Consider the following 144,179-nt stretch of genomic DNA (forward strand, 5'->3'; position numbering starts at 1 on the left):
CTGATTAGGCTGAAAACGTCAGTCATTTCTGAGAATTTGGTACCTACTATTTCAGATTTATATTATACATGTCAATATAGGGTTCCATTCAAGATTTTGGGGTACAGACCCCTGGTGCCGCCCCTGCAAGTGTGATAAGTTGAAAATGCCGTAAAAAGTAGATTTCTGTGAACATATTCAATTGTAAAAAAATCATTTTTTGTCTCCACTAAGTTAGGAGATATTAGCCCGTACTAATACTTTTCGGACACCCGGTATACTTACAGGCTATCTAGGGATACTGATCCTATAGAGCTCAAAAACTCCGCAAGAGAATAGAGTCTCGAATTGAGTATTTTTTACTTGAGTAAAAAAGTAGGTTTATAAGTGAAATTCATTCAACTTTTACATTTCTGAAAAACTTCTGTATTGAGTTACTTCATCGTGGGTCACTCTGTATATCAGATCAATCAATTACCCTCTTTACTGATAGTGCACAGTATTGAGTGGTACCACAATTTCTTCGCCCTTGAGATATTAAATCATTAAAATTATATAAGTTGAATATAAACCGGCATATCGTTATCCTTGACATGCAGGTTAATTCGATAGTGATAAATGTATTACTTTCAACAATTATATTATCGATTACGTTTTTTCACGAAATATCGGTGACCCTAAACAGGTTCATATTTATTGTTGAATATCTGTATTTTTAGCAGTCAGCGTTCCAAATTTACGATGCAATTATTTCTGTCAAACACTTGGGAATTATCATTGCAGCGGAGATAACCAACGTGCATATACTTTTTTGGAAATATTCATATTATATTATTAATAATAAAACAGTTGACGGTGAGGCAGTTCTAAAAAGTTCTATTAGGTTGTTTCAAAATTTTTGTCCGTTTTAATGTCATATGTTTTTGTAGCTTCATTTCTAAATGAATATTTATTTTACTGTGTCGTGGTTATATCGAGTGGTCCAACGAAAAGTATGCACCTTGCTTTTCTCCTTTTTTTGTAACTTAACGCAAAAATGCTCGGACAGATCAATTTTGCTTTTGAGGGGGACACATTTTAGATGTATATTTCTACCTGTGCCTTTAACCCCCTAGCGAGGGTGAGTAACAACCCTAAAATTTTAAATGGAAAGTGGGGTCGAGTGATATATCATTTGAAAGGGCACAAAATTCTCTTTCCAATGATACCTAATTTGTTGTATTTACTTGAATAGTTATAAAAAAAGCAAGAACATTTACTCGATATTTTTGGTGTTAATGAAAATGCGGAAAAAAACGGCATTTTTCTCACTACTATATTCCTCAGTTTCTCTCGTGCGTTTTTTGGTTCAAATAACAACAGCAGCTAAGTGTACAAAAAGAATTTAGGCAAACGTTCATTGATTCAGTTCGGTTGCTTTTGAAATTATTTCAACTTTACTGTAAAAATGGTTTATTCCATTCCTGAACGAGTTGAAATTGTTAAACTTTATTATCAACATAATAGTTGCGCTAGACTTACTGCTCGCCTCTTTAATAACAGTCATCCCGGGAAAAATGTGAATGATTCGTACGTTGCCAAGTTAGTCCAAAAGTTTGTCGATACCGGATCTGTCTGTAATGTGAAACACCAGCCACGGAAACCGATCAGAAATGAAGCAGTGGAAGTCGCTGTTTTGGGACATGTTGAATTGGATTATACTCAAAGTACCCGTCAGCTTGCTGCAGCCTCAGGTGTCTCTCGTTCGTCCATAATACAGATATTAAAAGCCTCTAAATTTCATCCGTACAAAATTAAATTAGTACAGGAACTCAGTGAAGATGATCCTGATAGAAGGCTGCAATTTTGTGAACAACTGAGCCAGCTACTAATTGATGATCCGCACCTATCATTCAACACGTGCTTTTCCGATGAGAGTACATTTTTTTTGAATGGAGCTGTGAATAGGCATGATTGCCGTTACTGGGATGACAGTAACCCACACTTATTCCGAGAGGTCCATACCCAGTACCCTCAAAAAATCAACTTTTTATTCCTGGGAATTTAACTGGTGAGGTCTACCTGAACTTGCTTGAAGATACCATTGATCCTCTCATAACAGAAATAATTGAAAATTACCAAAATCATAATGATGATCGGCTTCATTTCCAGCAAGATGGAGCACCTCCTCATTATGTTGCTCCGATAAGAGAGTTTTTAGATGACCGGTTTCCTGGACGGTGGATTGGAAGGAGAGGCCCCATCGAATGGCCTGCCAGGTCACCTGATTTATCGCCTTTAGACTTTTTCCTTTGGGGACACTTGAAAATTAAATGTTTTGCTACGCAGCCCGAGTCCATAGAAGATCTTCGCCAACGAATTACAGCAGAGTGCAGAAGTATAACACCTGATATGCTACAGAATGTTTGGAATAGATTTGAACAAAATCTGTATTATTGTATGGAAGCAAATGGGTCACATTTTCAGCACTTGCTGAAGTAGGATTCTACTAAGTCAATTACACATTTCAAAGTACTGGGTTGTAGTTGTTTTTCTTCATAATACCTACATGTTTGAGTGAAATACAACAGATTAGGTATCATTGGAAAGATAATTTTGTGCCCTTTCAAATGATATATCACTCGACCCCACTTTCCATTTAAAATTTTAGGGTTGTTACTCACCCTCGCTAGGGGGTTGAAGGCACAGGTAGAAAAATACATCTAAAATGTGTCCCCCTCAAAAGCAAAATTGACCTGTTCGAGCATTTTTGCGTTAAGTTACAAAAAAAGGAGAAAATCAAGGTGCATACTTTTCGTTGGACCACTCTGTATACTGATCACCACCTCCATATCATCTCTTCAGGCACTTTGATAACTTTTTCACCGGTAGAACTTTCTTCGCTCAGGACCAGGTAAAACCAGCCTTCGTCGTCTTCATCGAATCCTGAACACATACATTTTATGCTGACGGAATTGATCAAATTATGTTACGTTGGCAATAGTGTACTGATTCAACTTGTTGCACTCGTTACATATCTCTGGAATATTCAATTCATCTCACTGAAAACGAATCAAAAATATTGTTTAGGTGTCTTCACTATACCTCCAGTCTCAATTAGACCTGATAGATAACTGGTGTCAAATCAATAAACTGGCAATGAATGTTAAAACGTGCAAAGTTTGCTCTTTTTATACGTAATGATAATATTATTGAGAATTTTTATACTTTCGAGGACGAAATACGTCTCCGCGAAGAAGCTGTCAAGGATCTAGGGGTGACGTTCGACAGCAGCGCAACTGAAAATCATTCACCAATATTACCGCCTTAACGATACTTTATACATCTCTTTTTAACATTTCAGCAGACTTTCTCCTGATCTAGATCCTTTGTTTTTCCAGTTTGTAAAACCTCAAATATAGAAATCCTAAATTATCTACTCACACTTGTTTCTTATTTATTTTGAAAACTTCATTATTAGTTTAGATATTGAATAAATGAACAATTGACACTGACCCAAACCCAACTGTTTTTTAGTTTTTCATAAAATTTATTTGAATCATGGATATAGAAATTAGATCGAGTTTCGAAATTTTTGCTTATATTGCCATCTAGTGGGGAGTAGATGTACGATTTGGTACTCATCATGAAATCAACCAAAATGATACCTTCCTCACTAATGGTTGAAATGAATTGAATAGTTGATCTAGTATCTGAAAGATAGCAGAAATAGATTCTGAAAAATATTTCACAATAATTTTCGCTAAAATAAAATATCACTTGGTGGATGTTTTACTATAATTTTTTTTGATATCACAAGTTGTTTTTTTTTACTTTGAGATCAAATGTAGGTATAAATCTGTATTTTCACAAAACAATATCTTTCCATAAAAATAATGATGTCTCAAACAGTAGCGAATGCTGTTTGCTGCATTATACAGCAGGTACGTTTTAAATTCCCCTCCTCTATAATTTCAAGTGGAACTAAATCACAAATAAGTATTTTTTTTACTTTCTTACGTATTAATTACATGTACGAACCCGGAAAATAATGGGTATCATACAAGGAAACATTAACACATAAATTAGGATAAAACAAACTAAAATATAGCAAGAAAAATTTGTGGATCTCTGCATGTATAAAACCTTCGTCTAAGAGACAGACTGTTTGCTAGTAATAGCTCCGTCTCGTGAACAAAGCCCCAAGCGGGAAAAAAACATCTCATGTTACCAATACTCTTAACTTTGTATACTCTTGACAAAAGATCAAAATGAAAAACATCTAAGAAACTAACCTCTGTGAGGTATCTTGCATGAATCTCTGTCAGATTTAATTCAATATCCAGCGTGGTATTAGCTGGATAAGTAGTTGTTTTCCGGAGGGCATGTGTCAGAACTTACGGTGTGGGTAGTTGGGAGAAATGAATGTTTCGAAATTTCCTTTCGAAATATTTATTTTCTATTGAATTATTATTGAATCATCAGGTGATATCAAATCAATGAACGGTCGACACTAACCGTATTGTTTTTTTTTTATAAAATTTTTAAATCGTAAAATTTAGAAAGCAAAACATGAAGTTTTGAATTTTTTTTGTGTATTGCCATCTAGTGGAGAATAGAAGTAACGTTTGCTACTAATCATGAAATCCTCTAAAATGATACCTTCCTCATTCATCGAGTACGTTTGAAGTGAGTTTAATAGTTGAGGTACTGTCCGAGAAGTGGCACTACTTTCAAAACTCCAAAACATTAAAAAAACAGTGATTCACAATTTTTTTCATTAAATTAAAATATTAATTAAAAAATATTTCACTCTACTCTACTGAACAGTGGTTATATCACTTCTCCTGTTTATATTTTGAGAACAAATACCGGTATTCATAAACTACATTTTTTCAAAACAATAATCTTTCCAATTTTTTTATTAATGTGGCGAAGGATTATATGTGGGCAATATGTATGTTTTATTTTATCATCTATGTCCTATATACGTTAAAAATAAGAATAAAATTAACGTAAAAAGTACTTTTTGGTGAAAAAACAATTGTGCTGCTCCTCTCGGTGCCGAGAGGGTTTGAATGTTGAGGAGGAATTATTCATCCATGTTTAAATTATTTTTCGACATCTATTAGAAGTCTCTTTCGAGAACCATTTCATAGCGATATAAAAAAAGTTATTTTTCGATCCGATTGGCTACTACTGTTACTGCTTACTGTTACTGAAATGGCTGACATGCACTTTATTTATAGATTATCAAAAGGAAATGCCGAAGAAGCACGCATAATTCACCAAGACAGATATCTTAACAGAGTAATTTCATGTGCTAAAACATTCAGAACACTACATGCCAGATTATGTGAAACTGGGAATTTTAATGAAAATGCAGCTGGTGGAAAACCAGAAACTGTAACAACGCCTGAACTAGAAGAAGCTATATTTGATGCGATAGAAAGTCCTTCAAATAGTACCAATGATTGGTGACTATATAATTGGCCTACAGCAAAATTGACAGGCGAATCCTACACAGACTTTTTGCGGGATCATTTACCAATTTTGATGTAAAAGGCAACATGTGGTTTATGCACGACGGGGCTCCAGCTTATTCCTTACTCGTCAGTATCTCGACATTACCTACCCTAATCGCTGGATATGACATGCAGGACCTCAAAATTGGCCAGCTTGCAGTCCTGATATGATTCCTTTAGATTTCTATTTATAGAGTTATCTGAAGGATCTTGTACAAGATGTGAATGACTTGAGGAATCGATTAATTGACAATTGCGATGTCATGAAGAATACTCCAGGTATTTTTGAATGTGACAGATAATCAATGACAAATCGATTGCAGTCATGTATCTCATCAGAAAGTGGACAATTTGATCATTTACTCTAACTGGGAAATTAAAAAAAAAGAAAAAATCGAATGGGATCAATCGTTCACCGGAGGAAAAAAAAGCAGGAAAGAGTTTTTATGATTAAAAAGACGGCAAGTACAATAATAATAATAATTTAAAGAAACAATTTCAGTAGAAAGAAATAATGCATTAAAAAATCTGGCAGTATCTACCTCTGGTAGATTAATCCGATTGAGCTTGACAAATTATACTAAGTCATTATTATGAGGGTCTAACTATTTTGCAGGTCTACAGGTCATCAAATTGTTCTCAGTTAACACTGCTCTTGTAATCTTGTAGAAAAGATGAAATAATTGCAGGTCGGGCCTCACAGATATGAATCTTCACCAGATTGATGATTTCCGACTGAAAAATTTACAACTCACAAGTGTGTGGAAAAATTTTACATTCCTAATAAAATTGAAGATAAACTCAGGTCGGCAGAAATTTTAGTAGATCGGGTCACTCGGATATGAATCTCAACCAGATTATTCAATTCCGACTGAAAAATTTCCAACCCCATCCCTCGTGCACAAAAATAATCACATTTGTCATAAAATTGAAAATGAACCTTGGCGAAAAATTTCCAACTGAGAAATATGAAATTTTTCTGGTCGAGATTCATGTCTGGTTGACCCAACTTGAGAAATGAGAAATGGGATTTTTTCGTACACAAAGGGTGGAGGTTGGAACTCGGAAATAAATTATCTGGTCGAGAATCATACCTGAGAGACCAGACCTGCAAAAATTTCTGTCGATTTTAACAGAGTAATTCCATGTGATAAAACATTCAGAACGCTACGTGTCAAATTATGTAAAACTGGGAGTTTCAATAAAAATTAATTAATCTTTCTACAAGATTTCAAGAACAATGTAAACTGAGAACAATTTGCTGACCTGCAGACCTGCAAAATAATTCTTCCCTTAAAATAGTGTATGAAGAACACATTCACAAAGTCACTATCCGAACCGTATAATCGATTGGAAATACATAAAAAAGTTCGATGCTGTTTCGTTTTGCTCCATAGCACCAACTCTACAAAAATATTCAATATCAAAACGATGTGACTGATAATTGGGGAAATAAAACATTCTTCATATACAGTGGAGGATTTGTGTAAATTATACAAGAAATTTGCAAAATATATCATTTCGCTATCGTTTTTACAATATTTCTACATTATTTTAGATAAATATTTGAATATAGTCATTTAAATTATGCTCTAGTTTCTCATAAATGAATTCTGTCAGACAAAAAAATGTTTGCATATTCCCTTTAATATATGAAAATATGGAAAATTTGATGTGACCATATTTTTTTTAAGGACAGTACACAAGCACTACAGGAAAATCCTTAAGGCGCTCTCAAATCGGTGCCTGTGCGAAAGTAGCGATTCACATTGGATTTGAATTGCTGGAGATTAAATTCATTTGAAAAAACAGTCTCAGCAAGTTTATTTCACATAGACGCAGTTATTCAGATGAAAGAGTTCTTAAACTGTGGAGTTCGAGGTGTACTGAGTTGAACCCCAAAACGATGAGCAGTGACAGTCCGTCGCGTATTTCTGATATGTACCACTCTTGGTGGAATCAAATGCGCCAAGTCACTTGAACACTTCAAGTGAAAGTATCTATAGAAAAGAGACAAATCTCCAAACTTTCTTCGATGTTCCAGGCTCTCGAGGTTACACGTGATGTTCGCGTCTCCAATCAGGCGAATGGCTATTTTCTGGATGGAATCCAGCAACTCCGGGAAGCTCTGCTACAAAACATATCCTGAACAATACTCCGAAGAAGGTCTGATCTGAGCATTATTAAGCATTAAAAGTTGCTGAGGTGTGTAGAGTTTTATGGTTCGGAACAGTGTTCCTAGCTTTTGGGAAACAGCCTTTGCAGTTCCAGCGACTTGATTGTGGACATATTGGTGTCCATTTTAACCCCCAACAAACTTGTTTGAAGGTGATTGACAATGTTTCATGATGAATTTCACTAGTTCGGACTTCCATTGTCTACTATATAAAATGATTTGAAATCCCTGAACCAACTAAAAAAGAAGAATTGAAAATGAATAGCTGAAAATAACAATTATATTAACCAAAATAAACCTGAAATGAAATAATAGTGAAATAAAATACAAGTAAAAATAGATACTACCTGCAGATAAAGAAAACGCTACTGTGGTAATGGATACCGTTCTCTACGAACAGAAGATCGAAGAGGTTCTTCAGATAGGACAATACACAAAGATCGTACGGGACCCTACTGCATCAATCGAAAGGAAGTTGTACCGGACTTTGAAAAAACACCAAGTCTATTTTTCGGACAAGGAAAGATCATCGCTAACACCGCACCACAGTAAGCCCCCTCACTTGTACGGACTCCCCAAAATCCACAAGAAGGACGTTCCGCTTAGACCGATCATCAGCTCCAGAGACTCGACTACTCAAAACTTGTCTAGATTTTTACTTCCCTTAATACAACCATTACAAGGAAATACATCGTCTTTTGTGAAGAATTCAAGGCATTTTGTCGAACTACTAGGGTCAATTGAGGTCACACAGGAAGATCAACTAATTAGTTTCGACGTGGAAGGCCTTTACACCAACGTTAAGGTCGAAGAAGCACTCCAAATCATACAGAGAAAGCTATCCGAAGACGAGAACCTGAAAGAGAGAACGAATCTACCTATAGAAGTAATTATGGAATTACTAGGATGCTGTGTACGAAACTGTTATTTCCAACTGAAGGACGAATTCTTTACACAAGATGAGGGATCGTCACTTTCACCAGTCATAGCCAACATATATATATGAAGTGGTTTGAAACTCTGGCCATTGAAGAAGCCCACAAGAAACCTCGAGTTTGGAGGAGATATGTTGACGACACCTTCATAATATGGAACCATGGGAATACTGAACAAGACGCCTTCCTGAAACACATTAACAGCGTGAGACCTTCCATCACTTTCCCAATGGAGAAGGAAATCCACAACGAATTACCATTATTAGACGTTTTGGTGAAGAGCTCCGACACTAAGTGGGAAACATCTGTATACCGAAAACCCACTCATACGGGACAGTATCTGAACCACGAATCCAACCACCATCAAACGACTAAAAGAGAAATCATCAAGACTCTATTAGACCGTGCTTTTGGGCTCTATAATACAAAGGAAGGCCTCGAGAAGGAACTAGACATCATCATAAATGATCTTCAACGGAATGGCTACTCCAAAGCAATGGTAGAAAATACTTTGGCTGAAAGACAGCAGGAGCCTCGCAAGGAAGAGAAGCCGTCACAACCAGTGCTTGCACTTCCCTACATCAGAGGATTATCGGAGAGGATAAGAAGTATTGGTTCCAAGTACAACATCAGAACCTGCTTCAGATCCGGCAAAACTATCCGTAGCAGCCTCACGAACACCAGGCCACTAAACGCGGACTGCGATTCCAAGAATTGCATTTACCGAATACCCTGCGAGTACGGAGAATCATACATCGGTGAAACTGAGAGGCCATTGGGAGATCGCATTGCTAAGCACAAGAAACACACACAGCGAGGAGAAACCAGCAAATCCGGAAAGCAGAGCATGTTTGGACTCATCAACATAACATCAAGTGGGCTTAAGCTGAAATCATCCACAAAGAGGAACACTGGTGTAGGAGAAAATTCAAAGAAGCCGCGTATATGTTGTCAAGCTAGCGTAGAAATACGTAACATATGAATAACTGCGGATAACTACGCAGCAGACTTGTGACGTTAACTTTTGTTCAAAGGAGAAGTGGACTTGTATTGTAATAATGAATAGAAGGATTTCATTGACATTTAATGTAAAATAGCGGAGCATACAACTAGTTCTGAATTGAAAAATGAAACAATCAATGTGGTAGAAAAGTCAGTCTTTATTCTACGAATTTTCTGGAAAAAATGTAAAAAATCAGATTAAAAAATCGTATAAAAATGTGAACAGCAATCTGTGACATGTTGAATTTGAAAAAATATTACTTGCAACATGCGCGTGGAATATAAAAACCATATTTTCAAAAAGTTTTCCATCGAACTCCCCGAAAAAACCGTCAAAATATTCCACAATAATACTTAATCCTACCAACCTAAAATCTATTATTCAAATAGTAATTTTAGCAATATTAGGGAATCTAAGAAATTCCCTAGAAAAATTACCGACTAGTTAACAACACTCAAGCATATTCCAAATAATATTTTGGGATCAATTCAATATTTTACGTTTTTGTGAGAAGCAGAATAGTTTTGTGATGAACTATAAAAAATAATTAAAGCCGTGAGTACAAAAAACTATTGATATGGGTGAACTTATTTAAAGTACTGTCGAATGATTTTTTTCACAAATATAAATATAAAATTCAATAAATTACGATGTTTCTAACCTAGAATTCCAAAATAGAACTGAACATACTACTACAATTAGTAAATATATTTCATAAAAACAATTATCTCCAATAAAATCAATACACAGTTTTAAAAAACAATTGTAAGTAAATAGTATCCCTTTCAATAACCCGAATATTTATTTAGAAAATTACTAACGTTATTTCGCGAATATCTATCTTCGGTTCTATTTCAAAATTCGCTTCTATTGTCCTGATGAAGAGCTTTTTACTTATACCGATTCAAAATGAAGGAAAATCTTATATGATTCGTCAACAATTAAAATCATCTGCAGCGGCTTCCTCTTCAGCTTCGTATTCGTCATCAGCTGTAGCTTCTTGATACTGCTGGTACTCAGAAACCAAGTCGTTCATGTTGGATTCTGCTTCAGTAAACTCCATTTCGTCCATACCTTTAACAAAGGTGGTGTGTCAGAATCAAACAAAAAATTTTAAAGTAAATTTCATAAAGACATTAACAACACATTTTGTAACTCATGAAGGCATATCAGATTTGAGAAAATATTCATTATTACAGGATCAGGAGGATTTTAGAATTCGATTGTTTACATATTGACCTGGAGAGAGAGGTTAGATGGACTGCATATAGACTTGGGCACATTGCCAATTGCACAAATCAATGTAATTCAGAATGCAACAGACTATTGGTTGACAGTGGAAGTCACAGCATTCTAGAAATGACCTCTGACTTTATGCCTCCAACTGTCAACTACGAACTGCCTTATGTAGTACTGTTTCCGAGTAAAGAGGGCTGGATCCTCCAGGTGGATCAAAAACACCTTCCGGTTCTGGTGTAGGTGTTTTCAGTCGCAGACCCAAGACAGAGATATCAATCTGCCTAGGAACCTATGCGACTGTATTTCAAGCGGAAATTTACGCTATTGAATTGTGTGCCGAGAGATTAAGAATCCAACCTTATACACAAGTCAATAAAAATATTCTCGGACAGTCGAGCGGCGTTAGAAGCTCTTGGCTCTTACCGGGCAACGTCTAAATTGGTAGCAAATTGCCAAAAACGACTCTTCCTAATTGGAAGACTTAACAAATTGTCTCTGGTCTGGATTTCTGGCCATACTGGCCTGAAAGGCAATGAGGCTGCTGACTCCCTTGCATAGGAGGGTGCTTTGCAAGCAGCTCCATTGGACCAGAACCAGTCACTGGCATCGCTTTAGGCTTTGCCAAATAGAGATCGAGCACCTGATTGGCAAGAAGATTTATGGACTTCTGGCAGAATCTTCCAGGATTGGTTCACTCCAAGGCGTTTATTCACCCTTCACACAGTTGTTGGACTACCGTAGGGATGAACTACGATGCCTAACAGGCCTTCTTACAAGACACTGTCATTTGAATCATCATATGAAGAGACTCAGACTGTCGGAAGACAGTGTGTGTCGCCTCTGTTTGGAAAATGAAGAAAAAGCGGAGCACATACTTTGTGCCTGCCCCGCTGGAGACGGAATTATGGTTTTAGAGTTCGTCAGAGCCGTACTCTTACCATCTGACCTGAAAGACCACTCACCATACAAACTAATCAGCTTCGTTAAGGAGCTGCGTTTATTTGGTCGAGTGTGAATAAGTGTGAACCACAATAAATTCTTGCGGGTTGCGGTTGAGGGTCGAATAGACCCACTCACCTATTTCCATCGTGGAAATAGGTTCACCATAATCTACACAGTTCACCATAACCTACTTCTTCTTCAAGAGGAAGATCAAACTGTTTGATCTTGGTGTTTGATCACTTGGTGATCGAAACACATGTCGAGGTGTTGAAATAACGATTTGGTGTTGAGAAAAAACACCAGTGATATTCATTACTACACCAAAGGTTCCAAACAGTGTATCACAAGAAGGATTTCTGGGACAATAAAGCATGATTGATTGATTGATTATTTTTTGACAAGTGTCATATGATCCCCCCCATAAAAATTTAGTAAGAGCTTGCTGTCTAATATAACATATATAATATATAACAATTATAATCTCTATTGGAATTGAAAGGTGTATATTTTTAGGAAGGATTATTTTTTGGGAAATAATGGTTCTGGCTTTTCATCTCTTCAAACTCATGCAAAAAATATAGGAATATTCCTAATAGTTTATTTTAAACATGGAGAACTAGAAGTCCAAAATCTCAAAAATCAAAAAAATGTATAATCTGAATGTTATCATGTACATATGAAAGTATACGGTCTTTCATTGGGCGGTTCTTATCTTTAAATTCAAATAAAACGAAGTGTTTGTGAGATATCATCGACATTTTTTATTCCTTTGAAAGACTGATGCCTATGAGTGGTATATACCATCCTTCAAATGCCCGCCACGTTTTCTCTGGGTGAAGGGCATTTGAAAGGTACAACCTTCCATGACACTGGCACATAAATCAGGCTAGGTTATGTTGGCTTCGAGGACTGCTGTATCCACATACACTTGCGACCTAAAAAAACCGTTTAATCGCACGGTGGCGAGTTCATATCACCTCTACGTAAGATGACCATGTCCTCAAATCGTTCGTGCAGAATATCCAATGAGACATGAGCTGTGTGACACGTAGCGACGTCCTGTTGAAACCACATGTCGTTGGCGCCCAGACCATCCAATTCAGGTCAAAAGAAGTCGGCAATCATCGTGCTCGTCGTTGACAATAATGGCGTGGCCAACGTCGTTCTTAGAGAAATATGGTCCTATGATGCCGCCAGCCCAAAATCCACAGCAAACAGTGACTGTTTCGGGATGCATCGGACGCTTTTGTATCTCATATGGATTGGTATCGTCCCAAATTCTACAATTTCAGTTGTTCACGTACCCACACATCCAGAAATGGGCCTCATTGCTGAAGATTTTTTTTTCGAAGAAAATTAGGGTCAGTTGCAAACTGCTCCAGAGCTCATTTAGCGGACACACGTCGTTGTCGTTCACCTTTAGTTCCTGGGGTTCCGCCCTAATCATGTCGCAAAATTTGCCAAGTTGTGGTCTGCGAAAGGCCGAGTTCTTGTGAGCGATGAATCGAATTTCCCTGCACACTCTCACAGGCAGCGCCGATGCTTTTCGGCATAGCTTGCGTTTCGTCGACGTGAGGGCGTTCGTCGATCGTTTACTGAACCAGTGGACTCAAATTTATCCACCACATTGCGAATATTCTTCTCGATCAGAAGGCCACAGGATTATGGCGAACGCGAAATGGGCGAAGCGCTCGGTACATTGCTCGAACGTATTCAAAAGACACTTCATTGGAAAATTTTCACTAAACGGTTTTACAACAATGGAACACGTATTCAGCCATACAATGGCTTTTTCGGGCGCGTCTTTACTGTAAAGTGTCTGCCAATTCCATCAGATATCTTAAGAAAGACCCTAGGTGTTTTTTGTATTTCAAACTTATTCTGCGATGTGCTTTAATGACACAAAACGTATGGTTTTTCAACCAATGTATAAAAAACGAAGTATAACCCAAATTTACCTTCCTGAAGACCAATAACAGAAGTAGAGCAGCTGAAGAAGGAATCAATTACGAAGGAAATGAATGGATGAAGGTAAAAAGAAAATTCCTATATTGTAAGAGAGATATCTTGAATGTTTATCAGAAAGTAATGCATTCGGAATTATTATTTAGATTGCATTAGGTTAAGTTAGGTTAGGTCTAAAGTGAGTGAGTCTATTCGACTCTCCACTGCAACCTGCAAGTCTTTATTGTAGCTCACAGCTATTCACACTCGACCAAATAAACCCAGTTTCTTAACGAAGCCGATTAGTTTGTATGGTGGGTGGTCTTTCAGGTCAGATGGTAAGAGTACAGCTCTGCCGAACTCTAAGAACCTGATTCGGTCCCCAGCGGGGTAGGCACAAAGTATACGCTCTGCTGTTTCATCATTTTCCAAACAGAGGCGACACACTGTCTTCGGTCAGTTCGAGTATCCCTATTGTAGTCCAATAACTGTTTGGTATCAAGCTTCGAAGGGTGAATAAATGCCTTGGAGTAAGCCAATCATGGATGATTCTTCTAGAAGTCCATAAATTTTCTTGCCATCCAGGTATTCAATGTTTGTTTGGCAAAGTCTAAAGCGATGCCAATGACAGGTTCTGGTCCGATGAAGCTGCTTGCAGCACCCTCCTTTGCAAGGGAGTCAGCAGCCTTCCAGACCAGTATGGCCAGGAATCCAGACCAGAGACAATCTGTTACGTCTTCCTAACGAGGAAAGTCGTTTTTGTCAATTTGCTACCAATTTAGACGTTGCTCGATAAGAGCCAAGACTGACTGTCCGAGAATATTTTTATGGACTCGTGTATGATGTTGGATTCTTCCAATCTCTCCGCACACAATTCAATAGATTGCATTATATGGAATTCCAAACTTTGGACACAGATGCTCGCAATAAAGTTAGTGACATAACTCCAATGAATAATTCAGTTTAGACTTCCCAAGAAACGGGCCAAAGTTGGGAAACTACCCTAATCATAAATTTTTCGACAGATTTTTAAATCTCTCCGACACGAATTTACACTAAATGAAGCGAAATTGTTAGAAAGAGCCTCAGTCATAACCTAAAAAATATTAATTCTATGAGCATAGAAAGTTTAGGTATAGAAACGGAGCTGGCTATGAAAGTTACTGGCAATTATAATGAACATGTCGCCGCAAATATTTTGAAATCTGAACCTGTTGATTAAATTGAGTCTAATAGAGAAATTAAAATTGCAAAATTAAAGCTAAGGATAATGAAGAGATAAAAAAAGGAGTAAATACTCGCCCGAAGAAGCCATCGTATGGCGTGTTGGGTTTTTGTAAAACTGCCAATTCCATCATATAAAAATGTTTTATTATTTTCAAGTATTGTTGAATGCTATACAGGGTGTAACATAAGTAAGTAAAATTATTCAAGTGACGTATTCCTGAGACAATTTTAAGAAAAAAAGTCTATATGAACTTGTGTCCGAAAATGCTTCGTTTCGGAGATACGGGGTGTTGAAATTGAATTTTTTTGTTCGCTTTTTAAAAATAACTCATTCAAAAAATTAGTTATTTGCCCGAAGTTTTTTTGACGTGTGAAATCATAATTACGTATTAATTTTTATGTAACATCTAGAGGGCGCTGCGTACGCTGTCATTATTTATTTCTAATTGCCCTAACTTTTTTGACAGTAGACTGTTGGTACTTTTCATGAAAAAACCTAATTCCCACACCTTTTCCGAGTAAAAAAGGCACACCTCCTCAATAACGCTGGAGGTGATCGTTTTCGAAATATTTACAATTTTCTATATCGATGCATATTACTTAGCGCCTAGGGCGCTAAATGAAGTTGCTGAGAACATTACAAAAACTAAGTATGTGATGGATCTCGTCAAAATAAACAACTTTTTCCTGTAAAATGTTTGACGAAGAATGATTCGTTTTCGAAATAGAGATTGTTGAAATTTTTAAAAACATGGTAGGTTTCTGTCATAAGTTTTTTGCAATTTTTGTTATCTTCATCAAATTTTATACGCAGTATACCTGTACAGACTCCTTCTAAATTGAGCATTATCGAACTGCTTATTCAATCCAAATTGAAAAAAAAAATTGTCAAGTTTAATTATTCAATTAGAAAGTGCTACATTTCGGAGTTTGTAAAAAAACAATTCGGAGAAGTACTATGTTACTTATTAGGAAAATAAACATTTCAAAATTGAACGAAACAACTATTACAACAACTGGCAAATTTACAAAACAGACTGAATAAATGACAAGTAATTTGACATATGCATCTTCAACAAGAAGGCCGTTATCAATGATCAAAGTACGGAAGTCCCAGTTGGAAGACTTCATACGTAGTTGTAGTTCTGAATCAGAATTCCTAGTTCAAAGTTGGAAACCCGCGATTAAAGAGTCTGAGTTGCGAGTTCAATATCGGATGAAATAGGATTTTAAAGTGGTGTCTTCCTAAATAAATAAAATTGTAAATAAATAGGTAAATACCTTCACCAGTGTACCAGTGCAAGAAAGCTTTGCGCCTGAACATGGCTGCGAACTGTTCAGAAATCCGTTTGAACAACTCCTGGATGGCTGTAGTATTGCCGATGAACGTGGAGGACATCTTCAGTCCCACTGGAGGGATATCACACACAGCCGTTTTCACATTGTTCGGGATCCACTCTACGAAGTAACTGCTGTTTTTGTTCTGGACGGCCAGCATTTGTTCATCTACTTCTTTCATGGACATTCTGCCTGTAAACAAACAATCAGGGGTTTTATTGTTGTTTTATGCTATGGCGGCGGATGAAGGAAGAGGCGTGGTGGCGACAACTAAAAGTTTACTGTACAGAAATAGGTGTGTTTACAACGCTTCATGTATTATTGTGTTGTATGGGGTTCGTTGACACGGGATGGGCCTTTAAATGTCTGTCCTAGGAATATAATACAGTCAATTCGTGCTCGAACCCGTAGCGGGAACATTCTCGGGTAGTTTTGATTTCTTCCAGTTTTTATGTTTTTTTTTTGAGTGCTGAATCCGAATATGAGGTTTGCTAATAAAATTTCCTTACGGAACATTGAAGAAAACACAAGAAAAGATCAAAAATCCCATTTTTTGGCAGTTTTCTGCTTATAAATCGAAAACTATCAACTTTTCGTGAATTACCTTTCTTCACAAAATGGAAGTACATGAAATTTCCTACAAATTTCATAATTCAGGTTTTTTCTCCGACAAACCGTTCTGGCTCAAACTACAGTTGAAAATTGGCGTATTTTATCTGACATCACAAAAAATCAACTCTTTCCACTTCAAAACTTTAATTTACTGTTGAATGATATCAATTAGTAAATGCTTCCCAATTATCTGCACATACCTTATTTGAATCAAATATGTAAAGGTACAGGTGATTAGTAAAAAAAATAATGTTCAAGTTTAATGTAGTTTGATAAAGTCCGAAATTGTTCAAATTCAGTTACAAAAAAAGTTTAGAAAAGAGATTCATTTATATTATATTCATGTTATATTTCAATACATATCTATCTACATGATTTCTCTTGTTTTTAGAGTACTAAAGTTGGTGACTGAATAGCAATAAAAGTAACGGACCTGAATTGGAACCTTGTTGTTTTCCTGATTTTGATTCAAGAAGATAAAATTCAAACATTAGAATGGATTTCTTCTTTTTTGAAACACCGTCATCAGTACGTATGTATTCCAAATGTCCAATCTGAAAGGGTTGGTTTCGTCAATTCAAAGAGTAAAGCCATTAATATTGGTGTATTTTATTCATATTCTACTCTAACGATCTGGATAAATTGAAAAGCGTTCATGTAACAATATCTGCAGACGACACGTCATTGATAATTTCACAAAAAAACGAATTAAATATGCAACAAGATACAGAAAAAGCTCTAGAACTGATGCAGGACTGGTGCAATACAAATTTCATGAATTTGAATGCTCATAAAACCCAAATTATACGATTTCATAACTATCAAAGAAAATGCGATCCTCTCAGAATTAAGATGAGTGTTGATGTATCCATTGACAGTACAGATGAAACCAAACAACACCTCAGCTAGTGGCTCTATACCATGCACAGGTTGTGTCACGAATTAGGTATGGAATATGCTTGTGGAGAAATTCCACTTTGGCAAGAAATATTTTTTCTATACAAAAAAGAATAGTGAGAATAATAGCTAGACTTCCTAGTACACATGCCTTTAGGGACCTTTACAAACATTTCAGAATTTTGATCCTTACGTCTGTCTATATTTATGAATTACCCGTCTTTATTTTGAAAAATATACAAAAATTTGTTTTGACGGGAGATTTTAACTCCATAAATACACGCCAAAGAAAAAATTACCACATTCCGTTCACAAAATGTAAAGTCTCTGACAATGCACCTACAATTATGGGTATGTCTATTTACAATCATTCAATTTACCTAAAAGTATATAAGAAGCCAAATATTAAAAAAAAATCAGTAGCTCCTTCAAACAATTCCTGTCTGAAAAATGTTTCTACATGTTGGAAGAATATTTTAATAGCTAGTTATATCATACATGTATATAGGTGTAAGTGAATGTGTGTATATGTATTATGTTGACTTTAATATATCTTTATTCTTAAATAACTGTACTTTTGTTTTAGTGTTCTTGCATTATATATTCACAATTCCTATACATTTTATTTGTCTTGTGGGAAAATAAATATTTTTTTTACCGAAGTATGCGCTGGTCAGGCCCTATCCCTCAAAGCCCCGATACCTTCGGGAGGGCGCGCCAGCATTATCAACCAATGACCACTCTCCACACCGTGGGGTAAGTGATCATTGGGTCCAAGAATCATGTGCCCTGAGAAAGCGCAGTGAGCCAACAATGACAGCCTTCTGCATCTGTGCGGCTAAGATTTCTGCCTTAGTGCGGCAAGCCGGTATGATTTTGAAATTCGAGAGTAGAGAGGACATCATTCCACCAAGGACTCCAATAATCAGAACAACCATCTTGACAGAGTGATCTTGATAGCGTCTGCGGAGTTCGAAGAGAAAATCTCGATATTTTATCCGTTTTTCCTCCTCTTTTCTGTCAATACTCGTCTCGCCAGGAGCTGAAAACTCCACAATAAATATCATTTTGCTCTGGTGGTCGAGAAGGACTACATCAAGCTTATTAGCTTGTATAAGCCTGAGGGTGGGGAACGAATAGTTCCAATAAATTTGGCACTTCTCGTTTCCCACAACGGATTCAATATCCCCCGGAGAGTAGGGCAACACCGGTGTCTCGTCAATAACGTAAGAGTGCCGTAGATGGTAATATCTTTTGGGGCCACGTTATGTTGATGAATATAGGTCGAGACCGCATTTGCTGGACATGCCGATAGCAAGTGCATTAGGGTCTTAGCCGCCTTGCGGAAGGCCCTGCACCTTGTGTCAGGAACCTCTATACTTATCACGCGACTGCAGTAGACTAAGGTGCTGAAAACACCATCCTGGCTAGCCATGATGAATCCCTCAGTTTCCGACTTCAGCCCAATCGATCTGAGAAAAGCGAACGTCAGGCACTTTGATAAGTCAAGGTCTCCAATGAAGACCCCATGCATTAGCTTATCATTGTGTTTCCGCAGAAGTAGGGTGATCTCTGCGGCTTCTATCTGAGCTTTTTGCTGAACGGGTTCCAACTCGGTGACAGAGTTGTGGTTACCTCTTTCAGTGGAGCTGCTCGGGCAGCTGCCCTGAAGAGAAATGCTCCAACTCCTGCTCTCTCATGGTCATGGACCATGCAGAGAAGGGGATTCGAACCCTAAAGACTTTACAGGCCATATCCAGTACCATTCTGTCAGGTAGACACTCCAAACTCAAAAGTCCACGGCCTCCCTGTTGTCGGGGAAAGTACAATCATGGATCGGACGATTTGTGATGCAAACTTCTATAGAGATGCATCATTTTTTCGGGTATTTACGTCGAGTTGATACAGCTCCTCCCGTGTCCACTTCACTACTCCAAACGAGTAGAGTAAGGTTGAAACGGCAAGCATATTTGTTGCAGCAACTTTGTTCTTCCCCGACAGTTCTGATAACCACATCTGTCGAAGTTTGTGCTGATACTTGCCGCGGAGAAAGTTCTTCACTGTTGTTACCTCTTGAGAGTGGCGTTGTTCTACCCCGAGGTAAGTATACGTCTCTCCGGCATCCAAATGATGTAGGATGCTTTCATCTACGAGCTGCACATCCTCTCCGTAGTCCCCGCATCGTCCCCTTTTGAGATGGACCATTGCACATTTGTCTATCCCGAATTTCATACCGATAGCATGCGTTATTATCATTATTATTATTATTAAACAATAGCAAATTGATAGATTATCTTTTGCAAAAATGTATTGAAATCGATTCTAACGACAGCTTTTTTGTAGGTCCATTATATAATCCAGCATCAACCTCACAAATTGATTTTCTTCATGCAGATTATTCGTGCATGAAATATCTAACTCAGCCATTTTTATAAATTAATCCATCTTGATTTTTACACAATATATTTTCTTCTTATAATTTTATACATTATAATAATCAGGAATACCAAAAATTGATGTGGTCTCAAATCTCATATTCTATAGGAAACTTTTATAAATTATTTAATGGCAATCGTTCTAGACTCTAGAGTGATTTTCTAAAAAAACTGAACTTTTTTTAATTTTTGCAATTGTTCGTGTGCGGATTTGAAACTTATGTATTATTGCAAATCCTCTGAGCACTTTCAGGTGCTTTGTTTGTTCAATAATTTATGGCATAGGTAGTCAGAATTAGTCAATTTAACCATTTTCTTCAAAGTGTAGTTTGTAGCCCAATCCGACAATTTGCATAGACAAAACCAATACTTTGAATATTTCCATCAACGAATGTGAAAGTATGATGTTTAACATCATAGAACAAAATACACAGTTGAGAGCAATGCGCAATCGAAGGTCATGAAAATAAATTTTAGATGGTAAGTGAAATCTTCCTCAAATAACAAAATATCCAATTATTCGAAATGCAAAGTCACGACAATTAATTAAACGGAACAAGAACAGTGGAGAATGGGAGAAATAACGGTATCAATATCAATTGAAGCTTATGAAAAAACCGATTAAGAGTGAGATGGTTGAATGGTTGAAATAAAAAAATTCTGCAGAAATCAGTTGCTGAAAAGTGGTGCAATTTATAACAATTACAGAGTGAAATATAAGACACTTCATTAGCATGTGGAATTTTGGTGTCTTCTTAACTGAAAAACCCATCAGCCCATCAGCATGAAGCATCTCGTAAACTTTCATGAAGGTTTTTTACATGTAAAATATTTAATCACTTTCACGAGTATTCTCCAGAATTGACTACAGAGTGGTAGAATATACTGATTATTTCAGAAGTTGTTTTATTCATTCAGATTTTCAATTTCTGTCTAGACTACCGTTTTTTTTTTTCAAAATGGGCCTGAAACTGAAAAATCTCGAGACAAACTGAAGATAACTAATATATCATATAAGATTCCAACCACTGTCTTAATATTGGTGCCTTAGTCTGCCTCCCTCTTCCTTTATATCTCTCCTAGATGTTGGTCCCAGGTGAGTCTAGACTTTAGTATCATCCCCAGATGTTCAATTTTCCCCAACAATGAGCAGAGACAGTCCGTCGCGTATTTCTGATATGTACCGCTCTTGACCTTAATGTCTAGACTAGCTGGCTATATAGAGTAATCATTAATCAAATATTCATTAACAGAGTAAAAACCGTATTGTAAAAGATTTTTTTTATCGCAGATTTAAATTTTATCCTGTCAAGATTTCTTGTCTTCTCAGTCATTTTATTATAAAGTTTGATATTGGGAGAATTCCTAGCCGATTTATCTAGACGATATCGAGGCTCAAGTAAAATGTCTTTTGTTCTTGTATTGTAAGTATGGAAATCCGAACTGGTTGTGAATATGTCTTTATGTTTATGAATGTGAAGAAGAGTATGATAGATATATAATGAAGGTACTGTCATGATACCATACCTGACAAATAGCGGACGGCAATGATCTCTGTATTCAGCATTAGCCATAACTCTCAGCGCTCTTTTCTGTATACCTAATAAACACTTTACTGGCGTGCGTTGAATTTCCCCACAACATGACACCGTAATTCAGATGTGATTGAATGAGGGCGTGAAAAGTACTGAGTTTCTCGATTTGTAAATATTTTTAGTTTGCGGAGAACAAAGATATAGGTGGAGATTTTTTTACACAGAATGTCAATATGTGGACCCCAGGCTAGATCGTCATCCAGTGTTATTCCCAGAAGATTAACGGTATCACCTTTGCTCGACGCATGATTGCTGAAGAAGTTTAATTTCTACGTTTTATCTATATTCAGAGTCAGCATGTTATCAGAATACCAGTGTTCAGCTGAGTCTAATACCTCATCCTCTATATTTGTGAGATTGTGTAGAACACGGTCGGTGTTAAGTATGGTAGCGTCATCAGCATAGATAACTATTTTATTAGGCAAACATTGATAGAAAAGATCATTTATATAGATGATAAAAAGAAGGGGCCCTAAAACCGACCCTTGCAGAACGCCATGATTAATTTTTTCCACTTGGGAACGTCTTGTGCCATCTGAGAAGCATATATATCTGTCCGTTAGGTAAGATTTCAATAGTTTCAGTGGTAGCCCTCTTATACCATAGTGATCCAGCTTTTTTATCAGTAAATCATGGGAAACGCAGTCAAAGGCCTTGCTGAGATCTACTTAGGTGATTGAAGTATAAGTACCTTCTTCAAAACTCTGGACTACATTTTTTACCACAGTGTAAACTGCATCAAGTGTGCTTCGATTTTTTCTGAATCCGAACTGGAATTTGTGTATAAGGGGGTATTTTTCAAAGAAAACTATCAAGCGATTTTTAATCAAGATTTCAAAAACTTTCCCAATAATCGAAATTAATGATATCGGTCGATAATTGCCCTGGATCGGGGGGTCTCCTTTTTTAAAATGGCAATTACCCTGGCGATTTTTAATGATTCCAGAAATACTCCAGTACTGAAACACAAATTTATGAGGGATGTGAGTGGAACCACAATAAACTCAGCAATTTCTTTCAAAACACGAGAATTTAAATCATAGATATCGACACTTGATGAATTTTCAACTGAACGAATAGCCTCAATTACTTCAGATACGGAAACGGGTTCTAAAAAGAAGGTCGCCTCTGGGGATGGTACAGACCTCAAGAAGCAAGGATGAATCCTGTCACAGGAAGAAATTTGTTCAATCAGAAGATCCGCTACTGTAGAGAAATAAAGAGCAAAATTTTTACAAGAAACGGGACATTATTTTATTTTGGATATTCGAGTTCCTTTCTTGGTTTATAATTCTCCAAGAGTCTCTCTGAGGTTCAACTCAGTACACCTCGAACGTCACTGTTTAGGAACTCTTTCATCTGGAGAACTGCGTTTATGAAGAATAAAATTCCTGAGAAGGTTTTTCCAAATGGATTCAATCTCCAGCGATTCAAATCCAATCTGAATCACTACTTTCGCACAGGCACCGCTCTTAGAGCTTGTATTTCGTCCATGAAAAGTCTATTATTCCCATTTGAGATGTTTGACATTTGGGTAGTTATGGGGAGGAGGTAGCAAAAAGATGTGAAAATACTCCCCCTAAAAATTAAGGGAAATGCTTTTTATGAATTTTTAGTGTTATTATGAAATACCTCATTCAGAATGGATCTTTCAAACTGTATTCATTGATCAAACGGTCATATCTAGAAGCCAACGTCATTTGAATTTTAAGAAACACAGAGGAAGTGCGATTGTTTCATAAACCGCAAATATATGATAAAGTATTCTTTATCCGACTTTAATGATCTAACAACAAGTTAATTGAAAATGATAATAAGCCAACACCATTTATGTTCTGCCACATGATTCATCAACTGATGTATTTCGACTTCCAGATCGTGATCTTTGAAATACAATTTATTCAAAAGAATTCTTTCTGAATGAAAAGGAATCAATTAAACAAAGGTATAGAACATTATATGAATAAATTTAAAGCGTATATTTTTAGGAGAGATAAATTTTTGGCCTTCTACTTCTCCATCTTGACACATTTCAAAACGTTCAAAGGTGCGAACTCGTTTCCTCCTTTTCATAAAAGGGGATGTATGCATCTCCAGTTTTGGTGAAATTGGAGACACGTGTGAATCATTTCATTCGTTTCACGAGCCAGTATAAAGATATCTGCAGAATTCTGAATAATGTCAGTAGACCCACTGTGATTCGAAAGTGCATGTAGATTATAACGACAACGAGTCACATTGTCTGCTGCATAATTGTTCATATCTAATGCATCTAGAGGAAATTCGATGACAACAATTAACTTGCCTCTTAATCTTTCTGTTATAAATAATCTTTTAAAATGAATGACTAAAATACGGGGAAACTTATGGATTGATAGAGACTTTGATTCAAGCTCAATAAGAATTTTGTTTAAATTTTGAAGAAACCAAACATTTTTAGAGAGATTGGTTTTTGGAAAAACGTTTTGGCTTTCAGCTTCAAATAAAAAATGTGGGAAACCCCAAAAAAGATAGAACTAGAATAAACACTTTGCAAAAATGTGTCAATCTTGCACAGATTTTTTCAGATACAAATTGGAAGAAAAAGCATCTTCGAAACAACTACTTTCAATAATACTACAAGTATTCAAATACATCGAAATTTTTCATAAATATGAAATATTGAATTTGAGTCATGTAGACAGAATTGAAAGACGAAGATAATTTTCCAAATCGAATAAATAATCGATATATTCATGTTTCACTCGATAAATCAATTACCTCAAACAGAAAAACAACGAAGGAAGCACGATTTCACATAACCATGATAGGTAAAAGGCTAATTAATTCCTTTTGTTACTATAACAATGAATACGTTCAAGAAAAATTCAATCTTTGTTTCGTTGTAGACAGTGCCAAACTTGGCAGAGGAAATGCATTGTTTTCTGAATGGGTCATAGTCATTAACGTCGTGAGTAATAATTTTGCTATTGGAATATGATATGCAAATATCAAACCTTCAGACTGTTTAGTGAACAAATGAAGGCTGCATAGATTTGATAATGGGTTAGACAGATTGATAGGTTGGAACCTGCACTTTTAATAAGTTCCAAACGGATCAGTTCCATATTGATTTCAATCTAAGAGCCACCGGTACTGACGATGCCCGATAGGCTGAAACAGCTGTCTACCGGTGGCTCTCAGATTGCAATCAGTATGGGAATGATCAGAATTGTACTTATCTATTTATTTTTTGATTTTCATGGAATTATTTTCCAGCAGCTTGACTGCATTACCCTTTCTCGATTTCATATCATTTCTGTGAACATGTGGATTCGTTTTCCGATGGAATTTCAGGTTAGGTTTCCAATTTTTTGCAAAAATTGTGAAAAAATTCGATTTTGTTTTAGTTTTTTGCGAATAACTCGAAAACTACGCATTTTGTGTAGGAAGTTCACCATAGAAAAAGAAAGAAGATAAAATTTACTACATTTTATGTCATTGAAGTTTTTTTCTACGGTCAACCATTAAGTCATGGGAGAACGCTAAACGTGAGGGAAAACCCCCAAAACTCAAAAAATCGGGATTTTCGGCTATTTAACACGAAAATGCAATATTTAAGGAATGATTCGTTAAACTCACACTAAGTTGTCTTGTAGAAAAATTCTTGATTCTTATCACTCTTTCAGGATCTACCACCAGGTTCAGCACTAGCTTGGTGTGGGTTTGGAAAAAAGCGATCTCAGGCTTAGAGCCAGTGATCACGCTTGCTCCCCTAGCTCCACCTGCGCTTCTGAAGCTGATTTCGTGCAGGTGTACCACAAATTGCCAGCGAAATTGTGGGTACAGGAAGGCAGGTCTATCCTGCTCCTCCTTATGCGTAAATTGTGAGGGCACCTGCAATAACACTGAAACGGTGCTAGAGGAGGAGCAGAACGAGGAGGAAGCCGAGACTGAGATGAACGATTAGTTGCAGGTGGACATTCCACAAGGAGAAAACTCAAAAGGTAAATGCTTGCAATACCTTAATACTACTCAATCCGTTATTGAAATTCAACTCCCTCCACTGATTCTATGCTTTAATTTTTTTCTTTTACAGATGAAGATGATCCGAATCCTAGTGAACGGCTCTCGGAAAGGTTGAGGACGTAAGAAAATCGAAGGTACGATAATTTGAGGATTGCAGAGAAACAGTATTTTTACAGTCACAACTTTCTAAACTTTCTAGAGTTCTCACAGTCCTCACTATCCCGTTAGAAGAAGAATTCGAAGATTGAATAATGACGATGATGACAATTTTAGCGTTCATTTCACTACTAATATACACAAATTTCATTTCGTACATGTAAACGATTTCATGTTTTTGTAATCAATATATTATTTGAAACCGAATTGAACTTTTTTCCTTTATACTCACTTTTTTATTTTTTTTTTAAATACTTTTACATATATTTATTTATGTATGACTATAATTTACAGAAGTACACATACGTACGAGTGTGTTTCAACGTCAAATAATTACGTTGGCTGGATAGGGTTGACGACTTTCGCGTCAAACCACCAAAATTCCGATTTTTGCAGTTTTCTGTTTTTCACCCCCTCTTTTATAAATATTATGTGAACCTACATGTATATATATATACATATATATATATATATATATATATATATATATATATATATATATATATATATTTATATATATACATATATATATATATATATATATATATATATATATATATATTTATATATATACATATATATATATATATATATATATATATATATATATATATATATATATATATACAAAGACGTTTCCCGCGTCAAATCGCCAAAAATTCCGATTTTAGGAATTTTGGGGTTTTCCCCCAATTTTGGCATTCTCCCGTGGCTTAACGGTTGACCGTAGGAAAAAACTTCATAAACATAAAATGTAGGATATGTTATTCTCTATCTTTTTGTATGGCTGACCTTTCTCCACCAATTGCGTCGTTTTCGAGTTATTTGCAAAAACCCAAAACTAAGCCGAATTTTTTCACGATTTTTGCAAAAAAACATTTCCCGTGAAAAATTTGGTTGGCTAACCTCAGATTCGTGTTCAGCAGCCCAAAATACTATTTGAAACCAATTTTCAAAATTCTTGCAAAACTTTTCGCAAAAAAACACAAGCTGCCTGGACTACATGAATAAATTTGAAAATCGCTACATACGTAGCCCGCGAAATTTGAAAAATTTGAAATATCAGCATATTTTTTCAACAGCCCACGTACATTTGAACACTTCCAATAGACAGTTGGGATCAATGAATTCCATATAAGTCGATAAATTAGAGAAAATGAAACAATTTGGCTGCTGGTCCTAACAACCACAATTTCATTCATGAAATTTATCAACAGGAAAAACCACATTGTAACGATTTTGGGTTATTATCACAAAATTCATAAGCACTTCATTGACTTTTTTGTAAAATTCTTTTATATCACATTTTTCAACATCCAATATTCAAAAATTGAATATTGCGAAACATTCCTGAGTTGATGTCGAAATTTATAGTTTCAAAATAAAATGTTTTCGGTGTGAGATATGAAATGCCCATTTTATCAGTTGTGTACTATTTGTATAGTATAAAAGAACTGAAACCGAAAAAACTCTTCAATTAAAAAACATGCAAACAATTGTGTTCAGTATGCATCTTGTTACTATTATAAAATTTCATCGTTTCTTCTCCATCATCATTGGTTCTTGAAAATGGCTTCAAAGCAGAATCCGAAACGTCGAACAGACGCGGTTCAACGCGGACTATAGTCCGGGTTGAAAAAGAGGAAGAATATCTGATTTAACGCAAACATTAACTGTTTTTCTTCCTTTTCCACTTGTAAAAATATATACAGGGCTATTCAAATTCGTTTCTGTACATGGGGATCTCGTAAACGATAAGAGAGAGAGTGTCGGTGAAATTATGGCAAAGTTGCGTATTTTAGAGACCTATTCAATGATGTAAAAAAATCGAATGTAGCTCATTTGGTTCTGGAGATATACAGAAAAAAACAAAAAATCCCAAATTATTTTTTGTCTATATCTTCTTTATTCGCATACATATTGAAAATCTATCCACATTTTGCCATTGGCACTTGATGTGGACTATCTCAATATGTTCATAAATCTTTTATACAGGGTGTTATCTGACTTGGGCCACCCTATCTTCGAATTTTTAAATACGGACCTGTATTTTTTGTTATAGTTTTTGGATCGTAGACGTTCACTTCGTACTGAGAAATTAAATTTTCATTTTATATTTCGGAGAGGTTAGGTAATATTTGATTATAATTGGGTGAATTATTCCCGTTTAAATTACGGCCCTGAAAATTGATAGAATGAGTTAAATGAAAACACAATAGCAACTTTCACGTCTCCCTATGTAGGGTAGAGTTCATAGAGAGTTTTTTTTTTCATTTTTAGGTACCTATTCATATTTTTTCCATTGCTCTGAGCGTTTTCTATAATGAACTTGGAATAAGAAAACCTTTTATGATTATCTGAAACATATCTACAACAACAGAATATTATATGTGTTTTGATGAGCAGAAAAAGAAATGATAGCAATTATAATATCGGAAACGAACAATATGATTGTAATGAAAATTGAAATGAAATAATTTATATACACAAAAAAATTATTGGCGCAATAAATTATCGAATTGGAGTCCTTCCTTTTCGAGACAAATAATGAGCCAATCAGATGGCCTGCAAGATCACCAGATCTTACTATTTTGGACTGTTTTACATGGGGGACATTGAAAAATAGGATTTACGCTGACAGAGAGATAGAAAATGTGAAAGACTTGAGAATGGGGATTTTGAATGATTTCACAACAATGCAGCAAATAAGTGTATTGAAGACAATACATAATATGAAAAACCGAATTCAAAAATGTCTCGAAATCGAAGGACTCCAATTCGAACATTTATTGCGTCATTAATTTGTTTGTGTATATAAATTACTTCATTTCAATTTTCATAACAATTCTAGCGTTCGTTTCGGAAGTTATTATTGCCATTATTTCTTTTTCTGCTTATTAAAACGTATATAATATATTTTTTATGTAGATATGTTTCAGATAATCATAAAAGGTTTTTTTATTCGAAGTTCATTGTAGAAAACCTTCAGAACAATGGAAAAAATATGAATAGGTACCTAAATATGAAAAAAAAATCTCGAAAAACTCCACGATACGAAAGGGAGACGTGAAAGTTGCTATTATGTTTTTATTCAACTCAGTTAACCAATTTCCAGGGCCGTAATTTGAAAGGGAATAATTCACACAATTATAATCGAATTTGATTTGAAAGGGTTATATTTTTAGAAGAGATTAATTTTTTGGGAAAGAAAGTTTTTGTATCAGATGGAGTAGTAGAAAGCCAAAAACTTTCTTTCCCAAAAAAATATAATCGAATATTACCGAAAAATCCCAAAATATAAAATTTAATTTAATTTTTCAGTATACAACAACAGTATATTCAGCCTGCAGCTTGAACCATCGACTCCAACTTCGACCGATTGACTGAGTGAACAAAACATCCACGTTGAACCGCCCGGCTACCGACCGACATGATCATGACCAACCCAAATGTTAATTATGAGGTTTTTAAGTTCATGCAATGAAAATGGACAAACTGAATAACGTAATTAGGTCGACCATATTGTGAGAAATTCATTGAATAGCTTCAAAAATTGCAATATGCGTTACAATGTGCAATAGCATCTTCAGGTGTGTTCAATATGTATTAAACATGCCTGAAGAAGCTAAAGTACAGCGAAACATCGGCAAATATCGGCCAATTTCATTGATTAAATTGAAAAATTACCTCTGAATACGGCAGCAACAGTAAGATACCTTCCATGTCTAGGATCACAGGCGGCCATCATATTCTTCGAGTCGAACATTTGCTGTGTAAGTTCGGGAACAGTTAACGCCCTGTACTGCTGGTTACCTCGTGACGTAAGAGGAGCGAAACCAGGCATAAAGAAGTGAAGACGCGGGAAGGGAACCATATTCACAGCCAGTTTTCGGAGATCAGCGTTGAGCTGACCGGGGAACCTGAGGCAGGTGGTGACACCAGACATGGTGAGGGACACCAGATGGTTCAAATCGCCGTAGCTGGGGTTTGGGACCTTCAGAGTTCTGAAGCAAATATCATAGAGGGCTTCATTGTCGATGCAGTAGGTTTCGTCAGTATTTTCTACAAGTTGGTGTACGGATAAAGTTGCGTTGTAAGGTTCTACAACAGTGTCTGATACTTTTGGACTGGGCATCACGGAGTAGGTGTTCATTATCCTATCAGGGTACTCCTCGCGAATCTTAGAGATCAGGAGGGTACCCATGCCGGAACCGGTACCACCTCCAAGGGAGTGTGTGAGCTGGAACCCTTGCAGGCAGTCACAATTTTCGGCTTCTTTTCGTACGACATCTAGTACAGCGTCCACTAGTTCCGCTCCTTCGGTGTAATGGCCTTTGGCCCAGTTGTTTCCTGCTCCTGATTGGCCGAAGACGAAGTTGTCGGGTCGGAAGAGCTTTCCATAGACTCCGGATCGAACTGCGTCCATGGTGCCTGGTTCCAAATCCAAGAGGATGGCTCTTGGGACATATTTTCCTCCATCGATTCTGGATGCCACTGAAAAAAAATTGATAGTTGAATGACCCGTTTCCATGCCGTATGTTAAAAAAGTTCCTAAGGCTAATGGAAGGGAAATGGAGGGATAAAAAAATCATCAGACCATTTTTGAACTTTCAACATCCAACAAACAGTGCTCCGACATCATCTAACTACAAATAACCCATTTCTTACCTCCATCGTTGTCAACAAAATACATTTGACTTGCTATTCGTAAATTCAGCATACGAACTGTCACACGGTTCAGCTTATTTCTCTTATAAAATGGATAGCTGGATGACAGGAATGCTTTCTTTCTGGGACCATTGTTTTGACGATTGTCTATATCAGTGATGCCCATGCAAAGTTTACACCGGAAACCATAAAGGCTGAAATGGAACTAAACCATCTAAATAAAAAACAAAAAATAATCGAGGATTCAAACTGAGAATTGAAAACCCCCCAAAAAAAATCTAAAAGATAAGACACCAGAGAGAGAAAACTTCAGTATACAAACAACGAATTCACAGATACATGCATCTACGATGACCAAGGACGACGCCTTCAGTGGCGTAGCCCTAGACAGTACACCAATTCCAACCCGCTTTCCAATGCAAAATGCAAAATCCAAAGAATTATCTAAACTTTCCGGTTTAAATGAATAACCCAATGAAACCTAATGAAAACATTATTATAGTTGAACACAACACAGAACACACAACACAGAATAGATTTGATTACTCAATACAAGCTATTCTGAAACCCAATACTACAGGTACTCTAATACTCTGCAATAAAACACGCAGAAAACTTATAACACAGACAGAACGAGTACCGATAATCCAAAGAAATTTGTTAAAAGAGCAGCACACACTCTGTAATCATCACACATCCCTACAGATATGACAACAGAGAAGATAAAGATCGATGTACGATAGAAATCTGCAATTGAAGGAAGGATTACAAAACGTGAACGTACCTCACACGGGTATTCTAGATTGCAATAGCATTCTTAGGAGATTATAAAGTTACAGCTTGAAGAAAATGGTACATACGTGAAGCTATTTGAGAATATATAACAAAGTTAAACAACTTAACCAGCACAAGTGGGAGAGAAAAGATGCCTTCTTCCAAGGTTGATGTGAATTATTCTTCACTCTAGCCAATGAATTACAAAAATCAGTGAAAAATCTTATTATTACAGAAAAGCGGATGGAAATTTTTATACCCACGCCTATTAGAAGTAGCACCAGCAAATATTCCTCAAATGACAATCTTGATAGTGAAATAGTTGAAAATCAAAGAACTTTAACTGTATCATCAAAATATCCAGTGTCTTAGCAACAAAATTCTACAATGTTTTGGTTGGTTGCCGGGTTTTGCCGTGGTCGTGTTTGGTTACAATCTCTAAACGTTTCAATTGCAACTGCAGCAGTCATCATCAGTACGTGGTTGAAGTACTTTTCTTGACGTATCAGCAACAGTTTAAGTTGATACGTCAAGAGGAGTACTTCCTTAAGAGGATGTTGTGTACGAATCTTTTATTTCCAACTAAAGGACGAATTTTTTACACAAGATGAGGGAATGCCATTGGGATCACCACTTTCACCAGTTATAGCCAACATATATATGGAGTGGTATGAAATTCTGGCCATTAAAGAAGCTCACAAGAAGCCCCAATTCTGGTTGAGATATGTTGACACCTACATAATAAGGAACCATGGAAATACTGAACTAGACGCCTTCCAGAAACAAATCAATAGCGTGAGACCTTCCATCACTTTCACAATGAAGAACGAATTGCCATCCTTAGACGTATTGGCGAAGAGGACCGAAACTAAGTGGGAAACATCTGTATACCGAAAACCAACTCACACGGGACAGTATCTGAACCATCATCAAGACTCTAATAGACCGTGCTTTAGGGCTCTGTAATACGAAGGAAGGTCTCGAGAAGGAACTAGACATCATCAAAAATGATCTTCAACGGAATGGCTACTCCAATGCGATGGTGACAACAAGAGGCCCGCAAGGAATTGAAGCCGTCACAAGCAGTGCTTGAACTTCCACATCCTCATATCAGAGAATTATCGGAAAGGATAAGAAGAATTGGGTCCAAGTACAACATCTGAACTTGCTTCAGAACCGGAAACATATCCGTAGCAGCCTCAAAAAATCCAGGCCACCAGATGCGGACTGCTACTCCAAGACCCATCAACATAACATAGAGTGGTCCCAAGCTGAGAGCATACACACGAAGAAAACTGGGCCAATAATGTATTCAGCCAAGCTAGCGTAGAGATACGCAACATATGGAAACCCATAACCAAGCGAAAAATGTCCAACTCCCACCAAACGGTCATCGCGAAACCGGTGAAGTGGAAAGAGGAAAGAGAAGATAGGTAAAATTACTTGAATGACCCATAAATAGTCATCTCTCGGAGGAATTAGTCCAGTCAAATCATCTAAAAGAACAATTCGTTCAGGCCAGCCTCAACACCCTACACAGTAGGTTAATGGACTGACACCTATCAGAAAACAACTACTCCCCTGGCTAATACCACGAAGGGCGTTGGATTATATCCGTCAGGTGTCAGTGCAGGATTCTTCACTGAAGTTATTCCTGCATATGCTGTTAGCGATACAACTGCCGCATATAATCCAACGCCCTTCGTGGTATTAGCCAGGGGAGTAGTTGTTTTCTGATAGGTGTCAGTCCATTAACCTACTGTGTAGGGTGTTGAGGATGGCCTGAACGAATTGTTCTTTTAGATGATTTGATTCATAGCCAGTCTTCAAGTATGCCCACTGACTATACGTGAAAGATTTCTTTCCTTTTACGAGGAATTGGGCAAATTTGGATATGCAGTTGGTTACCTCGTTCACAGGCAGATGGAGCGACGACAAACCTGTTGTTTGTTGTAGTCTTCAGCTTAGTTCGAGGAATGATACTCTGACGGAATTCGATTTTCAATTATCGGAAATCATCGACTTTATGTTGATGATATACACTACCTTGCACTGACGAGTGGCCAAACAGCCCGAAACCGGTCTGCAAGTGTGTTCCAATAATTGAAAATCTATTGCGGCAGTTGTATCGCCAACAGCATATGCAGGAATAACTTCAGTGAAGAATCCTGCACTGACACCTGTCGGATATAATCCAACGCCCTTCGTGGTATTAGCCAGGGGAGTAGTTGTTTTCTGATAGGTGTCAGTCCATTAACCTACTGTGTAGGGTGTTGAGGCTGGCCTGAACGAATTGTTCTTTTAGATGATTTGATTTATAGCCAGTCTTCAAGTATGCCCACTGACTATACGTGAAAAATTAGTCCAGTCATCACTCGAAGACGATTGTGGATACTAACAACCGAAACGTCGTGAAGTAACTTGGCTTGGAATATCTTGATATTTTTTATTTTTATTTTTTTGTTTAATTGTTCAATTTTTTTTACTTGTATTTTATTTCACTGTAATTTCATTTCAGGGTTTTTTTTGCTTAATATAATTGTAATTTTCAGCTATTCTTTTCAATTTTCAATTTCTATTTGTTCTTTTAGGAATTTCAAATTATTTTATATAATATTAGACAATGGAAGTCCGAAGTAATGAAATACTAAATTTGGTTTTGTAAAGAAAACCCTTTTTATAAGGGGTTTAATGATGTTCGATGACGTTGATGTTCGTTAACAGTAACATCGGTTGTTAGAAATCTCCTAACGATGCCATGTAAACGTGGCATCACGATCAATTACACGTTTATTGAATGTATTGATTGATATATTTTTCCCGTTTCAAATCATCAGTGGCTTATTTACGCAGGGTTACATAATAGATATCTTATGACTGAAATGAGCTAGAGGATTTGTGAGACGTTAGGTAAAATTTTCACCGATTCATAGAATGGGCAAATTTATAAGTTCTCAAGTTTCCGATTGACGGAAACTTTTCAACAACCTATGTAGAAGTAATAAACGATTATTGTTTTGTGACAATCAATTAAGCAATGGTCGACAATAAACCACCTAATTTTTCAATCATTCATGTAGTTAAACTCTAATTCGAGTAGTCTAAAGTTGATGCGATTAAATTGGTTCCAAATTGGATCTGATATCTCTATTAGTAGGACAGCTTTATCAAGGATTCTTTAAAATACATCAAACCGCTGACTCGTCTCGCTGTTAATCCCGATAAAAAGGTTTAAAATGCAGAGTATGTCGTTCACGAAAACCGTCGAATTAAAGACAGGAAATTAATGGCTTAAGGCGGTGACTCATTACATGATTAAATGTTTTAGGTCGTTACACTCATTTGGAATAATTTTTTATGATTCAACAATATTATTCGAGTAAGTTGAAGTGAACTGGAATGGAAAACACTCGGATCCGTAATTATTTCCACTACTTCACGATATAAATACGTAACTATCGGATTAATCTGTACAACTAATTAGTACATATTTACAGGATGTTTACCACAAACGTGCTGTATAGAATTTTCGAACGAATGGAATACTGGTTGGATTTTCAAATATTCCACTTACCAAACTTCCACGACCGGAGATAACTGTGTAAAAGCTATTTTCCCAGTTTTTGGCTGTGGTCTGCAGATTTTTATGCTCAACATTTCGTCTACTACTGCGGTATCAAACAGAATCTGACCATAGCTGAATTTTCAGACAATGTCTAGGGGTAACTAAGGACCCCAGAGAATCTTTAGCAACACCCAGGGTATATCAGTTTCCTTGTAGAGCCGAGTCGGTCTACAATAGAAACAGGAAAAGAAGTATAGGTTTTTTTAAGGACTAAACACAAGCACTACAGAAACATCCTTGAGGCGCTCTAAGAGCGGTCCTGTGCCAAAGTAGCGATTCTAATTGGATTTGAATCGCTGGAGATTAAATCCATTTGGAAAAACGTTCTCAGGGAGTTTATTCCACATAAACGCAGATTTCCAGATGAAAGAGTTCTTGAACAGTGAAGTTCCAGGTGTACTTGAGGTTCCTTGAACAGCTCCCGTGGATGTATCTATAGAAGAGAGACAAATCTCCAACCTTTTTTCAATGTTCCAGGCTATCAAGGTTGCACGTGATGTTCGCGTCTCTAAGCGGATGGTTCTTTTCTGGATGGAATCCAGCAACTTTAGGGTATGTTTGACGGCAGAGCTCCATACATGAGAACAATACTCCAAAGAAGGTCTGATCTGAGCTTTATGAAGCATCAAAAGTTGCTGAGGTGTGTACAGTTTTCTGGTTCGGAACAGTGTTCCAGGAATATTGGTGTCCAACTTGACCCCCAACAAACTTATCGAAGCAGAAAGCGGAATATTCTGATCTGACATTATAATATCCGGTTCGGAGACATTTCTCTTCTTGAAGTAAAACCGATGCCTGGGTTTTTGTGGCATTGAATTGAACCTGGTTACTTTCACCCTAATTCGATATGCAACCTCCTGCATATCTTACTGAGCCAGGCATTAAAAAGGCTTCCGGCACAGTAAAAGGCTATACTGTGCTTCCGGTGTGAATGAGCGGTAGGTAGTAATGATAAACGCTCCCTTATAGGAGCGAGGGACGTGAAACTTCCCGTGTGGAAGAGTCCTAAAGTGTGTTTTTTGAATACGTTATAATGGATTTTTATCAAGTATCAGTCAGTCAGTTCTATCATATTTCCATCAGAACTGATCTGTCCGTTGATTTGGAACCATTTACCTAACTCTGCTTTCTTTTGAATACTGTATCTTAGTTGCGTACAGGAACCTGTCTATAGTTCGGATACAAATATTCTCAATTGTGTACACATGTACATATAATCCATTCATTTTCTTAAACTATTTTTCCTTAAATTTGATACAGACTTGGGACTCCCCATTTATGAAAATTTAACTTGTAACGTAACCTAGTCTTCGAAGTGTCTAAAACTAACCTAATCTACGAAGCTGAAAGGATTTGAATTGAGGAGGTTATATTTTCAGGAGTGATTTATTTTTGGGAAAGAAAGTTTTTGATACAAAAAAAGATCTGGGAATCTTCCAAAGGAAGGAAGGAAGTAATCAATTTGAAAATAAGTAAATCTATACGTGGATGTGTAGATCATGCAAAGTAGTAACTTTCAGGCACAAACTGGAAGAAAGCCCTTCTGAAACAGCTACTTTCATATTAACATTGAATTACACGAAAGAAAAAAATTCCTTCGAAACAAATACTTTTATATGAACACTGAATTATATAGAAGATACATGGAATACTGTCATCCTCACTGGTATACATCGATGTTTCGCCCGTAAGACACTTGCCTCAAGGCTCTTCAGTACCAAATTGGATATTATTATAGAAAATACACACAATTCACTCATGAATTACGATTTTTAATGTCACGGAATAAGTTTGATCTACTTATTTCATTCACATATTATGACATTCATTCACATATTAGATTCAATCCCAGCTAAGAGGAATCTTATTTGAATTGAATCAAAAATCATAACTCATGAATGAATTTGTGTATATAATGTTATCCAATTTGGTACTGAAGAGCCTTAAGGCAAGTGTCTTACTGCGAAACATCGATGTATACCAATGTTCCATGTAAGTGCAATTTGTTACCATTCATTTAAAGTAGAACTCCTGTGAATGATATTTGATTTTATCCCATAACGAACGTTTGGAATACAAACTGAGTAAAGAAAAGTATCTTCTGTATAATTCAGTGTTCATATAAACGTATTTGTTTCGAAGGAATTTTTTTCTTTCGTGTAATTCAATGTTTATATGAAAGTAGCTGTTTCAGGAGGACTTTCTTTCAGTTTGTGTCTAAAAGTTACTTCTTTGCATTATCTACACATCCATGTATAGATTTACTTATTTTAAAATTGATTACTTCCTTCCTTTCTTTGTATCAAGATGGAGTAGTAGAAAGCCAAAAACTTTCTTTCCCTGAAAGAATTGTTATGTAATACGGTTAAGTTGAAAACCCTCGGGTGACACTTCGCCACTTTATCTTTGTTGAATACCTATCATCGTTCTCTTCACATGTGTGTTCAAAGATGAATAAAGACGATTTATTATTATTATTATTATTATATAGGATTATCAGGTCTCGTAGACACTTCCTCTGCCTGAGTGATGATACTTTTTGGATGCTCAAGCCAGATGTACTTAATTAAGAAGACACCCTTTGAAATGGCAGATCAATGTATCATTCATTGCATAAAGTAGTTTCATCAAGATAGGTATCTAAGACATTTGAACTTTGTGGAAAAAATAGAGCAAAAACTGAATGAATATTAAAAATACTTTAAAAAAATGGGATCGATATATTTCGATGAATAAGTTGTAAAAAATGATATCAAAATCAGAAAAAAAAAGAGTTGAGATGAGGCGAAACTATATAAAACAAAAAGTATGAAATTCAAAAATATAGGAACGCTCATTTGTAGAAAAAACAAAATGTTATGATCTATAATGAAAATGAAACAATAAATGGATTTAACAATATGTTCGTATGATTATTCGTATTCACAATCGTCTTGGGGTTATAATGTTCGTTTACTTTCTCATTTTTTCGACCAAATTATCTGAATATTTTGGTCCTGTCATTCCTCGTATTTTCAATATTTCATTTACTTTTAGTACGATTTTTCTTCCACATATTTTAACTCTATTGAGACGTTTTCAAGCCTGTTCATATTTACTGTTATGAACTTGATTTCAATTATTTTTGTTTATCGCTTCAACATAACCTTTTTTTAATTCAGTTCCATACCTCTTTCTTTCAATTTTCATTTCATAGTTTTGAGATTATCGTTACATCATTTGCAAATGCTTCTTCTTGTGTATTCCTTCCTTTGTGTTTTTTATGTATGTTTATATATTCGACGTGTTGGTTTTTAAGTGATGATGAGAGTAAGGAAAGTAGTATAGGTTTTCTTTTCTTTCTACTTTTTCTCTATCTGTGTATTCTTTAATGTTATTTCTATGTCGAATCTATTTTTGAGCCATGTAAGTATTATTATACATAAACAGAAATTCAAGGACACCCCAACAACGCTCTGAAAAGGAAAAATCTGTTCAACAATAGAACAAATAGGCACGGTACATATTTATAGGAACTTAGGACCAAACAATGATCTTGAAATTTAAAAAATAATAAAAACAGAAAAATATAGCATGATTGTAAAAATTGAAAATTAATAACAGTTGAAAAAAAATCCCAGAAATAAAATTAGTGAATCAGGTCTTCATGCCTGACGTTTCGTCTACTACTGCGATAGACGTCATCAAAGGCGATAGGGATGAAACATCAATTGGCTTTATGTATAATGCAAAAAAAAAATGTGTACCCACCTGAAGCTTCATTGTAATATACATTAATTCGTTCTAATTGCAGATCACTATCTCCGTTGTATATTCCACTTGGGTCAATACCATGCTCTGCGGATATTACTTCCCAAAACTGAAACAAATGCAACATTTATAGACATTCTTCCATCATTTAGACATATTTTTGCTTATCGTTAATTTTTTTCAATATTTTTGTAGACTTTCAAAAACCAATTCTCGTTTACAATTTCTGATGGTTCTAAAATTTCTGATAGCTTATTGGTTTGATATCTGATATTCAGAATGGTGAGTCACAGGGAATTATAAAAAAAAATGAGTTGTCAGCAATCGATGGAATTTCCATTAGTATCTGCCTTCAGAAAGAATAGTTCTGGAAGGTATGTGGTTATGATATCGAAACCAGACTCCAATCGTCCGATTGGATGAGACTATGAGAGCCAGGACCAAAAAATCACGCTGAAATCGATCAAATGTCAAAGTTTGACTCGCTGTTTTGTTCGATTACCGTGGCGTAGAGCATCAGGAATCTTTACCACATGGTCGTACGGTCAATAAGGAGTATTATCTTGAAGTTATGCGCCGCTTGCGAGAAGCAATATAAAGAAAACGTCCGGTATTGTGAAAAATAATTCATCTCTTTTGCATCACGATAATGCACCTGCTCATTCGTCATTGCAACACCGTAATCTTGCATCAGCCACCGTATTCACTCGATTTGGCCCCCTGACCCCCAAGATTGAAGAGACCCATGAAAGGACGGCGTTTTGCGACGATTGAGAAGAGAAAAACCGAATCGCTGAGCTCAAGGACATACCAGAATTGCTTCGTGAATTAGAAAATATCGCTGGCACAAAGTTGAAACTGATTAATAAATAAATATTTTTAGAGAAAAATAAAAGTTCGCCTTATTTTTTGAATTATCCTCGTATATCTGTTTGTCTGTCTTTCTGAGAGCTATATATTCAAAAAACTGTCGTAGAACTTGCTGGAGAGTGACACAGACTGTACATCTTCGAGAGCAAGCATGTCAGGAAAAGCGGAAACTTTCATCACGGACAAGCTTGTGTGACCCTATGAAAGAAAAAATGTAGGCATGTATGTTCCATCACCCTTGCGAAGGCAGGCTGGAAAGATAATATACTTTTAATATGTGTTAGGAATCACACGTTAAAAGGTAAGACCTCGTTAATCCTTAGCTCGCACAAGTTTCGACTTCTGAGGGTTGTCGTTCGTAGGGGTGCGACAGCTGGTTAACGGAAAAACAGATTTTAAACAGACAGAAGGGCTATCGCAGGATCCCCCTATGTTGTTGACTCTCTCGATCACTTTGCAGGAGTGGTTATTTTGTGTTCGGTCTCAAAATCTCACAAAATCTCACTGAATCTCATAAAATTCAATATTTCCAAATATCTTTTCTCAAGCAACCCGTACATTTTTAATTCCTTAATTATTCCTCGTATCCCTTATCTTGGGAATCACCCGCTATTATGATCTCTCCTACCTATGTTAATCCAAACCTTTGTTTATCCCTCCAAACACCAATCTGAAACCCCTTCTCTAAAATACCTACCGATGTGGAATATTGCTATTTCGTAAAATTCATTCATTACGTTTCAAACCTTGTAACAGTACAGTTAGAATTAAATCCTGTCTTGTCTACAGTACATCTAGCTAGTTATTTTTCTTATCCTATCTTCTCACAAGAGTTATTTTAATTCTTGTGTGCATTGAGCATTCATACTCACGATAAAACAATCGTGGGTCAAAACACTCTGGAAAATATTCATGTGGAAGTTATTTCCAGAATTTTCAGAATGAAACTACGGTTCTAATCATCTTCGACCTTTACAAATTCATTTTCAACATCTTTTTCAGTGTTAGGGTCATTTTCCTGATTATTTTCGTTGCAATATTATTTTTGGATTTCATCCTTGATGGAATTCGTTCCTGTTGATATCTTCAGACAGTGAAGGTCTATATCTATTTTATTCGAAAAAAGAATGTTTTATAATTATTGGAAATGTAATCCAAAGAATGTTAATCACGGAATTTGATAAACTCGACTAAATCTTTTTTGAATAACTCAAAAGAAACGAATGTATTGTTTACAATTGATCACCTGCTATATCGCTTCTGGTAAAAACCGATACATATAAATATTTCTCTGATATATTTGTCGAGCAAGTACAACTGTGTCGGTGAGTGATCGTAAATAAACTATTTTAACCATTTGTAGTACAAACATAAACAATAATTCAGTGAAGTATAAATACATTCATGAGACAACAAAGAAAATTCATTTCGAACAGAATGAACTTTCAAGGACAAGCATAATATATTAGTAAACTATACACTGTATAGGAAGATAATGCCACAAATTGACCTGAAACTGATTTAGTTGATACTTCAGTTGTGAAAAAGTTTTTATTGACGGCGTTCATGTCATTTGAGGTTACGAAAAATAATTGTTACTCATGATCAACAAAAAAATTATTCCAGTATGTGTGATTCCAATTTTTTCCAATATTTTCTAACGTTACAGTTGGTTCCCAGATGGTTATTTCTATTATTTTGCCGCCGAGTCTATCTGTCTGATCGAAGAACATTCCAGACTATTTCCGAATGTTTACCAACATTCCATAAAGTTCCAGTATGTTCTGAAATGTTGTGGAATACTTTCGAATACTCTGTAATGTTCTGAACTGACCTAAAACTTTTAGAGGTCGAAAGTTCCATCAACAAAACAGAGTAAAGATGGGAACCTTTTTCATTGACAAGGTGTGTTCTATAAGTGACATTATTTATTGTAGTCAATGAAGTAATCAATGTTCCTTGAAGTTTTTTTGGTTTATAACCTTCCACAAACCAAAAAATCAATGAATATGGATCAAGAGAGAATCTGTTCTCAGATGTACCAAAGGCCAAGCTGAAAAGATTATCCCGAAAAGTTACTGCGCAATATACACTTTTGAAAAGTCAGTAATTTGTCGTATTTTTAAATTTTGCCTGTGATTAAAATGAACGATTGAAAAAAATGAATTTCAATACAGAGCTTTTCAAATACGGCTTTCTATGTTTTTCACCACTTTCATTTGTAACTGATGTTACTGCAGTTTCGTCCTATAAGGATATTTCCAAACAATTCGAAAATGTCCATATAGGACGAAACTGCAGTTACAAATGAAAGTGGTAAAGAAACATAGAAAGTTTTATTTCTCATTTTTACTGAAAATATTGTAATCGCAAACGCCTCTTTCGCAAATATGTCTATTCCTTTTGACAAACGACAAAAGAATAAAATGTTGAGATGACACATTCAGTAGTCAACATGATACACATATAGGATGTTGTCCAAAAATCAAGAAAAACCAGGAACGATCCATTTCCATACAATTAATTGAAATACACAGATCGGAAAAGTCTAGGGATATTTTTATAACATACTAAAAATCATAAAAATAAATGCATGAGGTCGTTTAATTTCGATTAAATTGGTACACTCGACCACCCTGTAGATTTCTATGGGTTGAACAAAGCCTGCAAAAACGGTAACTAATCTTTTATCAAGTTTTTTACAAACTGTAGTTTTTCGGCTAAAATGAATAATCTGAAAGTGTCGAGTTTGTACATTCTATGCAGTTCTTGCTCAGCAATTAAACTGGAAATATTGTACTTTAACATGGAACGCCATCACTTACCAGGGCTTCTGCAAGGTGGCATGCGACAAAATGATGTAGCTCTTCGTTTGGGGGTCTCCCAAAGTGTTATCAGTCGATTGTGGCGGCGTTTCCGTGAAACTGGCAGTCCAGCCGAACAACATACAGGGCGAGGACGCGCTACAACTGCAGTTCAAGACCGATTTTTGGTCTTAATCGCAAGAAGACAACCGACAATCACAGCACCTGAGTTGGTTAACGTGTTGCAGCAGACGCACCTGGTAACCATTGGTCGTGATACTGTCAGAAATCGACTGCATGAAGCAAATCTCCACAACAGAAGGCCACTTAGATGTCCACCTTTGTCGAGAGGCAATCGCGGTAGACGATTAGAGTGGTGTCAGGAACATCAAAACTGGGATGCAAATGATTGGGCCACAGTTTTGTTTACAGACGAATCCAGATTTGGATTTCATCCAGATTATCGTCGAGTAAGACTGTGGAGACGACCTGGAAATAATGAACGTGTGAGACACGTCCAGGAAGTCCACACATACAGAGGTGGTACAGTAATGCTATGGGGCGGAATCATGATCGGCGGCAGAACCGATCTCGTTTTTCCAAATCGCTCTCTCACAGCTCGACAGTACCTCGACACCATTCTTCTACCTATCATCCGTTTGCTGGTGCTGTTGGTGAAAACTTCCACCTAATGCACGATAATGCTCGTCCACATGTCGCGCGTCTAGTGACTGACTGGCTCACCAACGAAGGTTGGCAACTGTATTGCCATGGCCAGCACAATCATCGGACCTGAATCCCATCGAGCATGTGTGGGACATGCTTCAACGAAGAATTACTCCGCATATGGGGAACATTCACACAACGTTTCAATTGAGAGAGCTTTTAATCGCTGAATGGGCAAATGTACCTCAACAAGACATTGACAATCTCATTTTGTCGATGCACGATAGATGTAGGGCCGCAATAAACCAGCGTGGAGGCCGTACTTTGTACTGATTCCTTTTTTTTTGTATTATGATTTTTTTTCGGGGTGCCAAAGAAGAGCCATATTTTTTTTTAGTTTTGCTTATATGCGCACTCAGTATTTTTGACCATTTAATAAATTTTGTTGTAAGTTACATTCGTTCAATAATCACCCGTCAACTTTTTTTCCCTAAAGCGATCTAAAAAAAAAGTATTGCCATTTTTAAAAATATCCCTAGACTTTTCCGATGTGTGTACATTCGTTGTCTATCAAAAGCAGATATATGAGCAGATTCCTTGTGTTTTTTCGGTTTTCACCAATTTCCTTAACCTGTTTCACTTTCAAAATTTTTATTTTCATGGTAGGACTCTAGATATTTTTATCTGATTTCTGATTTATTCTGATTTCATGCACTTGACTATGTTTTCTCTTCCTCAAAATGTTCACCAAACCTTTGTCAATAAGAACTTTTCTTTGGACAATAAAGCATTTTTTCCACCGTAGTGTGCGCTGGTCAGGCCCTGTCCCTCGAAGCCCCGATACATTCGGGAGGGCGCGCCAGCATTATCAACCAATGACCACTCCTCACACCGTGGGGTAAGCGATCATTGGGTCCGAGAATCATGTGCCCTGAGCAAGCGCAGTGAGCCAAGAATCACAGCCTTCTGCATCTGTGCGGCTAAGATTTCTGCCTTATTGCGGCAAGCCGGTATGATTTTAAGATTCGAGAGTAGAGAGGACATCATACCACCAAGGACTCCAATAATCAGAACAACCATCTTGACAGAGTTATCTGGATAAAGTCTGCGGAGTTCGAAGAGAAAATCTCTATAATTTATCCGTTTTTCCTCCTCTTTTCTGACGATATTCGTCTCGCCAGGAGCTGAAAACTCCACGACAAATATCGTTTTGCTCTGATGGTCGAGAAGGACCACATCAGGCTTATTAGCTTGTATGAGCCTGAGGATAGGGAACGAATAGTTCCAATATATTCGGCACTTTTCGTTCCCCACAACGGATTCAATATCCGCCGGAGCGTAGGGCAACACCGGTGTCTCGTCAATACCGTAAGAGTGCCGTAGAAGATAATATAGCACTCTCAGGGCCGCGTTATGTCGATGGATATAGGCCGAGACCGCATATGCTGGACATGCTGATAGCAAGTGCATTAGGGTCTCCGGCGCCTCGCGGCAGGCCCTGCACCTTGTGTCAGGAACCTCTATACCCATCACGCGACTGCGGTAGACTAAGGTGTTGAAGACACCATCCTGGCAAGCCATGATGAACCCTTCAGTTTCCGATTTCAGCCCACTCGACCTGAGAAAAGCGAAGGTCAGGCGCTTTGATAAGCCAAGGTCTCCTCATTATTATTATTCCATTTCATCGCGTGAATAAAATGAGTTTGGGAAACTGCTGAACCCAGAAGTGACATTAAGACTAGCCACGGAATTTTGAGAAAAACTGAGAAAACTGAGAAAACTGACGAACAGGAAAAGAATCACACTATACTGGGTGTCGGGATACTCAGGTACCTGAACCCCGTGTACCAGAACCAGCTGTGGTATGGAATCAGATTGGGAAGTGGGTCTATCAGATTACATAAACATTACTGGAAAATATAACTGGGAATACCAGAAGGGGAACCTTGATAAAAGGACTATCTGAGAGAAGAATGGAAGGACTGTTTCCACTAAGCAGGTATTGGCCCAGAACAATTACTGGGCTATTCACTGGACGCCGTCCATTCAGAAGGAACCAGAACAAAAACAATTCATAGATAACCCAAATTATGCCGAGAAGAATGAGACATACCCAGCAAGGGCATCTAGTACAAACTAGTACAGGGAAGAAGATTATTGGCATGGGTGTCATGAAAATTTAATTGATAAATAAAATACAGAAAATATGAATAAAACACCAACGAAGAGACAGATATAAAGACAGTAATTGCAGTACATGAAGTAAAGATTGTGTATAAAATAGCATCTTGTGTTATGCTATAAAGAAATACTAATTAATATAAACTTACCGTTGGGTACAGATAGTTAGGAAACAATTTATTGGCAGTGTATCTATTGGTGTTCTAATATTTTGATAAATTCAAAGTAATTTTCGAAGATTATTTTTTTGATTCTATAGAGAAGGTTTTATATTTTCAATACGTTTTGTCCTTGGGGGTAGAATATTGCAAATTTTAGGTTGTGTGTAAGTTGAAAAGCGATGACAAATATTTTTATTGAATTTTGGAGTGGGTAGCAATTCGTTTGTTGTACTTCTATTAATATAAAACTATGGGAAGATAAAAATGAAATATTTTGTTTTTGAATATGTATATACATAAACTATGAAAGTATAATGTTCGAATATTAGTCAGATCTTCAGAATATATAAGATTAGTGAATGCGGAGAAACGTAAAATGAGCCCTTGAGGCGGCAGTTTTTTCGGAGATTTGGAAGAAATGGACAAGTCGGCTCAAGAGCAGTAGAGGAAAAAAAGACTCAACAGAGGCTCATCCAAGGCAAATAGTAACATTTCACAAAAGGATATGAATGAGGAAATATGACTTCCTAAAGTCCGGGGTGGAAAGGTACAGTTGTCGGAGGTGGTGAATATCTTGAAGTGATACCAGATCAAAGAGTAACCAGGAGCTGAAATTATACACAGGATAAAAAAGGAGCAGATAGCCCTATTAATGACTCTGCTACTAAAACCAGACATAATGTATTGGTTGAATCCATAGATATATAAAAATATTTTTGAGTTTGGAAAAGTTTTTTTTCGTACTCACTTATACAATATACTGGGTATGTTTTTACATGGATTATCATTAGGTATCGACAAGTTCAATTCAATTTTTTTCTAGTTTCCTGATTTTTTCAAATTCACCTGTTAAACGTAAAGTATCATTTAATTCCAAGTTTTATGAAGTTCGATCAAAAGGCAGACGGACGTATAGCTAGACAGACGGCCACATAGATTTAAACCAAAGCAACAGTGACTGAAGAAAAACTTGTATTTGTGTCATAAATGTTTCAATGCCCACTGTACGGAAAACTGCTTTTCGTGTGTTCCTGATCTGATAACGGATTTTTCATGCTTAAAGTTCGATCGAAATTGACTGTCCACTTTCGTTCGGGCATGAAACCTAGCAATGACAGGTCTGTGGATGAGTCACGACTGAAACACACACTTTAAAGTAATGAGCCATTTTATAAATTACTACCTTTTACTCGCGGCTTTGCTCGCATTTATGCCATATAAGTACAATAGAAATAAATCAATATGAGAACTATACTTCAATGTTTGGCTGAGATTATCAATTTTTAAAAATTATTACATACCATGAAGTTTCGAAAATTTTAAATATGCTTTATTGAATTGCAACAACAAATGTTAAAATATATTTCACTGTAACAAAAATTACCTAACCTAACCTAACCTAACCTAAAAATAAAAATTACAGAAGAAAATAACAATAAATATAGAAGAATTCCAAACAGCTGAAACTAAAGTCAATTGGATTGAATTGAATTGGATATTGTCATGACTGTGAATAATGCAGTGATGTAAATGAATGAATAAATAACTAATAATCCCAAAGTAACTTCAATCATATATACATTTCACACATTTGCTTACACACCTAGACGTCCTATGCACATATTCAGGCGCACACATATAATACATAGTACATAGTACTATAACTTGTACAAAACAAATTACATTCAAAAAGATCATTGATTTTTTTCCTTCGATAATGTCACTAATTAAACTTCTAGGTGTTTGTTGAAGAAGATCTAGTCTAAATCAATCAATCAAAAAATAGATATTTCATGAAGTTCCCTCACACAATAATAACCCTATTTGGATCTATAAAGAAAGGGCATTTGATTAAGCGTTACTTTGAAGAAAATGTGAATGGAGTCGAACATTATCAAATTTCAAAGGTTTTATTCAGCTTGCAATAAGTCTTATTCGGCAACAGTGACGCAATTTACACCTCAACACGGGTTTCGATCATCAAGTGATCGATTGGATTGATCACCAAGTGATCGAAACACGTGTCGATCAAAGTTTGAACTTTTTTCTTGAAGATGATCAATTGGTAATCGAAACACGTGTCAAGGTGTTGAAATAACGGTTGGTTGTTCGGAAAAACTCCAGTAATATTCATTACCACACCAAAGGTTCCAAACAGTGCATCACAAGTATCAAAATTATTGCAACTATTTTTTCCACTAACCTGATATATAGAAATAATCGCATTTTTGAATATTTGATAAATAAAAAATACTATATATAACTGATTTTACAGGTCATTCTCTATTAACGGACATGTTTTGGGAAAATGTATGTATGCCCGGTAGTGAATTATTTGAGTTTCAATTTCACATCGATCTGAGTCAAAGATAATTTATACATCAACTCTTTTCGTTCGTTAGAGACCCATCTGCCAACACTTTTCCGTAATTACCTTTTCAATCTCTCATAATAAACGTGGTTCAACGGACTACGATGGATGTTGCAGGTTATGCACCAAGTTATATACTTCTATTTATATTTATTCAGAGATTATTGAGTGAAATATACCAAGGTGGAGTTTATTTTCGGTTATAACATGTGGAGATGAGCTGCAGTTTAATATTTTTGTTTTGTTTTCATACGCAGATGTTTATTGTATGGTCCTGGCAATTATTTTCTTATGGTGATTGGTCTATTGAAGGATAGATGATACTTAGCAGCAGACTGCACCTTCTGGAAATATTATATGGCCCAATTATGCCCTCCAGTATTTGTTGGATTTAAGCAATAAAGAAGAGAGAAAATAATAATAACGAGAAGTGGGGAACGAGAAGTGCAGAACTTATTGGAACTATTCGTTCCCTACCCTCAGGCGCTTACAAGTTAATGAGCCTGATGTAGTCCTTCTCGACCACCAGAGCAAGTCGATATTTGTCGTGGAGTTTTCAGCTCCTGGCGGAACGAACTTCGTCCGAAAAGAGGAGGAAAAACGAATAAAATAGCGAGATTTTCTCTTCAAACTCCGCAAACTCTATCCAGACCACTCACTTTGTCAAGATGGTTACGAGATTCCCATGTACAGAATCGAATTTGAATAGCCCTATATATATATATATATATATATATATATATATATATATATATATATATATATATATATATATTCCTTGACAAGGATTTCATTTGGAGCTACAATATTCCAGTTTGCTTCTGACCAATGAATAAAATATAGAGCTAATTGCCTCTAATGATGAGAATTCTTTTCATTTTCATTGCTCGGGATGTGTTTTGTTTTATATGTGACGAGAACGTTAGTTTTTCATCAGAGATAATACCCAGATCTCTCGATTCGGTAATTTTTGCCAATGTTATATCCTCCAGATCTCTCGATCCGTTATTTCTTGCCAATGTTATATTCTCCAATTTGTAGTTATATATTTGTAGAAGATTTCCTTGCAAAAGTCAAAGTTTTATATTTGCCTATGTTTAATGATACTTAATTTTTCTGACACCAGTCACTCCAAAGTGATGGTAGAACAGGTCTTAGCTAGGAGACAACAAGAACTCCACAAGGAAGAGAAGCCGCCACAATCAATACTTGTACTTCCCTACATCAGAGGATTATCGGAAAGGATAAGACGGATTGGGTCCAAGTATAACATCAGGACCTGCGTCAGATCTGGGCACACTATCCGTAGCACCCTCACGAAAACCAGGCCACCAAACGCGGACTGCGATTCCAAGAATTGCATTTACCGGATACCCTGTGAGTGCGGAGAATCATACATCGGTGAAACTGATAGGTCATTGAAAGTTCGCATTGCTGAGCACAAGAAACACACACAGCGAGGAGAAACCAGCAAATCCGGAATAGCAGAGCATGTTTGGACTCATCAACACAACATCAAGTGGGCTCAAGCTGAAATCATCCACAATGAGGAACACTGGTTTAAGCGAAAATTCAAAGAAGCCGCGTATATGTTGTTCAACAACGCATTTAGTCAAGCTAGCGTAGAGATACGTAACATATGGAAACCTCTAATCAAGCGAAAAACGACCAACTGCCGACAAACGGTCATCTCCCGCCAAAACCAAGGAAGCGGAAAGAGGGTAGAGGGAATAGGTGAAAGCACTCGAATGACCTATAAATAGTCAGATCTCGGAGGAATAAGTCCAGTTATCACCCGAAGACTATTGTGGATACTAACAATCGGAACGTTGTGACATAACTTGGTTTGAAATCTTTTAATTTCTATTATTTTTTCATTTTTTCTTAATAATATTTTCGATTTTTCAATATTTTCAGCTTTTATTAATATTTCTATTTTTATTTGTTTGGTTGTTGTTGTTATTGCTTTATAATTTCAGTTTTTTGTTTTATAAAATTGATTTTTTCATGGTTATTAAATCAAATTATATTATATTAAACAATTGAAGTCCAAACTGATGAAATACAACACGAAACATTGTCAACCACCTTCAAACAAACGACTAATCATGTAACTCAGCGATATCGTTTTGTAATGATATACAATTAGAGTAGTCTTCAATCTCCCTGAAAGTCTTCATATCATCAGCAAAAAGTAGTTTTTTAGAGTTGATACTATCGGAAATGCAATTAACAAACAGAAGGAATAATAGTGGACCCAAGTTTGAACCTTGAAGAACACCGGTAGTTGCATTAAATATAAACGATTTTATTCCTTCGTATTCCACAAATAATTTTCCCTCACTAAGATATGATTCCAGCAGATATTGGAGGCTCCTCGAAATGCCAAAGCTTGATAATTTCATGAGCAGCTGATGATGTGAAACCCAATCAAATGCTTTGCTGAAGTCCGTATACACCACATCAACTTGTTTACGTTGGTCCAGTTTCTCTGAAACATACTGTGTAAAAATACAAAGATGCAGTGTCACGACACTTCACGAAACCATGTTGGAATTCGGAAATTGTGTTTTTTACGTGCTTATAAATGAGGTCCGATAAAATTATTTCAACTAATTTCGAGTACACTGATATTATGGTAATCGGTATTTAATTTACTATTTCCGAATTCTTGCCGGTTTTAAATATACGGCATACCCTTGACAGCTTCCATATATTCGGAAACTAACAATTTTTCAGCATGAGGTTGTAACCCAAATATATACCCAAGATTCGTTATCAGTTATAACCCTGTTGGGCTGTTGAAGTATTCAACAATTCATGAGCGATGCTCATGCGACGGAAAAAATTGCATGGCCAGCTGACATGCCGATATCCCCAGCAATTTCTCTAATAGTTAATACTTTCAACGGCTGTTGAGCGTCGGTTTTCACATCTTCTTGACCTCACGTGAAAATCTTGTACCAGTTGTAAACATTTTACTGACTCAGAGTACAATCACCGTATGCCACTATCAACATTTCAGGCGTTTTTGAGCACTTATTTCCAGTTTTTGCGCCAATTTTGATGCGAATTTTTTGGTCCATTTTTTTCTATAGTAGAAAATCACCGAACCGGCAGAACACTTCTAACTTTTATGCCTCTCAAAAATAAACCAAACATGCTATACAGCTGAAACTGTGAACATATATTCGGGGAGAGTGTACCAGGATAAAGATATAAAAAAAAATCGCTAATGAAATGTACCTAGCCCGCGAAGTTTGAGCATTCACTTTATTTTTTTAACAGTCCTGTCTTTCATGAATTCCACCTGAAAATTTTAGTTGAACATCGCAAAAACTGATAATTCTAATGGTAAAATTCAATTGATGATCACTGTTTCAAAATAATTCAAATTCATCAGTCAGTAAGAAATTAAACTCAAGATAGTTTTTGGTAAACAAAAAATAATCTGATATTTCTTTCACTCCAGTTAGTATCATTTTCATTTTGAGAGAAGTCAATTTTCTATTTCAACCTCCAGCTGGAATTAGCTATTAAAACTTATTTTTGCTTGTTGCTTATTGTTTGTAATTCGTTTCTGGATATTATGTTTCTTGCTTTCGAATCAAATAAAAAAAAAGTTAAAACTGAGAAACCGAGTATTCACCAGCTGTCCTCAAATAATAATAGACACTGTTATAACTATTGTGTTTAACAACCGTTTTCCTATATCACAACTTAATTGGACTAGTTGTAAAACTGTACTGATAGCAAAACCGCTAACTACTATATCTCCTGTGTCAAAGTCGATAATGAATTACATTTGAACCCAGAACCCAGTTATCAACGTCTGGGTACAATGTGGGAATATTGTGACTAAAAAGATATTCTGTAATCCTACTGGAATATGAGGGCATTACCAGTAATGTGGGAGACATGCATGCACGCATGCAGTGGTCAATAAACTCGTAATTGTCTGAGTCATGTCATATTAAATTCATGGAATGGACAGACTGGGGAGAAATGGCAGACTGGAATTGATTTTCCGATTGAAATAGAAAAACGAGACGAGTTCTTTGGTCAAGGATTCGAATTCAAAGTTTAGATCTCAAACAAAAATGTAAACTTGAGAATAGCATGTCAAGAATCGATTTAATAACGTCAAAAACTGATGACATTGGCAGTGTTGCATACATATTAGGTTTTTTGTCCGAAACAGCCCAAAAATTCACCAGGCATTTGGCAATGATAGTGTTAATAAACGCACTGTTCGACGTTGGTTTGTGAATTTTCGTTCCGGAGATTTTAGTCTCAAAGATGAGCCCCGAAGTGATCGACCTATAGTATTCCAGGACGAAGATTTCAGGACCCTGGTGGGGTGCGTGTGGGATGGCGGAAGGACTGGGCGTCAGCTCCCATGAGGTTCTTGTGGTTTGAAGTTACTGGAAATAACAAAAAGTGGGCGCCACACTATTTGTACGATAGACAGAAATTTCACGTTTCGAGGTCTGTTTTTGTTTGCTTCTGCGCAAACAAAACGATCCTTTTCTGGATCGAATCGTTACATGTGATGGAAAGTGGATCCTCTACGACAACAAGAAACGTTCAGAACATTGGTTGGACACCGATTAGCTACCTGGAGCACTTTTCAAAGGCAACTTGCACCAAAAAAAGATCATGGTTACTGTATGATGATCAGCGGCTGGTGTGATTCACTATAACACTTCACTATTCACTATATTGAAACACTAATGAGATTAGAGGAAAGATTATTCATTAAAAAAATTGAAAATGGGTTCGGTACAGATATTGATGATTTTTTGAATTGGGTGAATGACAGAAAAAATAAAAATGGTAGTATTGGGAACTATGAATATAAAGGAAAATAAAATTGAAGACAATGAAACAGCGGAAGCATTTGCAACGTTTTTTGTCTCTGTTCATCCAAAAAGAAAGTAATCGTATCAATCATACTCTGACACTGTGAGTGGTATTCCAGTCACACAGTCTGAAGATGCAATAAAAAAACTAAAACCTAAGAAGGCAGCTGGAATAGATGGTATTCCACCCTATACGGTGTTTTATTTTTTGAACGTGTCAACTCAAAAAATTGAAATTCGGAATAATGAAATCAATGCATGAATACTTTATTTTGAAGTGAAATTGACAGATGAAACTTTCAAGATGGCGACTGGGCGCCATCTGGAAAAAAATTTAAAAGAAAAGAGGGATGTTGTGATACATCATTTTGAAACTTCTGACGAATACTTTACAAGCCTAGAATATGAAGTCAATATCTTCACCCACTAAAAAATGGCGGAACATTTAATAATTTCCTGAAGACAAACACAATAATATCGATAAGGTTTGATAAGTTATTTTTTGTTTATAAAAACGGCAAAAAATGTCGAATGAATTTATAATACGAATCATCTAAACCACAACGGGAATCATCAATACGTTAATCCAAATTCAAAACTACCAGTAGTGTACATAACAAAAAGCCTCCAGGACATCCGTCCATTCCGGAAGGACACCAAGTGCATATAATTGGTGAGATGGTAGTAAATCCTGAACAGTCTACTTATTTCGTCGCGAATGTTTGTGAGGTGTCTCCTTCTACTGTGTGGAGACTTTTCAAGAGGAATAGGTATCATCCATATAAAATTAAAATGGTACACCAATTAACTGATGATGACCCGGATCGAAGAACAGAATTCTGCGAAATCATGACGAAAACCATTGCAAGGCATCCTACCTATCTCCATAATATTTGTTTTAGTGACGAATGCACATTTTTTTAACGGCAATGTTTACAGGCAAAGTTGCCGTTATTGGAGTGTCACCAACCCCCACGTTTTCCGGGAAACACATACTCAATATCCAGAAAAAAATAACATTTGAGCAGGAATATTGGGAAACCATATTGACCTCTATTTATTGATCAAAATTTAACAGGGGAACTGTATTTGAATATGCTGGAAACCACTGTTCACTGAAATCGTCGAAGCGAATCCTAATGAATTCGATATGGATATTGTATTCCAACAAGATAGAGCACCACGACTTTATTCCAGACAAGTAAGAAACTATTTGGATACTACTTTTCCCGGTCGTTGGATTAGCCGTCGAGGTCCTACAGAATGGCCAGCCCGCTCGCCAAATTTGACACCTTTGGACTATTTTTTATGAGGCTATTTGAGCAATAGGTGTACGAAACTGAACCTCCTTCAATATTGGATATACGGCAGAGAATTAAAAAATTTGTAGAGATATTGACGTAACTGTGTTCGAAAATGTTCGGCGTGAAATATCGGATAGGCTGTTCATATGTCAAGAAGTTCAAGGTAACTATTTCGAGCACCTTCTGAACTGATCTCAAGCTTATTACCTCATATTATATAGTTAAATGTCAATGTATTCAGGCAATTATTAAAAGTTCCGCCTTTTGTAGTAGTTGAAGATATTGACATTATATTCTAGGGTTATGAAGTATTTGTCAGGAGCTTCAAAAAGATGTGTCACGAGACCCCCTTTTCCAGTTTCATCTGCCAATTTCACTTCAAAATGAAGTATTCATGCATTAATTTCATTATCCCATATTCAATTTTTTTCTGAGTTGACTCGTTCAAAAAATAAAATGGGGGGGACATAAATAGATTTATTCTGATTACAGACTTATTGAACGTCATTAGTTAAATGAAGCCATAAGACTTGAACACAATCTCAAATTAGTTTTGAAATATTTTTCACTTTTTTAGTTTGTGTTGCTATTAAATTCAAAAATTGTTTTCTAACCGTTTCATGATAAAATTCGAAGAAATTAATGTTTTTCCCAAGAATATAAAGAAAACTCCAAAAATTCTCAATGACGACTGATTCCTATTTGAATTTTAAAGACGAAACTCGCCTAGCCAACGGGTTGAAAAGACCCAGAAAGGTTCTCCTTCGGGATAAGAATCGATTTATTTCACCGTTTTCATGCTATTCTTCATTCCAGACTTAACAGTTGAGATGAAAAGTTCATAGGCTAACATAGAAAATGAACTTTCGATAAAATTTGATCATTTTATTCAATGTAGTTGTCTTCGAGAGCGACACAACGATTAAAGCGGTTATTTTTATAGTACGATTTGTCTTCAGCCTCAATACAGGCCTCAGGTTCAACGATGACCTTTTCATCAACCTCTTCAGGAAAAAGTCGGCTGTGAGTCAGATCTGGGGAATACGGTGGATGCGGAAGCAATTTGAAGCCCAATTCATGCAATTTTGTCATCGTTTCATTGATTTATGACACGGTACATTGTCTTGATGAACAGCACTTTCTTTTTCGCCAAATGGGTCCGTTTTACCACGATTTCGTCCGTCAAACACTCCAATAACGCTATGTAACAGTCGCTGTTGATGTTTTTTTTCTCTTCAAGATATTCGATGAATATTATACCATGCGCATCCCAAAATACTGATACCATAACCTTGACAGCCGACTGTTACATTTTTGCACGCTTAAGAATTGGTTCATCATGTGCAGGTGCAGTCCTCTCAGAGAAGATCGTTTTGATTCTGGTGAAATAGTTTCAAACTTTGCTCAGATTCATCAAGACGTTCTTGTTTTCGGTCAACACTGAGCTAGCGCGGCACTTACTTTGAACAGAGCTTTCTCATACCTAAATATTCATGCACGATATGTCCAACACGTTCTTTTGATATTTTGAGTGCCTCACGTATCTCAGTCAACTTTACATTGCCGTTATCCAGAAGTATTCTGTGGATTTTACTATTGTTTTCGTCGGTAACAGCCTCTTTGGGACGTCTACTGCGTGCATCATCGTCGCTGCTCATTTCACCCGGTTCACACATAGCAAACCACTTCTCAACGGTTGATTTTCCTGGTTCAAAGTCCGAATAATACTTATCAAGCCAACCCTTGGCTTCAACAGTATTTTTTCTCCAAAAAGCAATGCTTTTTTAAAACACAAAATTCCTTTTTATCCATTTTCTTCAAACTGCGTACCTCAAATTATTTATCCCACCATCTAATAGTCCGACAACTGTGAAATCTGTACACGTGTCTTTTCAAGGTTATGGTTTACATAAAATATATAGAATAATTACTAGTTGCGCCATCTCTTCAGCCCATCTAGTAACCCAATTCAAAGTCTTCAAATTATCACACGCTACCTACAACAATGGGGAATGTTCCTCAATTTGGGTTATTACAGCAAATGCAAGATTTAACGAAATACAGTTGAGTTCAATTTATGAGTTTTTCAAATTCACTTTGAAAAGTATTTAAATTGATGTTTCAAATGTTGGGTTTCAACTTTTGAAGGGATTTGTTTCTAATTCACATATTGGCAACAGCGCCTAGATAGTAGATCAGAGTTCAGGTTAGTAGTATGCTAGAATATATAATATAGAATATATATATAGAATAATTACTAGCCCATCTCTTCAGCCCATCTAGTAACCCAATTCAAAGTCTTCAAATTGCTACACGCTATCTACAACAATGGGGAATGTTCCTCAATTTGGGTTATTACAGCAAATGCAAGATTTAACGAAATAAAGTTGAGTTCAATTTATGAGTTTTTCAAATTCACTTTGAAAAGTATTTAAATTGATGTTTCAAATGTTGGGTTTCAACTTTTGGAGGGATTTGTTTCCAATTCACATATTGGCAACAGCGCCTAGATAGTAGATCAGAGTTCAGGTTAGTAGTATGCTAGAAGAAGAAGAATCATGTCAATAGTGTCTAATTGAGGCAAAATATAAATTATAGTTCATTACCACCTCCACAAGCCACATAAACAACAGTTGTTTTGTTATTTATTCATATAGAGGAAGATAGGTTAGGTGCACAAAATGTCATATGTCACAGAATGTCTCGGAACTCGGAACATAAGTAAACAGAACAGCACGCCTCTGAAATATGTCATCTTTGTTTGTCTCATACAGGTAACAGATTCATTGTCCTTTATTAGCTATAACCGATGTTGTCAAATGGTGAAATAGAAACGAATCCCTTTAAATGTTGAATGCTTTATTTCATTCCTCTTTTTTAAGTATTTAAATATTTTTTCAAAGGAAAAGTTTGAAATGATAAATTTAAAATGCGTTGGTTTAGAGCTCTTTCATGAAAACTACTTGATTTTCGTCAGGAGGAACATTCCCCATTGTATATTAACTGTTGAATAGTCACAGCCGTAAAAAATATATCTTTGATATAGAAACGGTCAATACCTATTTCTTTGAAGTAATATTAATCAATCTGTTACTGTTGTTTCAGTTACATCTACTAAGAAAGAAATAAATTAAAATGCGATATGCGTTAGACCGTGCCCAACTAAACGCAGTCATTATGGTGTTGAACCACAAAGTGGCCTCGACTACTTGTCCCGTTTATTTCCTTCAGAGAGTGATTTCGGATAGTTGTTTTTACTGGAAATTCCTGGAAACTTGAGGATATGCGCAAAAACATTTTACGAGCTAAGCCAAGCACGTAATTATAATAATGGTTGGTTACTTTGTAGGCATCAAACATACTCTTGTCTTTCAGTTTGTTAGGCGAAGTTGACATTTCGTGGTGGTTGTACATGGTATTTTTTCATCCTCGGTAGATTTTGATCGGATCAATAACGGATGTTCGACGATTAAGATGTTCTTTCGAATAAATATTTGCCTCGTTGTCTTTTTCCGGTCAAATTTGTCTTCAGCTAGTGTCAATTTGAAAATATACAATAGAAAATCTAACAATATGCAAAAACACATCAAACCAATTCTTAAAAAGAACATTTCGATTAAATGGGAGGTCACAACCCCTAAAATTTTAAATCGAAAGCAGGATGGAGCTGGAAAAAGCATGGAAAAATTTGGATACTAATCCAAACTTCCAAGCCACCAGCACCTCCCGAACTTCTGACATTAAATTTCTGCAGATGCAAGGAAAACTGTGGAATTATGTGTGGTAGCCGAAAAGTAGGCCTCATATGCTCTGCAGTGTGCTTCAATTGTTCTGATGAAACCTGCAGCAATATCATGGAAATATCAAAATTATTCAATGAAAATAATTTCGAAGATCCACAATGAGGCCACTAACTCCCGTTATTCCGCACACATTCACCTCCGATACTAAAATTCTACTAAGACCCTGAACCACAGCTTGGGCCATCAAAGAAAATGAAAAAACAATAACTGAAAAACAACTTTTTCAATATATAATTATGCTTAATATTATCTCGCCTTGAAATTTGTCATTGAATTAGGCCTACTGGTGATACCAGGTGAAAAAACGCGCTACCAGACTCTACTTCATAGGTGGTGGAGAAAAGGGTCTCTGATAATAACATCCTTCCTGAAAACCAATCTGGTTTTCGGAAAAATCACAGTACATCTAGTGCTCTGTTGAAAATGATCGACGATATTTTTTCAGCCACCGATAATGAAAAGTCACTCTTTTCTTGTCTCTCGATTACAGTAAGGCTTTCGATACCATGAATCACGATCTGATGTGCGCTAAACTTGGTTTTTTTGGTTTCAGTATGGAGGCATGTGACTTTATTAGTTCATTTTTGAAAAATAGGAATCAACGTGTTGTGATAAAGGGTGGTCAGTCTGATAATATGAGTGTATGTCATGGAGCCCCGCAAGGTTCAATTTTCGCCCCGCTACTTTTTATTATCTACACATCTGACTTCTCCAAGGTCTTTAAGTTATTCAAGATTCATACATATGTAGACGACACTAACTTGTACTACTCCGATACAGTAATTCAGCTTATCGTTCACGAAACATCTCTCAATAATGATATAAAAAATTTTGTTCAGATTTCGCAGCAACACTGTCTAAACCTTATTTCTAGTAAAGCATCTTCAATAATTTTTGGAAAAACCAAAGATCGTGGAAGGGCCATAGATAACATCGATTTTTATATTGATGGACATTCTGTGGAATTGACTGACAAAATAAAATGTTTAGGACTTCATATAGACTACAATCTCAGATTTGTTCATCAAGTCAATACTCTCATTCAAAGATCGTACGGTACTTTGAAACATCTGTATTCAAACAGACACTATCTTAGTAGGTCTCTCAAAATTACCCTTTCAGACGTACTGATTCTATCTATGTTTAATTATTGCGATGTCGTCTATGGCCCTTGTATCGATTCCATAACTTCTGCAAGAATTCAGAAAGTACAGAACGCCTGCATTAGACTAATATTCAGCTTGAATTACAGAGATCATGTGACACCTTCCATCATTCAACTTAATTGGTCAAAAATGCAAAACAGAAGAAAATTGCATTTCGCTTGTTTCATTCACAAACTGATAAAAACACAACAACCCACTTATTTGGTAAATAAACTCCTTCCCAGATATCAGATACACTCAAGAAACCTTGGATTTAACAATAATTTTGACATTCCAAATCATAACAGCACTATCTATGAACGATCCTTCACGTATCATGCTGTAACAATGTATAATTCATTCAGTGAATCTTTGAAAAATTCATCTACCGCCATTCAAAAGTAAACTTAAAACAGAATTATTATTATTATTATAAATCAAAGAAATTAAACAGAATTGTAGTGGAGATTATTGATGAAACACCCTTTATAAGATTACACCCATGTCATTTTATCGTAAAATCACTATAAAAAAGATTATAACGCCCAAAAAAATTGTTAAAAAATGTTCAGTAATTTTTATTTATATATTTTTTTTGTTTTCCATTTTACAATAGAAAGTAATGGAAATAAGGTTATAGATTACCCAATTTGCTTCAAATAATGTCTCATAAAATTGTCTTTAGGGTTGCTAGTTTACGCGATACAGCGAGACAGAGAACTCTAACCCCCCTACAGAAGAAAATAAATTGCAAATAAAAGATTTCATTGGCACTTAGGCAAGAATAGCGCGATATGCAAGTACTCCATGACGTTGGTTTTGTTTCACATAGTCAATTACTTTGTATGTCTTAAGGTGTATAGGTTAGGCTAGGTTAGGTCCAAAGTGAGTGGGTCTATTCGACCCTCCACCGCAACCCGTAAGGGTTTATTGTGGCTCACACCTATTTATACTCGACCAAATAAACCCAGCTTCTTAACGAAGCCGATTAGTTTGTATGGTGAGTGGTCTTTCAGGTACGGCTATGCCGATCTCTAAAAACGTGATTCGGTCCCCAGCGGGGCAGGCACAAAGTATGAGCTCTGCTGTTTCATCATTCTACAAACAGAGGCGACACACACTGGTATCAAACTTCGAAGGGTGAATCAACGCCTTGGAGTAAGCCAATCCTGGAAGATTCTGCCGGAAGTCCTGGCCAGTACGGCCAGGAATCCAGACCAGTGACAATCTGTTAAGTCTTCCTATCAAGGAGAGTCATTTTTGGCAATTTGCTACCAATTTAGAAGTTGCTTGGTAGGAGCCAGGAGCTTCCTACGACGCTTGACTGTCCGAGAATATTTATATTGACTTGTGTATGAGGTTGAATTCTTCCAATCTCTCCGGACACAATTCAATAGCGTGAATTTCCGCTTGAAATACAGTCGCATATGGTATACAGGGTGCTCCTTAAACACATGTTAATATTTAAGGAGGTAATTCTTAGACCCATTTCAAGGAAAAAACATCCTATGGACATATGTCCTAAACGCCTTAACTTTTGAGATACAGGGTGGCAAAGTTTTCAAAAATAATCAGTTTTTTAATAATAACTGAGATAATTTTGTAGACATTTTTGGCATATTTGGTATATATGTTCCATGCCTCAAGGCGCATTTTCTGATGTACAATTTTCTTAATTTTCTCTGCCAGTGGCGTACGTACGAGTTTTGAAATGTATATTTTTGGCGAAAAAAATACTACGCCACTGCTTCAACTTGAATTAAAAATTATTTTTAAAATCTCCATACATTTTTGAGCACATTTGATTTGTTGGGTTTTCTTTGTCCGACGCATGGTTTTCGCTCAAAAAATTAAAAATCGCTTTACTTAAGGATAAATTCCTTAAAAATCTGATGCGGTATCGTGCATCGACTGAAAGCAAACTAAGAGATCAGATTTGTTGCAAAATAATTGAGGATCTAAAAGGTATTTGTTTGTTGTCAGATGCACTGTTCTCAATTAAAATTACGTCATAACGCAGCACCGCTTAATAATTTTTGAAAACATAAATTTAGTTATCCTGGAATAAATGACCTGTAGCAGAATTTATTTACTGCACCTCTTGGAAATATGGAGTTTGTCGATATGTGATTTCTTTTAAAGATTAAAAGCAGAAAAAACAGCGTACCCACCATAGCAATAAAAAACGAATTCTCTGTGTGTACAAACGTCAGTAGCTAATATTGATGTTGGTTTAAAGTAAGGTGTTGGTGTTAAAAACTGTCACAGCGTGTTTTGATTGATTTTGAAGTGTTATTGAAGTTATTTTGGTAGTCCGCTGTTTTTCTGAATATCAGTAAATATGGTAAATTTTACGAATGCGGAAATGGCGCAAATTCATTACGTATATGGCCTTGCCGATGGTAATGCAACAGAAGCCAGGCGCATTTATCAGGAAAGATATCCTAATCGTGCCTTACCAGATAGCCGAACCTTTTCAAATATTCATCGTCGACTTGGGGAAACTGGTAGTTTCAAGAAAGGGACTCCGGAAGGTAGACCTCGTGTAGTAAGAACTCCTGAAAGTGAGGAAGCGGTGCTGCAAGAAATTGAGGAACATCCTGAGACGAGTACGAGGAAGATCGCCAGAACTCTGGATATTTGTCATCAAATTGTTTGGCGTATTTTGGTTGATTTTTTGTTATACCCATACCATATTTCAAGAGTGCAGGCATTACTCCCCAGAGATTTTCCACAGCGTGTGAACTTCAGTCAGTGGTATCTACAAAGTATTGCACTAAATCCGCAGTTTGAGACACAAATTTTGTTCACAGACAAACCCATTTCCAACACCAATTTTCGGTTAATCTATGGGCAGGAATTATAGGTGATCATCTAATAGGCCCATTTTTTCTACCAGGACGCCTTGATGGTCGTTCTTATTTACACTTTCTCGAAGAAGACTTACCTGGGTTATTGAAAGATGTGCCACTTGCGTTAAGGAATCGAATATGGTACATGCACGATGGCGCGTTATGAAGCAATTTTCAGATTCTCATTCATTTTAGAATTGATCTAATTTCTTAATTTGCTTTCTGTCGATTTTTATTTTTTTGAGTGAAAATCATGCGTCGGAAAAAGAAATACCAAGAAATCAAATTTTCTCAAAAATAAATGAGGATTTTAAAAATGATTTTATTTTGAAAAGAAAGCATTGGGGTAGTACTTTTTCCCCAAAAGTATTCAATGCGAAACCCGTAGGGATGCCAAATACAAATTTGTGTACATCAAAAAATGCGCCTTGAGGCATGGAAAATATGTACCGAATATGCCAAAGATGTCTACAAAATTATCTCAGTTATTAATAAAAAACTGATTATTTTTGAAAACTTTGCAACCCTGTATCTCAAAAGTTAAGGCGTTTAGGACATACGTCCATGGGAAGTTTTTTCTTAAATGGGTCTAAGAATTACCTTCTTGAATATTAGCATGTGTTTAAGGAACACCCTGTATAAATAACTATTGTAAAATTGAAATTGTTAGTTGGATCGTATTTTTGTTTGAGTGCATTTTATGGGTTTTATGAGGTTATTATTATTAGTTACAAGTTGATGCTGGTCACCTATGCGAAGCCGGAGCTGTCGCTATTGTACCTATATTTTTGAAATGAGTAACTAGAGACATTTGAATAAGATATTCAGCTGATTCATTACTGCATTTCATGTATTTTCTCCTCACTTAATGTTTGACGAGTTTATGGTGAAAGCAATAATGCTTGTTAAGGAAACAGTCTACATTAAACAAACATAAACATTAAATAAAATATACAAGCGTACCATAAATTTCGGTGGTAATGCTTAATAGCAACTCTCAAGTAAGACAAGGATTATTATGTTACTCATTTTCTAGTTCACATCTGTTTTGACCATATGCGTCACCAGAATATATACAAATCGAGATAAGGACTGAATCAGACGAGGGTTCGTGGATTTAGAATAGTCATGATGCAAAATAAACATGTTCATTGTTCTAAATAATATGGCCACACTATGAATTTCTCAGGAAATATAAGTAAGGGAAAAATGTTCCTCTATTATTTCTGTACTAGACAAGTAGAAAAAAATATACTTCAATGACAGTTTCCATTTTGGGAACAAAACCTTAAAAAGGGAACTGAATTCAACTCTGATGACTAATGCGAGGTATGATACATACTTGTACGCCTAAAAAATACAGTATTCCATGTAAGTGAGATTTTACCTCTTTCCAATACATTCCAAAACGAATGTATAGAAATTGAAAAGAAAAAAGTATTTTTTGTACAATCGAATGTTCATATGAAACTCTTTGCAAAGCGTTCAAATTCAAATTCCCACTGTTTTTGAAGTAGAAGTCCAAAACCTTTCTTTTCCAGAAAACACTTATTTTGAATGAAAATTCGGAACATTCACCTCTTCCTCATCTTTAATATTCATGACGTTTATGAAGAGTTCTTTTTTATTACTGAAATGTTACGTTTGAATAATGTGAGTATTTGGGAGTAAAAGTATTGAAACTGAAATTGATGACGAAATTTAAAGAGAATTGTAGGAATTACTGATAGGTAAATAAGTGATAGATATTGACCAATTTTGAAAACTTCAGTCTTTATAAAAAGTAGTAACCATCATCGAATATTTTTTCCGGTAGGTCAGCATTGAATAAATCAGTTATACAAATGTATAAATGTTTATATGAAAGTAGCTGTTTCGAAACATATTTTTCTTATAATATGTGTCTGACAGTTACTTCTTTACATGATCTACGCATCTTTGTTTAGAGTTCCTTTTTTTAAATTGATTGATTCCTTCTTTTCTTTGGAAGATTCCCAATTTTTCTGTATCTAGAAGGAGAAGTAGACAGCCAAAATCATTCAAAATAAATGAAAATGGACTGTCCAAAATTTATTCCTATGTTTTTTAAATAAGGATGTCCTCGAAATTGTGCTTGATTTTCTAGGGGTTCGTGGACTCAAAAAGTTTAAGAGTCACTGGTCAAACAATATTCTTTGTGACACGAAGAAAAATGTCATTGGGTTCATCATCAGAATTATAGCTTCAGGAACATAACTGTGGTAATTCTTGTTTCTTTTTTAGTTAATTAAAAATGAGATGATCCTAGAAACTAGGCTTTGTGTGAGGTAGTACGTTGAATAGACTGTACTAAATATTAAGAACATATATGCGAGAAAACATCTTGTATATTATGAAGTACATTTACAAAAGTGATTTTTTTTAATCCAATCCACCGATATAAGGTTATGTAGTTTAATTGGCAGCTAGTCAGTCTGCTTCATTGATAAATATACATGGAAGTGTTAAAATTTGCATTTTGATGAACAATGGTTTGGCATGTTCCCTTGATCCAGCCTAAGCCATATTTCTAACAATTTTTTTTATTTATTAATAACTGGTAGCACGCTGAACTTGTGCCCCATAATAAAACCCCATACATTAAGTGGCAGTGCACCATACCGTAGTATACAGTTTTTAGCAGTCCAACTGATAATATTTCTCTGAGATTTATAAATAAAAATTGACATCTCGACACCTTTTTTGCAATTCCTGATCGTATTCTTTCCAGTTCGGGTTGGAATCTATGTGAAATCCTAGTATTTTAACTGATGAATCATTTGCTGTATTTTTGAGAAAATTGTATCTTCAGTTATGTTTTTATTCAAGGATGAAATATTTGCGTTGAAATAAGCTTCCGCTTCTGATTAAGAAAGTTGAGTCGTCTGCGTAACTAAATATATCTGCGAAATCTAAGAAGGTTGACAGATCATTCATATAGATTACAAACAACAGTAGTCCCAGGACTGAACCCTGAGGCACACTATGTTTGATTTGTATGGTTCTGGAGGTCACATTATTGTAGGATGTGTATTGTTGTCTATCTGTAATGAATGATTCAATGAGTCGAAGAGCTGGTCCACGTATCCCGTATTCATGGAGCTTTTTTAATACGATGCCATGTGAGACACTGTCGAAGGCTTTCGACAAGTCGCATAGGATTGCACGTGTATATATCCCTAAGTCTAGTTTTTTTGCTATTGAGTGAAGATGATCTGAGCGATCAAAATCCATATTGATGGTCATCGAGATGTTTTCCGTTTTCAAAAAAGCTCGTTATTCTGTCTTTCATAATTACTTCAATTATTTTGCCTTTTCTTGCATATTTTGCCTTTTTTGTAGTTTAAAGGCGTCGACTACGAGTTCACTGGCCTTTTAATACTAGTTTATTTATCATTTATTTTCTTGTTTAAATTTTTGAGTACAGTCCTATTGTTTCCATAAATTTCATAAATTTGTCCAGATTTTCATTATGATCTTTCAAACATTCCTTCAGAGAATTTGGTATTTCAAATCGTTGTCTAGCTTCATCATACTGGACACAGTTTAGCAAGATATATTTCACCTCCGCCTACATTGTTGGCATATTGGTCGATAGTCTTTTACAGATACTTGTAGAAATTTTCAAAATATAGTTGAATGGTAAACTATTTTCACAGATAGAAAAGTGTTACATATTCTCGTATAAATTCTTTCAAAAACCTCTCAATTTTTTCAATTCCCAGATTTTGAATTTAATTTCATTGAACATTTCATTGAAAATCGATGTGAAAATTTGATAACTTTTTTGTTTTCATCATTTTCATTCGTAAAATTTTTCATAAAAATATTTCTACAGATTTAGTTTCGTTTCATGGTGATTAATTGGTCTCTCGATAATCATACCACTGTCGGACATTGGACTGTTAATAAAACTTTACAATTGATGCAAATTATACGTACTATTTATAATCAAGATCCGTAACCCATGAGACAGTCTAAAGAAATATTCACCTTTTTATTCGACGTAATGGCAGATTTATTCAGCAGGATATTCTCCTTTTTGTTTACACCGATATAGCACTCGCTACAAGCAAAGATCGTACTATTTAAAACACTCTGGGGTAATTCTAAATATTTCAAGGCAGACGAAGTGCATTTGTAGACATCTATATTTATCTTAGCTTGCTCATCGGGACTTCAGGATGACTATAACAAACGTTTCAGATGACAAACGGGATGCAGGGTGGAGCCGACAAAATTCGAAATATCTACGTAGGATTCTAAGTTCAGTTCTCAAGCGTTAATTTGTTGTAATGAGTACTTGATGAGTAAATTATTATAGGAGCAGATTGTGATATTCAAAGCTGTTGTGAAAAAACTTCTTGTGGATAACGCCTCAACTCAAGATACGAGAAAACATTTCATTGTCAGAGTAGTAGAACAAACGTGAATCTCAAAGCAGCAGTAAAGTTAATGTGTTATAATTTTAATTTAGTATGTAACATGTGTGACATTAATGGAAACTCTTTGAACTTTATCAAGGATTGTATCTTACATAGAACCTTTCATTTATAGTTTTTTTATCTAATTTTCAATTGTTTTATGTCAACCTTGTGAAGGCTAATTCATTTATAATATATCAATTTAATCTAAACATACTATTCCATTTATATTATTAATATCATTTGTAATTTGTCAATTGAATATGTAATATGTTAATTTAATTTAATTGAATCTTACTTTTTTCAGTATATTTTCTTTAACATTTCCTGTAACTGGGTGTACAGGTGTACATCCAATTAGAGGAAATAAAGTGATATATATCTATCTATCTATTCTAGTATACCTGAATGATTCCTATGTAATCTGTTATACCGTTTTAAGAAAGTATTCTTACCCCTGTAAATGTTAAATTTAATATGTTGTTATGTCTGTGTATTTTTTGTGTGATTTGTATTGTATTCATTTTGTCATATTATTTTTTTCTTGTGCCATATGTATTATCTGACCCTAAAATTGTTAATAAATATTCTATTCTATTCCATCAATTTTATACCATCCAAGAAAAGAAATTACGTGGGAGAAATATTGTTTTATGAGAAATAAAGGTTTTGCAGGTGAAGAAGCAATAAGGCAAGTGTCTTATTCCGAAACATCGGCTGTCCGCTATTGAGGATGACAGTGTTTCAAGTAGTTGTGTAGCAATGATGAAATTCGATTCAATTCCAAAACGAATGTTTGGGTTACAAACTGAATCGGAAAACATGTGTTTTGTATAATCCAGTGTTCACTTAAAAGTAGAGGGCTACACATTTACACATCTTTGTAAAAAGTTCATTCAGAAATCAATGGTTTTCTACCTTCCTTTGGAAAATTCCTTCATTTTTCTATGAAGATGGAGAATCAGCAAACCATAATCTTTCTTCCCCAAAACTCAATCTCTCTTTATAATTTATCCCTTTCAATTCAGAAAAATTGTAGTTTGAACATTAGAACTTACTTCTATCAGACACTATTACGTATTCTCTGCAGGGCCAATTACATTTTTGATCAGAAAACTTTATCGATTAGGTTCTATAAGAAAGACCAGAAAACTTCTGTCATAAGAATGGAGTCCAATAATAGAGAATTCTTATGAAAAACTGGCTTTGGGCCAATTTGGCTGACATTTTCAAAGAGACAAAACGATCCCCAAGGATCCATACTGTTTCCAACCCTCTTTTTATTGACGACTTATTGGCAAAAACCAAGAATCCAATATATTGAATTGAAGGGATTATATTTTAATTGAAGGGGTTATATTTTTAGGAGTGATTAATTTTTTGGGAAAGAAAGTTTTTGGCTTTCTACTACTCCATCTGATACAAAAAAAAGGGATGAGAGAATCTTCCAAAGAAAGGAAGGAAGTAATCAATTTGAAACTCTATACATGAATGTGTAGATCATGCAAAGAAGTAACTTTCAGACACAAACTGAAAGAAAGTCCTCCTGAAACAGCTACTTTCATATAAACATTGAATTACACGAAAGAAAATAATTCTTTCGAAACAAATACTTCTGCAGGGTGTTCCTTAAACACATGCTAATATTTAAGGAGGTAATTCTTAGACCCATTTTAAAAAAAAAAACTTCCTATGGACGTATGTCCTAAACGCCTTAACTTTTGAGATACAAGGTGGCAAAGTTTTCAAAAATAATCAGTTTTTTAATAATAACTGAGATAATTTTGTATACATCTTTGGCATATTTGGTACATATATTCCATGCCTCAAGGCGCATTTTCTGGTGTACACAAATTTGTATTTTTTCAAACAGTGGCATCCCTACGGGTTTCGCATTGAATATTTTTGGGGAAAAAGTACTACGCCAATGCTTTCTTTTCAAAATAAAATCATTTTTAAAATCCTCATTTATTTTTGAGAAAATTTGATCTCCTGGTATTTCTTTGTCCGACGCATGATTTTCACTCAAAAAAATAAAAATCGACAGAAAGCAAATTAAGAAATTACATCAATTCTAAAATGAATGAGAATCTGAAAATTGCTTTATAACGCATTACCAATTCCCTTATAATATTTGAAAACATAATCTGCAAAAATCTGCAAAATTTCACAAAAACGAGTTTTATTTTATTTTGTGACAGTAAGTCTAAACGAATAACACAAATTTTTTAATTAGTAATAATACCAAAACTGATTATAAAAATTGTTGGAAGTGGCCACCTGCACTTAGTATGCATGCTTCCGCCCTTCTACGCATGGAATTACGCACCCGTTCAAATATTCCCGGCGTATTTCGTATAGTTTCACACGAGGCAACTATTCGCTCTCATAAATCTTCTAAAGTATAAACGGGAGTTTTATACACAAGAGTTTTAAGGTGACCCCATAAAAAAATCTAAATTGTTGAGGTCGGGGGATCTTGCTGGCCATTGCTGAGGTCCTCCGCGACCTATCCAACGATTAGGATAAACTGTATTTGAATGGTTTCGAACAATTACACTGAAATGAGCAGGGGCGCCATCGTGCATGTACCATATTCGATTCCTTAACGCAAGTGGCACATCTTCCAATAACCCAGGTAAGTCTTCTTCGTGAAAGTGTAAATAAGAACGACCATCAAGACGTCCTGGTAGAAAAAATGGGCCTATTAGATGATCACCTATAATTCCTGCCCATACGTTAACCGAAAATTGGTGTTGGAAATGGGTTTCGGTTATTGCATGGGGATTTTCTTCAGCCCACACATGATTGTCATGGAAATTTTGAACGGCATTCCGAGAAAAATTTGCTTGGTCTGTGAACAAAATTTGTGTCTCAAACTGCGGATTTAGTGCAATACTTTGTAGATACCACTGACTGAAGTTCACACGCTGTGGAAAATCTCTGGGTAGTAATGCCTGCACTCTTGAAATATGGTATGGGTATAACAAAAAATCAACCCAAATACTCCAAACAATTTGATGACCAATATACAGAGTTCTAGCGATCTTCCTCGTACTCGTCTCAGGATGTTCCTCAATTTCTTGCAGCACCGCTTCCTCAATTTCAGGAGTTCTTACTACACGAGGTCTACCTTCCGGAGTCCCTCTCTTGAAACTACCAGTTTCCCTAAGTCGACGATGAATATTTGAAAAGTTTCGGCTATCTGGTAAGACACGATTAGGATATCTTTCCTGATAAATGCGCCTGGCTTCTGTTACATTACCATCGGCAAGGCCATATACGTAATGCATATGCGCCATTTCCGCATTCGTATAATTTACCATATTTACTGATATTCAGAAAAACAGCGGACTACCAAAATAACTTCAATAACACTTCAAAATCAATCAAAACGCGCTGTGACAGTTTTTAACACCAACACCTTACTTTAAACCAACATCAATATTAGCTACTGACGTTTGTAATAAAAGAGAATTCGTTTTTTATTGCTATGGTGGGTACGCTGTTTTCTCTGCTTTTAATCTTTAAAAGAAATCACATATCGACAAACTCCATATTTCCAAGAGGTGCAGTAAATAAATTCTGCTACACGTCATTTATTCCAGGATAACTAAATTTATTTTTCAAAAATTATTAAGCGGTGCTACGTTATGACGTAATTTTAATTGAGAACAGTACATCTGACAACAAACAAATACTTATTAGATCCTCAATTATTTTGCAACAAATCTGATCTCTTAGTTTGCTTTCAGTCGATGCACGATACCGCATCAGATTTTTAAGGAATTTATCCTTAAGTAAAGCGATTTTTAATTTTTTGAGCGAAAACCATGCGTCGGACAAAGAAAACCCAGCAAATCAAATGTGCTCAAAAATGTATGGAGATTTCAAAAATAATTTTTAATTCAAGATAAAACAGTGGTGTAGTATTTTTTTCGCCAAAAATATACATTTCAAAACTCGTACGTACGCCACTGGCAGAGAAAATTAAGAAAATTGTACATCAGAAAATGCGCCTTGAGGCATGGAACATATGTACCAAATATACTAAAGATGTCTACAAAATTATCTCAGTTATTATTGAAAAACTGATCTCAAAAGTTAATGCGTTTAGGACATACGTCCATAGGACGTTTTTTCCTTAAAATGGGTCTAAGAATTACCTCCTTGAATATTAGCATGTGTTTAAGGAACACCCTGTATATGAACACTGAATTATACAGAAGATACTTTTCTCTACTCAGTTTGTATTTCAAACATTTGTTGTGGAATAAGAATCAGATATCATTCACATGACTTGTATTTTGAATGAATGGTAATAAATTGTACTCACATGGAACACTGTCACCCTCACTGGTATACACCGATGTTTCGCCTTAAGACACTTGCCCTAAGGCTCTTCAGTACCAAATTGGATAACATTATAGAAAATACACACACTTCATTCATATATTGCAATATATTGCTTTGCTGACTACAGCACACTTGCCTTGTCATTCCATTTGGATTCCAGGACATCGGCTGTGGATGCACATCTTCACCGGCAGCAGGTTACATATATTAATGAGGATATAGAGGTGATTAAAACCAAGGTTCAATTCAATGCTACGAAAACCAAGCATCGGTTTTCTCCAAAAAGACAAAAAGATAAATCTCTACGAACCAGATATAATAATGTCAAAACAGACAATTCCGCTTTCTGCTTCGATAAGTTTGTTGAAGGTTGAAATGGACACCAATATGTCTTGGCACAATCATGTCGCTGGAATTGCAAAGTCCGCTTCTCAAAAGCCCTGAACACTATTTCAAACCAAAAAACTGTACAAACCTCAGCAACTTTTGATGCTTTATAAAGCTCAAATCAGACGATATTTGGAGTATTGTTCACATGTATGGAGCTCCGTCCCTAAGCATACTCTGAAGCTGCTGGATTCCATTCAGAAAAGAGCCATTCGCCTGATTTAAGACACGAACATCTATTATATTATGTTCTATTATATTCAACTCGGTAAACCTTGAATTTCACTATTCAAGAAGCCTTTCATTCGGAGAATTGCGTTTATGTAGAATAAACTTCAGGACAACGTTTTTCCAAATGAATTCAATCTCCAGCGATTCAAATCCAAAGTGAATCGCTACTTTCGCACAGGCACCGCTCTTAGAGCGTTTTAAGGATTTTCCTGTAGTGCTTGTGTTTCATCCTTAAACAAATGCTGATCTGGCGAATGATAATGGGCTTGTTTCATGATTTTTGGTTTATAGTTCACTTGACAGAAATTTTAAATTGAAAAACAGTGAACTTTGTTTCATCTCTTGAAGTACCATAGTTTTCCCGTAATTAATTATCAAAAATCGAATGTGGTAGGGTGGTGACGTCACGGCCCTATTCCAGCTTCTTGTTCGATTGACCAATAGGAACAATAGAAATAATCAACATTGCCAAATCGTAAAATTTACGGAGCCTATAATTATCAATTTAATTATGGAAGTGTATATGAACCCGTTAACCTTTCAATTAATGAAAAATTCTCCACATGGAATAAAATGTACACGAAAAATCATGTTTGGAAATAATTTCTATATCTAAAATCAGTACACAAAGTTGATAGATCACAAAATATTACCTAAACTATGATTTTATGCATCATTTAATAATTTACAGTTATGAATATCAAAAAATATAGCAAACTTGATCGAAGAATCATTTCAAATATTCAATTTATTCTACAATCCTCAATTACAGATTGAGGATTGTTCAATAGAACATGAAAAATTGATAGATAGATCAGATTGTAAAACAATCTGATGTGACATTACCAACTTCAAGTATAAATTCATCTACTGTGTAGATACCTTTTTCTGATAGAAACACTTTCAACTGTTTTTTAAAAACCGTGGCAGTGTCTTCATATCGCATGACAGTATATTAAAGAGACGGATACCAGCAAACATAGGAGACTTTTTATACTTTGCGTGATGGTGTTTTTGGGTGATGAGCTTATGTTTATTCCTAGTATGACGACTCTAGTTGTCTTCTATTTTCATGGATATACATCAATGTTTTTAGAATGAACAAACAGGCAACAGTTTTTTATTTTGACGAAAAATCTCTTTACATGGCGTTCTAGATTGAAAATTAGCCTCAGTAATGCTTTCTGTTTTATGAAAATTCTGTCCACCTCAGTTGCTAAACCCCAGACAGCAATGTTGTTGTAAATAACGGACTGAAACTTGTCGAAATAAACTGACATCAGTGCTTTAGTATCTAATTTATTCTTAAGGGATTTAATGAGATAATACGATTGGTTCAATTTCTTGGATGTGAACTCTATATGTTCTTGCCAAGTGAAATGTGAGTCCACTATTGTTCCTGATAATTTTGTTGAGCTTGTTAATGCCAAGTATTCATTCCGGAAAATGAAATTGAAATCGTGTAGGCTTCAAGATGAATTTGTAAATACCATGCAGACAGTTTTTCTCAGGTTAACTATACGTCTATTCCTGTAACACCAGTCATCAAATACGTGTAGGACATAAAGTTATCGAACCAATGTAATCACCCCAAAAGTATTTACTCTAAATCCAATTATTGAAATTCTTTTTTTATTCATGAAGCTGTATTAGTACTAATGAATCTGGCATTGGAAAATATAATTTGGTTCATATACGTAATCCTAAAAAAGCTAAACAAGGACATGAGTTTTAGTGGCAAATTTCATTCAACGCCAACTGTTTAATGTTCGCATTTGCAGGACTTCTAGCACTTCACGAACCTCGTATTTTTTCTGGTATTTCCTTTATATGGCATAATGAGAAGGCACACTTCACAATAACCTCGTTTTTTATCGAGTAAAAGATACTTGATCCAATTTGTATGTTGCTCATTGAAGCGGCTTGTACGTTATCGAATTTCTTTTTGTGTCGTTTCAAACAGTCCTATCGAATTATGTACAAAAAAGGAAACACAGTGCCAACTTGTTAGCAGAAACTAGCGGAGACGTCAAGCCTAGACCTAATTATCGATTCAAGTTTTTCGGTAAGTTCACGGCCGGTGAACTGATTCGCAGGAATGAGTAACAATACCGCTTTACATTCGATTTTCACTTAATCGAAAAAAAAAGATAATGTATATCAGTCTCGACTGAAAACAATACTAGGTAGTAGGCGATATGACCAGTCAATCACTTTATGAATTTAAGGTACTCATTAATTTGATAGATCTCAGACAGCAAAATTATTCTACAATGTAATAGAATTATACTCATCGTAGATATTATAGCTAAGATAATTAAGAAAAGTGTAAATTAATATTGTATTTCCATTGTTAAGTTGAAAAACACCCACGGGTGACACTTCGCCACTTTATCTTTGTCAAATACCTATTATTGTTATCTCTTTACATATGTGTTCAAAGATGAATGAAGACGATTTATTTTTTTTTTCACCGTAGTGTGCGCTGGTCAGGTCCTATCCCCCGAAGCCCCGATACATTCGGGAGGGCGCACCAGCATTATCAACCAATGACCACTCCCCACACCGTGGAGTAAGTGATCATTGGGTCCGAGAATCATGTGCCCTGAGCAAGCGCAGTGAGCCAAGAATGACAGCCTTCTGCATCTGTGCGTCTGAGATTTCTGCCTTAGTGCGGCAAGACGGTACGATTTTAAGATTCGAGAGTAGAGAGGATATCAATCCATCAAGGACTCCAATAATCAGAACAACCATCTTGACAGAGTGATCTGGATACAGTCTGCGGAGATCGAAGAGAAAATCTGGATATTTTATCCGTTTTTCCTCCTCTTTTACGACGATATTCGTCTCGCCAGGAGCTGAAAACTCCACGACAAATATTGTTTTGGTCTGGTGGTCGAGAAGGACTACATCAGACTTATTAGCTTGTATGAGCCTGAGGGTGGGGAACGAATAGTTCCCCAATAAATTCGGCACTTCTCGTTCCCCACAACGGATTCAATATCCCCCGGAGCGTAGGGCAACACCGGTGTCTCGTCAATACCGTAAGAGTGCCGTAGATGGTAATATAGCACTCTTAGGGCCGCGTTATGTCGATGGATATAGGCCGAGACCGCATATGCTGGACATGCTGATAGCAAGTGCATTAGGGTCTCGGGCGCCTCGCGGCAGACCCTGCACCTTGTGTCAGGAACCTCTATACCCATCACGCGACTGCGGTAGACTAAGGTGTTGAAGACACCATTCTGGCAAGCCATGATGAACCCCTCAGTTTCCGACTTCAGCCCACTCGACCTGAGAAAAGCGAACGTCAGGCGCCTTGATAGACCAAGGTATCGAATGTTATTGAAGAAGACCCCATGCATTGGCTTATCCTTGTGTCTCCGCAGAAATAAGGTGATATCTGCGGCTTTTATCTGAGCTTTTTGCTGAACGGGTTCCAACTCGGTGACAGAGTTGCAGTCACGTCGTTCAGAGTCGAAAACTATACCGAGTTCATCAGCTGCTCGGGCAGCTGCCCTAAGGAAAAATGCTCCAATTCCTGCTCTCTCATGGTCACGGACCATGCAAAGAAGGGGATCCGAACTCCTGACGACTTTACGGGGCTGTATCCAGCACCATTCTGTCATGTAGACACTCCAAACTCAAAAGTCCACGGCCTCCCTGTTGTCGGGGGAAGTACAACCGTGGAACAGACGATTTGGGATGAAAACTCCTATAGAGATGCATCATTTTTCGGGTCTTTACGTCGAGATACAGCTCCTCCCGAATCCACTTCACTACTCCAAACGAGTAGTGAAGTTATTATTATTATTATATAAACTTGTAAGCGCCCTTTGTTGGCACTATTTGAACTATTGAATCGAATTCTCATTTCAGCTAAAACTATTGTAGACGTTAGTTTTTCGACAGGTCTCGAAAAAAACTGGCGCTGAGAAGTACGTCAACTCAATTAAACATGTATCCGCATATACAGTGCGACCAGTACAGTCCGCATCGCATTGGATTTTGTTTCAATAACAGATTTATTCCAAATATGATTTCGGAATATGAGAGAAAGTTGAAATATTTTCTTAATAATGACCAATTTTTAATAGCCCTATTTCGTAGAAAAACACAAATTTAATATAGACGACGATACTTTAAAGAAAACGTTTCTGGCTTAAAGCACTGTTAAATCTATTGCACTGAGTCTTATTTTGATGAATGATATAATTGCCAAAAAAAGGGAAACATTATTCATCATATTATAGTACCGAAATTTCACATACCGACTGAAAATTCTATTTGAAAACCTTCTTTCGAGATTTAGAGTCATAACCTCACTTTTGGATTTTTTTAACAAAATACACGAATGCACGATACACGAAGAACGAAGAAGATATATTTTCGAAAAACTAGGTATGAAGATGGTATTTAAAATAAGTCATACACTACAGAGCCTTTTAGGAAAAATCCAAATGAAAAAGTCGAGAAATATTATGGGCAGAGTAAAAGATCTATTGAACTAAGATAGAAGGAACACTTACCACACCTAAAATATGGAATACCAGAAAAATCAGCAGTCGCCCATCATATTTTGCAACAAAACCAGTCCATAGACTTTAGTTCATTAAGATTAGTTAGACAAGTTAACAACAACAGACATCTAGATGCCTACGAGAGTGTAGAAATAAGTAAACAATAATATTGTGAATAACTATGGTGGACCAATACCTAATAGTATACTATACAGTGTGTAACAACGAAAAGTGAGATTTTTAAAAAAAGCTCGGACATGTCGATTTCTAATTAAAGGGGGACACCTTTCAGACTAATAAGATTTTTTGTAGTACGCACCCCCTCGGAGGGGTGCGTCCGACGACCCTTATTTAGATAGGGAAAGAAGGTCGACTGGCACCTTGTTTTGAAGGTCTTTAGAATACCTTTACAACTCTGTTAAAAGAAAATTTTTGTAACGATTAGTTTTCGAGATAATTTGAAGTTAAAATTGCCATGTTAATGATACATTAGACAGACTACTGGGTAACTACTGCCTAAATAAAAAAAAATTCGAGCAGTTTTTCTTATCAGTTTTTTGTTAAATGAAATCCCTTTTTTAAAATCAATACCCACTCCTCTTCTTCCAGTTTTCGTTAGTACATCGTTCGATTGTTTTGTTTAAACGGGTCGTGTATTGTTATTTGTTTAAAAATGCCTTACACTACTGCTGAAAGGGTTTCAGTTATTGTCTTATTTTTTGGCAACGACCAAAATGCTAATAGAACATCAATTTTATTCAACGAGCAAAACCCTGGTAAACACCTAAGCAGAAATCACGTTCTGTTGTTGCGTGAACCGTCACAATTGCCGTTATTTTTTGGATGAAAACCCAAGACAATACGCAGAAATACATACCCAAGATCCCCAAAATTTGAATGTCTGGGCCGGAATATTAGGCAATCATATTATAGTTCCATTTTTCATTGATGGAAATTTAACCGGTGATTCTTATTTACAACTTCTTGAAGAGGCAATACAACCTCGTATAGTTGAAATAATTGAACAGGATCCAAGATGTCAAGATGAATTCATCCATTTTCAACAAGACGGTGCACCACCCCATTATGCCCAGCAGGTTCGAAATTTTTTGAATAATCATTTTGAAGGACAATGGATTGGCAGAAGAGGTCCAATTGAATAGCCAGCACGATCACCAGATTTAACACCACTGGACTACTTTTTGTGGGGATATTTAAAGTCTAAAGTTTATGCTACACAGCCAGCCAATTTGGATGAATTACGTCGTAGAATTATTGATGAATGCTGAGCTAACTCCTGAGATGTTGAATAATGTAAGAGCAGAATTCGAACAAAATCTTTATTGTTGCATGGAGAAAAATGGCGCACATTTTGAACATTTACTCTAAATTTCCTATGTGAGTTACCCTTATTAGGTGTTACTTTTTTGTGTGTGCTTTAAAAACAATTATTGGGATTTATCAACCCTAAAACAGTTTCTTAAACTTTTCTGTGTCATCAGCATTCAAGGAAATCAGCAGGTTGTATTCGTTGTGTAGGTAAGTTTTTAGTATGATTCACTTTTTTATCAGAAGTATAAAATATCCACCTCAAAAGGCAACCTTCATAAGGAGGTGCCACTCAATTTACCTAAAATGTGAGAGTGGTAACCAACCCCATCTGCCGAAAAAATCTCCTCGTAATAAACAAATAATTCTTACTTTTTTACGAAATCAAATGGATACGTATTAGCAGGTTGTCATAAAAAGCAAAAATTTATTTTTTTTATGAAAGTTCTGAACGTAAATTGTACCTTAAAAACAATTTGATTTATTTTAAAAAGAGTTGAACTCAATAAAAATACCTTTAAATCTTCAAGTTATCTTGAAAACTAATCGTTACAAAAATTTTCTTTTAACAGAGATGTAAAGGTATTCGAAAAACCTTTAAAACAAGGTGCCACTCGACCTACTTTCCTATCTAAATAAGGGTCGTCGGACGCACCCCTCCGAGGGGGTGCGTACTACAAAAAATCTGATTAGTCTGAAAGGTGTCCCCTTTCAATTAGAAATCGACGTATCCGAGCTTTTTTTAAAACTCTTACTTTTTATATTCAAAAACGGCTCTGTTAAGTTTTCGTTGTTACACACTGTATAGCTTGTTGAAATAATATTTTATTCATCAGATTTACCTGGCTATTAGATGAGGCCACATTGCAAAATTGATGTAAGACTAGTAGATAAGGCAACATTGTAACATAAATTTGAGCCAATTAAGACACAGGTACCTAGCAGAGCTATCTATGGTATAAACAAGGACAACATTGTATGTCTATTTAGTTCAATCTTCGTTTTGAAGATGATCACTTGGTGATCGAAACACGTGCCGAGGTGTTAAACGATTTGGTATTGGGATAAAACTCCAGTGCTATTCATAAAATAAGACGAGTGAATAATTGACTTGGACCATTTTTTGTTGACAAAGTGTTCAAATGGAAATCGATTCTATTTTAATATCGATTTGCTGTTCTTCAAATGAATATAACCCTTCGAAGAAAAGTCAACAGAAGTGGTCCTCGAACTGATGTTTTATAAATTGATTTCCAAACTTCAAAACATCGGTTCCTCATTTCATATCATTGCTGTTTCGAAGATAAAATAAGCGCCCCAAATATGCGCCCTTCATATCTACAGGGAAATTTTCAAAACTGCATTTACTCGTCCAATATCGCTTGATTATTATTTTAATAGGGGAGCCCAAGCGGGGATTTCGGGATTTACTAAAGCGCGGCAGATTATTATACAGGGGGATACCTTGTACCCGGTTAAGTACCTCCACCAAATATGAGCCCCATATATAAGGCCGCCAGTGAGTGATAAAGGATCAGTTTAGTAAAAAAAAATTGATCATCAGAAATTCTTGAGCGCGTCAGATTAACGTAGGGTGAGTTAATTACCTGCTAAAAAGTGTATATTCCAGTAATCTGACAATTTGAGAGTGACGTAAAAAAGGGGAGGGCAGCAAAGTTATTATTATTACTCTCTCACTTCGTCCCCACTCTGAATTCTGTTGCCATGACGCCATCACAGAGACTTGTTCGTGATGAAGATTAATTAGTCAATTAATTAATGGATGTAGCCGTTACTACGTGGTATGAAATCATAATGAAGAGAAGAGAAATTAAACTTTCTATGTTTTTTACCACTTCTATTATTTGTTACTGCAGTTTCGTCCTATAAGGACATTTTCAAACTAATACAATATATAAGGATATTTTCAATATTATACAATATATAAGTTTGAAAATGTCCTTATAGGACGAAACTGCAGTAACGTTAGTTACAAATAAAAGTGGTAAAAAACATAGAAAGTTTCATTTCTCTTTTCTTCACTGAATAATCAGTTGATTATAAATAATTAAATTTTTTTGAGCATTTTTCAAAAATTATTTTCTTAGAAATACAAGTATTCTACTTGAAAAACATACACTTATTCATTTGCATGCTATTTCCTGAGATTTTCAATCAATTATTTTCAATGAATAAAAAAAAATTTAAAAAAATATTGGTTTTGTCAGATTAGGCGATTCCCTCTAGATAATCGTCAGATTATGAGCCAGCACGTCTAAAACATAAAGATGAACCGCTGACGCGCTTGAGTATTTCGAAATGGCGAATTTTTTTGCACATTATAATAATGGCCGCGAGTTTGCGTCAGATCGAAATCATTAGATTCTTGAATGATAGTTTTTTTTGTTGCACTCAACACCCCCTTAGAAAATCTGACGCGCTCGATTACCACTTTTAACCCTTACGTACAACCACCCACATCATGCAAATGATCAGATTAACATACCAACATTATTAAAAATACGTAGGACATTGATGCTATCAATATCTGACGTGCTCGAGTATGTCCATGCAACAGTATTTTTTCACATATTTAAAAATCTATTGCCGCTTCCCCACCGATGAAAAGGTATATATTATATAATATTTTTTTCTTCGTATCATCTAAGCTTTGCAACCTAATATGTCTCAATGACGCTCGAGTAAATCCCCATTTTGCATCGTGGGCTCCCCTTCTATTTTCAAGCCCTTAATAATTAAGAACACTGATAATGATTCAACATATTCGTAGTGACTAACAATGGATTAAAAAGAGATCTTCATTATCAGAGTAGCTAAAATTAGATACCGTAACTCTTTGGAAAATATCGTGATACATACACCACAATAAATCAAAGATGATTATTATATTGCTATTTACACGTATGTCTCATTGATAAATCACCTCGACCTTATATTCCATTTCACTGTAAATTGTTATATCATTACTGAAATAATATACAGGTTAATGTTTTTGAATATAATCTCCAAGTATGGACAAATTGGCAACCTTGTTATTTTAATCGGTCTGCAAAAATTCTAATCCCAATGCTGCGAATGCGAGTGTTCTAATTTTTCATTGACGTTCCAATCGATGCATTTGATTGAGTTACAGACATGCTGTGCCACCAATAGATATACAGAGTGTTGAATAGGATATTTTCAGACAGCTCGGAAATGTTCAGGATTCCAATTAAAAAACGAAGAAAATGATCTGACGTGCAAAGTGAAAAAATTAATTATCAATCACTGAAGTAAAACATAGAGAAATATATTGAAGACAGATATTGCATGTTTCAAAGAAAGTACTGCGTCTTTGAAAATATTGACTCAAAATGTTTCTGTTTCGTGAACAGGTGAACTGATCCTCTTTTACATTTCTGTATTCAATCAAACTATCCAAATTCTAACAGAATATCAGTTCAACTTTGTACATATTTTAGATCCTTATGAATACTTATAGATGATGTTGAATCGATACAAAAGTCATGAACAATGTATTATATATACAGTGTGTAAAATCCAAATGGAATAAATTCATTATCTCGGTTACGGTACATATTTCAACAAAATCCCGAAATACGTCAAATTTGAATTATAATTTGACATACTTCAACGAAAAAATGCGACTCCTACCTTCAACCTCCGTCGAATGACAGGTACAGCCCCCAATTTTTTAAATGGGAAGTATAAGCTTTCATATATCGTTTGAAAGGTCTCTCTCTTTATTCTCCATTCAAAAATGTTATCGCTTTCAAGTTTATTGCAACAATTAAGATAAAATAAATTAAAATCATGTAGTTACCGATATTCCATAAAATACACTCAGAACTTAATGCAATATACCCAAAACTTATTTCAAAACTATTTAGATGGTATCCTTTAAAAAACTGTAAATAATTTCCGTGACAACGTTAGTTTAAAACGCCTTGTCAACTTATTTTGTATGTTACAACATTTATTAGTTGTCAGTATTTTAATTCAAGTTTGAAGTTCGTTAACTTCAAGTCTGACCAATGGTTAGATTAAAGGAAATGCATAAAACACAACAAGAAGTAGCTCGCCTATTTCATGAGAAATTTTCTAATTTACGGCCCATATCTCAAGAAACAGTAAGTAAAATAGAGAAGCAGTTTCGCGAGCATGGTCATGTGGGGCAGATAGAAAAAGCAGCTGATAATGCAATGAGTGATGAACTCAAATTAGATGTGATGCTTGAGTTTGAGGAAAACCCACATACATCGAGTAGACAGGCATCCACTACATTCAATGTTAGCCATACATCGATACTAAACATATTAAAAGAAAATAAAATGCATTCCTATAAAATGATACCTACTCAGGAGCTCATGGGAGACGATTTTGATAGAACTTATTTTTGTGAGGAAATGATGGACATGTTGGATAACAGTATCATCCAATTAGAAGACGTTATGGTTTCTAATGAGTGTACTTTATCTCTTACGGTCATGCTAATTGGCAAAATTGCCGCTAATGTTCAAAGGAAAATCCTCACTGGATGAGGATACCCTCAATACCCTCAAAAGGTTAATGTTTGGGCAGGGATTGTAGGAAACCATAACATTGGTCCCTGTTTCATTGGGAGAAACTACTTCAAAATGATGTCATTCCAAGTTTAGTAAATTTATATCCTGATCCAGGAGATACCTTTGTAAATTAAAATTTCGCGATTCGTGTAGAGTTCACTTCAAGCAACATAACCTTCTCACGGTAGTGTGTATATTTATACTTGAAACAGTGTGTCTCATTCATAAACATAAACAAAATTTCATTACAGATAGTAGATATGCCACCCGCCAAAGTAACCATATCAAACTACCGTTACCATATTCCACTCTAGTTGAGGACTCCATTATATATAACGGCTGCAAGATGTACAACCACCTTCCAAATTATATCAAAAATATGCAGTGCAACACTGGCTTCAGAAAAGCTGTAAAAAGAGTTCTTTCCGATAGAACCTATTATAGTTTGGAAGAATATTATGCGGATATAATAGACTAATAATAAATATACCAAAACTTTACATTTTGATATCATATACCTACTATTGTTTGTTATATTTTAGATTTTAAATGAGTGACTGATTGCTTTTTAACAATTCAATTTTATAAAGCAGTGACTACGTATACTATGTATACTAAGTAAATAATTATCTAAATGTTATTCATATAATTTAATTTAATTTATTTCATTTATACAGGCTTTGTCAACAAGATGTTATTCTTTGATAATGAAGCATATTTTGATTGATTGATTGACCCTCAAGTTCCGGTGAATAAGATATGGTTTCAGCAGAATGGAGCACCACCACATTATCAAGTTAATTTCCGGTAATACCTCGATACAACATTTCTTAATCGGTGGATAGGGAGGCGAGGATCGATTGAATGGCCAGCGCGATCACCTGATCTTTCATCATTAGATTTCTTTTCATGGGGATTTGTAAATAGCAATGTGTACAAAACCAAACCTTCAGATTTGAATAACTTGAAAGAACGAATAACGCTTGCGATTAGGTCGGTCACGCCTGATATGTTAAATAATGTTAGAAGACAGTGTTATTTGAGATTAAGATGTTGCCAAGACGTTTGCGGTGAACATTTTGAACATCTACTTCGTTAACATACATAGTTCTTTTTCGAATTCTACATTTCATAACGTTTTGCATTACATTTTAGTTTTTGAGTGTATTTTATCTAATTTCGGTAACTACATGATTTTAATTGTTGCAATAAACTTGAAAGCGATAACATTTCTAAATAGAGAATGAAGAGACCTTTCAAATGATATATCACAAACCAATACTTCCAATTTAAAAAATTGGGGGTTGTACCTGTCATTCGAATAGGGTTGAAGGTAGGGGTGGCATTTTTACGTTGAAAAATGTCAAATTATAATTTACATTCGACGTGTTTCGGGTTTTTTTCAATATGTACAGTGACCGAAATAATGTATTCATTCCAATTGGCTTTTACACACTGTAGATGAAACTGATTAATTTGATAAAGTAGTTTTGTGTCTGATGTAAAGTCGATTCAAAAAGAATGAGTCGAAACTTGGGCGATCTAACGATCACCTGCCATTTCCACACAAGTGTCCTGGGGATAGTTGAGAGACAGAGAGGATGGATTCTTTCAGGAGACTCACCATATGAGACATTTTTTATTTTATAGATAGCTGGTATGGTATTATAATCATAGTCATCAAATTATTAGGTGTTATAAGAATAGAAACTCAACTCTAGAATAACTAGAATTGAAATCAGATGGTTGTGGTCACCCCGTAAAAAATAATATCGTAAGAAGAAATATCGAGAACAGTTCTCAGAAGTTAGAAAACTCGTGTAAAAGTCATATGTTGTAATTCGCGGATAATTGATGAATAACACATTGTTGGGAGATTTCCGTCTAAGAGTTTACAAAACCGCGTGTTGTACTAAACAGTACCCAATCCTCAAAATATGTTCTCTAGTGAAATACTTGTCGAAGTTTTGCAAACCGATAATCTCGCCTTTTAAAAATTATTTAGATACCTACATATGATATTTGGTAACATTCATTCAACCGTCAGTTTCCTTCCTTTCATTCAATAAACATGCATCCTTTGAGTGTTCGAAAATGTATCCGCATTTTCAGATTACGCGGATATATGAAAAGTTACAGAAAAGCTACTGAGGAATAAGTTTTTCTTCAGAGAAACACGATCTGTGAATCACAAAAATGGGCCAATTAACATAATTTCTGAATAATAACGGGGTATTTTTCTAAAACTAAAACGATTAGGAAAAATGCTGGATATACAGGGCGTAACTAAATAAGTGTAAAACATTTGAGAAGGTGATTTCTCATCGAAAAAAAGATAGGATCTTTCATATAAAAAAATTTCATTGGAGCATCCCTTGTTAAGATACAGCCCCTTAAAGGGGGTATATAAAATTTGTATAACAATTTTTTTCACAAACACTAAAAAAGATACAATATTGAAATTAATCTGACGTTTTGTACTACCAAAAAGACACTTAGCCAGAAATTTATTTGGTTTACCCCATGGTTGTGAGGGGTGGAAAACGCAACCCATAAAATGTATTTCCAATGTAACTTTTTGTCTAATTATTTGTTTACCATTTAAAAATTTATTTTCGATAGCCTGTTTCATTCTAAACAAAAAATGTCTCTTGGGTTGTTTGCCCAAAATCAACCTGTTCGCAGCAAAAAATTATTTTAGGAACAACTACAGAGATACATCGTCATAAATGCGAAAATACGAAACTAATCTATCTAGTAGGTCGCTATTAGCGATAGTAACAATTGAATTGGTATGACGCTGTCAGTTTATGAATTTTCGAAATTGAATTAATACTAATTGTGTGTTGTTGTTCTGTTCTTAATTTGTTACTTTAATAATTCACTAGTTATTAAAATGGCATACACAAATGAGGAAATAGCTGATATGCATTACGTTTACGGTCTGTCGCAGGGTAATGGGTTAGAAACTTCTAGAAGATATGCTGAAATGTATCCTCAACGGCAGCATACTTCACATAGAATATTTGCTCGACTTTATCAACGATTACGAGAATATGGTTCATTCGACAAAAGAACGCATGATTGTGGTCGCCATCGAGAAGTACGAACACCACAGCTTGAGGAAGCAGCACCTAATTTGATTGAAGAACAACTCACTACAAGTACGAGAAAGATTGCTTTTCAGCTAAATGTTGATCATATGACGGTATTTCGAATTTTGAAGGAACAACTTTTATACCCTTACCATCTGCGACGAGTACAGGCACTGTTACCGCGAGACTTTCCGAACCGTCTTGCAATTGGATGCTGGAAATGATTAGAAGAAATTGTGACTTTCTAAAGACGATAGAATTCACAGACGACTGTAGTTTTTCTCGGGACAAGATTATTAATTTTCATAATTACCACATATGGGCTGATGAAAACCCTCACGCCAATGTCGAAACTAACCATCAAGAATAGTTTTCTCTTAACGTGCGGCTCGGAGTTATTGGGGATGATTTAATTGGGCCTCATTTTCTACCTCCTCGATTAAATGGTAAGGCATACGTTCAATTTTTAAGAGAAGTGCATCCAGTACTGCTGGAGGAAGTTTCTTTGGGCGTCAGAAGGGATATGTTTTTTATGCATGATGGGGCTCCCTCCCATTTTAGTCAAGTGGCACGTCAACATTTAACTGAAACATATGCAAATCAGTTGATAGGTCGAGGAGGACCACAGAACTGGCCCGCTCGATCCTCGGATCTCAATCCTCTCTATTTCTCTATTTGGGACCATTTACAGCATTTGGTTTATCGTACTCCTGTTCGCGATGTAGAGGACTTAAGAAACCGCATCATCGATGCATGCAGGGTAATCAGAGAGACTCCAGGAATATTTGAGCGAATACGTGGCTCAATGCACCGACGTCTAGACGCATGCGTAATGTCTGAAGGTAGACATATTGAACATTTACTATGATTTCTACATGTTGTGTGTTTTGTTATTAATACATTAGTTTTGTTTATTACCCTTTAATCGTTCAATGCAGGTACTAACTACAAAATAACAATACATCCAGTTCGCATTTATGACGATGTAATTTTGTAGTTGTTCGTAAAATAATATTGAATATATTGAAAATCTGTAAAAGCCATCTTGTTTTCCAAGATTATGTGCTATGATTTACTGAAGCACACGAATCTGTGAAACTCTACACGATAAAAACACTTTTTGTGTTAAATTATTTCTTCATAAGCAACGCCTGTTTTCGTTTGATTTTTATCCTAATAAGTTATGAATTGTTCGAGATGGTAATTTTGTAGCAAAAAACTTCAAGTAAAAAAGTTACAGAGTTCGCTGAAGTTAAAGTGAGACGCAATGTGTAAGAGAATAAAAATGTATAAGTGGGAAAAAGCTCATTGGCTTTTTACTTCTCTATTATTATACAAGGAAATATGAAAAACTTCAGAAGAAAGGAAAAGAATAATAAACTTCAATTTTAACGCTTTACAAAATATATGTAAGTATATATGAGCACATAATATAAGCACATAAAAGAACATGACTGCAAAAAGTTATTATTACAGTTAAATATTTTTTTCTTTCATAGGAGGTTTCTCACATCTTTTGTATAATGATGGAAAAGTATACAGTTGACGAGATCTTTCTCAAAAACTAAAGTCTCTCAACAATGTGTCTCTTTCTTTTCAAACAAATATTGCTTTCTGAATGTTTTACAAAAATAATGAATCAGAATTCGGGATTAAGCAGAAACGTTCAATCTGTAGTGCCAATTTTGTATTTTTCCGTGAAACTTTTCTAGAATCAAATTAGTATTCGTAATTGAACAGAAAATTTCAGTCTGTATTGCCAGTTTTTGTATTTTCCTGTGAAACTTTTCTTGATTCGGATTAATATTCGATATTGATCTGAAACTCCAAATCTGTAGTGCCAGTTTTTGTATTTTCCTATGAAACTTCTCTAGATGCAAATTAATATTCGATATTGATCTGAAACTCTCAATCTGTAGTGCCAATTTTTATATTTTCGCATGAAAAATTTCTATATTTGAATGAATATTCGACATTAGGCAGAAACTCTCAATCTGTAGTGCCAATTTTTGTATTTTTCCATGAAACTTTTCCAAATTCAAATGAATATTCGACTTCAAGCAAAAACTCTCAATCAGTAGTGCCAATTTTTGTATTTTCCCATGAAACTTTTCTTGATTCAATTGAAAATTCGACATCAAGCAGAAACTCTCAATCTGTAGTGCCAATTTTGTACTTTCTCATGAAACTGTTCTAGATTCAAATTCTTTTGATAATGAAGATTACTTTTTAAACTATTTTGTTGTAGAAAAAACATGTTTATATTTTTCCAATTAATGTGAAAAACTATTTAATTAACCCAAGAATCTTCAGCTAACCAGAATCAATGGTCAATATTTTCATTCCAAAAATAAACCAAAGGGACCCTGAAAGTGCAAATCTCAAAATTCGATTAATCGGCAGGAAATACGTCTGAAGATAACAACCACAAAATCGTAGAAAAATAAAGTAACTGACCTTTGCCCCGACTTGGTTTCCGCACTGGCCGGCTTGTAGATGAACGATTTCCCTCATGTTGGTCGGAGTAGGCTGGTGCTGGAGAACAGTTGAGGATCGCTGACTGGTGCTGACTGAGCGAGTGAATCACTTCGAGAACGCTGGAAGTGCCGGAGGCGACAGTGTCGCTTTGGGCTTCGCGTGGACCGGCGAAGAAGCCGTCAAAACTCGAGATCGCATTTCACAAATAGTCTGGTTCACAAATGTCATTTCGCAAATTTTTAGTTCACTTTCATAGGAATTATGATTGAGGTGTCACCCGATTAGTAATTTCACTCAGAGTAGTTCACGATTTCAGCCAGTTTCAGCAAAAATAAATAATTTATCTGGAATATCTGCGAATCTATTGCAAATATTCGAAATTTAAAAAAAGATCTTCAAAGGGCAGAAAATTCTCTGAAAAAATAAATATAGTTTAAGAAAACTAAAAAACAAGCTTCTAAACAACATCGAACTCAAAAATTTAAAAAAATTAAAAAAAGTTTAAAACAATAACCATCGAAAAATACTAGTATTATTGTGAAAAAGCATGGGCGCTGGATATACAAAAAATATGACACAAAGCACCCACGCTTTTTTCATAATAATACTAGTATTTTTCCATGGTTATTGTTTGAAACTTTTTTTTTAATTATTTTTAATTTTTGAGTTCGATGTTGTTTAAAAACGTGTTTTTTAGTTTTCTTGAACTATATTTATTTTTAACTTTTTAGTTCGTTGTTCTTCAAAAGCGTGTTTTTCAGTTTTTTTAAACTATACGTATTTATTTTGATTTTTTTTTGAACAAGCTATCAAGGGGTTACGTACAGCGCCATCTGCCCGCGAATCGCTCAAGCAATAATGTCGAGAGTTACGTACAGCACCATCTGTCCGCGAATAGATCAAGAAATAATGCCGATAATTCTTTCAATACAGATCCCGAGATTGAAAGTTACAAACAAACAAACATACATACAAACAAACATACATACATACATACATACATACAGGTGAAGTTAATATAAAGCGTGTAAAAAAGGGTTGGAGCCCGGAAGTATAGCGCCGATATTTATAATTTTAACTAGGCAGTGAAAATACTGGAAAAACAGTTGGAAAAACGAGCATTAGAACAATCAAGAACGTTGAAAAATGAACTAATCAAAGTATTTTGAAAAAATCCTTTCCAACTTCCCGATTATTTTGTTTTCTCATTAATAAAAGCTACCTGAATATTATTTTTATTTTGAATTCTTATAAAAAATGCAATGTTTACATAATTTGTTTTTCGAAAATTCTAATTATCAAATAAAAATTATAAATGAATTCTAAGCCTGAATTTAATTAAATGTTTTTTCAGAAATTTTTATCAACAATGCAAAAATTATCTTCAATAAATGGATTGTTACTTTGAAAAATGTGTATAAAGCATAAAAACGCATTTGTTGCGGATTGAAATTGAAGAACTAATTTTTTAATCATTATTTCTGCTACTCTTTCGTATTCCGAGACTTTTTTTGTTATTTATTCATTTAAAAAACAATTTGATATATAAAAATCTGGAAATGGATTTTCAAATTTCATTTTGCAATTGTTAATATCAAGAAAAAGATAAAATAAGAAAAAAAATTGGAAAATGATATATGCTCATTTTCATTTGTGAAGTTTTCTCAAAAAATATTCATTTATTCATCAATTTATATTTTTTCCTCTCTTGCCAGCGTTTTTTCCAATTTTCGAAGAAGTTCTGATATGCACTTTTGGGTATGTCTTTCAGCTCTCTTAGCGACTCAGTTTCAATCACCCCATTCATTGCAAAACGCCGTCCTCTCATGGGTTTCTTCGAAACAAAAAAAAGTTACAGGGGAGCAAATCTGGTGAATACGGTGGCTGAGGAAGATTACGGTGTTGCTTTTGACCAAAAAATTACGAACAAACAATAACGAGTGAGCAAGTTCATCATTGTGATGCAGAAGCCTTAATTTGTTCGTCTACAATGTTAGTCTAATCAACAAGTTCAAAAACATGAAAAATAGAGATAAAGGTCTTAAGAATATGAGCGATAGCTCATTCAATTCGGAATCACCTCAAGACAAATGTTTCTGAAGGATTTTGGTGCAGGTAGAAAATTGCAATTGTTATTAACAAAATAAGATTAAAAATAATGGTATTTAGTTTTTCGTTAATAACTCAAAAAATATTAATATTTAAGCAATTTTGAAAAAAGCTCGTTAAAGAGGAGGAAATTTCCGATAAAAAAGTCCCGACTCCCGGACCTCTATCTCCATTATTTATAATTTCAATTTGACTTTGAAAATAGGGTTCCGCGCGGCTGTTACGGCATGCGCGCGCTGCCGCTAAAGGAAGTTTATCAAAAGAAATAATTTTTTTATAACATAAAATATCATTTTAAAACTTTGAAAAAATTCTAGTATCTTCTTAACACTTGAATGGATCGAGTCCCATAGAAAAAAAAGTTTTGTCACCATTTTTCAAAAAGTTATTCAATTGTTAACTAAGAAATTTTTTCCCAATCTCGGTTGGCATTAATAATGGGAAAAAAGGTATAAATAATTGGCCTAAAAATTTAAAACTTCGTGGAGCCCTTTTGATATATATACTTCATACGATACTGCGATAAGAGTTCATGAAAATTTATGAATTTGTTGAATATGATTTTTTAAAACTATTGCAAAATGAAATATCTAAAAATTTTTGATAACATTTTTTTTCAATTGATATTCAGCTATGTCTGTTTTCACATTGAACAATGGCAGTTATTAACATAGGATATGAATTTTTCACGTAATTTGTTTATTGAATTGTTTCAAACAAATAGAGAAATTCAATATATTTGAAAAAAAATTGTTTGCTATTTTGTTGTCCAGAGATAATTATGATTTGAAACATTTTTTTTCAATTTTAATTTTTAATTGTTTAAAATCGATTTTTTTTATATTTCTATTGTTTAAATAATTAGTTAGGAAATAATTTTGCTCTTAAAAATCATAAGTTACATTTTTGAATAGTTTGGCAGAAAAAAATATTATATTCATTATTTGATTGTTTAATAGTTTAACAATTTGTTATAAACAAATATTGACCAACGTTATATTTTTTTTTCTTAAGCTGAAAAAAATTATAAAAACAGCTATATATAAAAAAGTGCCATAATTTTTTTTATTTATCATAATACTTTCTAATATCATACGATACGGTAATAAAAAAAATGTATGGCACTTTTTTATATATAGCTGTTTTTATAATTTTTTCTGCTTCAGAAAAAAAATAACGTTGGTCAATATTTGTTTATAACAAAGTGTTAAACTAATAAACAATTAAATAATAAATATAATATTTTTTTGCCAAACTATTCAAAAAAGGAAATTATGATTTTCAAGAGCAAAATATATTCGAAATATAAAAAAATCGAATTTAAGCAATTAAAAATTGAAATTAAAAAAACAAGTTTTTAAAAAAATCATAATTATCTCTAGACAACAAAGTGGCAAAAAAAGTTTTCTCAAAAATATTGAATTTCTCTATTTGTTTAAAACAATGTAATAAACAAATTACGTAAAAAATTCATATCCTATGATATTAACTGCCATTGTTTAATGTGAGAATAGACAGCAAAATATCAATTGAAAAAAAAATATATCAACAATTTTTGGATATTTCATTTTGCAATAGTTATAAAATATCATAATTAACAAATCAATAAATTTGTATGAACTTTTATCGCAGGATCGTATGAAGTATTATCAAAAGGGCTCCACGAAATTTAAAATTTATAGGCCAATTATTTATACTTTTATCCCATTATTTATGCCAACGGAGATTGGGAAAAAATTTGTTAGTTAACAATTGAATAACTTTTTGAAAAATGGTGATAAAACTTTTTTTCTACGGGACTCGATTCATTCAAGTGTTAAGAAGATACTTATTTTTTTTCCAATGTTTAAAATGACATTTTATGTTACCAAAAAATGGTTTATTTTGATAAACTGTTACGGCATGCGGCAGCGCAATTTTCTACCTGCACCAAAATCCTTCAAAAACATTTTTCTCCTTCATCTTTATTTTTCATGCTTTTGAACTTGTTGATTAGACTATATCAAACGTTGTCGTCGTTCTACTTCTTGCAATCGACACATAACTTGAAGATAATACTCCTTATTGATCGTACGACTATGTGGCAGGAACTCCTAATGAATTGAAGAAAACAGTAAGCAAAAACTTGACAATTGATCGAATTTGGTGTGCTTTTTGTAGTCTTGGCTCTCCTGAGCTGGACTTTGATTTCGATGCCATAACCATATACCAATGATTCGTCACGAGTTATGATCCTTTAAGCAAAGTCATTCAACAATTCCTGAGCGTTGCTCATGCGGCCGATTTAATGGTCAAAACTCAGCAATTTTGGAACGAACTTCGCTGCCACACACCCAAAATTTCCGAAAGTATTACATGACCTTAACAACTTCTCTAATAGTAAGTCGATGATTTTCCATAACAATTTTCTTCACTTTCTCAACATTTTTATCAGTTGTTAATGTGGTGGGGCGTCCAGGGCGATAGTCGTCATTCACATCTTCTCGTTAAAATCGTGTACCACTTGTAAACAGTTTTCTGACTCAGATTACAATCATCGTATGCCACTGTAAACATTTCGAGTGTTTTTCAGCACTCAATTCCATTCATTGCAAAGCTGAACAATTTTAGCAAGCGTTCTATTCGATAGTTGCAAGAAAAACCCTTTTCGTTCAATCAGAATTCAACGCTATTCGTGGAATAACTGAAGGAAATTGAAGTCACACGATGAGAGACCATCTCATCAGTTCAGATGTAGAAAAGAAGACCTCGAAAACGAGATTAGAACAAGATTTCCAAGATTAATGGAAGGATGTGTTTACAATTGCTACTTTTTCCTGAAGGATGAGTTCTTCATACAAAATGGTGTATTGCCAATGGAATTAACACTATCACCGATCGTAGCTGAAATTTAAATGGAACTGTAACAATTGCCCTCTTTAGAGGTGAAAGTGCCATGTGACCACAGAAAATTAACTCATTCGCGAAAACATATTCATTATATGTACCCTTAGAACTAGATGAATTTCTGCAACACCCCAACAGCATGAAATTCGTAAAATTCACCAATCAGAGAAGAATTGTTGTCTTTAGAAATGAAAGTACCATGTGACCACAGAAAATTAACTCACTCGCAACAACACATTCCTAGTATAGGGACTCGGAGCTAGATGACTTTCTGCAACGTCCTAACTGCATGATATTCATAAAATTCATCAATTCAGAGGAAAATTAACGTCTTTAGAGGTGAAAGTGCCATTTGAAAATAAAAAATTAACTCATTCGCATCAACAAATTCCTAATGTAGAGACTCAGAACTAGAATAATGACTAGATTTGGAACAGTAGAACGATTAGTTCTCTCGGTAGTACGATTATGGCGACCGTAAAATGGGCGAAGCGCGCGGTACGTTGCCCGAACAGAACACCCATTTTGATGAAACAATTTTTTTTATTAGTCAGTGGGCTATGCCTGAAGATTGGCAGTAAACAAATCAAAAGAAATGAACTTTAAACGTTCAAGCCAGTATCGAATATACCTACACAGTAGGTTGAATGGACTGACGCCTATCTGAAAATAACTACTCCTTTGGCTAATACCACGAAGGGCGTTGGATTATATGCAGTGCAGGAATCTCCACAGAAAATCTCCTGCTTATGCAATTGGCAATACAACTGAAAGAGTTTCGATTGAAACTCTGGAATCTGAAAATGTGTTCTATAACCCTGTTAAATCCTTGCTCATTGAAAAGTGTCGCCAGGAATACCCAAACGATATAATTTAATGTAGTTATTTTCAGAATAAGTCTAATGTGAATGTCATAAATGTTATTTATTAGTGTTATAGTATGCTTTTTGTTTTTAATTAACCTGCCATATGTACATATTGTACCCATTGACGAAAATAAATTACTATAATTTGTATTATTATTATATAAGCTATATCTTACTGACAATTGCTTTTGTAAGAATGTTTATATTTTTGTTTTTTTTTGTGTTTTTACTACATATCGTTTTTATAGGTTCACAAACTTTTTTTATACTTCATTCCAACTATGTACTAAGGGTAAATGGTTTGATTTAATTGGCGTACCATATGTATATATTATGCCACAGTGGTTTAATAAATTATTATTAATTATTATACCCCATTCAATTCAAAATAATTAACGAATGAAAAACAGTTTTTCTAAGACTAAGTTGACTAAACTTATGAATATTTCCAAGATCAGTGCATCCCCAGAGATTAATTTGATCCGCCCCCGCACAGACGATTATTTCAGACACGGCCACGTTATATTTTTCAGGATCAATGAAAGAAGCCATTAATAATTGGGTGTTCTCCAAAGTTCTCCAGACAGCTCACAGTTTCCCTTGAAGTTTATTTTAGAAAGAATCCACCCCACTCTGGCTGAAGCACACGTTGACATGTTATTTTACACGTTCTAAATTGGGCGGAAATTCCTTGCTCTGCGACGGAATTTAAGACGCTTAAGATCCGAATAAATACTGAATCGTTGTTAATGACACTTTCAGACAAGAGATACATTGTTTCTGGTGGCAGTGGACAGATTTTAAATATTTATAAGTGGTACATATTATTCAGTCTAGTATTATTTTGTCACTGGAAGGGTTTTTTTCAGTAATTTTTTTCCTCTACCGGAAATTTCTATGAATGAAGTCGTGTAATAGGTGATGTGACAATTATCACAAATCTCTCTTATTGTAAAAATAGACGAAGGGATTTATCTCCTTCTACGAAAAGTACATTTGAAGTCAGATTTACTTTCTTGTTGCAACACATTTCTAAGATTTTGGACTAAGAGTTCGATCATAAAAAATCAAAGAACGCGTTTATTTATTCAATACATCGAGCAGTCCCAAAACCCATTAACAGGTGTATACAATTAGAAATATGATAATTATACATATAGTAAGATCAATTTTGAATAAAACAAAGAATCTCTTTTTTGAATTGTTTGAACGTTAGAAAAAATATATCTACACTTCTAGATATTGTAGTTATGGGCGAATGAAAATGATGCAGTGTATTGGAAACCGGGATATGAAGTGTGCTACAGAAGCTAGATGAAATACGCGATATGCTGAATAGCATTTGAGACAATAGAGGCAGGCAATCTATCTGTCCATGTATTATTTTATATGCAAAACACATCTCGGCTTTGCCTGCATTTTTTTAAAGATATTATTTTGAACTTGTCCAACAATGAGTCATAGCTATAACCCCTCTCGGGATAAGCACCATGTTTTTTGAAATATGCATATTTCAAAAAATGTTTTGAACATTTCCTAAACTAGGTATATGTTTCATATGGGACGGATTAAAAACGACACTGCAGTACTCTAATTTACTCGTGATCAGTGTTAAGTAAACTGTTTTTAAAGAATGAAACGTCTTAAATTCCTTGCCGTTACGTCTCAAGAAACCCAGACTTGTCATTGAAGTTGATATTACATTCTGAAAATGATTGGAAAACGTGAGTTTTTGATCAACCAAAACCCTCAGATCGTTTGATTCCGAGATTCGCGTTAAACTTTCACCATCTAATACATAGTTGAATGTTACCGGTAATATTTTACGTGTGAATGTAATTATTTTACATTTATTTGTGGTTAACTTCAATTTATTGCGGATACACCAATTAGTCAAAGAATTTATGTTCTCCTGCAATGTGAAACAGTCCGCTTCATCTTGGATTTCACGATATATCTTCAAGTCATCTGCAAATAGCAATTTATGATAAGTGATATCATGAGCAATGTCATTTATAAATGGTATGAATAATAACGGTCCAAGATTAGACCCTTGTGGGACACCCGAGCTCGCTACAAAGCAGGAGGATTTTATACCATCACATTCAACATAACTACGTCGGTCTGATAAATATGATTTCAGGAGCAACTGAATATTAGATGATATGCCAAAATTTCACAGTTTCTTTAGTAGCTGTTGATGTGACACTCGATCAGACGCCTTGCTGAAATCCGTGTAGATGACGTTAAATTAACGCTTATTATCAAGTACATCAGAGACAAATTGAGTGAAAACACAGAGATTAGTTTCAGTAATACGAGGCTTGATAAAGCCATGTTGAAAAATTGACAGCAAAAAACGAACATGGTTATAAATCATGTCTGATAGTATAATTTCCGATATTTTGGAAAACACTGATATTAATGTCATTGGCCTGTAATTTTCAACATTTGTTACCTTTCCAGATTTGAATACAGGGCAAACTTTTGAGAATTTCCATATTTTAGGGAAATGGCAATTTTTTATAATGGAGTCTCTATCGGCACCAAAATGCTACTTATTAATGATTTAACTGTTTTTGCTGGAATTCCATCAGGACCACATGATAACTTATTTTTTCAGTTTTTTAGTAGCTTCAATGATTTGTTGAATTGTAATTGTTGTTAAGTTTAAGTACTGATGATTTATCTGACTTGGCAGGTACGTAACATAGTTGACGTCATTGTTATCTTGACTATATACACCACTGAAGTGTGTTGCAAATGCATTCACAATAGAGTGTACTGTTACATGTGTTTGATTATTGTAAGCCATTTGACACGAAATGCGAGACTTTTTTTTATTTATGTAATTCCAAAAGTCGCGTAGATTATTCTTCAGTTTTTCTTCAGATCTACTAATATATAACCTATAATCAGTTGTTATTCTGGATTTGATAATTTTTCTTGCATTTTTCATGCGCCCTAAGTAAAATAATTATTTTGTTTTTTATACGTTTTCAAATAGTGATTTTTTTATTTTATTTGTCTTAATTGAATATGTGCTATAACCAAATTGGCTACAAATTTGAGCTACATTCTACATTCAGAAATTATATTTTGAACAATATCATCGAACTTTCACACATTGAGTCTACATCATTATGATTGGATAAAAAAGTTGAGTCCAATTAATTTCACACAGTAACTGAGAAGACTTTTGTGCATCGACTCTTTTCATATCATACCTTATAACAGTTGACTGAAATTTTTTGTAGCTTACAACATCGTTGCTGTACCACTATTATCCATTGGATAATAGTGGTAGGAAAATTTCTCTATATTTCTTCCGATTATTCGATAGTAGACCCTGTTTTCTCTCATTGTATTTATATGCCGCCTTTGTTAATATGAGTATATCACCATAAGTGGTCATATGGGAAGAGGGGATATAGTACTAGTACTAATGGATCTTCATTATGTTGCACGACACATGCAGATTCGGTTGAACACATCTCTAAATTCAATAGCCTGCCATTAATGTTTTTGCTTGTATTCCGTTGTGCTGAATCACCGAAGTCCAAAAAATCAACAAATCGCCGGATAGACTTCTTGTAGCTCAGATAGATTAAAAACCCCAATAATAAAAATTTTATTCTCAAGACAATTTTCCACTAACCCAAAGAATCCATTGTAGTCTTCAATTGTTGTTTCAGGAGGAATATAAACTGCAGCAATATATATTGGTTTCATATTTTCCGTGGATACTTTGACACAGAGAAAATCTATTGTGTGAATAGGACAAGTGAGTTCATATAATTCTGATTTGAATAATATATTGTTCACAGCTACTAATACAGTAACACAATACACTAATACAATAACTTGGCTAAGACTAAGAACTAAAAACTATGCCTAGAAAAAAAATGGTTTAGACTTTCACGGCTGAGGTTTTCAGTATCATTGCTTTTCGAGTTTGAATGTCGTGGATTTTTGGAATTTCTTCCTGACGTTTCGCTAGCGCGAGTGGCTAGCTTCTTCAGATGTTTAACCATCATGGCTTGCTGTCCGATGACTACCTCTTAGGCTTCGTAAAGCGTATTTATGCCTTGTCACGTAATCCTTTGTATTTGTACCTATATTTGTACCTGTACTCGTACCTGCTCTTGTACCTATAGTCGTACCTGCACTTGAACCTGGAACATTGATAATCTCGCTGCCTGTTGTCCTGTTCGTTATTCTCGAATTCCTTAAAATGGGATTCCATATTCGATTGAGGTTCACCGCTTCTTCTTTTCTGTTGAAATTATCCGTGTGTTTGTGGATCTCTATTGCCTTCCATACCAGTCGTCTATGGTATCCCTGGTTGAGGAGCAATTAGTTCTGTGTTTTCAAACAAAATTCAGTGGTCTCCTTCACTAAGTGCGTGTTCTGCCACAGCTGACTTGTCCGTTTGGCCTAGTCTGCAGTTCCTTTTATGCTCTACAAGTATTGTTCCCATGGATCGTTTGGTGGTTCCGATATATACCTTTCCACACGTGCACCGTATGCGATAGACCCCTGCTGCTGCTTTTGTCTTTAGCCGACCTGAGGCTTTGTTGTATCTTCCTCGTAGGTTTGAAGACTGTTTCGATGTCGTGTTTGCCCAATAGTTTTCCAATTATGTCCGTGACCCTAGGGATAAACGGTAGATATTCGCGTGCAACAATCTGATCCTTTTTCGCTTTCTGAACCGTGGTGCCCTTCGGTTTCATGGCTTTTCTGGTCTCAGAGGTACTGTATTCATTCGATCTCAAGGTCACTTCAAGGTATTTCAGTTTCCTCTCCAGATGTTCTGGTTTACATATTCTCCGAGCCCGACTGGTACGGAAGGCAATAGAGATCCACAAACACACGGAGAATTTCAAGAGAAAAGAAGAAGCGGTGAACCTCAATCGAATGTGGAAGCTAGCCACTCGCGCCAGCGAAACGTCAGGAAGAAATTCCAAAAATCCACGGCTTTCAAACTCAAAAAGCAATGACACTGAATCTATTAATCCTGTTTATATTTATTCCTTCACGGAATAGTATTATCTCATACCCATTGCATACCTTGTCTTGGTGAATAATTTTTTTATTTTTATCATTTCGAATAGATGTTTCCAAATAATTTTTTTTCGTGTAATTCAATGGTCATGTAATCGTTTCGAGATGGCTTCCAGTTTGTAACTTGAAAAAACTTTCGTGCATGAACTACAGAACTTTGTGAAGAGTTAATTTTGAAACTAATTGATTTTTTGCCTTTCTTTTGAAGTTTCCACATGGTTTGTCTAGGATTCAACTAAATTGTTTATGACTTTTCAAACTGTATGTTTTCGCGAAATCATGTCGTTCAATTCACGAAGTTTTCTAGGTAGGATTTCGGAATATTTAACACTGAGCGATGATAATTATCGAGGTGTGCTGATTAATGAAGGAAGTATCACATTCAATAACAATTTAATATCAATCATTTTTTAATTGGAATCGTGTTGGGTATAAGTACAATGTTTCTTACGTTCACTTAACGTTTGATGTTAAAAAGTATAATTATCAATAATTTACTCCGTTCTTAACAGTTGCTGAAAGTATTTGGGGCGTAAAATAAACGACCGTTTCAAACATTGTAAGGAAAAGCAACACGTAACAGCGTTAGTATCCGAAACAATTCCAGAATGTTTTTGTATTTCATCTTGTAGAGGAATGTGCAAGATTTTCAACCCTGAAGAAAAATGGCCCAATTATTTGGTCGTTAAGTATCCCACACCATACATTAGTTTTAAAGGAATACTAATCACCACATTCAACTGTGAAATTGGGATTTTCTTGGGCCCACCATCGGCAATTTTGAGAACTTACCGTTCCATTTGAAGAGAACGTTGCCTCATCTGTCCATAAAATTTTATACGGAAACTTTACATTTTCTTCTCTCTCTCTTCGAAACCAGAATGAAAACCCCAAACGGACATCGGTTATGCTCGTTTACCCGTGTTCAATAACTTTTAAACAAATGTTAAGTTGGGCCTCCTCATCATATTTACTTGGAGTGTGCTTTTTCTTGAATTGATTTGCTACGGATCCTGTTTCTCTGAATTTCGACATTATCCTTGACACAGTAGTATGTTAAACATTTTTTCCTGGATGCCGTTCATTTAAAATGTTAGCTACTTGCCGGTATGGTGTATTCTCACCACATATTAAAACTATTTCTATTCTTTCCTGAAGAGACAACATTACTGCAACAATAACTGTTAAAAATTTGACAAGTAAATCAACAACTTGACACTACCATAGCATGCATTTTGTTTGTCAAGACCTACTTAAAAATTTTATTCAACGTGATTAAGCATCCTTACCGCCCTAGTTAGTGTTTATAAATAATCTGTAAATAGGGAATATTGAAATTTTAATGTAATTTCAACTCTAGTAATTTTATTAATACTTATTGCAGTTTTTGAGTTGTGTCTGCTTTTTCAAAATTGAAAGTACTGACGTTTGTTTAAAAAAATAGCCAAGTGATTGAAACTTTACACCAGTCATGTTAAAATTTTTATGGCACATTTTTAATTTATCTTTAAAAATGCCCATATAAGTAAAAATGTATCAGAAAAGTTGAACTCCATGATGAGTTTGTTATGTATACATGAATTGATGACAATTAACCGAACTTGTTTTTTAAAATAAAGGGGATATCTGTCAAAAATAAGCAAAAGGTTAACTTTATCCTAGTTGCATAAAATTTGGTATATGGATATCAAATTTCCGTAGACACAACTTTTTCAAGTAACTTTTTTGTAAATTCGATCTAGAAATGCACGTCTTGCGATGTGATACAGAATTTTACGTACAGTTGAAGAAGGAACTTCGGTCAAATCTAATGTTGCTTGTAATGGTTTGTTTCCCTCGAAACCAAACTTGAGATGTAAAAATTATCCAATACCAACCGCTAATTCTACAGCCACATGAACTAGTTCGCAGCCGGCTCATTTCCATGTATTGGTTTTTTTGGCCTTTGATAGTGCCGTCAACTTTAAGTGTGCACAATATCGTTTACTTCGACTATACAAGCTTTTCACAGAAGTTCGAGAAGAAATGAATGACGAAGCTCGCTCGTTAACGCCCTAGCACATCAAGAACCGGTGAATATGTTGAGGATATCGGCATATCGGTTGGCCCATGCTATGCAATTTTTTCGGAAATGTTGCGAATGCAGCGTGTCGCAGCGAAGGTCGTTTCAAAATTGCTGAATTTTGACCAGAAAAAACCGTCGCATTAGCATCCCTCAGAAATTGTTGAATGACCTCAACGACGATCCAGATTTGCTTAAAAGGATTATAGCTGTGACGAATCATGGGTATATGGTTATGACATCGATACCACAGTCCAATCGTCCCAATGGAGAGCCCAGGAGATCCAAGACCAAAAAAATCGCCAAGTTCTATCAAACGTCAAGGTTTTGCTCATTGTCTTCTTGCAAGAAGCAATACAATAGGAACGTCCGGTATTGTGGAAAAACAAATCACGGCTTTCACATCACGATAATGCACATGCTCACTCATCATTACTTGTTTTTTTTCGGTCGAAAATAACACCGCGATCATACCTCGGCCACGGTATTCACCAGATTTGATCCTCTCGACTTCTTTCTGTTCCCAAGATTGAGGACACCCATGAAAGGACGGCGTTTTTAGACGATTGAGGAGATAAAAACGCTGAGAGAGTGTATTATATCTGAAAGGGGCTATTTTGAAAGAGACAAAATAGAATTTGATGAATGAACATTGTTCGAGAAAATGAAAATTCTCTTATTTCTTGAGCAGAGTAGTAAACTGACCATATATCACGGATTAATGGTGTAGGTAATTCTCAAGTATTTTATTTTGATCGAGATTTCTAGAGACAACCGTAAAATATAGTTTATTTGAACTTGGTGCTTCAGTCATTCAAGCACATATATTTATTACTCATTTCTTGGAACTTTAGTTTTCTTGGTAATAATCAAGACTTTTTCGTCTATCCCCTCCCCATAACTCGCAAATGAAAGTAATATTCGAATGACACATTATTTGAAAGCCCTTTCAATTCTGTATCCAATCCTGTAATATTCTTGACATTACACCGATGAATAATGATATAAGCAATGGTATGGTATAAGCAATAGTATAAACCAGCTAATTTCCTTATAATCTAAAAAAATCAGGTCTTCAGTTCAAACAGGAAATAAACGAAAAAACTAAACTGGCAGTCACTATTTTATAATAATTTTTACATATTTTACAATAATTTTGACATAAACATATACAACAAGGTGCATGAAAACCCCATGAATATTGATTTGCATCTTCAGCTACAAAACCGCGACACGTGTTTCTCTATAATATACGATAGCATCTTGGATGATATCTTATAGGCTGAAGAAACTATTGTATAGTAGCATACTTTAAGGCAAAAATCTGAAAATGAAGTGCTACAATTACAAATACGTTATGAAGGATTTTCATCTAACATTGGAAAGTTTAATCGCACAACACTGCTTTTGGAGGGTTTAAAGAATGTTTTTGTAGTACTTGTGCATGTGTTCTTGTTAGACAAGTACAAAATTATGTATTTCACTTAACTGTGGTTATGAAACGATAATTCAGGAATGGGTAGCATTTCTTCAAAAATATAATTGTAAACAATAATAAAACAGCATCAAAAAGATTGGTGAATTAAAATAAAAATTTGAAAGATAAATAATTCATTTGTCCTGCCATCTTGTGACTGGTAGCTCAAGTTAGTACATTCCTCTCATTCATCAAAATGGTAGAGTTCTTCAAATGATGCTTCCCAACGTGCCAATCTGTTGATGGTTTATACAAATATGTTAAGATGGAGTTGCATCTATGTAGGAAAAAGGTAGGAATATTAAAGCATTGTCTATAGATAATGATTAAAGCTTTCAGCTAAAGTTCAATGATCCAAATCCAAATGTTTTTGACATGCTGAATCCGAATTTCAACTGTGTGCCCTCACCAGGCATCACGTCGGATTCACACTGAAAAATCGCAAAAAACCCTAAATTTGTTTACGGTGAAAAGTGAACACTTTTTGAAGAAATCCGTCCTATACTGAAGATCCTACTGAAGTGGATAAAATTTCCTACAAAATCCATATATCAACGTAGAAATTCGGATAATATTTGACCCCGCAAGAGCGCGCTGAAGAAAAGCCATTTTGTGACACTTGGTGGAAAACAAGAAAAACGCTATTCATACTTTTTGATGGTTGCTTTATAATGGTTATAAAATGAAACATACTGTTATTTTTACAAATATTGAATTGTAATAGTAAAACTGAGATGGCAGACTATCGATATCCGCTCTATTATGTTCTTCTAGTTTTCTACTTCTTTTTGTTTAGCATACGTACCTACTATAGTAATAACACAACCGACCCCTTTGTAATAGGGGTCAGAGGCAAGGACAGATGACAACCGCAATGGCACTAGACGCTTTGAGTGGATGCATGACCTAACCTCAGGAATTATGTATTTCCCCCGGGGTTGAGTGCCCTGAGATAGAATCTTCCCCATACGGTTACTGTGTGTAGAAGCTATAGAATCTCGTCCATCCACCTCCACTCATTTCTGAGTGGACCTCAACCTACTGATGGGCACTTCAGCAGGATTGACATCTGACCTCCTGCGGTCGAAAGTCTGCCTTTAGGTACTTTTAATTTCGTAATGTGTTAGTTTTGTTTATCGTGAATTTACTGAATGTAATGTATGCATGGGGATGGAGGTTCCTATATATCTCCTCCTCAGCCTGCTATCGAAGTGGTGAAGGTGATAGTTCTACCACCCGTAGTTGGAGAAAAGACTCGCATCATGACATCAGTGGAGACAATCGAAACCCACAGGGTGTTCTACCAAATTATATCCCTGAAACCACAAGAACGGGCTCTTTCTGATGTGGAAGTTCGTGATGTTCTTACAGAAGAGGCTGACATCTGCCAGATCAAAACACCTCGGGAGGACGGAATCTCAGCCTGGCGGTCCGAATGATTGATCGGCGGCTACACAAAATGGAGGCTAAGATCAAGTTGTTGGGAAAATACGCGTCTCGTATACGATGTTTGATGGATTACAGGGCTGCGAACAGGCCTTTCACGCCTGCAGTGCGGCAAATGTCCGCCAAATTGCAACATATTTGTCACACTTTGTCAGGGCACCAAACAGTACTGCAATAGGACACGAATTCTAATGGCCGCTAAAAAGTCACTAGTGAGGCGAGCGAGAAGCATTGCTAGAAACCTTAAGTTCCGCGAGAAACCTTCTCGCGGAGAGGCAACACTCTCTGCGTCTTGTCGATAATCCGCCGGTTGGTGATCAGGTGGAATTTTTCTGAAAATATATTTATGAACAGCTGCAGCCACTCAACTTAGACACTCCTGCCCTAGTGCACTTCGAAGCTACCAGCAGAGAGCTTCAACAACCCGAGGATTCCAAGAACTTTACTGCTCTGGAACCAGATGAGCTGAACACTTATTGGTGGAAAAAACTACCGAGCACCCACCGTCATCTGTCCAAAGTTTTCAATTCATATCTGGACAGAGAGCAGCCGATTCTGATTGGTCGAGGGACGAATCGTTTTAATCACCAAAAGCGGAGATTTGTCGATTCCCAAAAAGTCGTTAACGAGTATCTGATAAACAAGAATATTCACCATAGTTGATATATATATATATATATATATATATATATATATATATATATATATATATATATATATATATATATATATATATATATATATATATATATGTTAACTCGAAGATTCTCACGGATAAAGTATGATGAGCTGTTTTCTCGGGTTTCGCTCCGTGTTCTGTGTATTTTCTCCCCATAAGGATTATTTTCACAACGTTTCGGCAAAGTCTCATTTGCCATCTTCTGGTGATGTCTGGTTTTTTCAACTAGACTAGTCTAGTTATATATATATATATATATATATATATATATATATATATATATATATATATATATATATATATATATATATTTATTTATTTATTTATTCATGGCAGTACACCAATCGGATATGTACTACGTGTTCTTTGAAACTAGTCTAAATAGCTCGTTCAGTCTGACCAATGCATTTTTTGTCACAGACCTCACATATTTCATCTCATATATCCCCGACTTTTCATTTTTCAACGTCTTGTCTTTAGGAATACCTTAACATTTCTTGGAACGAGCAAGAATTTCGAAAGCTAATTTTACGTTCAACTTAATGTATCTTGGTTCATACGGAAGGACAAAATGAACCTTGAATTGATGTCTTTTCGAAAAGTCGAAGATTTAAAAAAAATCTCTCCGAACTTACGTTTCATAATTAACGTATCATCTACTATATTTGAAGGATGCCCGTTGCTCTCAGCTATGTGTCTGATATAATTTTCCACAATATAATTTCTTTCTTCAATCAATGATGATGTAACAAGTCTCTGGAGAAGAAAGTTGAGTCCTTCAATTTTGTGTTGTGGCCAATGGTGTGGACTATCAGGAATATATCCAAAAGTACTGTCCTGTAGACATTAAATTCTAGACCCTGGTTACTTCTAATCACTAAGTCATCCAAGAATGGCAGCTTCTCTTTGTTTCCAATTCCATATGTGTGCTTGTTGTTTGGCAATCCGTTGTAAAACATTGGAACAAAGTCTTCTACCTTAGATTTCTTTGTGTCGAAAATCGCAAATATATCAGATCCATATAGGATCCAAGTCCGTGGAGAGTAATTTAACTCCTCTTTTGCTTCCAATTCAAATCTGCTCGTGATTAGCTATGAAGGTGGGAAGTGGGTTTTCTATTGATGTACCTTTGTGCTGTCTGTAGAAATAGTTGTTGAATTAGAAAGAATTATGTTCCTTGCAGATTTTTGTTGGTTGTATGTGATCTTCGTTTACTTCTCCACTGAGACCATAGACTCTCAGAATATCCCTGAAATATTCAAAAGTTTATGATATAGGGATACTTGGAAACAAATAATTATAAAATCTCCCCATCTCGCAACTTTACATCTTTAATTATATCATGTGAATATGAGTAAAAGAACTTATAGGGGAGACAATTGGTCGCACCGACTTGTCAGATTGACTGATTTTTTAATGGACCACATAGTTTAGGAAGTGAGGTATTAGAAACCTAAAGACTAGTATTCAAAGTTAGCGCGATCAAATTTTGACACTTCTTAGGTGCACTACTGAAACCACCTCAGTCAATTGATTCTTTGGTAGGCAATTTATTGTAGGGACCGTTCTCAATCAAATTATCAAATCTGTCATAATAACGTAATTTGGCCAATATAACAGCCTTTTTTGCTTCAGATATAAAACATCGTTAATTCTCAATCATTCAATAATCATTCTCTCTTGTTTTTTCACCCAATATCATTGATGTGTGTCTGGAAGTAATTTTGTTTGAAGGTGATTGACAATGTTTCATGATGAATTTCACTAGTTCGGACTTCCATTGTCTACTATATAAAATGATATGAAATCCATGAAACAACTAAAAAAAAGAATTAAAAATAGTTGAAAATAACAATTATATTAAGCAAAATAAACCTGAAATGAAATAATAGTGAAATAAAATACAAGTAAAATAGAAGAATTGAACAAAAATAAATGAAAATGTAGAAATGAAAAAAAAAAGTTGAAAGATTCCAAGCACGTTAGTTCACGACGTTACGATTGTTAGTATTTTATTTCACTATTATTTCATTTCAGGTTTATTTTGCTTAGTATAGGTAATTGTTATTTTCAGCTATTCATTTTTAATTCTTCTTTTTTAGTTGTTTCAGGGATTTCAAATCATTTTATATAGTAGACAATGGAAGTCCGAACTAGTGAAATTCAGGGTGTTGCAGTTCTGGTGTTCGGGGCAATGTTTGTTTTGAACATTCACTATATAGTCTTGAGATAAATTTTAGTAAATCTAACATAATGTTATTTCCTCCAAAAAACAATAAATCTTTTTCACAAGATATCAAAATTACTATTGATTATGGCCAATTAGCTCTTGTAGAACTCACGAAAAACCTTGGTATGGAGATAGATTGTAATTAAAAATTTGAAAAACACATGAATAAACTTGATTAAAGATCGTATCTATCCCTAAAACATTATATATGGGCCCAAGCAATTTTTAACGACGGATATAAAACTACTTCTGTACGAGTCGTTAGTATAGGTTAGGTTCGGTCCAAAGTGGATGGGTCTCTTACACCCACCACCGCAACCCGCAAGGGTTAATTGTGGCTCACACCTATTCGCACTCGACAAAATCAACCCAGCTTCTTAACGATGAAACCGATTAGTTTGTATGATGAGCGGTCTTTCAGGTCAGATGATAAGAGAACGGCTCTACCGAACTCTAAAAACCTGATTCGGTCCTCAGCGGGGCAGGCACATAGTATGTGCTCTGCTGTTTCATCATTTTCCAAACAGGTGCGACACACAGTGTCTTTTGACAGTCCGACTCTTTGCATATGATGATTCAAATGACAGTGACCTGTAAGAAGGCCTGTTAGATATCGTAGTTCCTCCCTACTGTAGTCCAACAACGCCTTAGGAGTGAGCCAATCCTGGAAGATTCTTGTGAGGCACTGTTTGGAACTTTTGGTGTAGTAATGAATATTACTGGAGTTTTTTCCCAACACAAAATCGTTATTTTCAACACCTCGACATGTGTTTCAATCACCAAGTGATCATCTTCAAGAGGAAGATCAAACAGTTTAATGCACCGCTGTGGACTTTGGCATATATATGGATAGGTGACTGGTATAATATAATAGGTATATAATTCCATTTTCAATCTGATCTGATGATATTTAATAATCATAAATTATTCACATGCATATTCTCCAATTTCCAAAATACCATTTCAACCTCAAATAGATGATAGAATGTATTTCCGCAATTAAAAATGCTCTTGTAAACTATTGAGATGTTGGTTGCATATAGTGAAATACTCTCATGAATTCCAGAACCAATTCATCTGAAATGGGGCAAGCTACAAAGCAATGACGTGAATGTTTGGTTGCATATATCGGTTTACAATTCAGGATGTTTTGGATTCAATAACTATATAGTTTGCTTTGAAAAAGATAGGGTGGAGCGGAACACATTATTCTAGTGATAACTGTTAGGTGGGATTCTTTCCGTTTTACGTTATTAATCAAAGCTAACTATTTTAATTTTCATATTAGATTATATTATTTTCATTCTAAAAACTTTCATTTAGCTTCATTTAAAATCTGAGGTACATAATCCCCTCTTCTTTTGAATTGTGAACGGAAGGAGACATCAAGATCGGACAAAGTCATGTCAGAACAGAATAATAGAAACATCATTTTCACTACCTTTTGTCAAGAAACCCAATACTCTTGCATCATTCATAGCCGGGTGGACACTACCGCATTGTTTTTTTTTTCAAACGAAAAGGGGAGGTCTCATGATATCTGATTCGATTGATAATTTTTTTCTATCCAACACTGTTTCACTTTTGAAAATCGGTTTAGCCATTCTTGAGTAATTAGCATGTTTTTCCTAGAGAATAACTAGATTGTTACTCATCCATAAATATAAAATTTATGGATGAGTTCTCTCTACCGATGTCATTTACATATATTAGGAATAATATTGGGCCCACTGCTGACCCTTGAGGAACACCTACACTGATGACAAGATAATCTGAAACACAAGTGGTCACTCTTTTCTCAGTTACTCCTGGAAGACTAACTTACTGGCGACGTGCGTGCAGATGAGCATTTATAGATTCCATCAACACCAATTTTAATTAATGTAGTTATTAGGGTGGTATGGTTGACGCAGTCGAAAGCCTTATGTTCACAGCTAGTACACATTTTATACAGATTTTAGTGGAATTTCTTATTATTATTTTTGAGTGAGAATTGGTCAAAAGTCGAAACTTAAATGTCATTGCTTTCAAAAATGAAAAGTGTTGCTAAGCAACACATTCCGACATCAAGTACCGTAATGATTGATTTGTAGGACTCAAATGAGTTCAGTTTTTTTCTTATGATGCACTGTTTGGAACCTTTGGTGTAGTAATGAATATTACTGGAGTTTTTTCCCAACACCAAATCTTTATTTTTAACACCTCGACACGTGTTTCGATCACCAAGTGATCATCTTCAAGAGGAAGATCACCAAGTGAATAAGACTTATTGCAAGCTGAATAAAACCTTTGAATTTTGATAATGTTCGACTCCATTCACATTTTCTTCAAAGTAACGCTTAATCAAATGCCCTTTCTTTATAGATCCAAATAGGGTTATTATTGTGTGAGGAAACTTCATAAAATATCTATTTTTTGATGGATTGATTTAGGCTAGATTTTCTTCAACAAACACCTAGAAGTTTAATTAGTGACATTATCGAAGGAAATAAATCAATGATTTTTTTGAATGTAATCTGGTTTGTACAAGTTATACTATGTACTATGTATTATATGTGTGCGCCTGAATATGTGCATAGGACGTCTAGTTGTGTAAGCAAATGTGTGAAATGTATATATGATGAAAGTTACTTTTGGATTATTAGTTATTTATTCATTCATTTACATAACTGCATTATTCTCAGTCACGACAATATCCAATCCAATTCAATCCAATTGATTTTAGTTTCAACTGTTTGGAATTCTTTTATATTTATTGTTATTTTCTTCTGTCATTTTTATTTTTAGGTTAGATTAGGTTAGGTAATTTTTGTTACAGTGAAATATATTTTAACATTTGTTGTTGCAATTCAATAAAGCATATTTTAAATTTTCGAAACTTCATCGTATGTAATAATTTAAAAAAATTGATAATCCCAGCCAAGCATTGAAGTATAGTTCTAATATTGATTTATTTTTATTGTACGCTTATTTAAAACCAATTTTAATCTTCCTCTTTGAAGATGATCGCCTGATTATCGAAACACGTGTCGAGGTGTTAAAAATAACGATTTGGTGTTGGGAAAAACTCCAGTATTATTCAGTTTTTTCTTATTCAATAATTACAAAATTAAACTAATGAATGAATATTCAATAGCTCTTTTCTATATCAGTTGACAAAAACAACCATTCATGCTTTATTTCTAAGAACACGTTAAAACAAAACCCATAAGTCGTATGATTAGCAAATAACGAAATAATGAAAATGTAAACGAACGCGGATAATTCCCGTATGAAAAAGTTACTTATTCCTAAGCATGTTACTACAATTATTATCATTTCGAAAGCAGGTAGGTATCCATACAATGGATACAGTGTGTAAAAGCCAAAAAGAATAAATCCATTATTTCGGTTACTGTACATATTTAAAAAAATCCCGAAACACGTCAAATGCAACAATTAAGATAAAATTGATTGAAATCATGTGGTTACCGAAATTCGATAAAATACAATTAAAAACTAAAATGTATTGCAAAACATAATGAAATGTAGAATACGAAAAAGAACTATAGATGTTAACGAAAAAAATGTTCACCACAAACGTCTTGGCAACATCCCAATCTCAAATGAAATAAATGTTTTCTAACATTATTTAACATATCAGGTGTGTCCGACCTAATCATAAGCGTTATTCGTTCTTTTAAGTTATTCAAATCTGAAGGTTTAGTTTTGTTCACATTACTCTTTACATATTTCCATAAAAATAAATCTAATGATGAAAGATCAGGTGATCGCGCTGGCCATTCAATCGATCCTCGCTTCCCTATCCACCGATTAAGAAATGTTGTATCGAGGTATTACCGGAAATTAACTTGGAAATGTGGTGGTGCTCCATTCTGCTGAAACCATATCGTATTCACTGGAACTTGAGGGTTTCCTGTATCAGGATACAAATTTGCTAAACTTGGAATGTCATCATTTTGAAGTAGTGCCAAATAATTATCGTCATTCAAGTTGCCCTCTATAAAAAAGGGACCAATGATATGGTTTCTTACAATTCCTACCCAAACATTAACCTTTTGAGGGTATTGCGTGTGATCTCTCATCCAGTGAGGATTTTCCGTTGACCAGTAGCGGCAATTTTGCCGATTAGCATGATTGTTGAGAGTCCTATCAAAAGTCCTATCAAAAACTGTAATGTACAAAATAACAAAATGTAATGTTTTGGTATATTTATCATTAGTCTATTATATCCGCATAATATTCTTCCAAACTATAATAGGTTCTATCGGAAAGAACTCTTTTTACAGCTTTTCTGAAGCCAGTGTTGCACTGTATATTTTTGATATAATTTGGAAGGTGGTTGTACATCTTGCAGCCGTTATATATAATGGAGTCCTTAACTAGAGTGGAATATGGTAATGGTAGTTTGATATGGTTACTTTGGCGGGTGGCATATCTACTTATCTCCTGGATCAGGATATAAATTTACTAAACTTGGAATGACATCATTTTGAAGTAGTTTCTCCCAATGAAACAGGGACCAATGTTATGGTTTCCTACAATCCCTGTCCAAACATTAACCTTTTGAGGGTATTGAGGGTATCCTCATCCAGTGAGGATTTTCCGTTGAACAGTAGCGGCAATTTTGCCAATTAGCATGACCGTAGAGAGATAAAGTACACTCATTAGAAACCATAACGTCTTCTAATTGGATGATACTGTTATCCAACATTTCCATCATTTCCTCACAAAAATAAGTTCTATCAAAATCGTCTCCCATGAGCTCCTGAGTAGGTATCATTTTATACGGCTGCATTTAATTTTCTTTTAATATGTTTATTATCGATGTATGGCTAACATTGAATGTACTGGATGCATGTCTACTCGATTATGTGGGTTTTCCTCAAACTCAAACATAACATCTAATTTGAGTTTATCACTCATTGCATTGGCAGCTGATTTTTTATCTGCCCCAGATGACCCAGCTCGCCAAACTGCTTCTCTATTTTGCTCATTGTTCCTTGAGCTATAAGCGGTAAATAAGTAAATTTCTCGTGAAATAGGCGAGCTACTTCCTCTTGTGTTCGGGTTTTATCTCCGTAACCAATAATTTGTAAAACTGTTATTTTATGCATTTCCGTTAATCTAACCATTTATCAGACTTGAAGTTAACGAACTTTAAACTTGAAATAAAATACTGACAACTAATATTATAATATACAAAACAAGTTGATAAGGGGAAATTATTTACAGTTTTTGAAGGATACAATCTAAAAAGACCAATGCTATGGTTTTTGCTTACTTTCTTATTATCAATACCTCAACATGAAATAAGTTTTGAGTGTATTTTATCAAATTTCGGTAACCACATGATTTTAATTTATTTTATCTTAATTGTTGCAATACACTTGAAAGTGATACCATTTTTGATTAGAGAATGAACAGACCTTTCAAACGATGTCTCACAAGCCTATACTTCCCATTTAAAAAATAGAGGGTTGTACCTGTCATTTGATGGGGAATGATGGTAGGGGTGGCATTTTTCCGTTGAAGTATGTCAAATTTTAATTTAAATTTGACGTGTTTAGGGAATTTGACTTTTTCCACCCCACTTGAAGAAGTATTCAACGTTTGTAATAACATTTTATATGCATATAACATAGCAGTGGTAGAAAATGAAGATGGGAAGGAAAAATGTAAACGAAAACAAATAATACAAAGAATGACTCAAATTAAGAAAACAGAAATTATAATAAAATATAAAAATGATAATGATAGTAATAAAACTAGTAATCAGAATGATGATGATAATGCAGATTATGATAAGGCAGAGGAATAGTAGATTGTGAGTTGATTTACTGGACAGGACGAAATAAAAGTAATACTTTTGGCGGAACAATTGTGAACCATACTATATTTTTAGAGATCTACATGAAAATCAGCACGAATTCGGCTCCATTCCCCTCAAAATATCGCATAACAGCATATCTTGTGACCATATGTTGGTCAACCCACATTCGAGATTGAAAACACTTTCAAACGCCTTATATGGATCTTCCGACGCCCCTCATCCTTCGCTGAGGTCGACGGGTATGGTGTTTTCAGCGTAACTCATAGTCGGCGATTTTTTTCTTTTCATGGTTGGATGCGATACGGAGGAGGTGACTGTGATCTCATGCGTGTCTCAGGTGTAAATAGATTTTCATTATTTACGAGAATGGTAACTTGTGTTAAGGCAGACAGTGAACAGGAGTTACTTTTCAGTACGCTGCTACTCGTAAATATAACAGACTCTGTAAACCTACGTCCAACATATGAGGTTTTAAAAAGTTACAGAATGATAAAAAATTCTCATATTCTGTACCAACGACCCAACCCGGCTTCGAACATAAGGATTTTTTCCCAAGGACAATACACAAGAACTACAGGAAAACCTTTAAGGCGGTCTAAGACCCGTGCATGTGTGAAAGGAGAGATTCACATTAGATTCGAATCGCTGGAGTTTAAATTCTTTTAGAAAAACGTTCTCTGAAAATAAAACAGTTCTTAAATAGTGAAGTTCGAGGTGTACTAACGATGAGCAACCACAGTCTGTCGCGTATTTCGCGTACCGCTCTTGGTAAAATCAAATGTGCCAAGTAACTTGAACACCTCCTAAGAAAGTATCTATAAAAAGAAACAACTCTTCAACCTTCATTCGACGTTTCAGACTATCAAGGTTGCAAGTGATGTTCCTGTCTCCAATCAGGTGGATGGCTCTTTTCTAGATAGAATCCAGCAGCTTCAGGGTATGTTTGGGGGCGGATCTCCATACATGAGAACAATACTCCAAAGAAGGTCTGATCTGAGCTTTATAAAGCATCAAAAGTTGCTGAGATGTGTACAGTTTTCTGGTTCGGAACAGTGTTCCAAGCTTTTGAGAAGCAGCCATTCCGATTTCAACGAAATGATTGTGCCAGGACATATTGGTGTCCATTTCAACCCCCAACAAACTTATCGAAGCAGAAAGCGTTTTCGTGGCAAGGAATTGAACCTGGTTACTTTCACCCCAATTCGAAATCACCTCTAGATTCTTTTCGAGATATGCAACTTCCTGCTGCCGGTAGAAGTTACTGCACTTCGGCGAGACAGTGACGTCATCACACCAGCTAGGTTGCCTGCCGGCTCGCAAGGTAGACAGACCACTCAGTCAACCAAATTGTCACGTGGTGTCCTGTCACCCAGCAGTGAACCAATCAAAGTGTACCAAATCGTCACGTAGTGTCCTCAAACTGTCACGCAGCTCCCCATCTAATCAGAGCGCTCGCTTTTGCATCTCAGAACATCGTGGCGGGAGATTTGAATTTTATGTGGACAGAAATATTTCAAACAGATAACCAATCAACGAGAGAGATCACCCAGTTACGTGATAGAAGTTACTGCACTTCAGCGAGACAGTGACGTCATCACACCAGCCAGGTTGCCTGCCGCTCGCAAGGTAGACAGATCACCCAGTCAACCAAATTGTCTCGTGGTGTCCTGGAATCCAAATGGAATGACGAGATATATATGGTGTCGTCAGCAAAGCAATTTATTGGTTTCTTGTTTTTTTTCAAATAAATCGTTGATATACAATAAAAAGAGGGCTGGAGACAATGTGGATCCCTGGGGAACACCAGCATTGATGTTAAAGGTATTCGAGAGATATTTATCGACGGCCACTTGCAGAAAACGTTCTTTCAGGAAGCTGGAGATCCATAGCATTGAAGTTTAGCCAGTAAATCCTTATGCCACACACATCAAAGACCTTAGAAATATCAAGCGCAACAGCACTTGACTCTCCATATTTCTTGATTGCATAAGGCCTTCGACACCATGGTTCATAGTCAGCTGTGCGCTAGAATTCTTTTTTTTTGTTTCGGCATTGAAGCATGTGACTATAGCAGCTTCTTTTTATGTAATAGAAAGCACTGTGATGTGCTAAAAGGTAGTCAATCTGATGATATGATTGTTCTTCATAGAACCCCGCAAGGTTCAATTCTCGTCCCGCTATTTTTCATCATCTATACATATGACTTCTCCAATAGCCTAAAGTTTTTCGATATTCATACATATGCAGACGACGAAATAGTAAAATATCCTATTGATCACGAAACATCGCTTTATAGTTATATAAAAAGTCTTGTTCAACACTGCCTAAACCTAAATCCCAGTAAATCCTCTTCAATATTTTAGAAAACTCAGAGATCGTGAAAGGATCATAGATAATATCCATTTGCGTGTTGATGGACAGTCTGTCGAAATGACTGACAAAATGAAATGCTTAGGACTCCATATAGACTAAAACCCAGATATGTTCATCAAGTCAATACTGTCATTCAAAAGTCGTACGTACGGTATACTGAAACATCTGTATCCAAACAGACACTATCTTAGTAGGTCACTCGAAATTACCGTTCCATTCCTAACTGATCCAATCTATGTCGTCTATGGCCCCTGTCTCGATTCCACAACTTCTCCATGAATTCAGAAAGTACAATATTAGACCAATATTCACCCTGAATTACAAAGATCATGTGACCCTGTCAGTTGAAAATGCTGAACAGAAGACAATTGCATTTCGCTTGTTTCATTTGCAAACCAATACAGAAATAACAAACCATTCAAATCATTTATATGGTTTGAATCAGATACGTGCAAGTAACATCAGATATAATGATAACTCTGACTTTCCGAATTAAAACAACACTGTCCATTAACGTATCATGATGCTGTAACAATCTGTTAAATATGTTAACCAGCTGTCGCCCCCTACGATAAACAACTCTCAAAAGTCGAAACTCGTACGAGCTAAGGACTAACGAGGTCTTACCTTTCAACGTGTGTTTTTCCTAACACGGGTTGGACGATAGGAAGTGAAAATCAATCATCCAACCTAGCAGTCGAACCACCGATTAACACAGCGGTCGATTGAGTAAGTGGAGCAAATCACCTACGTAAACTCACCAGGCTACCGTCCCAATATATAATTCAAAAGTAAACTTGAAATTGAATTGCCCAGTCAACAGTGATCTGAACATAAACATCTGTATTTACTTTACTATTACCCTGGAAATGATTTTATATTATGCCATTCATGTACAGTTTTGCTATTTGATTTATTTATGATTTCAAAACCAAACTTTGAACTAGAAATTCCGATTTTGAACTATGTATGTATTGTTTTCAAATTGTTTGTTATCTAAAACTTTTCTAAAGTAATACAAACGTTCATTATCATCATTTTTATTATTATTAATTTCAGGCAAAGTTATTTAAACGACAAAACCTTTCTTTCCCTACAAATCAATCTCTCCTAAAAATATACCCCTTTCAATTTAATAATAACACTAATAATAAAACCGCGTTTGCTTTGGGACACTAAAATCTCAAATGAAGTTGAACGATTCTTTTGATTAGTTTTCTAGTAAATTAGTCTTTCTCTGCTGTCAAACCTCTTCATCCTTTTCACGCTAATATAAATAGCTATTTTTGTTCGACCCCTCTTTTCAGAATGTTCACCTAGCCTTACAGACAACTGAAGTTGTGTTTAGTGTTTTCTGGTTGCTAAGGATATTAATTCAATAAGAAATCTTCAGCTCTTCATGAAACGGTAAATTATTCCACGAATTCAATATAAACATTGTCGTTATAAATGTAACCAAGGCAACCTTGTATATATACATATTCGACTATCAGGTTTCATATGTAGGCAAAACCAACATTACCTTCTAGAACTGAAGATATCTTAAATTAATTGACTTATTATCCGAGCATACGGGAGAGCAATAAAGTTAATTTTATTTCTTTATTAATTCAGTAAGAGTAGGTTATCCAGTTATTTGAGAATTGGTTTTTTTCAGGACAAGCTATAACAGCATCTAACTTTGTCATGATCTTGCAAAAAAATACAGAATTTTGCATAATCGACTATGCCAAAAATTTAATTTTTCGGCATTTTACTTCGGCATTTGTGGAAACCTTATCCATTGTACTGATACAATTCTGAGTGCAATCTTTAGAGATTTTTGAATGATTTGAGAAAGAGTGCAAAGCCCCTAAATGTCTTCCAGAGGTAATATTATTTTCATTTCAAACTTTATTTTAATACATAGGCAAAATTATAATAAGAAGGGCAAGTAATCACTACAATTCGAATTCCAGTCAAATACAATATTTCGGGATAAATTTGGTAAGTAGTACGAGTGAAATTATAGTTAAATTCCTTATGATCCAGTGGAAGTTATTGTTACCAGAGCTTATTTTTGGTATTTGCATGAGGTAATCTATAATTTCTCAAGAAAGCAATATTTATTAGCAGTTGCCCTCAATCTTAGAAATAATTCTTAGAATTTATTCACATCGTAAACCTCAAACCGCAACGACAAATATTTCTCTAAAATTGTATATATCAATGTGTCACTATATAAATATAAACAAGGAATAATAAAAGAAATAATAGAAAATAACAACGAAAAAACGTTTTACGAGTGATGGCATAGTGGAAAGGACTTTAATCGCGAAATTTCGAGTTTACTTTGAACATATATCTATGTTCTGCAACTTTTTCAATAAGAATTAAACAGAGTCTGTTAAAAAAATGGGTGAGGTGAATTTTCATTTTTCTCAAAAAATATTTATTTATTCATCAATTTCTATTTTTTTTTCCTTTCAAAGGAGTTATCTTCAGCAAAGATTTGGTTTTTATTTCCCCAATCGTCCCAAAACGCTGTTCTTTCGTGGGACTCTTCAATCTTTGGAACAGGAAAAAGTCGCAGAGGGCCAAATCTGGCGATTACGATGGCTAAACATGATTACGGTGCTGTTTTTGGCCAAAAAAGTACGAACAGGTGCATTAATCGTGATGCAAAAGTCATGAATTGTTTTTCCACAACACCGGAAATTTTCTTTATATTGCTTCTCGCAAGCGGTGCATAGCTTCAATATTATTGACCATGTGGCAAGCACTACACCACGTTAATCGAAGAAAACAGTGAGCAAACAAAACCTTGACATTTGATCAAACTTGTCGTCCTTATTTTTCGTCTTGGCTGTTCTGAGACGGTTTTTTTGGTCAAAATTCAGCAATTTTTAAACCTACTTTGCTGCCACACGCTCCATGCCCAAAAATTCCGAAAAATTGTATGGCATGAGCCAACCGATATGCCGAAATTCTTCAGCAACTTATCTAATAGTGATTCGATGATTTTCCATACCAATCTAATTTACTTCCTCAACATTTTCATTGGTTGCTGAAGTGCTGGGACGTCCAGGGCGAGTGTCGTAATTCACAACTTTTCGGGCTTCTGTGAAAGCGTGTATAGTCGAAGTAACTGATATTGTGCATACTTAAAGTGTCGGTGTTCTCAAAGGCCAAAAAACCAGTACAGAGAAATAAAGCCGCTGCCAACTAGTCCACGTGGACTAGTTGGCAGCGGTTCGTATTGGATGATGATTTTTACTAACCGATTGGCTGAAGAGTCATGCAATTAAATTTGTAGACATGTTACGGTGACGAATAGAATGCGAGCTGTCGTGTTGGTCAATGTTCAGTTCAGGAACTGATCGCGATTTGAGTGTTGAAATTCGATATTGGTGAAGTTATAATTACTTAAAATTGTTGTTATCTGTTTGGAATGTGGCGTCCTTGGACAAGTACTAATAGTAATAACGAGTGTGATAACAACGCAGACTTTTTCCAGTGTATCGATTCTAATGGTGATGGTGAACAATGCGAAAAAGAGATACCAGTGAATAAGATTCGGATGTATTTGAATATTGAAATACAGAGATTATATTTCAATGTATTTAAGAATCTACGTCTCAAGTTTGGTTTCGAGGGAAACAAAATATTACAAGCAACATCAGATTTGACCGAAATTCCTTTCTCAACTGTACGTAAAATAGTCAAAAACAAACCTTAATGAACGCAAGACGCGATGTGATACTTGATTACCAAAACCTTAGATGTTCATCTAATAAAATCATTGAAAAAAAAACAATATACGACTGTTACAAAAGCAATGAAATTCCTACAACTGCAGTTAGGGAAAGCAGAAGAATAGTGGAATTGTGTAACAAATACCTAGAACAAATAATTAATATAGACGAGAACAACGGCAAATTTTCTATTTGGACGAAATTTGGTATGACACGCACGACATAGTTACGAAAAAATGGTTAGGTTAGGTTAGGTTATGTTATGTCCAAAGTGAGTGCGTCTATTCGACCCTCCACCGCAACCCGCAAGGGTTTATTATGGCTCTTATAGCTTTAAAAAAATGAAAAATATACATTCTTTGCCACTACTGAAAAACACTCTCTGCATCTAAAATTATTTTTTTAAACGCGATCATTTGGTGCAATATGACTTTTATACGTTAATTTTTCTCTCTTAATTGGCATTACCAATCAAGAAACTCATCCTGTAAAAGTTCATCTTGACAGTAAACGATCAATATTCTTTTTAAATCATTACCAACGAAGTACACTTGTTTAAGGATTCAAGGACTCCGTACCATGAGCACCGTTAACCCAATTTTCTCCGTAGGTGACAACAATTTAAACGAATGATCTGCTGGAATTATACGCTTATTTTTCATTTATAATAATGCTGCCCTTTTACGGAAAATTACTTCGGTTTCAAGCAGTTACCATATTCATTGTGATAAATCCTCGAACTCGTTCGAAAATCAATCTTGTCAGATTTCTCAAGACTGAACAAGGCATCACCAAAAGTGGAACCTGAATATTTTGATTTCAAGATTTCACTTCCAAAAATAGCGGTATTGCACAACGTCGTAATCGAGATGAATGTTATCATTCGTATTGTTGACCAATGCTGCATATCATGATCGTTCAAACACATTTGTGAATCGTCATCTTCGGGGATTATTAATGATGGCCACTACTTTGTAATCCAGTGATCCTCACACCATCATTGTATTTTTTCCTTAATTCATATTTCTTTGGAAGGAAAAATATTCCAGTGAAATAATTAATTTGCTTCAGACTTGCCATTCCAGTGAACAATTGTGGATTAAAGCAACTATTCAGAAAAAGAAAATTGCATTTGGAGTGATATATAAGCCACCTAATTTTGATAATACAGATTTTATAGAGGAGTTTGAAGATGTTCTCGGTCTTATATATCCCACAGTAGATGGCATTATTTGTGGGGGAGATTTCAATATCAATTTTTTACATTACGATAATAACAATACCGAAAAAATATTGTCAGTTATACAGTGGTTTGATTTAGATCAAATTATAGATGCCCCAACAAGAATAACTACAACAACATCAACACTTTTAGATGTAATTATAACTAAAGCTGAATGGCTTCTTGACAAAATATCATTGACACTAATGGAGTTTCAGATCATATGCTCGTTTCCTGTAAAGTAAATATTAGGACTGATGAAGATAAGTTTAAAATTCATGAATTTAGGGATTTCAAATATTTCAATGAAGATGATTTCAAGAGAGACCTCTACTGTATTCCTTTTCTCAATATATTTGATCAGGAAGGAGCTGATGAAAAAATAACTTGGCTAACTGGTACAATAAAAGAGATGATGTTAATAAGGGATAAAGCTTTCAGAAGATTCAAAAGAACTAAATCAGAAATTCATTTTCAGTTCTATAAGGACATGCGGAACGTCACAAATCAGGCGATTAATCGAGAAAAGAAGGCATATTTTATTTCAGAGGTCAACAAAAAAAACAACAAAGATCTCTGGAAAGCCATAAAATCTAATGAGTTCATACCAAATAAAATGCACAGCATTCCAGAGAATTTGAAGAATCCCTCGCAGTTAAATGATTTTTTTGTTAACTCAAGTCCTATTAATGAACCACCCCCCGAACTCACCTCTTCCTATACTGACAATAAATTGATAGAATTTAACTTTAAATTTCAAGAAGTACATGATATCTTCGTTTTTGAAACAATTTCTAATATAAAAACAAATGCAATGGGATATTATTTACTGAATATAAAACAATTGACAATTTCTCTATACTTCCAATAACTCAATCCGGATTTCGTAAAGGACATAGTTGTACAACTGCTTTGTTGCATATAGTGGACGATATTATAAGAGCACGTGACAAAAAAAATAATACAGTATTGGTACTTCTTGATTTCAGTAGAGCGTTCGATACTATTAACTTCGATTTGATGTTATTAATTCTTGGCTACATAGGACTCTCTAAAAATGCTATATCACTAATCAGATCGTATCTCACCAACCGTCAACAAAAGGTTACCATAGAAGGAAACAGCTCACAATATTTGAAGTTGATATGTGGAGTGCCACAGGGCTCTATTTTGGGACCCCTTTCATGTGCGCATCTTCAAAGATTTAGAGTTCCACTTCACTGAAAGTAATATTTGAAATTTTCCGCGTACTTTTATCAGGAATTTGGCATTTCACAAACTCAGTTCTCATTTCTGCAAAATCGTAAGTCACATTTCCAATTTCAACTTATTTCATATGCAGCACCGAAAGCAAAACAGATCGAGTATCTTCAACACATTTTTATTGAAAAAAAAAGTGCAAAAAAGTGGGTTTTTCATTCAAAGGGGGAATCTTTTTATCATAATCTCAACTATCATACCTCCTTTCCCGTCCGTTGGTGTCTATCACCTTCAGAATTCGAATAGGAAAAGTGGAAGTACTGAGTGTGACACATCCTCAAAAAGATAATTTTATAAGGAATCAATCCACGTGACTGTTCACTAAGTAACTTTCCATTTTGGCACCGTCTTGCGGGAAAAACAACTTTTCTATATTTCAAATTATGATACCCCAATTGAAAGATGATGTGAAAATGAAAAATCGTGCAAAGGTTCCATAATTTCAAACTACAATAATTCAAAATTAAATGATGGGTCACTTGGTACATTTGTACGTTTGTTGAGACAAAAATGCAAAGAAGGGTTATTCGATCTGTTTTAGTACCTCACACTGTATTGTTGATTCCTGATATTAAGACAATTGAAAGATAAAATATTTATTCGCCCGGCAATTTATTATCTTATCAATTCTGGAAATTATATTTAAGTACTCCAGATGTCATCTTCGAAAACTTCGGTATGAATTTCTCGGTGGAAAAACCATTACTCATAAGGAAAACAACTGAAGATAGAAAACACCACAACGATCAAAAATTATTAGTTTCAATTCGATATGAAGTATATTCCTTCCCGAGATTCAGCACATATAAATAATGATAACGATAATGGCAAGCACCTCGTGACTTGCAATGGTATTGGTCAAACGACCATAAACTGCTACATATGCTCCTTACTGTTTTGATGCAGATGCGTACTCAGATTCAGTGCTGAGTACTCGATCACTTCGATAACTTTCTCACCGGTAGAATCTTCGCCAATCAGGACCAGGCAAAAACGGCCTTCATCGAATCCAGAACACACAATTTCCATCCTGGTGGAATTGATCAATTTGTTTGAAGTAGACTCATCAAAACCGGCAAAACATTTGAAATAACCTAATGAAATGGGAACAGTAAATGAAGATCAAAAATGCTATTCTTTTATTCAATTTCTAAAGACACTTTTCAACCTGAAGAATAAAATAAAATCATAACGACTAACAAACACATTTAAATATCATAGAAATTTTGAAACTGTTGAAAGATAATGTACCGCATTCAGTGGTATTTTCAACTTTTATAATCGATTAAAGAAAGTCTCTGATTACTATTTTTTATTCTATTCCATCAGATTAACTATATATGTAATTTTGCGTCACCTTGTATAATATTTTCAATATATTATCCCAATGTCCGTTGGTGAAAAAGTAGGTATTAGAGATTCTTAATTTATTTCTTAATTTTAATACATTGAAATTATATTGCAATAATATTTTATCCTCATTGCGGCCCTGGTAAAAAATTACATTTGTGTACATTTACTGAACCTCGGATTGGGATATAGTTGAATAACATTTCCTAGTTTCACGAATCGTACCTGAGTTTAACTTTCCTGATTTCCTCTCCAGGTAATCCAACTTGATAACAATACAAAACCTTTTGTAAGGCTGTATTTAGGTAATTGTAAACAAAGAGATTTTCAAGTATTCATGCATCTCCCATTCATTCCGTAATAAAGGTTTTGACAAATCCGTATTCAGCCTGCAGTGCAAGTCCATTTCATTTTTTTTTTTTTTTCATTTCCCTATTAGAGTTGAAAATACCACCATTTTATGGTGGTTCCAACTCCAGTATTCCTCATTTTTTGTTGATATTCATCATTATCGAGTATGGTTAGTTATGTACTCTATTAGTCATTATTTGTCCAACACTTTTTTTTCACTTTTATAGTTGATTTGCTTTTACACCTCTAATGATTTGGGGATTGTCCAGCTTCCTTCCATTCTTACAATTACTTATACTTATACAAACAGTTCTTCCCTTGAAGGACTTCTAGTCCTTTATGAAGCAACTTTATCAATACTTAAGTGTCACTCAAATAGATTTTTGATATCATCCAAATTTTCAATTTTCTTGAATTCTTTTTTGGTATTAATCATTATATCACTTCATTATTTTGAGCAGGTATTAAGGTACACTTCACTCTCAAATTCACATTTTTGACCCCAATAGAAACATTCTGTAGAATTCAGTCCAATCCGGTTTCAGACCTCAACACAGCACAACCACAGCTTTACTTTCCATCACCGACGACCTCTTCAAAGCTGTCGTAGTAGAAAGCCAAAAACTTTCTTTCCCAAAAAACTTCCACTTTGTATTTGTATATACTGAATTCCATAGAGCTAGCAGGTACCACCTGCCATTATTAAGGACTGTTGAAGATCCTATTCCAAAGACAAACATATTTTGCTATCCCTATCCCTATAATGAGTTCTGAGACCTATTTATATGTTCAATTTGTACCTCTTGTCTTCTTCCAAGAGAGCTTTTGTTTTTAAAAAAAGGAGACACTCTGTAAATATCCATTTTGAGACACCTTGTAGAAATGGGCATACGTCCAATTACTCTCCATGAATGAATGACTAACGTAGATTCGCTAACCACGTATTAATTGGAATACATAACTTATTTCGTCATGAGTGTCTGCCTAGAATGCATTTCAAGGTTCGTTGTTATTGATTTGCCGGTTGATCAATTTATTTATTTGTTTTTCTTGTTGAATGCCTACTAGCCCAGCCCATGATGATGAGATAATGGGATTCTTCGATTGGATCGTCTAATTTACCTTTCATGTATTAATTCCCGATTTCAATTATTACATTATTGAGGGTATCAAGTACTGATTTATACAATTTTTCACGGCCTTTAACAATATACACACGTTGAATACAAGAAACAAGGCTCTGAATAATATTTAATGTTGAATCAAATATATCCTTAATCTTTAGACCTACCTCTCTACCCTACTTCAATATTATACTCGTGGCACTGAGTATGGTTCAAGTAATTTCTATGAATTCTCTTCTATTTTCTCTCATTCATGTAGAATTTCTCGGGTTATTCTGTTTTTTTTGACGAAATTATTGACTATCTTAGTATTGTTTTTTTAGAGGAATCCGTTCTACCCTTTCATAAATTGTTGTTTCAAAAGTTTTGTCCGTTTTTATGAATCTACTTCAAACTGTAATATCTTATTGAATACTCATTCAATTCAGTCAAATAAGGGCCAAATCAGTGCACGTTTGCTAACGTAGCACAAGTCGCTTAGCTCCGTCAGCAAAAAAATTCATCTAGGAATGCGATGAAGTCAAAGAAGGCCGTTATTACCTGGTTCCGATTGGCGAAGGTTCTACTGGTGAGAAAGTTATCGAAGTGCTTGAGAAGAAGGTAGTCAGTTGGCGAGAGGTCTGGAGAGTATGGTGGGTGAGGCGGAATTTCGACGATGGATACGTTCAATTTTTGGGCGATGAATTGTGAAACCAGCAGAGCGGCGTTGTCGTGGACCAGGATGGGACCCCTTCTGTTTACTAGTGTCGGCTGCTGACGGATTTTTGGTACATTTCATCGATTCTCTCACAATAGGACTCTGCTGTAATGGTTTGGCCCGGTTGCAGAAAATTACGTAACGATCCGATTCAAAAAAATTTGGCTACGCAAAAGCAAAGAAGAACATTTTTCGGAAACTGTTCGTCAAAAAATATTGAACTAAGGTATAGTTCAAGTAAACGTTAAAGTGCAACCTACTTTCCAACAGCTACCCTTTAGTAGTATAGTTAGGGAGCTAACTAATCATATTAACTATACAGGGTATATCTTGACGAGTTAACGCAATCTATATATAGAAAACTGAGATTAGGGCGATTGTGAAAATTGGTAGGATGGGTGAGGAACTAATGAAGAATTCAACTGAAATATTATCGTTGAGGTGACGTTTCGGGTTTTACTGGAAGTGACGTCAACTTTGTTATTTTTAATGGCACCTCATTTTTGAATTCTTCCCATGATTTAGATTCTAACTCATGTATCATACCCTATATCCAAAATGAACCGTTTTCGAGTTACTCGAATTTTTTTAGAAAAAGTGACAGATGCAATCTCCCGAACATACGTTATTTTTATGTAAATTAACATTTTTTAAAATATACAGCTAGTGAATCGTGATAACTGAAGGTTGAACGGACCACGCATCATTTTCATGTCCACTGAATAATCCACAGGGTGCGCAAAAACTAGGGTCCAATAAGTGAATGATAAAAATTAAAAATCTCAACTTTTTCAAATAGGAACACCCATTTTTTTCCTCAAGGTTCAATTCTATTATGAAAATGAGCCCTAGTTATGATACACTTCCCATACCCAAAACTTATAATTTTGGAGATATTCCTATATGTATAATGATATTTCTAGTAGGCTGCTGTCCATCTTTTAACACAATGTTTGGTGACAAATGAAATAAAGTTGTTTATCGTCAGATTCGTGCTCCCAGAAGGTACAATATGGCTCGTGCTGGTTATAATAATCACGATTTCTTCGATCATTCGAAACGAAAATTATCGGTAGCCAAGCGGTTCGGCGTGGGTGCTTTGTTCACTCACTCGAATTGACTGCCGTGTTGGTCGGTGGTTCAAGCCCTAGTCTGAACGATCAATCTTCACTTGCTACCGTCCAACCCGTGTTAGGAAGCACACGTTAAAAGGTAAGACCTCGTTAATCTTTAGCTCGCACAAGTTTCGACTTCTGAGGGTTGTCGTTCGTAGGGGTGCGACAGCTGGTTAACGGAAAAACAGATATTCAAACAGATTTTCAAAACGGTGGTTGACAATGAAGATAATGCGATTACAGTGCTTGGGTACTTCACGGCGTTTCCAGAAGCGTCTTTGAAAGATGCGGCACGAGATTTGGGATTGAATAAAATTTCCGTGCAGAGAATATTAGCAAAACATAAATGGCATCCGTATTCTTATACTTTAGTCCATGGCCTGAAGCTATCCTATTATGAGAGAAGAATTAACTTTGCGGAGTTCTTCATTATGAAAAATCAAGAAAACGACAAATTTTTGAGGAATATTATATGAAGTGACAAAGCGAAATTTACCAAAAATGGGATATTCAACAAGCAAAATTGTCACTACTGGAGCGATACAAACCCGCATTCAGTTCAATTTCAGTCAATTTCAAGACCGTTGAAATTTCAATGTTTACTGCTCTGTTAAAAATGACGCAAGAGTGATGCTTCACTTCTATGACAAAAATTTAAATGGTCAGTTGAAAAGTATCGGAATTGTATTGTTTCATTGATTTGAAAAAAATTAAAATACATCACTCAAGAAAATGGCATCATGGTAGCTATGTAATAAACATTCATAGCATCTAGAAAATACATAACAGACCAACAGGTATTTTTATTTTCAGGTGAACGATACCTAGATATTTTGAAAAATCTCGACATGGATCATTTGGAAAAACGGACGCTCGCTGACCACATAAAAATTTGGTATCAACATGATGGAGCATCTCCACATAATCATCAGATGGTGAAGATGTATTTAGAAGAAACCAGTGGTTTTGAACCGACGGTCCCCAATTATGGCCACCGCGATCGCCCGATTTAACTCCAATGAATTTTTTTATTTGGTGTTATATAAAAAAAGAGGTGTATTCTAAGACGCCAACAACAAAAGAAGATTTTCAGCAGGGAGTTCGTACTGCTTTCAGCTTATTCCACCAGACATGATAAGACGAGCTGTAGGAGACGTCATACGGAGAAGTGTAAAATGCTTAGAAGTTGGAGGCAATGCATTTGAACATTTGTTGCAATAAAAAAAGAGGTTGACAAAAGTGTCACATTTTCCTATTTAGCACAGAAACTAAATTTGAAATTGTTGTTTATTCTAATCATGATTTTTGTCTTGAATATGCGATTATTTTTCATGAGATATTCAATGGAAACTAGGCAACAAAAAAATTGTATCGAACAAAATTGGGGGGTTAAAACGTAAATCCTCGCGTGATAATAACTTCTATTGCGAAATATCACCAAAATTATAAGTTTTGGGTATGGGTATGGGGAAGAAATGGGTGTTCCCATTTGAAAAAGTTGAGATTTTTAATTTTTCTCATTCACTTATTGGACCCCAATTTTTGCGCACCCTGTAGATTATTCAGTGGACGTGAAAATGATGCGTGATCCATTCAACCTTCAATTATTACGATTCACTAGCTGCATATTTTTAAAATGTTTATTTACATGAAAATGACGATGTTCGAGAAGCTGCATCTATCACTTTTTCTAAAAAAACTCGAATAACTCGAAAACGGTTCATTTCGGGTATAGGATATGATATATGAGTTAGAATCTAAATCATGGGAAGAATTGAAAAATGTGGTGAAATACAGGGTGTGCCATTAAAAACAACAAAGATGACGTCACTTCCGGTGAAACCCGAAACGTCACCTCAAAGAAAATATTTCAGTTGAATTCTCCATTAGTTCTTCATCCATCCTATCAATTTTCAAAATCGCCCTACTTTCAGTTTTCTATAAATAGATCGCGTTAACTCGTCAAGATATACCCTGTATATAATAGTTGTATATTGTTTTTTTTTAATGATTTTATTAGATGAACATATAAAAGTTTTGATAAACTTGTATCACATCGCATTTTGCGTTCATAAGGTTTGTTTTTGACTATTTTACGTACAGTTGAGGAAGGAATTTAGGTGAAATCCGATGTTTCTTGTAATAATTTGTTTCCTTCGAAATCAAACTTGAGATGTGAATTCTTATATACATTGAAACATACTCTCTGTGTTTCAATATTCAAATGCACCCGAATCTTATTCACTGGTATCTTTATTTTCGCATTGTTCACCATCGCTATTGGAGTCACTACACTGAAAAAGGTCTACGTCGTTATCACACTCGTTAGTAATAACGTTTATAAACGTTGTTTATAACAATTTTTTTTAATAAACAATTAAAAAAAAATTGAAAAAGTTTTTTTAAAACCTTAAAGAACAATAGAATTTATGATGTAAAAAAATGGTTCCTTAATTTTAATATTTAGTTGCAAAAAATGATTGTTGATTAACAAACACCTTTTTTTAGCAACAAAGAAATTTTTTTAAGAAACCATTTTTTTTCTAAAAATTATGATTTTTTTCAATTAACATAATGCAAAAAAATTTTTCGAATTGCTTATAAACAATGTATTTGTTTATAATAAATGTATCAACAATAGCTGTAAAAATTTTTAAAAGAATATTATTGATTAGTTTTTAACCAGTTTTATAAAATTATAATTTTCAAACGTCAATAAAAAAATAGAAAATAACAATTTTTTTATTTTGGCAACGGTAATCTATTTTTTTGCCTATTAAGGATAACTTCACCGAAGGAAAAAAATGCCATGGTTTTAGTTTAATAATTATAGGGATTTTTATATTAACTTTCAATTCAGAAAAAGTTATTAATTAACAAATTTATAATTAACGTTAAAATTGGGATAAAATTTTTTTGACTGCGAATTATTGTTTATTGATGTATCCCAACATTATATGAATTTTTTCATTCCTTAATATTCACATTTAATATGTTTAAATAATTTTTTTTGTTTTTATGTCAGAGTGACGAAAGGCGCGCGGAAGCCAGACTACCCGCTTTTGGCTCTATTTTCAGGGCTCTGTAAAAATTATAAATAATCGAGATACAGTTTTGGGAATTCATTGATCTTTTCAAATCTTTTTTCAAATTTCCAAAATTTTGAAAATTTTCCAAGATATTGAGAAAAAACTAAAGCCCCATTTTTTTTTCACTTCATTGTTTATAACTTTTGTAATTTTTATCGGCGCGTTTTCGGACCTTTCCTCAAACTTTCTAGGCAAAAATACGAATCGTATGACACCTTGGTCGTAATTTTTGGACAGGGCTAAAAAATCTCACCAAAAAGAGCTAAATCGAGTACATGTGAACCAGACTATTAGTACTTGTCCAAGGACCCCACATTTCAAACAGATAACAAAATTTTTAAGCAATTATAACTGCACCAATATCGAGTTTCAACACTCAAATCTCGATCAGTTCCTGAACTGAACACGGCTGCGATAACCATCCCCACATTCCCCGATTTCTATTCGTCACCATAACATTACTTCAAATTTAATTTTATGGCTCTTTAGCCAGTCATAAAACTCGGTTAGTGAAAATTATCCAATACGAACGGCCAAGTCTACAGTCCACGTGGACTAGTTCGCTGCCGGTTCATTTCAATGTATTGGTTTTTTTGGCCTTTGAGAGTGCCGCCAAATTTAAGAGAGCAAAATATCGTTTACTTCGACTATACCGCTGGAAAGACAATTGAACGCCATTCAAAATGATGTGCCACTCTACCCCAATTCCATTTGTTATTCTAATGGTAACATCTACCCCTCCTAGGGGATTGAACCATGAGGGTTGAAAATAATCATTCAGAGTGTCCTTTTTTAGAATAAAAATGACCTGTTTGTTCGATATTTCTTATTACGTACTGGAAGGGAGGTATTGAGGGTAGGAAGTTTTTAAATTGATCCCCTGTATATGTAATATTAGATACATTTCAAACTACCCTTCAAATAATTTCTTTCGCGTCAAAGAAAATATAAATTTTGGATAATTTAACTGAATTTTTGTCCATTTCTACAGATTTAAAAAAAAAGAATTTCATGCAGATGTAGAGAGGAAAATTTTTCTAATTCCCTCAGAAAATTATTGAGGTGAGCCAAAACGTGTCTCCTTCTGTGTCTCTGTAAAGTACTTAATAACAATTTTATTTTTTTTTCAGTCTGTAAAAGGTATATATACCCAAGAAGGCCACAAAATCTCCTATTTTGTGACTTAAATTGTTATTACCAATAATTCAACTCATTCCAGGAAATTTTTCATAAAAATACATTCATGAAGTCAGGAAAATTTTTCTTTGCTTATTTGTATTGTACCTAATGACTGCCTCCTCCCAGTTAGTTATCTCTATTAATTAGGGGGGTTAATTTGTATGAATCGCATTGTGAAGTAGTGTAGAGTACCAGTCCAACTGAGGATGCTACTATGTTGTAAAACGTGTATTGGAAATATAATCTGTATTGTGGAAATTTGTAATTATTTTCATTATTAGTGATAACAGTTACCTAGTTTAGTAATAACATTGAGTTGTTAGCATTGCAATTACCTGTTGATATTTTAGTACCTGAATCATAAGGAATGTTTTCTGTCTGCTAGTCAAATATGTGTAAACGAATAAATCGTATTCAAAGAATGTTGTTGAAAACAAAGAAATATTGACAATAATTAAAAAAATATGCGAATGAGTTGTTTCACATTTAAGAAAGCTTTCCCTCGATGTAAATATGAAAAAGACGGCTACAGCTCTTGCTACTGTTACACAAGATATTGTTGAGGGATTTCATAAGGGAATGATTAGCACTCTGGTTCTACCAGATTTTCCGAAAGCATTTGATACCATCAATCATGAACTGATTTGCATGAAACCCAAATATTATAGTTTTGATAATGCTGCCTTATTTCTCATCTGGTCTTGGTCCATCTCAAAAAGTTGTTGCCGATGGTCATCACTCCTTATCTCTTGATATTATATCAAGAGTATCACAGGGTTCCATTTTGGGACCTTTATTGTTCATCATTTATACTACTGACATTATCTCGTCCATCAAGAAATGTAAAATACAGGCGTATGCTGATAACATACAATTATACATGCACTTTAAAATCGATGAGTATGCTGAGGCAAAAAATCTCTTCAACACTGATCTTGATTTGATCAATGGGCTATCAAGTGAACATGATTTGGAAGTTAATTCTAATAAATCAATGATAATGAATTTTGGATGGCAGAACAATCGTAAATTTGCAGAAAACAATTTCCATTTAGAACTAGGCCATACTATTTTGTTCTCCTGTCCTCCTGTCAATACAGCTAAAAACTTAGGGGTGATGCTTGACGCTGATCTTAGATTCGCTAGTCATCTTAAAAATTCAATGAAAAAAGCTTGTATGTCATTGAAACTGTTACACTGTAATCTTTTTATTTTGAGCCAACCTCTAAAAAGAATGATCTGTGATAGTTTGGTGCTAAGCAATTTCAACTACTGTGACTTCATATATGGGCCATAATTATATGATTCAGATAAAAAAAGAATATATAAAGTACAAAATTCTTGTTGCCGCCTAATTTATGGACTTCATAAGTATGATTCAATTTCTGAAGCCTTTAAAAACTCTCGCTGGCTCAATATGGGTTGTTTTGTTCATAAATTGATTACCCTTTCTTATTATTCCCTTCAAGAAACATTAGACATAAAAACAAATTAATTATGCCGCAACATCGCACTACACAGTTTCAGAGATCATTCCTTTTTGGTGCTGTAAAACTCTATAATTCATTGCTCGAGCCATTGAAGAGATTCAATATCAGAAAATTCAAATACAAATATAAAAATTGTATCTATGATAGTCAGTAATGTCAACTTTGCTCATTGGACAAATTATTAAACAACATATCAATTAAATTAAATTATTCATCAACTATCTTCAGAGGGTAATCAAAAATTATTATTTTTTATGTTTCTTATTTCGTGGTACCATCACTGTTGATTGTTTTTTTATTTCTGTATGTTCGCGTGCTTTATGGAGTGGTGCTTGTTTGAGTTAGAGTATCTTTGAGCTAGACTTCGCCAATGAGTACCAGAATTTCCTGTAACTTATTTTGATTTTCAAATGTATCTTTGTTTATTGTTTTTTTGTATTACCAATAAAGCCGATTTATTATTATTGATATTATAAAGAATTCTTAGTCGATAGGTAGACTTAGTACTCTCCATTTTAATTACTATTGTAGATTTTCAAATAACATATAATTTTTTCAAATTGTCAAAGAGTCAGTTTCCCAAAATAACTCTCGCTGCTGAATAATGTACATAAAACTAGTGATTACAATCGAAAAGTCGTTCTCAAAGGGTAACCCAGGTCGAACACGGAACATCTAGGCAAAACGTGGGGGAGTGTCGTGTATCCATTTGCGTAGGATGCCCCCTGCAATTAATTACCTAGAAAATAATCGCGTGACTCAATATCCTACACGCTAATAAAATACGAACGGATAGTCTCGAAAAATTGGACCATCGGTGGAGCGAACTTGGTACGATGTGGTATTTGCATATCATAATCATTATCGATATAATAAACTCCGGGTATAGTCGTGTCAATGGAGTGTTTACCTCAGAAAACCTAAAGATTAGCTCCGATTTTCATGTTTTATCTTTGTATTTTTGTTTATATTATTTACAATTTGATACATTTTGAAGCGGGGACAGAATAATAGTATATACAGGTTTTTTTGTAGTGGTAGTAGTTTATTAATCACCAAATTACATATATTTAAAAAGCATACAATAGAAAAAATGGGCGATTAATATAGATATAAGGAAAGGAAACATCAATATCGAAATTGTTTCCTTTGAAGCTGGTCAAGATATAATGTATTTTGAGTTACTCGGGCAAAAGTAGTGAATAATATTCTTAGTATACTACAAAAAAGAAACATTGAATATAAAATCGGAAAGTATAAAATCTCTAAACGTGTAAAATAATGTAAAACATATAAAACGTAAAAATTTAAATGTGTAAACGTATGAAAATATGAACGTTACAATATAAAATAAAAACTCGTCTTAAATTAAAAGTATTCAAAGTGCTAGGTAGGGATGAAAAATATATATGAAAATTGAGACATTAATTCAGTAGAATTTGTTTATTGTAATGTTATATTTTCACTTTTGAGCCATCTGATACTGATATTTTGAATAACTTGAAAACATATCCCGTTTTTATATGATCTAGAACAAGATTGAATAATTTGTGTCCAATATATGTAATTAATTTTTGCCAATAGCTTTGTTCATTTTGTGTATATCTAGGTTACTCGCTTTGAGTCGGGTTTCATATCCATGTTGATTATTTTTGAACTTATTTCTGTTGTGAAATATAAATATTAATAATTGTTTTAAATGAAGATATCTCAAACTCATCAGATCACAATATTGGGATATTTGTGCCTATGGGAAACAAAAATTTAAATTGTAGATAATTTTGAGAAATCGTTTCTGTAGTATCTTAAACGGTTGTACAGTTGTACTATAGTCCCCCACTCCATCCTAGATTTCCATACATTAAGAGAGACTGAACTAACGAAAAATGTATACTGCGCAAATCATTGATACTCAGTATATTTGTGAGTGTAAGAAAAACATAGAAAAGGGCTCTGAGTCTTTTCCTAAACGATATGATACTTCAGAGGGTGATTCGTTAGGTCGTTACATGTGTCCATTTCTGGGATACAGGATATTGAAGTTTATAAAAACGGTATTTATAAAATATCATGAAACCGATTTGGTTCAAATTTCACTAGTTCGGACTTCCATTGTCTTACATATAAAATGATTTGAAATTCTGAACCCAAAATCCACAAGAAGGACGTCCCGCTTAGACAGATCATCAGCTCCATAGATTCGGCTACTCAAACATGTCTAGATTTTTACTTCCCATAATGCAACTATTACAAGGAAAAACATCGACTTTTGTGAAGAATTCAAGGCATTTTGTCGAACTGCTAGGGTCAATTGAAGTCACACAGGAAGATCAACTAATTAGCTGCAACGTGGAAAGCCTTTACACCAACGTTTCGGTCGAAGAATCACTTCAAATCATACAGAGAAAGCTATCTGAAGACGGGAATCTGAAAGAGAGGACGAATCGACCTATAGAAGTAATTATGGAATTACTAGGATGCTGTGTACGAAACTGTTACTTCCAACTGAAGGACGAATTCTTTAGGAATCACACGTTAAAAGGTAAGATCTCGTTAGTCCTTAGCTCGCACAAGTTTCTCAACTTCTGAGAGTTGTCGTTCGTATGGGGGCGGCAGCTGATTAACGGAAAAACAGATTTTAAACAGAACAGATTTTTTTTTACTTAAGATGAGGCACCGCCAATAGGATCGCCACTTTCACCAGTCATAACCAACATATATATGGAGTGGTTTGTAACTCTGGCCATTGAAGAAGCCCACAAGAAACCTCGAGTCTGGTTGAGATATGTTGACGACACCTTCATAATATTGAACCATGGAATACTGAACTAGACGCCTTCTTGGAACACATCAACAGCATGAGACCTCCCATCACTTTCACAATGGAGAAGGAAATCCACAACGAATTGCCATTCTTGGACGTTTAGGTGAAGAGAACCGATACTAAGTGGGAAACACTTAGTATCGGACCTCTTCACCAACCATCAAGACTTAGACCGTGCTTTCGGGCTCTGTAATACGAAGGAAGGTTTCGAGAAGGAACTAGACATAATCAAAAATGATCTTCAACGAAATGGCTACTCCAAAGCGATGGTAGAAAATACTTTGGCTAAAAGACAACAGAAGCCTCGCAACGAAGAGATGCCGTCACAACCAGTGCTTGCATTTCTCTACATCAGAGGATTATCGGAGAGGATAAGAAGAATTGGTTCCAAGTACAACATCAGATCCTACTTCAGATCCGGTAACACTATCCGTAGCAGCCTTACGAAAACCAGACCACCAAACGCGGACTGCGATTCCAAGAATTGCATTTACCGGATACCCTGTGAGTGCGGAAAATCCTATATTGGTGAAACTAAGACGTCATTGAATGTTCGCATTGCCGAGCACAAGAAACACACACAGCGAGGGGAAACCATCAACACAACATCTAGTGGTCCCAAGCTGAGATCATACAGAGGTACATTGGTCTAGGAGAAAATTCAAAGAAGCCGCATACATGCTGTCCAACAACGTATTCAGCCAAGCTAGCGTAGAGATACGCAACATATGGAAACCCATCATCAAGCGAAAAATGGCCAACTCCCGCCAAACCAGTGAAGCGGAAAATAGAAAGCGGGGATAAGTGAAAGTACTCGAACGACCTATAAATAGTCATCCCTCGGAGGAATCAGTCCAGTTCCATCCAGTCGAGGAATGAGAGAGTGTTTGAAAGAACGGAAACTCATGAAAACCCGTTAGTTAGGGAAGCCACAGATTATGCTGTAGACGACCCTTCCCGATATAGAAGGCCCCGACACTCTGTCGAATGAGGCCCTCATGTCCCCCATTAACGGATGAATAACTTTCTCATCCATCCCACCCCAGCCAGGTAGGGGTATCCCGTGAAGGGCGGCACTGATGTCTAAGGACTTCATGCCGTCATCAATCAGTCATGACCCATTGGTCCCTCTCAAGACCAACAATTAGTCGAAAGGGTAGGGGAGCTGGAAGAACCTGGAAGAATTGACGATGACATTCTGGAATCAGTCCAGTCATCACCCGAAGACGATTGTAGATACTAACAATCAAAACGTCGTGAACTAACGTGGCTTTTTTTTATTTTCATTTTTATTTCTTTAATTTTTGTTCAATCGTTCTATTCTACTTGTATTTCATTTCACTATTATTTCATTTCAGGTTTTTTCTGCTCAATATAATTTTTATTTTCAGCTATTCATTTTTAATTCTTCTATTTTAGTTGTTTCAAAGATTTTAAATCATTTTATATATTATATTTCCTTCATTTCCTTCGTTTTCGAGAAAAAAAAACTCACTATAATGTTCTGGAAATTATCCATGGACAACATTATATAGGGTTTTCCTACAGGGACTTGCAAACTTTGACATTGTCGAATTTAGGACGATACCAATCCACGTGAGATCCAAGAGCGTTCAATGTATCCCGAAAAAGTCGCTGTTTGGTGTGGATTTTGGGCTGGCGGCGTCATTTATCCATATTTCTTTGACAACGACGTTGACCAGGTCATCACTGTGAGCGGCGAGCAATATAGGTCGATCATTACCAACTTCTTTTGGCCTGAATTGATGATCCAGACACCAACGACATGTGGTTTCTTCAAGACGGTGCTACGTGCCACAGAGCTGTTGCCACATTGGATATTTTTCAGGTTAGAGTAGAGGGCTCTCTGTTGTACTTTCTTTACACCAGTGACCTTCCGAGGTCAGAGCGTGTGAAGATATATCTATACTCCGACGATATAGCTCTCTTCTTGTCTTCCATGAGTCGGGAGCTCGAAATCGTCTACATGCAACTTGAATTTAACGACCTCGAGCACTGGTACTTCGAAAGGAAGATGCGAATGAACCCGGAAAAGACTCAGACGATAACCATGGGAAGAACGATATCTTCTCCGGACAGAAAAGTGAGGATCTCCGGAAGGGAGATCAACTGGCAAGCGCGGGTAAAGTACCTCGGTCTTCTAATAGACCGTAGGCTCACCAGGAACCCGCACATTATGTTCGTTAACTCAAAGATCGAGGGCCGGATGACTAGTCTGTACCCTCTTATCAACAGAAAATAAAAAATGTGTCTCAAAAACAAAAATACCATCTACAACACGATGTTCAAGCCTGTCATCATGTATGCTTCAGGCGTCTGGGGACAAACGGCTCCGTCAAGCATCTCCATCCTGGAGAGATTACAAAATAAGCTGATACGGATGATTGTGAATGCTCCGTGGTTCGTGCGGAATGAAGCCATCCGCAGAGATTTGCAGCTGCCTTCCACCAAGCAGGCCATTCAGGCGATGAATCGGTGAGTTTTTGATTGCGCAGAAACTCACGAAAACCTGTTCGTTAGGGAAGCTATTGATTTCAATATAGACGATGAATGAGGCTCTCATATCCCACGTTAATGGATGAACAATTTTTCATCCAATCCACCCCAGCCAGGTACACCGTGAAGGGCGTGAAGGGCGGTACTGATGTCTGAGGACTTTCATACCGTCACCACCTCTCAGTCATGAACTCATTTGTCCTTTTGACAAAAATTAGCTAAAAGGGTAAGGGAGCTAGGCTTCTAACTGTTTGAAATGTTGATGTCTTTCTACATTGGATATTCTGAACGAGTGACTGACTCTGAACGAGTGACTGATCATCTCACGTGGAGGTGGTGTGAACTGGCCACCGTTAGACTTTTTCTTGTGGGATTTCCTTGAGTTGCAGGTATATGCGAACAAGCCACAAACCACAGCGGTCCTCAAAGCCAACATAACCTATGCCATCGGTCAAATTCAGCCTGATTTATGCGCCAGAGTTAAGGAAATTCGGACATTTCTTATGTGGTCCACCCAAAAAACCCTTGGCAGATACCTCAACGATGTTATATTCAATACATAATGATCTTTCAAATGCCTAAAAAATGTCGATGATATCATACACACACACTTTTTTTATTTGAATTCCTGATAAAATTCATGTCTGCGATCGATTTGCCTCTAGACTGAATATATGAGCAGCGTAAGAAGTTTTAATTTGCCGTTTGATATTCCTTTTATCTTTATACAATGATAGGACTATGTGAAGTTTTGAACTTCCATTTGAAATGGCAAAATTTTGAACTTTTTAGATGTTTCAGTAAGTACTTCTGAAGATCGTCTGTTTTACGTATTCATTGACGCGACTAGTACATCGCTATCGCGAAGAGAAAAGTGTACATAGCGACGTTCGAGAGGAGAAAATACGGCCATAGAATAGGAGCAAGAGAGAGAGAGTGAGAGGTTAACGAACTTCCAGTCTCGTTCAGGCAAAGCTGACCTATAACTTACTATTGTTATTAAATTGTAGTGGATGACTGGACGCAACAAACTCTGGAAATAATCGAGCAGCTTTTTCAAATCGATTAGATGTTCGTTTCTTGTATGGAAAATTGAAACCACAATCACAGAGATAAATTCCAACGCTTTGCTGAAAGAATCGGTTTGCCATTTGCGAGACTGATTCTCCTTTTAATTAGTCTAGAATCGATCAATTCCTAATTTTGTTGCGAGTAACGACAGTAATTCAATTAACGAAGGAAACAGTGATTCTTTGGGAAATATTGTTTTCGTAAAGAATCCACTGTTTCTTGACACTCGTATTTCTGTACATTTGATATTTGTGGTACATTGTTTAATATTGAAAAATAACTTATTTTCACAGCTCGACCCATGAACATTATGTAGATTCATTTGTAACTTGACACAGACTGTAACATTTTTATATCTTTTGAAAGTCATCTGCAAACAGCAAGAAATCTTAGTCATTGACACACACACATAATGAATATGAGGGGCCCAGATTGGAGCTCTGAGGTACCCACGAGTTGGCATGATGTTTATGGGAGAATTGCCATTCTATTCAACAATGAAAGATCTATATTTCAAGTAATATTTCAATACTTTGATAAAACTAACTATTCTCCAACCTAAAACTATTCAATTTATGGATCCACTTTATCAAATTCATTTTGGCAGTCAGTGAATACCACAACTAATTGTGACTTTGATTTCAATATGTAATATGCATCATGAGTAGAAAAAAATTAATTAGTTATTATAGGTTTGCCATGCGCAAAACCATGTTGTTGAGAAATAACATATTTTCCAACATGGCGATACAATTTAACGTAAATTAACTGTTGAAAGTTATGAAAAGTTATGAAAATGCATCTATAAATTTTTATTGATTATATACCGTTGAATTTTGAGGAACAATTGTATGGAACACTGAGAAAAAATGAATTTTGCCAGAGTCGTCCAAAAATGTGGAGACCAGATGACTTGAACAGATGAACGAACACTAGGGAAGCAAGGATCTGTTATTGAAATTGGTAAAAATCCACATTAGTTGCCACTAAACTCAACAACAACCACACATGGAGCGGGTGTTTGTGATATATTTTTTCCTGTGGCACAAGCAATATTGGCAAAACATAAAGACTCCTGAATATACGGAAGAAGGAACACTGTGAATATGTAAAGAAAAGTCGAATCCATCTAGAAATCCACTCTCAATCTTGCAATAAAACGGTGCTCCTGCACCAATTTGGGCACTGCATTTCCGCACCATGCTGGAAATGGTTCATCAACAACTCTGGAAATGGACAGTGACTAGTTGCATTTCTGAAACAAAAAATATTGAACGAATAAATATGAACTTTTACTAATTTATAGGACATCATTGTGATTAGTCATCAGAATGTGTCACCAAGGCATGTCTTTTCTTTTCAAGTTTGTTTTGAAACATTTGTAAATTCCTTTTTTTATTTCTTTCTAGTTCGTTTTTAAAGAAAATAAAGCTTTACTCTTATTCCTGGTAGAAAAATTAATGAATTCTCATTAAATGCAAAACGATAACATATTGTGATTTCCTTTTGTTGTGGCGCAGCAAACGGATGGTTTCTAATACTTTACTAGTACAACATATTTTTCTATCACCAACGGGTTGAAAATAAAAGTTTGTGTCCATTTGGGTATTTGATCACAAATACTTGTTGAAACTAATAATATTTCATCAATATTAATAAATGGTGTCAATTTAAATATATATATATATATATATATATATATATATATATATATATATATATATATATATATATATATATATATATATATATATATGTATAATATATCTGGTTAATATATAATATAAACCACAATATATCAATTCTAGAAGACAGCTTCATTAAATACCTTGGTATAAAAATTGACCGACATTTGACATGGGATTTACATACATCGTATCTCACAAACAAACTTCGATGATTCATATCACGATTCAAACTCTTGAAAGAATACCTTGATATCACTCATTTGACAACTATAAATATATTTTACATAGTGTTGTGGTTCCGAAATTTATCGAAACAGTGGGACAGTCGAAAGCTTCTGATAATTCCTCTTCCATATTCTCTGTTTCACTGTCACTTTCGCCATTTAAATCAATAATGAATGTATTTCCACCATTAATATGGAAGTGTCCAATTTCCATATAGTCTTTTTTAACTTAAATAACTTTTTTGGTACTTTTCAGCCAGTCTTCTTCGGTAATATCAGATAATTCTGCTTTAATTAGCTCTATCAACTTCTTATCAAATTTTGGAAAACTATTTTTACGCCTGATGTTTTGTTTCAATTTTTCCCAAATCAACTCGATGGGATTGAAAACAAAATAGGGGAAAGTTTCAGTAAATATTTTTCAGCAATATTCTCGAAGGCATACACTTTTTCAAATGTTTTTGTCTGTAAAACTTCAAGTAGGTAGTTGGTTTGTGGTATAGTAATCTTCAAAATACAAATAGCTATCCATTAAAAAACTTTGTATTTTTTTTCGGTACTTTGATGAGCTGCCGCTAATGATAGGAAGCGTTGTAGAACTATTACACTATTTGCATCCAAATTTGAGATGTGTTTTCAAACAACTCTTCGAAAATATTAGCTTCCATGTTCTTATGTAGGTCAACATTGCATATCTCAAGTTGTTTTTTTCCACATAATTTCAAAGAATTCGGAATCCATCCTTTACTTCCTCCGCAATGCACAATAATTAGTCGCGATCCTTTGTTTGCAGGCATGTTAGGCGTACACATTCTCGAACCATCAGTTCACCCTTTCGTAACTGTGTTGTGAGTGTCATACGAAGTTTTGTCCAAATAGAAAATTTGCCGTTGTTCTTGTCTATATTTAGTTATTTGTTACGCAATTCCACTATTCTTCTGCGTTCCATAACTACTTGACGTTTGTTCATTATTTTAAATCTAAATCCTAGTTTCTTTATCCAATTCTGAAGAATTTTGTCACAGCAGCTCACGTTATGGGCGGAAGTATTCAATTTCTTCCTTATGATTTCAGTTGTAGGAAATCTCATTGCTTTTGTAACTGTCGTATGTTGTTTTTTTCAATGATTATATTAGATGAACATCTAAAAGTTTTGTTAATCACATCGTGTCTTGCGTTCATAAGGTTTGTTTTTGACTATTTTACGTACAGTCGAGAAAGGAATTTCGGTCAAATCTGATGTTGCTTGTAATAGTTTGTTTCCCTCGAAACCAAACTTGAGATGTAGATTCTTATATACATTGAAACATAATCTCTGTGTTTCACTGGTATCTCTTTTTCGCATTGTTCACCATCGCTATTGGAATCACTACAGTGGAAAAAGTCTGCGTTGTTATCACACTTGTTATTACTATTAGTACTTGTCCAAGGACGCCACATTTTAAACAAATATCAAAAAAGTTCAAATAATCACAACCGCACCAATATCGAATTTCAACACTCAAATCGCGATCAGTTCCTGAACTGAACATTGATAACACAACGGCGATAACTATCTCCGCATTTCCCGATTTCTATTCGTCACCGTAACATGACTTCATATTCAATTATATGACTCTTCAGCCAATCATAAAATTCGGTTAGTGGACTAGTTCGCAGCCGGTTTATTTCTATGTATTGGTTTTTTTGGCCTTTGAGAATGCTGCCAACTTTAATTGTGCACAATATCGTTTACTTCGACTATACTTTCACGGGAAATGTTCAAGTGACTTCGCACATTTGATTCCCCCAAGAGCGGTACATATCACAAATTCGCGACGGACTGCGGTTGCTCAACGTTTTGAGGTTCAACTCAGTACACATCGAACTTCACTGTTTATGAACTCTTTCATTTGAAGAACTGCGTTCATGTGGAATAAACTTCCTGAGAAAGATATCAAATGATTCTAGAGCAAAGTTTCTAACTGTTGAGAAACAAGATGGCTGCCATACTTTTTTCCGAATGAATATAATCCCCAGCGATTCAAATCCAACGTGAATCACTACTTTCGCACAGGCACCGCTTTTGGAGTGCCTTGAGGATTTTACTGTAGTGCTTGTGTTTTGTCCTTTATTAATAGAAAACTAGTCAGCAATCTACTATAGGGACATTCTGGAATTAAGTTTTGCACTAGATTATTTTCATTGTAATTTAATGAATTGTCAAGGTTTGATTTTAAAGGGCGAAAACTATAGCCCGAAACTCAAGTCGAAGTATCAAGGTCACATACAGAACATCAAGAAGTTAGTCGAATAAGCACTTCCACTCCGCCCTGTGTTTCTTATATTCAGTTTGCATCCTTTTTGCTCTCTCAATAAGACCTTCGCAGCAATAAAGAAAACAAATGTTGAACTCCAGTATCGAGCGTTCTGCAGTGAAGATGAATATGAGAGACCCCTCCCTGTGACGTCACAATGACTCACCATCCAAGTAGGCTATGCGACGTGTCGTGAAACCAAATAATGCTTTGGAGGAGAGAAATTCATTCGATTATTGTTGGGTTGAATAATACACATACAAGTGACTCTGTGTCGATATTTCCTTTTTAGGTATGGACGTAATCGGCGATATTGTTATGTATTTAAAATATGGCCAACGGTATTTATACCGGTTGTCGCACTGAGATATCTGGCCAACCTAGAAATTATTCAAACAGTAATTAGGTAAATAGGCATAATAATTATCATAACGGGTTTTTACTTTGGATATTATTAGGACAACTAAAATTTCACCCTTTGTAGGTTGGGTTGAAAACTGAAAGCTCGTTATTGATCTCTAATTAGATAACACAAGTTCCGACAGTCGAGAAATGTGGCCAAAAAAGGAGAACCCGAACATGACATTACCATTCAAAAGACAAGTACATATTAAAAGATGTACATGAAGTTTACGTGATACTGTTGCCTACATACATAAAACTGCAATTTACCTTCATGAGGATAGATTGGATTAGATTTGAGTGTAGAGTTTTCATAATATTTTGCTGATAAGTCCTTTCCATCGGAGTATTTCGATAAAACTTCATTTGCCACCGATGAGAAAAGTTAAAACTACCCCATTTGGAAGGTAGTTTACCACTGTATTAGGTTGTTTCAGAAGTTTTGTCCATTTTTATGAGTCTAGTTTGAACTGCAGTATCTCAGTGAATACGTTTGCCAAGGTAAACCAAGTCGATTAACTCCGTCAGCTTAAAAAGTATGTGCTCGAGATTCGATGAATTCGACGAAGGCCGTTTTTGTCTGTGACGAACGAAGCGAAAATTATACGCAGGCGAAGCCGCGAGCAACAGCTAGTCACAGTTCCTCAAGGCAGCTTCAGTTCCTCAAGGCAGCCATTTGGGTCCGTTATTCTTCATTATATACATCAACGAAATCTCTGGTTGCTTTAATAAGTGTGAATTTTTACTATATGCCGATGACTTGAAAATGTATCACACAGTAAAGGATTCATATGACAGCAGAGAAATTCAGGAGGACTTGAAGTGGCTCAAAAAATTCTGTGATAATAATGATTTGTTTCTTAATCCACAAAAATGCGTGTCAATCTCATTCTCCAGAAACAAAAATATAATCAGAAATAATTAGGTATTACTTTGAAAATCACGAACTGAAATCAGTTTCAGAAGTCAAAGACTTGGGAATGTCAATAAATGTAATAGTATCATTGAATTCTTCAAAAGGAAGTCAAAATTTCAGAACGGCAAAACCTCTCCTCAATTTATATTATGCATATGTACATAGAAGGCTCTGCTTTTCATCGGTCGTTTGGAATCCTCAGTACCACAAATTTCTTCGCTACATTAGTCACAAATTAAATTTTCCAATTACGAATAGCGATTACAGTCCCATTATGCGCCAATACAATATTATGCCTATGAAGGATAGAAGAAGTGTTACGGATCTTATCATGATTTTCAAGTTGATGAAAGGATTAGTCCACTGCCCAGAGCTTTATTCCAAAATTGAGTTCAATGTTCAGGGTAGAACGTTGAGGCGCACAGAATTCTTTAAGTTAACTTGCACAAGGACAAATGCTGCTCAAAATTCACCACTTTATAGAATGCTTAAAACCTTTAACGAAATGTGCAATGATATTCAATATTTTGAAATCTCTTTAGACTGTTTCAAACGCAGGATGAAAAAAAAATTCATTGATAAGTTGTGATCATTTCTGTAGTCTCTGTCACTCTTATAAGAATTATGTTATTCTTCGATTGTCCAGTTTAGTTTACAAAAAATTAAAATTTTCATTCTTTTTTCTCAAAGCCCACTTGAACTAAAATTATAAAGTGGGTTCTCTATTGGATTTGTTAATCTGTTTGTAACCCCTATATTGGTAAATAAATAAATAAATATATCTGTGATATATGTAATATATTTTTGAAAATAAAGTTTGTGAAATTTAAATCCAAAAAGAATTGAAATCGTTCAAAAAAATTTGTCAAACAATTAGCCCATAAAACAGACATTTCTATAATCAATGGAAATTTTCGTCTAGTTTTCAAAAATTGTTCCCTTTTATCACTCACAAATAGCCATCAACTGCCGACATCACTTCTTCATCGTTGTAAAATCTTCGACCACTGAGACTTTTTTTGAATTTGGAAACAAACATAATCCGAGGGGGCTATATCTGGTGAACAGGGTTCATGAGGAAACAATTCAAACGTCGTTAATTTTGTTCATCATGATAATGGATTTGTGAGCTGGGGCATTGTTTTAATGAAAGAAACATTTTTTTAGCCAAATGGCATCTGTTTTTTATTGATTTCTCCACCCAAACGTTGCAATGGGTTTGCATATTACTCGCTGTTGAGAGTTTTCCTTTTTTTTAAAGATAGTCAATGAAAATTATCCCACGCGCATCCCAAAAAACCGATGCCATGATCTAGCCTGCAGATGAAACGGTCTTCGCCTTCTTTGGAGCAGG

At 35.2% G+C, this 144,179-nt stretch overlaps 1 protein-coding gene across 2 annotated transcripts; it reads right to left on the bottom strand.

Moving 5' to 3' along the window:
- Nucleotides 1-9,734: 9,734 nt before the first annotated feature.
- Nucleotides 9,735-87,389, bottom strand: LOC111511236 (tubulin beta-3 chain). 2 transcript variants are annotated; one of them, XM_074186459.1, is made up of 5 exons: nucleotides 87,230-87,389; nucleotides 38,808-38,916; nucleotides 29,678-30,484; nucleotides 16,231-16,479; nucleotides 9,735-10,671 (listed from the first exon to the last, which is right to left on the bottom strand). In XM_074186459.1, exons 1-5 carry the CDS (start codon nucleotides 87,284-87,286, stop codon nucleotides 10,532-10,534), a joined length of 1,362 nt encoding a protein of 453 aa, XP_074042560.1. In that variant the 5' UTR covers nucleotides 87,287-87,389; the 3' UTR covers nucleotides 9,735-10,531. The 2 variants fall into 2 exon arrangements, with proteins under 2 accessions (XP_074042560.1, XP_023023016.2); XM_023167248.2 differs by lacking the exons at nucleotides 38,808-38,916; nucleotides 87,230-87,389 and adding an exon at nucleotides 30,659-30,869.
- Nucleotides 87,390-144,179: the final 56,790 nt, after the last annotated feature.

This window comes from Leptinotarsa decemlineata, unplaced genomic scaffold (assembly GCF_025532065.1).
Source record: "Leptinotarsa decemlineata unplaced genomic scaffold, Ldec_3_MD MMD2_tig00078422_RagTag_RagTag, whole genome shotgun sequence".
NCBI lineage: Eukaryota > Metazoa > Arthropoda > Insecta > Coleoptera > Chrysomelidae > Leptinotarsa > Leptinotarsa decemlineata.

Excerpts from the sequence above, each read along its gene's own strand:
- LOC111511236 (XM_074186459.1), bottom strand. The coding sequence starts at position 87,286 with ATGAGGGAAATCGTTCATCTACAAGCCGGCCAGTGCGGAAACCAAGTC. Across the intron at positions 30,485-38,807 it reads ATATTACAATGAAGCTTCAG|TGGCATCCAGAATCGATGGA; the intron begins GTGGGTACACAT and ends ATTTTTTTTCAG. Across the intron at positions 16,480-29,677 it reads TGTTGCTGCCGTATTCAGAG|GCAGAATGTCCATGAAAGAA; the intron begins GTAATTTTTCAA and ends GTTTGTTTACAG.